General features: G+C 39.6%; 1 protein-coding gene across 2 annotated transcripts; it reads left to right on the top strand.

Moving 5' to 3' along the window:
* The first annotated feature begins 35,916 nt into the window (after nt 1-35,916).
* Nucleotides 35,917-119,942, top strand: LOC128645719 (uncharacterized). 2 transcript variants are annotated; one of them, XM_053698926.1, is made up of 8 exons: nt 35,917-35,954; nt 44,726-44,854; nt 63,339-63,426; nt 101,884-102,062; nt 103,320-103,489; nt 115,724-115,883; nt 116,019-116,119; nt 119,237-119,942. In XM_053698926.1, the coding sequence occupies exons 2-8, from the start codon at nt 44,782-44,784 to the stop codon at nt 119,726-119,728; spliced, it is 1,263 nt and encodes a 420-aa protein (XP_053554901.1). In that variant the 5' UTR covers nt 35,917-35,954; nt 44,726-44,781; the 3' UTR covers nt 119,729-119,942. The 2 variants fall into 2 exon arrangements, with proteins under 2 accessions (XP_053554901.1, XP_053554902.1); XM_053698927.1 differs by having other exon boundaries at nt 35,922-35,954; nt 44,723-44,854.
* Nucleotides 119,943-144,179: the final 24,237 nt, after the last annotated feature.

The raw sequence follows: 144,179 nt of genomic DNA, 5'->3' as shown, positions 1-144,179 counted from the left end.
TAGATATCAAGCTTTTATCTTGGAAAGTTCTGTTTTTGGTAGCTATCTCTTTGGCTCGAAGAGTTTCAGAGTTATCTGCCTTACGGTGTGAGTCCCCTTATCTGATCTTCCATGCAGATAAGGTAGTTTTGCGTACCAAACCTGGGTTTCTTCCTAAGGTGGTATCTAATAAGAATATCAATCAGGAGATTGTTGTTCCGTCACTATGTCCTAATCCTTCTTCAAAGAAGGAACGTCTATTACACAATCTTGACGTGGTTCGTGCTTTAAAGTTTTATTTACAAGCTACTAAGGATTTTCGTCAAACATCTGCATTGTTTGTTGTCTACTCTGGACAGAGGAGAGGCCAAAAGGCTTCGGCATCTTCTCTTTCTTTTTGGCTGAGAAGCATAATCTGTTTAGCTTATGAGACTGCTGGCCAGCAGCCTCCTCAAAGAGTTACAGCTCATTCCACTAGAGCGGTAGCCTCCACATGGGCTTTTAAAAATGAGGCCTCTGTTGAACAGATTTGTAAGGCGGCGACTTGGTCTTCGCTTCATACTTTTTCTAAATTCTACAAATTTGATACTTTTGCTTCCTCGGAGGCTATTTTTGGGAGAAAGGTCTTGCAGGCAGTGGTGCCTTCCGTTTAAGTTCCTGCCTTGTCCCTCCCTTCATCCGTGTCCTAAAGCTTTGGTATTGGTATCCCACAAGTAATGGATGAACCAGTGGACTGGATACACCTTACTAGAGAAAACAAAATTTATGCTTACCTGATAAATTTCTTTCTCTTGTGGTGTATCCAGTCCACGGCCCGCCCTGTCACTTTAAGGCAGGTGTTTTTTTATTTTTAAACTACAGTCACCACTGCACCCTATAGTTTCTCCTTTTTCTTGTCTTCGGTCGAATGACTGGGGGTGGCAGTTAGGGGAGGAGCTATATAGACAGCTCTGCTGTGGCTGTCCTCTTGCAACTTCCTGTTGGGAAGGAGAATATCCCACAAGTAATGGATGAACCCGTGGACTGGATACACCACAAGAGAAAGAAATTTATCAGGTAAGCATAATTTTTGTTTTTTTCTCTTTGAATTTTTTAAAAATATGCCTGTTTTACAGACCCGCTCTCTGCTGAGCGGGTCTGTTTTTTTTACACAGCGCATCGGGCCAGCTGTATAGTCACAGCCCGGCCCGACCGCGCCATAACATTAAGTGCAGCTTGCTCCTGCTCTGTCTGACAGCAGGAGCGAGCTGCACTTAATGTTATGGCGCGGTCGGGCCGGGCTGTCACTATACAGCTGGCTCGATGCGCTGTGTAAAAAAAACAGACCTGCTCAGCAGAGAGCGGGTCTGTAAAACAGGCATAGTTTTTAAAAATTCAAATAGAAAAAAAGATATTTTAACGATAGCACTAAAATAATGTTATATATTTCTGCACTACGTGCAGAATTATATAACATTATTTTTTAGGTTTACTGACACTTTAACATACAAATTTCACACAAGTTTTTAAAAAATGAAAAAGGGCGCTTCCACAGCTGACAAGGAGTAAATATCAATGTTTTTCTAAACAAATTTTAAATAAATCCAAAAACATTTCTGACTATAAAGATAATTTCATATTTTATGTATAGAAAAAAATATATTCAAATTTAAAAAACAGTTGCAGTATATCAACAACAATGTAATAGCAGCGTTTGTAGCAACAGTTTTAACCAACCGTAGCAATATATCAACAACAATGTAATAGCAGCATTTATAGCAATAATGTATCTGTGTTAGTCTAAACAGCACAACTGTGTCAGTTTATACAGCACTAATTATGCAGCAAAAAATAAACCTTTTATGTTCACTAAAACATTCATATATTTCAAAAGATATTAAGCATGAATTATAAATATAGACACATATCCTGCCGACGCACAGGCACACAAACAAAAACACTCATAGTAGGAGTGAAAACAGTCTGTTAAAGCCAGTGCAGAACCAAAAGAGCCCATGACAGTGGGTAAGTTCCACCTACAAGCCTCCCAAAACAGCAGGGGAGCCCCATCAGTAAGACGCTCCAACAGCAGAAGGGCACTTTAGGAAGCCTCACACAATATCAAGACCCACAACCAGGGTGGATTTTATTTATATTATTTATTATTAAAATAATTTATATTAAATTGATTTAAATTATGATTTAAATCACTAGTCAATAAAACCAAGTTAAATCATTGGTTTAATTTTCAGATTATTTTTCCAGTCATATCAGACCATTACTGATTTGGTTATAGATCATTAGATATGAATAGGTAGATCATTGAAATGAATACAATTAGTGGGAGGGGAATAATTTCCTGTTTAATAGGTTAATCATTCATATTTGATCAGCTTTTCTGCTGTACTTTATTGGGATGAGAAAAATGATTACCTTAATAATAACACTTTAAATAGCTAAAACAATAACATTATATTTCTCCAACATTGGTGTGTCCGGTCCACGGCGTCATCCATAACTTGTGGGATATTCTCTTCCCCAACAGGAAATGGCAAAGAGCACAGCAAAAGCTGTCCATATAGCCCCTCCCAGGCTCCGCCCCCCCCAGTCATTCTCTTTGCCGCTCTGAACAAGTAGCATCTCCACGGAGATGGTGAAGAGTATGTGGTGTTTAGTTGTAGTTTTTTATTCTTCTATCAAGAGTTTGTTATTTTAAAATAGTGCTGGTATGTACTATTTACTCTGGAACAGAAAGAGATGAAGAGTTCTGTTTAAAAGAGGAGTATGATTTTAGCAGCAGTAACTAAAATCAATTGCTGTTCCCACGCAGGACTGTTGAGCTGAGAGAACTTCAGTTGGGGGGAACAGTTTGCAGACTTTTCTGCTCAAGGTATGACTAGCCATTTTTCTAACAACACTGTGTAATGCTGGAAGGCTGTCATTTTTCCCCTCATGGGGATCGGTAAGCCATTTTATTAGACTGAGAAAGCATAAAGGGCTTATTATGGGCTATTAACTGGTGACACTCAAGGGCTAAATCGATTGTTTATTTAAGTTTGAAAATTTGAAGTAGTTATCACACTTTTATTGTATTGGGGAACGTTTTTATCGCCAGGCACTAACTTAGACACCTTCCCAGTCAGGAAGGTCCTTTCACTATAGTAGGCAGAGCCTCATTTTCGTGCCATTATTGCACAGTTACTTTTGAGTACAGTGCATGCAGCTGCATGTGTGAGGGTCTGGTATCCACTGAAAACGTCCCTAGAAGGCTTGAATTGGTATCGTATACCCCCCTGGGATTGGTAAAGTCGCAACAAAGGCTGTGGCTGGGACTGTAGTGGGGTTAAAATTACAAACGGCTCCGGTTTCCACATTTTAAGGGTTAACAGCTTGAAAATTGGGGTGCAATACTTTGAATGCATTAAGACACTGGTGAAAATTTGGTAAAGATTGGATAATTCCTTCATAGTTTTTCACATATTCAGTAATAAAGTGTGCCCTGTTTAACATTTAAAGAGACAGTAACGGTTTTGTTTTAAAACGGTTTTTGTGCTTTATTAACCAGTTTAAGCCTGTTTAACATGTCTGTACCTTCAGATAGATCATGTTCTGTATGTATGGAGGCCAAGGTGGTCCCCCCTTCAGATGTATGTGATGATTGTGCCATAGCGTCCAAACAAAGTAAGGACAGTACTGTCACATTTAATAAGGTTGCCCAGGATGATTCCTCAGATGAAGGAAGTAAACATAGTTCTGCATCCTCTCCTTCTGTGTCTATACCAGTTAAGCCCACGCAGGCGTCCCCTAGCACTTCTAGTACGCCAATGCTTATTACTATGCAACAATTGACTGCAGTAATGGATAACTCCATAGCTAATATGTTATCCAAAATGCCAGGATTTCAGAGAAAGCGCGATTGCTCAGTTTTAAACACTATAGAGCAGGAGGACGCTGATGATAATTTATCTGTCATACCCTCACACCAGTCTGAAGTGGCAGTGAGGGAGGGTTTGTCAGATGGAGAAATTTCTGATACAGGAAGAATTTCTCAGCAGGCAGAACCTGATGTTGTGACATTTAAATTTAAATTAGATCATCTCCGCACATTACTTAAGGAGGTACTATCTACTCTGAATGATTGTGACAATCTGGTCATCCCAGAAAAATTGTGCAAGATGGACAAGTTCCTAGAGGTCCCGGTGCACCCTGATGCCTTTCCAATACCTAAAAGGGTGGCCGACATTGTGAATAAGGAGTGGGAGAAACCAGGCATACCCTTTGTCCCTCCTCCTATATTTAAGAAATTGTTCCCCATGGTTGACCCCAGGAAGAACACATGGCAAACAGTCCCTAAGGTCGAGGGGGCGGTTTCTACTCTAGCCAAACGCACGACCATTCCCATTGAGGACAATTGTGCTTTTAAAGATCCTATGGATAAAAAATTGGAGGGTTTGCTTAAAAAGATTTTTGTACAGCAAGGATACCTCCTTCAACCTATTTCGTGCATTATTCCTGTCACTACAGCGGCGTGGTTCTGGTTCGAGGAACTGGAAAAGTCGCTCAGTAAAGAGACTCCATATGAGGAGGTTATGGACAGAATTCACGCACTTAAGTTAGCTAATTCCTTTATTTTAGACGCCGCTTTGCAGTTAGCGAGATTAGCGGCGAAAAATTCAGGGTTTGCAATTGTGGTGCGTAGAGCGCTCTGGTTAAAGTCTTGGTCGGCGGATGTATCTTCCAAGACAAAATTGCTTAATATCCCTTTCAAAGGTAAGACCCTTTTTGGGCCAGAATTGAAAGAAATTATTTCTGACATCACTGGGGGAAAGGGCCATGCCCACCCACAAGATAGGCCTTTCAAGGCTAAGAATAAGTCCAATTTTCGTTCCTTTCGCAATTTCAGGAACGGACCGGCTTCCAACTCTACAGCCTCTAGACAAGAGGGTAACGCTTCCCAGACTAAACCAGCCTGGAAACCAATGCAAGGCTGGAACAAGGGTAAACAGGCCAAGAAGCCTGCTGCTGCTACCAAAACAGCATGAAGGGGTAGCCCCCGATCCGAGACCGGATCTAGTAGGGGGCAGACTCTCTTTGCTCAGGCTTGGGCAAGAGATGTTCAGGATCCCTGGGCACTAGAAATAGTCTTTCAGGGTTATCTTCTAGAATTCAAGGAACTACCCCCAAGGGGAAGGTTCCACATGTCTCACTTATCTTCAAACCAAATAAAGAGACAGGCATTCTTACATTGTGTAGAAGACCTGTTAAAGATGGGAGTGATACACCCAGTTCCAACTGTGGAACAAGGTCAGGGGTTTTACTCAAATCTGTTTGTAGTTCCCAAAAAAGAGGGAACTTTCAGACCAATTCTGGATTTAAAGATTCTAAACAAATTTCTCAGAGTTCCATCGTTCAAAATGGAAACCATTCGAACAATTTTACCTACAATCCAGGAGGGTCAATATATGACTACCGTGGATTTAAAGGACGCGTATCTACATATTCCTATCCACAAAGATCATCATCAGTTCCTAAGGTTCGCCTTTCTGGACAATCATTATCAGTTTGTGGCTCTCCCATTCGGACTAGCCACTGCTCCCAGAATTTTCACAAAGGTGCTCGGGTCCCTTCTAGCGGTTCTAAGACCAAGGGGCATTGCAGTGGCACCTTATCTGGACGACATTCTAATTCAAGCGTCATCTCTTTCCAAGGCAAAGGCTCATACAGACATTGTTCTAGCCTTTCTCAGATCTCACGGGTGGAAGGTGAACGTAAAAAAGAGTTCACTATCTCCGTCAACAAGAGTTCCCTTTTTGGGAACAATAATAGATTCTTTAGAAATGAAGATCTTCTTGACAGAAGTCAGAAAATCAAAGCTTCTAAACGCTTGTCAAGTTCTTCTCTCTATTCTACAGCCTTCCATAGCTCAGTGCATGGAAGTAGTAGGATTGATGGTGGCAGCAATGGACATAGTTCCTTTTGCTCGAATTCATCTAAGACCATTACAACTGTGCATGCTCAATCAGTGGAATGGGGACTATGCAGACTTGTCTCCTCAGATTCAAGTAGACCAGTTAACCAGGGACTCACTCCGTTGGTGGTTGACTCAGGATCACCTGTCTCAGGGAATGAGTTTCCGCAGACCAGAGTGGGTCATTGTCACGACCGACGCCAGTCTTTTAGGCTGGGGCGCGGTCTGGGACTCCCTGAAAGCTCAGGGTCTATGGTCTCGGGAAGAGTCTCTTCTCCCGTTAAACATCCTGGAACTGAGAGCAATATTCAATGCTCTCCAGGCTTGGCCTCAACTAGCGAAGGCCGGATTCATAAGATTCCAGTCGTACAACATGACGACTGTAGCTTACATCAATCATCAAGGGGGAACAAAGAGTTCCTTGGCGATGACAGAAGTATCCAAGATCATCAAATGGGCGGAGGATCACTCCTGCCACCTATCTGCAATCCACATCCCAGGAGTAGACAACTGGGAAGCGGATTATCTGAGTCGTCAGACTTTTCATCCGGGGGAGTGGGAACTCCACCCGGAGGTTTTTGCCCAGTTAACCCAATTATGGGGCATTCCAGACATGGATCTGATGGCGTCTCGTCAGAACTTCAAGGTTCCTTGCTACGGGTCCAGATCCAGGGATCCCAAGGCGACTCTAGTGGATGCATTAGTGGCGCCTTGGTCGTTCAACCTAGCTTATGCGTTTCCACCGTTCCCTCTCCTTCCCAGGCTTGTAGCCAGGATCAAACAGGAGAAGGCCTCGGTGATTCTGATAGCTCCTGCGTGGCCGCGCAGGACTTGGTATGCAGACCTGGTGAATATGTCATCGGCTCCACCATGGAAGCTACCTTTGAGACAGGATCTTCTAGTACAAGGTCCATTCGAACATCCAAATCTAGTTTCTCTGCAGCTGACTACTTGGAAATTGAACGTTTGATTTTATCCAAGCGTGGGTTTTCAGATTCAGTGATAGATACTCTGGTCCAAGCCAGAAAACCTGTGACTAGAAAGATTTACCATAAGATATGGAAAAGATATATCTGCTGGTGTGAATCCAAGGGATTCTCCTGGAGTAAGATTAAAATTCCTAAGATCCTCTCCTCTCTCCAAGAAGGTTTGGATAAGGGATTGTCAGCGAGTTCTCTAAAAGGACAGATTTCTGCTTTATCTGTCTTGTTACACAAACGACTGGCAGCTGTGCCAGATGTACAAGCTTTTGTACAGGCTTTGGTCAGAATCAAGCCTGTTTACAGACCTTTGACTCCTCCCTGGAGTCTAAATTTAGTTCTTTCAGTTCTTCAAGGGGTTCCGTTTGAACCCTTGCATTCCATAGATATCAAGTTACTATCTTGGAAAGTTCTGTTTTTGGTTGCTATTTCTTCTGCTAGAAGAGTCTCTGAATTATCTGCTTTGCAGTGTGATCCACCCTATCTGGTATTCCATTCAGATAAGGTTGTTTTGCGTACCAAGCCTGGTTTTCTTCCAAAAGTTGTTTCCAACAAGAATATTAACCAGGAAATAGTTGTTCCTTCTTTGTGTCCGAACCCAGTTTCAAAGAAGGAACGTTTGTTACACAATTTAGATGTAGTCCGTGCTTTAAAGTTCTATTTAGAAGCAACAAAGGATTTCAGACAAACTTCTTCTTTGTTTGTCGTTTATTCGGGTAAGAGGAGAGGACAAAAAGCTACTGCTACCTCTCTTTCTGGCTGAAAAGCATCATCCGATTGGTTTATGAGACTGCCGGACGGCAGCCTCCTGAACGTCTCACAGCTCACTCTACTAGGGCTGTGGCTTCCACATGGGCCTTCAAGAACGAGGCTTCTGTTGATCAGATATGTAAGGCAGCGACTTGGTCTTCTCTGCACACTTTTGCCAAATTCTACAAATTTGATACTTATGCTTCTTCGGAGGCTATTTTTGGGAGAAAGGTTTTGCAAGCCGTGGTGCCTTCTGTTTAGGTAACCTGATTTGCGCCCTCCCTTCAACCGTGTCCTAAAGCTTTGGTATTGGTTCCCACAAGTTATGGATGACGCCGTGGACCGGACACACCAATGTTGGAGAAAACAGAATTTATGCTTACCTGATAAATTACTTTCTCCAATGGTGTGTCCGGTCCATGGCCCGCCCTGGTTTTTTAATCAGGTTGAAAAATTTCTTTCTCTATACACTACAGTCACCACGGCACCCTATAGTTTCTCCTTTTTTTCTCCTAACTGTCGGTCGAATGACTGGGGGGGCGGAGCCTGGGAGGGGCTATATGGACAGCTTTTGCTGTGCTCTTTGCCATTTCCTGTTGGGGAAGAGAATATCCCACAAGTTATGGATGACGCCATGGACCGGACACACCGTTGGAGAAAGTAATTTATCAGGTAAGCATAAATTCTGTTTTTAATTTTAATGCTTGCCCCTCCCTCCTCATACTTAGGTCCTTGTGCAGATCTATTCCACTACAAACAATCTTCTATTCATTGAGCTTCTTGATACTTAGTATGGGTTGATTCTGTGTACATAGATTTGCATGAGAGCAATGGCATTAAGGGGACAGTAAAGTCAAAATTAAACTTTTATGATTCTGAAATAACATGTATTTTTTTTTATTTATTTTTTTAGCAACTTAGCAAAGAACTCAAAAGCCCCAACCCATGAGGGCACTTGCCAGTTGTACAGTTTAATGCGCTCGGTGCGTGCCACTCCTCTCGCTCCTTGTCGCCTTATTGCCCCAAATCTGTATACCACTTGCCCCCTAAACTCTTTGACATGAGGAGTGTACTATTGCGGAAGGGGGCCAGGATCGTGTTTCTGACGTTAACGGGCAGGCTTAGTAGATAAGGTTCCCATTTAGTTAGGAATCTGGTTATTCTTCTGCCTACATCCCCCTTTACATCTGCCTGCTCAATCAATAATTGTGAGTGCACAGTAGTCCGGACAAGGGAGAATGGTGGAGGTTTGTTTTGTATCCAAAATCTGAATATTAGTTGTCTCAACAGTAAAACTACCATCTGTATGAAGGGGTTAAGGCTTTTCTGTGTGTGTTCTTGTTCCAAAAATAGGATTTGGTTTATCGTGAAAGTTATATGATATCTACATATCTTGGAGAGCCAGAAGGATACTCTCCCCCAGTATCTCTGTAATTTAGGGCAACGCCATATTAGGTGTATGATGTCAGGTGAAATGAATTGGCACTTATTACAAATGTCCTGGGCATTGGGAACCCACTTACTACGCAGTTTTGGAGTGATATAAGTGCATTCATTTAAAATGTGACTCTCTCAAGCTTGCAGAAAGTGTTGCTCTATGAACCCTAGAAAAGCTTTCCTGTAGATTCTCGACAGCATTGTCAGTTTTAAAAAAAATTTCTCTTGTAAGGTGTATCCAGTCCACGGATCATCCATTACTTGTGGGATATTCTCCTTCCCAACAGGAAGTTGCAAGAGGATCACCCACAGCAGAGCTGCTATATAGCTCCTCCCCTAACTGCCATATCCAGTCATTCTCTTGCAACTCTCAACATAGCTGGAGGTAGTAAGAGAAAAGTGGTGTAATATAGTTAGTTTTTTCTTCAATCAAAAGTTTATTGTTTTTAAATAGTACCGGAGTTGTACTATTTTATCTCAGGCAGCATTTAGAAGAAGAATCTGCCTGCGTTTTTCTATGATCTTAGCAGAAGTAACTAAGATCCACTGCTGTTCTCACATATGTCTGAGGAGTGAGGTAACTTCAGAGGGAGAATGGCGTGTAGGGTATCCTGCAATAAGGTATGTGCAGTTTAAGTTTTTCTAGGGATGGAATTTGCTAGAAAATGCTGCTGATACCGGATTAATGTACGTTAAGCCTAAATACAGTGATTTAATAGCGACTAGTATCAGGCTTGCTATCAGAGGTATATACTCTGATTAATGTGCAATATAAAACGTTTGCTTCCTAGTTTTTTCCACATGGCTGGCTTGATTTAAAGTGTTTTCCAAGCTTGCTAGTCTCATTGCTAGTCTGTATAAACATGTCTGACATAGAGGAAACTCCTTGTTCATTATGTTTAAAAGCCATGGTGGAACCCCATATGAGAATGTGTACTAAATGTATTGATTTCACTTTAAACAATAAAGATCAGCTTTTATCTTTAAAAAATTTATCACCAGAGGATTCTGACGAGGGGGAAGTTATGCCGACTAACTCTCCCCACGTGTCGGACCCTTTGACTCCCGCTCAAGGGACTCACGCTAAAATGGCACCAAGTACATCAAAGACGCCCATATCGATTACTTTGCAGGACATGGCGGCAATCATGGATAATACCCTGTCAGCGGTATTAGCCAGACTGCCTGAATTCAGAGGAAAGCGTGATAGCTCTGGGGTTAGTTGTAGTACAGAGCGCGCAGATGCTTTAAGGCCCATGTCTGATACTGCGTCACAATATGCAGAAGCTGAGGAAGGAGAGCTTCAGTCTGTGGGTGACATTTCTGATTTGGGGAAACCTGATTCAGATATTTCTACTTTTAAATTTAAGCTTGAGAACCTCCGTGTATTGCTTGGGGAGGTGTTAGCTGCTCTGAATGACTGTGACACAATTGCAGTGCCAGAGAAATTGTGTAGACTGGATAAATACTATGCAGTGCCGGTGTGTACTGATGTTTTTCCAATACCTAAAAGGTTTACAGAAATTATTAATAAGGAGTGGGATAGACCCGGTGTGGCGTTTTCCCCCCCTTCTATTTTTAGAAAAATGTTTACAATAGACGCCACCACACGGGACGTATGGCAGACGGTCCCTAAGGTGGAGGGAGCAGTTTCTACTTTAGCAAAGCGTACCACTATCCCTGTCGAGGACAGTTGTGCTTTTTCAGATCCAATGGATAAAAAATTAGAAGGTTACCTTAAGAAAATGTTTATTCAACAAGGTTTTATCCTGCAGCCCCTTGCATGCATTGCGCCTGTCACTGCTGCTGCGGCGTTCTGGTTTGAGTCTCTGGAAGAGGCCTTTCAGACAGCTACTCCATTGACTGAAATACTTGACAAGCTTAGAACACTTAAGCTAGCTAATTCTTTTGTTTCTGATGCCATTGTTTATTTGACTAAACTAACGGCTAAGAATTCTGGATTCGCCATCCAGGCGCGTAGGGCGCTATGGCTTAAATCTTGGTCAGCTGACGTGACTTCAAAGTCTAAATTACTTAACATTCCCTTCAAGGGGCAGACCCTATTCGGGCCTGGTTTGAAGGAAATTATTGCTGACATTACTGGAGGTATGGGTCATGCCCTTCCTCAGGACAGGGCCAAATCAAAGGCCAAACAGTCTAATTTTCGTGCCTTTTGAAACTTCAAGGCAGGTGCAGCATCAACTTCCTCTGCTACAAGACAAGAGGGAACTTTTGCTCAATCCAAGCCGGGCTGGAAACCTAACCAGTCCTGGAACAAGGGCAAGCAGGCCAGAAAGCCTGCTGCTGCCTCTAAGATAGCATGAAGGAACGGCCCCCTATCTGGTAACGGATCTAATAGGGGGCAGACTTTCTCTCTTCGCCCAGGCATGGGCAAGAGATGTTCAGGATCCCTGGGCGTTGGAGATCATATCTCAGGGATATCTTCTGGACTTCAAAGCTTCCCCCCCTCAAGGGAGATTTCACCTTTCGAGATTATCTGTAAACCAGATAAAGAAAGAGGCATTCTTACGCTGTGTGCAAGACCTCCTAATTATGGGAGTGATCTGTCCAGTTCCACAGACGGAACAGGGACAGGGTTTTTATTCAAATCTGTTTGTGGTTCCCAAAAAAGAGGGAACCTTCAGACCCATTTTGGATCTAAAGATCTTAAACAAATTCCTCAGAGTTCCATTGTTCAAAATGGAAACTATTCGGACCATCCTACCTATGATCCAGGAGGGTCAATACATGACCACAGTGGATTTGAAGGATGCTTACCTTCACATACCGATTCACAAAGATCATCATCGGTTCCTAAGGTTTGCCTTTCTGGACAGGCATTACCAATTTGTGGCTCTTCCCTTCGGGTTAGCTACAGCTCCAAGAATCTTTACAAAGGTTCTGGGATCGCTTCTGGCGGTGCTAAGACCGCGAGGTATATCAGTGGCCCCTTATCTGGACGACATCCTGATACAGGCGTCAAGCTTTCAGATTGCCAAGTCACATACGGACATAGTTCTGGCATTTCTCAGGTCACATGGGTGGAAGGTGAACGAGGAAAAGAGTTCTCTATCCCCACTCACAAGAGTCTCCTTCCTAGGGACTCTGATAGATTCTGTAGAAATGAAAATTTACCTGACAGAGTCCAGGTTATCAAAGCTTCTAAAATCTTGCCGTGTTCTTCATTCTATTCCGCGCCCTTCGGTGGCTCAGTGTATGGAAGTAATCGGCTTAATGGTAGCGGCGATGGACATAGTGCCATTTGCGCGCCTACATCTCAGACTGCTGCAACTATGCATGCTCAGTCAGTGGAATGGGGATTACACAGATTTGTCCCCTCTGCTAAATCTGGATCAAGAGACCAGAGATTCTCTTCTCTGGTGGCTATCTCGGGTCCATCTGTCCAAAGGTATGACCTTTCGCAGGCCAGATTGGACAATTGTAATAACAGATGCCAGCCTCCTAGGTTGGGGTGCAGTCTGGAATTCCCTGAAGGCTCAGGGATCGTGGACTCAGGAGGAGAAACTCCTCCCAATAAATATTCTGGAGTTAAGAGCAATATTCAATGCTCTTCTAGCTTGGCCTCAGTTAGCAACCCTGAGGTTCATCAGATTTCAGTCGGACAACATCACGACTGTGGCTTACATCAACCATCAAGGGGGAACCAGGAGTTCCCTAGCGATGCTGGAAGTCTCCAAGATAATTCGCTGGGCAGAGACTCACTCTTGCCATCTATCAGCAATCCATATCCCAGGTGTAGAGAACTGGGAGGCGGATTCCGGGGGAGTGGGAACTCCATCCAGAGGTGTTTGCTCAATTGGTTCATCGTTGGGGCAAACCAGAACTGGATCTCATGGCGTCTCGCCAGAACGCCAAACTTCCTTGTTACGGATCCAGGTCCAGGGACCCAGAAGCGGCACTGATAGATGCTCTAGCAGCGCCTTGGTTCTTCAAGCTGGCTTATGTGTTTCCACCGTTTCCTCTGCTCCCTCGACTGATTGCCAAAATCAAACAGGAGAGAGCATCGGTGATCTTGATAGCGCCTGCGTGGCTATGCAGGACCTGGTATGCAGACCTAGTGGACATGTCATCCTTTCCACCATGGACCCTGCCTCTGAGACAAGACCTTCTACTACAAGGTCCTTTCAATCATCCGAATCTAATTTCTCTGAGACTGACTGCATGGAGATTGAACGCTTAATTTTATCAAAGCGTGGCTTCTCCGAGTCAGTCATTGATACCCTAATACAGGCACGAAAGCCTGTCACCAGGAAAATCTACCATAAGATATGGCGTAAATACCTTTATTGGTGTGAATCCAAGAATTACTCATGGAGTAAGGTTAGGATTCCTAGGATATTGTCCTTTCTCCAAGAGGGTTTGGAAAAAGGATTATCAGCTTGTTCTTTAAAGGGACAGATTTCTGCTCTGTCTATTCTTTTGCACAAGCGTCTGGCTGAAGTTCCAGACGTTCAAGCTTTTTGTCAGGCTTTGGTTAGAATCAAGCCTGTGTTTAAACCTGTTGCTCCCCCATGGAGCTTAAACTTGGTTCTTAAAGTTCTTCAAGGGGTTCCGTTTGAACCCCTTCATTCCATTGATATTAAACTTTTGTCTTGGAAAGTTCTGTTTTTGATGGCTATTTCCTCGGCTCGGAGAGTCTCTGAGTTATCTGCCTTACAATGTGATTCTCCTTATCTGATTTTCCATTCAGATAAAGTAGTTCTGCGTACAAAACCTGGGTTTTTACCTAAGGTAGTTTCTAACAAGAATATCAATCAAGAGATTGTTGTTCCATCATTGTGTCCTAATCCTTCTTCAAAGAAGGAACGTCTTTTACATAATCTGGACGTGGTCCGTGCTTTGAAGTTTTACTTACAAGCTACTAAAGATTTTCGCCAAACATCTACACTGTTTGTGGTTTACTCAGAGGAGAGGTCAAAAAGCTTCGGCAACCTCTATTTCTTTTTGGCTTCGGAGCGTAATACGCTTAGCCTATGAGACTGCTGGACAGCAGCCCCTGAAAGGATTACAGCTCATTCTACTAGAGCTGTGGCTTCCACCTGGGCCTTTAAAAATTAGGCTTCTGTTGAACAGATTTGCAAGGCGGCGACTTGGTCTTCGCTTCATACCTTTTCAAAATTTTACAAATTTGATACTTTTGCTTCTTCGGAGGCTATTTTTGGGAGAAAGGTTCTACAGGCAGTGGTTCCTTCCATTTAAGCCTGCCTTGTCCCTCCCTTCATCCGTGTACTTTAGCTTTGGTATTGGTATCCCACAAGTAATGGATGATCCATGGACTGGATACACCTTACAAGAGAAAACATAATTTATGCTTACCTGATAAATTTATTTCTCTTGTGGTGTATCCAGTCCACGGCCCGCCCTGCCATTTTAAGGCAGGTCTAAATTTTAATTTAAACTACAGTCACCACTGCACCCTATGGTTTCTCCTTTCTCGGCTTGTTTCGGTCGAATGACTGGATATGGCAGTTAGGGGAGGAGCTATATAGCAGCTCTGCTGTGGGTGATCCTCTTGCAACTTCCTGTTGGGAAGGACAATATCCCACAAGTAATGGATGATCCGTGTACTGGATACACCACAAGAGAAATAAATTTATCAGGTAAGCATAAATTATGTTTTTCCATTTGCCCTCCATTTGAGACATAACAGTAGGTCCAAAGTGTGCTATAATGAGGGAGTATATAGTAGTGATAGAATGTGTCCCTTGACGGGCTTGTGTACATAGTGAGGTTATATTCATGTTGGCCCAGCAGTCTAAGCCCTGTGCTGTGAGTGCTTGGATGTAATGTTTACTCTGGAAATAGGCAAAGGCATCTCTAGCGGGCAGGTTATATTTATCTCTAAGTTCTTGGAAAGAGAGTAGTTGACGAGTGGTGCGATTCAATAGGTGCGAGATATTAAGAATACCCTTGGTTTTCCACTGGAAAAAGACTTGGGTGGAGAGTCCCAGTATGAAGTCTGGATTGCCCGTTAAAGGCAAGTAAATGCTAAAATGTTGTGACGTGTTCCATAGTCTGCACATCTTGGCCCAGGCTCTCAGAGGGTCCCTGAATAGTATATTTTGACTTATAAGTTACGGAAGAGAAGAAAGTTTACTGTGTGGGAGAAAAGCAGTATGGTAATGTGGTAAGAGCTGATTTTCCAGATGTGGATCCCCAAAGAAATTGGTGCCCTCTAGCCAGTCAATGACCAATTTAGCCTGTGTTGCTCAGTTGTACAACACTATATTTGGTAATCTGAGTCCACTCCGTTGTGCAGGTAGCACCAGTTTAAGAGCGCTAATTCTCTTTTTTCCCCTTCCATATGAAGTGAGTTATGCTAGATGTAAGTGTGTACATGTCATGACGAGTAAGCAGGAGGGGAAGCATTTGAAGGAGATATAGGATCTTGGGAAGGGCTATTATTTTTACTAGACCTATCCTTCCTGTAAGGGAGATGGGGAGGCCGTTCCAGTTTTTGAGTAAGTTTGTGATAGCTTTTATACTCTGGGGAAAATTTAAATGGTAAATGAGGTTTGGATTTGTATGTAAGGTGATGCCTAGATATTTGAAAGAGCCTTCCATGACTCTAAGACAGAATAGCTCTATATTAAGGTTCTGGGTGTTACGGAGCCAGGTCACCTCCGACTTGTCAACATTAATCTTATATCCCGAAAAGGATCCAAATGCAAGAAAAATATTCAAGAGATGGGGGATCCCCATATCTGGGTCAGACAAATAAAGAAGGAAGTTGTCGGCATATAGGGAGAGGTGCAGTCTATGGTCTCCTACCTGGAGACCAAAAGAGTTTTGCCTAACATAACATGCAGGGGTTCTATGACCACGTCGAACAACAGGGGGGAGAGGGGGCAGCCCCTTTCTGGTTCCCCTCTCTAGTATAAACGTGGGGGAGATACTTCCATTAATGAGTAGAGATGCTGTTGGGCGATTGTATAAATTGCGGATAGATTGAAGGAAATTGCCTGTGATTCCGAAATTTTCTAAAGAGGTGTATAAATGTTCCCATTCTATCCTATCAAATGCCTTCTCAGTGTCTACTGCTAACAGGCAGGCGTCTGGCAGGGACTGTGATGGGGTGCCCTGTCGATTTTGCCAAAAGTGGGATATTATGGCTAGCGTTTTTCGTATGTTTCTAACAGAAGTACGAGATTTTATAAAGCCTGTTTGGTCTTCTCCAATGATATGTCCCATTAATTTGGCTAAGCGATCCGCTAGGATCTTGGTATATAGCTTGTAGTTGCTATTTATAGCGTGATGGTCTATAGGAGGAGGGTAGGGTTCCAGTCAGGTTTAGGTATAACACATATGTGAGCCTCAGTAAAGGTGCTGCTGGGGGTAGATGGTCCTGTCAGGTAATCTGTAAATAAAGGGGCTAGCACTGGGGAGACCTCTGCTCTAAGCGATTTGTAATACTCAATGGTATCTTATCAGGCCCTGCCGCCTTACCTGACTTAGAGAATTGAATGGCTCTGGAAACTTCCAGTGGCAAAATTGGGGCATTCAAAAGATTGCGGTGGTCGTCATTCAACTTAGGGACGCGAATGTTTCCCCAAAAGCTTTGCTTTTGGTCTCTATCTATCGGCTGTTTCTTATAGAGTGATTGTTAATAAGATGCATATTCGGACAGGATAGTCTCAGTATCTGATTTTAGGCCAGAGGAGATTGGATCGTGGTGATTATAGATTTTGGTGTAATATTTTTGACTGCCCTTGCTAAAAGTTTTCCTGTTTTATTGCCGTGTCTATAGAAACGACCTTGTCTGTGTGCGTGAAAGAGGGCATCCTGTTGTTGCAGGAAGGAGTCCCTTTTCTGCTTTAAGTCGTAATAGTTATTTCTAGTAGTCCTGGTTGGTGATTGCAAATAGGTGTTGTATGCATCAGCATCAGTTAATCTAGTCAAGAACAGAGATGGGTTATTGTACTGAGCTGCGTAGGAAGTGACCTGGCCCTGCATAACCGCCTTGGAGGCATGCCAAAATAGGTCCATGTTTTCTTTGTGTTGTGCATTATTAATTATATAGGCTGCCCATTGGGACTGGAGGTGTTTCTGAAAATCTATGTTATGTGATAGGTATATAGGATATCTCCAACTTTTTTCTGGGGAATCTTGAGGGTGGGTTGGAGCAGCAACCAAATGGGGGCGTGATCTGAAATAGTCACAGGAGTAATCCCTATTTTTGGAATTTTAACAGTCAAATGGGGGGATACTAGAAAATAATCTATCCGAGACAGAGTGTGGTGTGTTTTGGATAAACAAGTGTAGTCACGAACCAGGGGATTACGAGTACGCCAAAAATCAATAATATTTTGTGTTTCTTTAAATGTCGAGATGATAATAGTCTCTTTTTTGGTGCCTGGAATAGGACTAGGGGTTATGTGAGTTGTCGGGTCTCTGTAGCGATCTAATGGTAGAGCCTAGGCCAGGTTGAAGTCCCCACCCACAATCAAGGGGGCATCAGAATACCCCAATAACTTATCCTGGATTTCCTGCCAGAATTGTGCGGATAGGGTGTTTGGTCCATAGATGTTAGCTAATACGTATACTGATGTGGCTAACATTATGGTCACAAAGAGATATCTACCTCTTGTCTATTAGAGGATCAGCTAATGTGATGGAAAGACCTTTGTGTATCAGGATCGCTACCCCTTTTTTCCTGCCCTCAAAGGGAGAATAAAGAACTTGTCCCACCCAACGTGTTCTAATTGATGTTCTAAGGCAGTTAATCTGGTCTTCTGTTAGAGGACTATATCTGCATGTATAGATTGTAGATGCTGGAGAATCATACTGCGTTTAGCAGGGGAGGTGATTCCCCCTACATTACAGGATATTATTTTATATGTGTGTGCCATTGTATTCGGGGGTCAGAAGAGCTTGTGATGGAATATAGTATATATGTGCAGTTAGGGGGGGGGGATATTTTCGACATGGGCCAAAGTAAGCTGAGTGTCTGTACCTCCTTCTGTGTAGGTGGAAATGTGGAGGATGTAACTAAACTTACAGTAAAAATCAGCAACAGGGTTCCTAGAATAATTCTTGGGAATGTTAAAGGAGTAGTGGCCGCAGATGGAACGACTGGTCTCTGAAAATGTTAAGAAAAGTAATGTAAGTAAACAGACAAATATTAACAAAAAATACAAACAGACAAATAACAAACAAACAGTTAGCAATATATCGAATTATATAGCGTTGTGTATAGCAGTGAAACGCTGCCATGGCTCGACATCCAACACCGCCATGGGAGGTCACAAGCAAGATAACCATCTGTAAGAGTGTATGTTACAGTCATCCATCTTCCCTCTTTTGCCCAGATAGGATTGTAATGCTTGAGGGGAGAGAATGAATTTGGGCCCGTGGACTGTATGGAGCCTTAGCTTCGCTAGATAAAGAAGTGACACCTGTCTGCCTTGAGTGTACAGCTGACTACATAATGGGGCAAAGTCTTTTCTCTTCCCCCGGGGCCTAAATCTAGAATTAGATTTAAATTGTCATTTAAAATATTAACCTTCCGACATTTTTATATTATTCTTAGACTTATTGTTGGGTTCATTTATCTATATTTATACACTCCCTGTATATAAACTCCAGGGATAATATCCTAATTATTTATTCAGTGACCAATATAGCCCCAAACTATGAAGTTTGATTTGATCTTTTATAAAATTGTAGCATTAAATTATTTTAAATTATAATTTGTTGATAAGAATTGAATCTTACGTATATCCCATAGTTTGAAATATGAAATAATCTAATATCCAAATATGGTCCATAAATTTAGTTTAATTTATTACATCTCTGTCCATTTTAAAAAGATAATTCTATTTTAAGCTATTTCATATATGTCCTAAGTATTGAATCCTAATTAATTATCCACCTAGCAACATAGAGCCCTGAAAAACTAAAAAATAAGAAACAATAAATTGGGACATCCTAAAACATTTAATGTGAAAATGGCTTAATGTAGCTTAATGAGTAAAAAAGTGACCAAATGTTCATCAATTGCTGCATAATTTTGCACAACCCAAGATTTCCACTATCCAAACCTATCCTAGAAGTTTCATGGATTTTGGAATTCCACAAGGCAAATGAGTGACATTAATTAATTGAACTTAGATGTTAACCAATCTCCACCAAACTTACCACAATACATTAATCTATGGATTCAAACATATTCTGAAAATTTCAGGAAATTTGATAAAACATACCAAACGTTATTCACATTTAACTATTTTTTTACAATCCTAAAACATTTAATGTGAGCAGCTTAATGTAAAAAAGAGCTTAATGTACCAAAATTCACCTAAACATCGATCAATTGTCTTGAAACTTGGCACAAACTCAGTTTGTCACTTTCCAAACCTATCCTAGAAGTTTCATGGTATTTGGTTTCCCAGAAGGCAAATGAGTGACATTAAGCTTGTTTTTTGGGGAGCTTAATGTGGCTTAATGTACAAAATTGAACTTAGATCTTAACCAATTTCCCCCAAACTTCTCACAATATATTAATCTATCTATTCAAACATATTCTGAAAATTTCAGGAAATTTGATAAAACAAACCAAAAGTTATTCGCATTTAACAATTTTTTTACAATCCTAAAACATTTAATGTGAGCAGCTTAATGTAAAAAGAGCTTAATGTACCAAAATTCACCAAAACTTCAATCAATTACCTTGAAACTTGGCACAAACTCAGTTTTTCACTTTCCAAACCTATCCTAGAAGTTTCATGGATTTTGGTGTCCCACAAGGCAAATGAGTGACATTAAGCTTGTTTTTTGGGGAGCTTAATGTGGCGTAATGAGTAAAAAAGTGGCCAAATGTTAATCAATTGCTGCATAATTTTGCACAACCCAAGATTTCCACTATCCAAACCTATCCTAGAAGTTTCATGGATTTTGGAATTCCACAAGGCAAATGAGTGACATTAAGCTTGTTTTTTGGGGAGCTTAATGTGGCTTAACGTACAAAATTGAACTTAGATGTTAACCAATTTCCCCCAAACTTACCAGAATACATTAATCTTTCCATTCAAACATATTCTGAAAATTTCAGGACATTTGATAAAACATACCAAAAGTTATTAACATTTAACTATTTTTTTACAATCCTAAAACATTTAATGTGAGCAGCTTAATGTAAAAAGAGCTTAATGTACCAAAATTCACCTAAACATCGATCAATTGCCTTGAAACTTGGCACAAACTCAGGTTGTCACTTTCCAAACCTATCCTAGATGTTTCATGGTATTTGGTTTCCCACAAGGCAAATGAGTGACATTAAGCTTGTTTTTTGGGGAGCTTAATGTGGCTTAACGTACAAAATTAAACTTAGATCTTAACCAAGTTCCCCCAAACTTCTCACAATATATTAATCTATCTAATCAAACATAGTCTGAAAATTTCAGGAAATTTGATAAAACATACCAAAAGTTATTCGAAATTAACAATTTTTTTACAATCCTAAAACATTTAATGTGAGCAGCTTAATGTAAAAAGAGCTTAATGTACCAAAATTCACCAAAACTTCAATCAATTGCCTTGAAACTTTGCACAAACTCAGTTTGTCACTTTCCAAACCTATCCTAGAAGTTTCATGGATTTTGGTGTCCCACAAGGCAAATGAGTAACATTAAGCTTGTTCTTTGGGGAGCTTAATGTGGCTTAATGAGTAAAAAAGTGGCCAAATGTTAATCAATTGCTGCATAATTTTGCACAACCCAAGATTTCCACTATCCAAGCCTATCCTAGAAGTTTCATGGTATTTAGTGTCCCACAAGGCAAAGGAGTGACATTAACCTTGTTTTTTGGGGAGCTTAGTGTGGCTTAACGTACAAAATTGAACTCAGATCTTAACCAATTTCCCCCAAACTTCCCACAATACATTAATCTATCTATTCAAACATATTCTGAAAATTTTAGGACATTTGATAAAACATACCAAAGGTTATTCACATTTAACAATTTTTTTACAATCCTAAAACATTTAATGTGAGCAGCTTAATGTAAAAAGAGCTTAATGTACCAAAATTCACCTAAACATCGATCAATTGCCTTGAAACTTGGCACAAACTCAGTTTGTCATTTTCCAAACCTATCCTAGAAGTTTCATGGTATTTGGTTTCCCACAAGGCAAATGAGTGACATTAAGCTTGTTTTTTGGGGAGCTTAATGTGGCTTAATGTACAAAATTGAACTTAGATGTTAACCAATTTCCCCCAAACTGCTCACAATACATTAATCTATCTATTCAAATATATTCTGAAAAATTTAGGACATTTGATAAAACATACCAAAAGTTATTTACATTAAACCATTTTTTTACAATCCTAAAACATTTAGGGTCCAATTTATCAAAGCTTCAACTGATAATACGATGGAATCCACTAGAATCTCACGTCATATCTGATGCAAATGGAATCTGCCGTAATTATCAAAGTGTCAAGATCGTCAAATGTTGAAATGTGTGACATAATATACCCTCCCGCGATCTCAATCTGACGCAGATCGATGCTTGCGTCATCCCAGATGTTTCAAATACACATTCGACTCTATATGACCCTTTTTCCAATTTATCAAACATTTAACAGGCGTCTATTCCAGCGCAGCATACCGATCGTTCAAACCGCTACCCTTGAGGCCGCGGATGCCATAGAAATCAATTGAAGTCTGAAAACACAGGAAGGTTATGTTCAATTTCTGCAAGACAATAAAGCATATTAGATAATAAAAGTAAATTATAAACTTTATTAAAATTGTATACTCTTTCTAAATCAAACAATATTATTGCTCCAAATTTGGTGCAAAGTAATGCTTCAATTTTGATTCACTAGTAGATATAGGGATAAAAATGAAATACATTACTACTTATGGATTATGTTACATCTTTGTCTATTATTACAAAGCAAGAGGACAATATTATTGCTCCAAACTTGGTGCACTAGTAGATATAGAGATACAAATTAAATAAATACATAACATAATATAGTTAACCTCTTTTTTTTTTTTTTTTTTGGATAAATCTATATACACCATGTTTAAGGCATGTAATACAAGTCGCACTCACCACTTTGCACCAAATTTGATGCAACACTTTTCGCACCAAATATGACGCAATACTCCTAGACAACCCACACATTTTTTTCCCACCACTTTTGATAGGGATATGCATAATCACATGATTTATGACATCAGCTAATCAAATTTAAATATACATTGTATAGTATCACTAACGAATAAAATTGCTCGATACTTGTGTCATTGATCACCCATCAGAACTTGTAAGTCCTATCTGTTACATTGTGTATTATACTTTGAAAGTATGTATATGTGTAATTAGTTTTAAAGATAAACATTGATTCTGACATTAGGACACACAATGTAATATTTTAGACAATGATTTTAAAATTTAAATGATGTTTGATTCAATATAATCTTAAACTCAAAAGGGATACCCCACCTAACATTAAACTGTCATGATTCAGATACAGCAGAAATTAAAATCACCTCTTTACTGTCATGCTATTTTTAGTGTATTTCTTCCTTCTCTTGAATTTCATTTTCATTAAGAAATGTCATCTTATATGCCAGACGATTTTATAACACCTGTGTAGGGGTGGTTTTTAAAACTAGATTGCAATCCAGAGGGGTTACACAGGTACAGAGAGAAAACTGGCCCAGCTCTTAAAATATCCATTGATTGTAAATAAATACATATGATACCCTGATGACATGTTATATTCACAATTATTCCTGCTCAGAATAATAATACATTTACACTATATACATATATTGGTATAAATAAACACAGAGACATGAAAGACAACATTGTTTAGAACAAAAAAAGGAATTTAGGGACATGTAAATATGTTTGCAAAAGATTTCTGACATAACACACACACTCACACACATATATATATATATATATATGCAAATTATGACACTTAGGGAAGTCTCCCTATGTGTGATGCGGGAATCCAGACATGCTCAGTGTGCCTAGAGGGATATGTCTGCACCTCACTGACGAGGCCCACAATAGGCCGAAATGTACGTCTGGGGTTTTGCTGTATCTCTCGTTCAGAGAGGGATTGCCTGGTATTTTGGGGCTGGGCTGTACTGTGAAGTCAGGATCAGACTGATATACTTCAGGAAAGTTCTTCTCTGTGAAAGGCACATGTTGGGCAAAAAGAGGCTGCTTCTTGGGTGGTAACTAGCCATAGAACAAGCTATTATGCTATTGTTCGTTCTCAGGTTGAGCGCTTCTCTCAGGAAAAACCTGAATAACTGCAACATTGATGACTGTTAGTTAACAACAGTCCGATGCTCATCGCACCATACTTGACGCACGTGTTTTTGACGTGTTTTTTTTATAAATAAGAGCATTGTATGTGGATCCACGGCAGCGATGTCTGGCGAGCATATTGACGCCTGCGAACGCACTGAGATTGACGCTTTGATAAATAAGCCCCCATATGTTTTACGATTGTAAAAAAACTGTTAAATGTAAATAACTTTTGGTATGTTTTATCAAATGTCCTGAAAATTTTAGAATATGTTTGAATAGATAGATTAATGTATTGTGGGACGTTTGGGGGAAATTGGTTAAGATCTAAGATAAATTTTGTACGTTAAGCCACATTAAGCTCCCCAAAAAGCAAGCTTAATGTCACTCATTTGCCTTGTGGGACACCAAAATCCATGAAACTTCTAGGATAGGTTTGGAAAGTGAAACACAGAGTTTGTGCCAAGTTTCAAGGCAATTGATTGAAGTTTTGGTGAATTTTGGTACATTAAGCTCTTTTTACATTAAGCTGCTCACATAAAATGTTTTAGGATTGTAAAAAAATTGTTAAATGCGAATAACTTTTGGTATGTTTTATCAAATTTCCTGAAATTTTCAGAATATGTTTGAATAGATAGATTAATATATTGTGAGAAGTTTGGGGGAAATTGGTTAAGATCTAAGTTAAATTTTGTACGTTAAGCCACATTAAGCTCCCCAAAAAACAAGCTTAATGTCACTCATTTGCCTTGTGGGAAACCAAATACCATGAAACTTCTAGGATAGGTTTGGAAAGTGACAAACTGAGTTTGTGCCAAGTTTCAAGGCAATTGATCGATGTTTAGGTGAATTTTGGTACATTAAGCTCTTTTTACATTAAGCTGCTCACATTAAGGGGCCCATTTATCAAAGGGCTTGCGGACCTGATCCGACACTGCGGATCAGGTCCGCAAGACCTCGCTAAATGCGGAGAGCAATACGCTCTCCACATTTAACATTGCACCAGCAGCTCACAAGAGCTGCTGGTGCAACGCCGCCCCCTGCTGACTCGCGGCAAATCGGCCGCCAGCAGGGAGCTGTCAATCAACCCGATCGTATTCGATCGGGTTGATTTCCGGCGGTTCCTGTCCGCCTGCTCAGAGCAGGCGGACAGGGTTATGAAGCAGCGGTCTTTAGACCGCTGCTTCATAACTTGTGTTTCTGGCGAGTCTGAAGACTCGCCAGAAACACGGCCCTTCAAGCTCCATACGGAGCTTGATAAATGGGCCTGTAAATGTTTTAGGATTGTAAAAAAATAGTTAAATGTGAATAACTTTTGGTATGTTTTATCAAATTTCCTGAAATTTTCAGAATATGTTTGAATCGATAGACTAATGTATTGTGGTAAGTTTGGTGGAAATTGGTTAAAATCTAAGTTCAATTTTGTACGTTAAGCCACATTAAGCTCCCCAAAAAACAAGCTTAATGTCACTCATTTCCCTTGTGGAATTCCAAACTCCATGAAACTTCTAGGATAGGCTTGGATAGTGAAAATCTTGGGTTGTGCAAAATTATGCAGCAATTGATTAACATTTGGCCACTTTTTTTTACTCATTACGCCACATTAAGCTCCCCAAAAAACAAGCATAATGTCACTCATTTGCATTGTGGGACACCAAAATCCATGAAACTTCAAGGATAGGTTTGGAAAGTGAAAAACTGAGTTTGTGCCAAGTTTCAAGGCAATTGATTGAAGTTTTGGTGAATTTTGGTACATTAAGCTCTTTTTACATTAAGCTACTCACATTAAATGTTTTAGGATTGTGAAAAAATTGTTAAATGCGAATAACTTTTGGTATGTTTTATCAAATTTCTTGAAATTTTCAGAATATGTTTGAATAGTTAGATTAATATATTTTGAGAAGTTTGGGGGAAATTGGTTAAGATCTAAGTTCAATTTTGTACGTTAAGCCACATTAAGATCCCCAAAAAACAAGCTTAATGTCACTCATTTGCCTTGGGGAAACCAAATACCATGAAACTTCTAGGATAGGTTTGGAAAGTGACAAACTGAGTTTGTGCCAAGTTTCAAGGCAATTGATCGATGTTTAGGTGAATTTTGGTACATTAAGCTCTTTTTACATTAAGCTGCTCACATTAAATGTTTTAGGATTGTAAAAAAATTGTTAAATGGGAATAACTTTTGGTATGTTTTATCAAATTTCCTGAAATTTTCAGAATATGTTTAAATCCATAGATTAATGTATTGTGGTAAGTTTGGTGGAAATTGGTTAACATCTAAGTTCAATTTTGTACGTTAAGCCACATTAAGCTCCCCAAAAAACAAGCTTAATGTCACTCATTTGCCTTGTGGAATTCCAAAATCCATGAAACTTCTAGGATAGGCTTGGATAGTGTAAATCTTGGGTTGTGCAAAATTATGCAGCAATTGATTAACATTTGGTCACTTTTTTACTCATTAAGCTACATTAAGCCATTTTCACATTAAATGTTTTAGGAATTGAACAATGAAAGATATTTCCATGAAATTAAATTATTCAAAATCATGTAAAATCTCTATAGAATGTCCCTTATTTATACATTACAGTTCAGTTTTTTCCGTTTTTTTGATTGCCCTTCATTTCATTTAATTTTTAATTTATATGATTTTGGATGTCAAATTTATTACTAGATTTCTCTATAAATCATTTTTGAACCACTCATTTAATTGTTATTATAAACTTCCATTGATTGTATTAGAAATATTTTAGCACATAGATGAATTGATTCTGTGTTGTATGTTTATTATGTTTTATATACACCGAATTGTAATATCCCTTTAAGAAGAGCATATACTGTATATGCAATCTGTATACAGCAGCAGTTTTGAGTTTGAGAGAGGCTGTGCGCAGCCGAAACGCGTTACTCTTTGCTGTGAACTTTTTGGGCTTCTGTAGTCCTGTGATTCTGACAGCGTATGAGTTCACTCAACTCGATCCGATTCACTGCAATCCCTTCATGAGAGCTTAGGGGGTGCTGTACAGACTAACGTCATCCGGAGAGATCAACTATCGGCAACCGGTGTAAGTATTAGTAAACACCTTGCCATTTGAACCATATCTCTGTTTTAAAGGATTTTTCTATCCTTCGTCTCGTCCACACTCTGTAGTTTTGCAGCCCTGCAGCTTCACAAGCCAAGTATTAACAACGACTAATCAAGACAACTTTATGCTTGAAAAAATACGCTTTCTTTGCTTACTAAAAAGACTCTTTGCTCATACTATATGACTTTGCTTGTCCAAAAAGACTTTTTAACCAACCAATATTTGTCACTATCTTGAGCTGCATTATGCTTTCCATCATCTATTTTTATGTTATGAATTGTTAGACTGAATGTGTTGATGCTATACAATTTCTCCCTTGGTGCAATTCGCATTTTTATATTTTTATTTTCTTTGATGCAATTGTTTTTATAATTGTGCTGAATTTGTTGTGCTTTTTATTTTTTATATTATTATTTTTTATTTATTTATTAAAAGTTGATTTATTCATATATTTATATAGTGAACCATCACCCATTGGGGACTGCATATTAGCCTATATACTACACACATTTAGTTGTCTTTGTGACAGCGCAGCTGTACACAATTATTCGCCTGCAGTTTACTGCAGTCAGTGTAATTATTTCCCCCAAAGTCCTTTCTCCTCTTCGCCACCTCTGCCGAGAAGTCCTGGAGTATAAGTAACTTACTGCCCTCAATAGAAACGTCCTTTTTCAGTCGATAAGCACGTAGAAGCGCCAGTTTTTTCTGGTAGTGAAGGAGCTTGAAGATGACTTGTCTCGGTTTAGGATTAGGATTTAAGGGCCTGTTGGTGTTTTTTCGGCCCTATCCTGTGTGCACGCTCTACATCCAAAGGTAAGTTGTCTTTATTCATGTCAAGTAATTTGGGCAGGGTAAGAGCGACAAACTCCAGCAGATCTTTATTGCGGATGGACTCGGGTACTCCAACAATCCGAAGATTGTTGCGCCGTGATCTGCTTTCCAGATCATCTATCTTCTCCTGCATCTGGTGAGAGACTGTGATGGCTGATTCAGCATGGCGATCTTCTACATCTGAGATCCTCTGCTCCGCCGTGGTGAGTCTTGTCGAGAATTGGCGGACTTCCGTGGTCAGAGTGTCTATCCTTGCCTGCAAGTTCTCCATCTTCGGAAGAAAGAAGCTTTTAAGCTCCGGAAGGAGAGACTGTGAGTCAGAATGTGAAGACCCCCCAGCAGGGGGCGAGGGAGGGCTTTCTGAATGTACCTTAGCCACATGGCGCAGTTTCTTGTCGGCTTGTTTCGACCATGCTGTCATAGTGGCCTCTGTAGGAGAAAAGAGTTTCTTAAAGTATTTATCCACATTCATAGAAATATGAGACAGTGATCAAACAGGAGATGCACTAGCAGTTCCGTAGTGGAAAAACTTGATGTGTTTATTCACTTGGTCAGTAGGTGTCACTGTGGTCAGTAGGTGTCACTGTGGCTCATGTTTTACTGAATACATGAAAAAGTCCCCAACATATTTAAAAGCACATGTGTGTGTGTTCTACATGAAGTAGAAAAAGAGACTCAATGTAGGTGTTCACTTGGTTAGCAGGTGCCACTGTGGCCCAGGGTTCTCTGAGTGTGTAAAATGACTGTTAATAAGGTTTCCGTATAAGCTTGCAAAGTCCTAGGGTATAATGACAGGTTATGCTGCTATCTGGTGCCACAGCAGGCTAACAAGCGTCTATGGTACTTTACCCCTGTGTCAATGTGGCTGTGATGTTCAGGCCGGTCTAATTTCCAGTGCTGGGATGATGATTTGGCTTGTTGTTCCAGGCACCGGTTGTTGCTTTGAGCCTCAGAAGGGTCCCACAGGGTGATGATCAATCGCCGTCCAAGTTGGCGTCCGTGCAGTGAGACTGCAAGCTGAGGACTTCAGCAAGGGCTTGGGGGTGGTGGAAGCGCCCCACACGCGTACCGCTCCGGCGGTTGTTGTAACCGGAAGTTCCCCAAGGCAGAGGTTATGCTCACAGGGTCTGATCATGGGTGCTACTGGCCAAAAAAGGCAAATAAGAGCAGCTAGATGTGGAGCGCTGTAAGCGCTTGCTGCAGTTCGGTAGCTCCACCCACCGGAAGTCCCCATAACATGTAATTTTTAAAAATTTTCCAATTTACTTCTTATCTAATTTGCTTTTTTTTCTCTTGGTATCCATTGTTGAAAAACATACATAGGCTCAAAAGCAATGCACTACTTATCACATTTCTTTCAGACATGTTTTTCACACATACCATTCACACTCCTCACTCATTCACTTCATCTTAGGATGTATCGTTCACATCATCACTCTTTTACAATTGTTTATCAATTCCCTTATGACAAGTTATTTATCTATCTTCATATGATGATTGCCATTTATTTTATATTACTTTATTCTTATTTTTATATACATTTTGTGGCAGTCACTTCATGAGGTGGTTGCTTTTTTGAGTATTATATCAGTACCAATATTTATTATGTTTTTATGCAAGTTGCTATGGTTTCAAATATGTATTATGTGTTAGATTATAACCAATGCTTTGCAGCCACGATTCTACACAAAAAATAGGTTGCTGCTGGTTATATACAAGTTTTTTCCCGGTTATCCAACAAATTTTACAATCGTTTTTAATTGATTTTATTTTTAATTTGCTAATTGTATGTACTTCCAAGTTTTGAACTTTACTTGTATGCTCTCTGTCATCATTAGTTTATCAAGGGTGCTTTATGTTTGAAAATTGGCAGTTTTTAATATGCTGCTTGTAAAAACATTACTATTATTCTCAATGTTACCACCTTAAGAATGTTACACACATGTGATTGGTTGATTAGTAATCACTACATCTGGGTGCAACGTCAGTTTTGATTTAAATTAGCGCTTATGTTTTAATCTTGCATGCCTGAAGAAACAACTCTAGTGTTGCAGAGAAATGCGTTTCATTAAAGTCTTTACACTTTAAACTGACCTCACGGCTCTTCATTGGGGACGTGCATTCACCCGGGTTTTCACCTGACGGAGCTTTTGAAGTTGGTGCAGAACGAACACGTTTGCAGACTCCATCTGCCAGGGGTAGTTTTTCTCCGCTTTTTGGGATTAGACGTCTGAGTCGGAGTGATCATCACAGGGTCCCAGCTAGCTGACAGCTGAGAATGTCAGCCTTCCTTTTAAGCTCTTAAAGGACCAGTCAACACAGTAGATTTGTATAATCCACAAATGCAAGATAACAAGACAATGCAATAACAACTTTGTCTGAACTTCAAATGAGTAGTAGATTTTTTTTCTGACAATTTTAAAAGTTATGTCTTTTTCCACTCCCCCTGTACCATGTGACAGCCATCAGCCAATCACAAATGCATACACATACCATGTGACAGCCATCAGCCATTCACAAATGCATACACACTTATTCTTGCACATGCTCAGTAGGAGCTGGTGACTCAAAAAGTTTAAATATAAAAAGACTGTGCACATTTTGTTAATAGAAGTAAATTGGAAAGTTGTTTAAAATAGCATGCTCTATCTGAATAATGAAAGTTTAATTTTGATTGAGTGTCCCTTTAACTATCCTGGGTGCCAATTCAAATTGTGAGTGTGATTATTTTATTTTCTCCAGTCAACACATTTTGACAAACATGGTTACGCTATGAGGCGCCCATTGTTTCTTCTTGTTCCATTTACAAATTGACCACTGCACCTGCAGTCTCAAGTGGAGCAGCCTCAGAGCCATAACCGAGATTTTCTATATTCAGCTTGTGTGCCCGCAAGACAAAGAACTACTACTTTGGAGGTTTTCCCAGTAGATCATTGCACTCCTTCAGCAAAGAATAACAAGAGAATGAAGCAAATTTGATAATAGAAGTAAATCTGAAATCTTAAAATTGTATTCTCTTTCTGAAACTATCACTTTAAGGTCTATGGGGCTGATTTATCAAAGCGTCAATCTCGGTGCATTCACTGGAGTCAAAACGCTCGCCAGACATCGCCAGACATTGCTGCCGCAAATCTACATACAATGCCCTTATTTATTAAAAAGTCTGTCAAAAACACGCGCAACAAGTACGGAACGATGAGCATCGGACTGTTAATAAATAAGGGTAATCGATGTTGCGGATATTCTGTTTTTCCAACTTTATTTATACCACATTATTACTGTCCATGAACAAGCACATTTCCCTAAAGCTAGTCTTTTATTTTTCATCTGTTAATGTCCAAGAAATAGCTAGATTTATACCTGAACAAACAATAATATCTCATTGTTTTATTTATTTCTTATACAAAAAATCTGATATTTTTACATAAATTAATGTGTATTTGTATTTCTAGAAATCATGATATGACTATCTCATTTTTTTTATTTTTTTTTTTAATGATTAGTAAAGCTAGAATTTGTACATATATCTTTGCACTTGTGTGTGTATATATATATATATATATATATATATATATATATATATATATATATATATATACTGTATATATATAAAAGGCCAAGTGTGTTTGTCCGAAGCTGTCATGCGCAATAGAGACAGCACGAGGACAAACACACCTGGCCTTACCTGACATACTGTTTGCGGCAAAAGTGGGCGTGTCCAGGCGGGAGCGTGGACGTGCGGGGGCGTGACTGGGCAGAGTCGGGGTGTAGTCAGGCGTGACGGGCATGGCCTGGCATGGTCAGCGCGAGAGAGAAGGGAGAGAAATAGAAAGAGAGGGGGAGAGACAAAAAGAGATAGGAAAGAGCTAAAGAGAGGGGGAAGAGCAGAAGAGAGGGGAAAGTGCAGAAGAGAGGGGGAGAGAGAGCAAAATAGAGGGGAAAGAGCAAAAGAGAGGGGAAAGAGCAAAATAGAGGGAAGAAAGAGAAAGGGTGGAGAGATATCAATAGAGAGGGGGAGAGAGAGCAATAAAGAGGGGGGGGGGAGAGCAATAGAGAGGGGGATAGAGAGCAAAAGAGAGGGATGGAGAGAGAGAGCAAAAGAGAGGCGGGAGAGAGGGGGGAGAGAGAGAGCAAAAGAGAGGGATGGAGAGAGAGAGCAAAAAAAAAGGATAGAGAGACAGAGTAAAAGAGAGGGGGGAGATAGAGAGCGCAAAAGAGAGGGGGGGAGAGAGAGCGCAAAAGAGAGGGGGGAGAGAGAGAGCAAAAGAGAGGGGTAGAGAGAGCGCACAAAAGAGAGGGGGAGAGAGCACAAAAGAGAGGGGTAGAGAGAGCGCGCAAGAGAGGGCGGGAGAGAGAGAGCGCAAAAGAGAGAGAGAACGCAAAAGAGAGGGGGGAGAGAGAGAGCACAAAAGAGAGGGGGAGAGAGAGCAAAAGAGAGGGGGAGAGAAAGCAAAAGAGAGGGGGAGAGAGGGGGGCAAAAGAGAGGGGGGAGAGAGAGAGCAAAAGAGCGGTGGAGCGAGAGAGAGCGCAAAAGAGAGGGGGAGAGAGCGCAAAAGAGAGGGGGAGAGAGCACAAAAGAGAGGGGGAGAGAGCACAAAAGAGAGGGGGGGAGAGAGTGTAACGGACCGTTTTGCACACAAGGGGTTAAACCGCCGTTTAGTAGATCTTCCCTTCCAGAGACACAGGCACAGCTACTGCAGAACACCAAACTCCCGAATTGAATACAAGGGAATGCTCCAAACTCCCGAACTGGAACCTCACGAATAGCTGCTAGCAGACGAACAGGAAAAGCACCCAAGCGGCTTACACTCCTGGCAATCAGTCTCTAACAGCATACAGTAAATCCCCCCAAAGACGAGACAAGGCTCCGTGTTGAGGGTCAAGCAGTGAACAACCAGAGCTGTGGGTTTATTGTTCTTATATACACATTCTTACACATTAGTACCACCCACAGGGTTTTGTAAAACAACCAATAAACACATACAATACACTCAGACACTCCCACACAAAATCCTCCCCTCTGCCTGTGATACAATTACCTTACACAATGGGTTAATGTAATTATCACAGGCAGAGAAATACAGTTTTTCCACATTATTCATAACTTTAAAAGTATACATCACACATACATTACATTTTCAGAATCAGCACACTCCAAATACCATCATATGTCAAAATCATCCAAATTGGTCCAGTGGTTCAAAAGATAGATTGGAGTCCTTTGTGACCAAATGAAGCCTGGCTTTTCTGCCCAAAACCAGTTCCACAGAGTCTTCTATCCTGGAGATAATTGAGAAGTAATCCAATTATCTCCAAGGACAGAGGCAAAACTCCATTGAACACATGGTAGCAAAAGACAATAAAATACATAAAAACATACAACTGTGCAGCCACTGCACAAAACAGGCACATTCAACATATCCCCAGATAGCCTAGATCTGAGCGCACATTATTACTGAATGGCGCTCAGATCACACACATACAGTTCAATTGCCATGGAGCCAAAGTCTTTCACATAGTCTTTTGTTATACGAATGGGCTCCATGGCATAGCTATCTGGGGTATCACTGTTCAAATAGGGCAAGCACCGAACAACCCGGCCTTCGTTTCCCTGCAGGGGAAAATCAAGCGTTTCAACATGGGGCCATAGTCTAAAGGCAGCAGGCGGGCAACCAGGCTCCTCCAATGCACAGTGGCGAGATTGGTCTCGTCACAAAGAGCAAAAGAAAGGGGGAGAGAGAGCAAAAGAAAGGGGGAGAGAGAGCAAAAGAGAGGGGGGAGAGAGAGAGCAAAAGAGAGGGGGGAGAGAGAGAGCAAAAGAGAGGGGGGAGAGAGCAAAATAGAGGTGGAGCGAGAGAGAGCACAAAAGAGAGGGGGAGAGAGAGCAAAAGAGAGGGGGAGAGAGCACAAAAGAGAGGGGGAGAGAGCACAAATGAGAGGGGGGAGAGAGAGAGCAAGGGGTGGGACCGCTGTACTGCAAAAAATGGCCCATGTGAATGGGCTTTAGGTCTAGTATATATATATATATATATATATATATATATATATATATATGTGTGTGTGTGTTATGTTAGAAATCTTTTCCAAACATATTTACATGTCCCTAAATTTTATTTTGTTCTAAACAATGTTGTCTTTCATATCTTTGTGTTTATTAATACCACAATATGCATATAGTGTAAATATATTATTATTCTGGGCAAGAATAATATGCAAATATAACATGTAATCAGGGTATCATATGTATTTATTTGCAATCAATGGATATTTTAAGAGCTGGGCCAGTTTTCTCTCTGCACCTGTGTAACCCTTACTGATTGCAGTCTAGTTTTAAACACCAGCCATACACAGATGTTATAAAATGGACTGGCATATAAGATGACATTTCTTAATGAAAATTAAACTCAAGAGAAGGAAGAAAAACACTGAAAATATTATGACAGTAAAGAGGTTATTTTAATTTCTGCTGTATCTGATTCATGACAGTTTAATTGTAGGTGGATTATACCTTTTTGCTATTGGGGCTGCATTATTAAGCTCTGAATGGAGCTTGATGACCCCTGTTTCCGCGCGAGCCTTCAGGATCACCGGAAACAGAAGTTATGAAACAGCGGTGTAAAGACCTCTGCTCCATAACTTGTCCGCCTGCTCTGAGGCCGCGGACAGAAATCAACTCGATCGAATGCGATCGGGTTGATTGACACCCCCTGCTAGCTAGATTGGCCGCGAGTATACAATTGTAATCAACTTTCTAATTGACATAAATATGTAATAAGCTTCATTCTCTTGCAGCATCTAATATAACCTTTCTTGGTTTTCAGACTCCCATTGATTTCTATGGCATTCGCGGCCTCAAGGGTGGCGGTTTGAACAATAGGTACGCTGCGGCGGAAAAAGACGCAAGCGTACCTGTTGAATGTTTGGACAATTGAGAAGAGGGTCAAATAGAGTCGAATGGGAATTAGAAACATTTGGAATGACGCAAGCATCAATCTGCATCGGAATGAGATTTTGGGAGCGTACATTACTTACGTCACACATTTCAACATTTCCATCATATTATCAGTTGAAGCTTTGATAAATCGGCCCCTATTTCTCAACTCTGTATGTTTATTTTCTAACATTTTGCTGTGAAGAAGGGGCGTGTTATTTCTGCATGAGAACTACAAAACCAATAATGAGTTAGATTCCAAGTGGAGCGCTAATTTATCACGCGCCCGCAAACGGGCAAATTTGCAGTTTGCATGCGCAAGATAAATAACCAGCCATTACAAGTAGCTGGTTAACACTTATAAAATTAACCAAGTGCTAGGTTTCTTTTTTAAAAAACTGCACTTAGCAGTTTTGGGGGGCTAACATTTGCGGCTGTGGAGTGTTTCTACCTACCCACTGCGTGAGGTTCTCATGCCGTGTCTCAGGAGCCTATGGAAGTGCGCTCTCATGAGCGCAAAGCTACCCAGCAATGCGAACGTGAGGTCATATTCGCATTGCAGTCAACTTGCAATACCAGCGCACATCAGCGAAAGCGATATTTAGCGCTCCACTTGTAATCTGGCCCAATATGTGATAACATCTTCAAGATAGAAAAAATGCCCAAAATAATCTTACAGAAACCTCAGGGAGTGCATGACATTGTGGATGGATCAATGGAATTAATTTACCAAAAAAATTAAACATTACACATATGAATATACAGCATCTTACTATATAACTACGATTATAATGTATCTTAAATGGAAACTATCTGTAAATAGATTTTTTCCTCAAAACGCATTTTATTTTAAAAAAATCCTATTTAAATAACAAATAATCTGTTTTAAATGAACAAAAATCTAATTTAATTAAAAAAAATCTAATTTAATAAAAAAATCCATTTTTTTTTTTTTGGAAAAAAAAATCATTGATTTTTGTCCACCCTGCTAACAACCCACAAAATATGGAGCTCCTGTGCACTTTTCTCCCTACCACTTCCTTCACTGAGGTGCTGTAGGTATGGGGCTTTAGGGCTCAAGCATATGATCTGAGGTATTAGTTTAGTATATAGCTGGCATAAAGAGGGATTCAGTGGCACAAAAAACTCTGAGGTCTCACTTGGGTACACAGCTGTCATAAATGTGCTCTGGCGCCTCACCTAAGTGTATAGGTGCTAAAATAAGATGGCCATGCAGCTGACCAACTTATTTGCTCATATAGCTGAAAATGTCACTATGTGTGTTATTTTATTGTACATGATAGATAGATAGATAGATAGATAGATAGATAGATAGATAGATAGATAGATAGATAGATAGATAGATACATAGACAGATACATAGATAGATACATAGATAGATACACAGATATATAGATAGACAGATAGATACATAGATAGACAGATAGAAATAGATAGATAGATAGATACATAGATAGATAGACAGAGAGAGGCTGTAAGCATGCCTTCTGTGCAGATTAGGAGTACAGAACATTGACAGACAGTCAGCCTTGTCATGTTTGTTGGTTTTGGCCCATTCCCTCCCCTTAAAATGTATTTGCTTTAAGGTTTTTCCCTGTAGGTTGTGATTAATTGTCTCTGCTATGAATACCACATTCTGGGAGTGTCTACCTCACTCATATCCTGCCCTCACAGAAGTAACTGAGAGCATGATACAGAGGTGAGTGAATAAGAAGTGTAAGAAGGGGCAGACAAAGCGAAGGGGAGCAGAGAGCTGGTGTAGGGGAATGAAAGCAGATCACTAGAACTGAGGAAGAACAGAGAGTGACAGAAGAAGTGATTCATTAAGAATTGTCCAGTGATACAAATCTCTGTAATGTCTATGTTATCTTGTAAAGCAGACACACTAAGATTTCGACTTGTACTGTACATTTAGTAGATAAGCCTCATATAGTATTGCAATATTATAGGAATATTATAGCTTTTAGCCTTCCTAATGGCATGTAGAAGCCAATGCTGGGAAGATGTGGAGGTGAGTGAAGCACAGAGAGGACGAGTATGCTGACAACTAGAAATGTATTGTTAGCAACAACAACAAAAACAACCCAAAAACAATAACTTAAATGATTGTGTTATCTTATGAAGCCGAATTACTCACATGTGTTGTGGCTTTCAAAAATGTGTTCTAATACTTAGTGAATCTAACCAATCATGAGGTGAGGTATGAGTGCCTAGAAATGCAAAGGGTAAAGGAGGTAAAGCCAAAGGGTATAGGAGGGGGTAATATTAGAAGCCAAGGTGCAGCCACTGGTTACAGTAGGGGGTTAATGTGAGAAGCCAAGATGCAGCCACTAGTTACAGTAGGGGGTTAATGTGAGAAGCCAAGGCGCAGCCACTGGTTACAGTAGGAGGTTAATGTGAGAAGCCAAGGTGCAGCCACTGGTTACAGTAGGGGGTTAATGTGAGAAGCCAAGATGCAGCCACTGGTTACAGTAGGGGGTTAATGTGAGAAGCCAAGATGCAGCCACTGGTTACAGTAGGGGGTTAATGTGAGAAGCCAAGATGCAGCCACTGGTTACAGTAGGGGGTTAATGTGAGAAGCCAAGATGCAGCCACTGGTTACAGTAGGGGGTTAATGTGAGAAGCCAAGATGCAGCCACTGGTTACAGTAGGGGGTTAATGTGAGAAGCCAAGGTGCAGCCACTGGTTACGGTAGGGGGTTAATGTGAGAAGCCAAGATGCAGCCACTGGTTACAGTAGGGGGTTAATGTGAGAAGCCAAGATGCAGCCACTGGTTACAGTAGGGGGTTAATGTGAGAAGCCAAGGTGCAGCCACTGGTTACGGTAGGGGGTTAATGTGAGAAGCCAAGATGCAGCCACTGGTTACAGTAGGGGGTTAATGTGAGAAGCCAAGATGCAGCCACTGGTTACGGTAGGGGGTTAATGTGAGAAGCCAAGATGCAGCCACTGGTTACAGAAGGGGTTAATGTCAGAAGCCAAACTGGTAACTTTCAGGAAGCTGCTGATTCTGCCATACACAGATCACAGACGCACGCTCTGCCACTTCCTCCTAGCATTTCACCCTGTTTACTCCTTTATCCTTACTCTGATTATTATTCTTTAGTAACTAACGCTGGTAATAAACAGTACTGCTGTGATACAATTGATATTACTGTTTATTGCAATAGACATGCTAACATTTTAATCTGCCCCTATACTGGAGTGCTTTGGCAGGGGAGATAATAATGCAAAACTTCCTGCTTAACTGGTTTTATCACTTTTGAGAATATTTATGTTCCCTAGCAATAGCACAATGTGACCTGTGGCTATCCCATATCTGTCAGTGTCCCCTGCTTATTTCCCACCTATTCTTCTACCACAGTGCTCCTACCAGTAAACTGCCACCTCATGGCCACTGTTCCTTTTTATTTGCTAGCTTTGAATGAATTAACAGAGGCTAGATTATGAGTGGAGCGCTATTTATCACATATTACAAGTTAAAAGTAAAGTTTTTTTCCGCTTGCGCACTAACCCAGCGTGACCAAAGAGCTAAAGTTAGAATATTACGACAGTGTTAACATACTCCCCCATAGACTTTAATGGCGCAAGAAAAGAGGGGAAAAAATCAAACACCCATACTCATGCACTAACCCATTGCCATAAGCTCCCTATTCTAATAACCCCTAAACCACTACAACTACCACACTACACTATTAAACCCTAAACCGCCATAATCCCATAGCAAATACCCCACTACTCTATTAATCGCCATAACCCCCATTGCAAAATCTCCCATTACACTATTAACTCATAAAACCACAACCCCATCACAAAGTACACTCTAAGTTCTTGGGGACTGTGTAGTATTATTTATAAAATGTGTTATATATTTTCTATGCGAAACAATAAATACAAGAAACACTTTTTTTGCTGGTTAAAAATAACAAAACAAAAAAAAGTAATGTGTTCAGTTAAGGCTGCCACAGTCTTGTAATTTGATACAGACACCTGTTTTTAAACAGTTAAAGTGAAAGTCAATCCTAGCATTTTACAAACGCTAGGATTTACTATTGAAACAAATAAAGGGCACTTTCATTCATGAAGTATAAGATATTTCTTTCAATCGATCGTGTTTTAGCTGCTACAGCAGCCCACGGCTAAAAAATTTACCGCACGGCTATTGGCTCAGAGGTGAAAATGTAACCTCTTAGCAAAAACATTTTTTAGCCGTGGGCTGCTGTAGCAGCTAAAACACGATCGATTGAAACAAAAAAATAAAGGAGCTTTCTACATGAAGTATCTTATACTTCATGAATGAAAGTCCCCTTTATTTGTTTCAGTAGTCAATCCTAGCGTTTGTAAAACGCTAGGATTTACTTTCACTTTAAGTCAGTGAGGTTAAAAGTGTAAAGGTGCTAACATCACAACACAAACTTCCTAACTTTTTGTATTATATAAGTTAGAGATGTTTTTTCCGAATCCTACTACTGCCCCCTCCTCTCTGCCACTACCCCTATCCTTTCTGCCACTAAACCCCTCCTCTCTGCTACTATCCCCTATCCTTTCTGCAGCTACACCCTTCCTCTCTGCCACTACCCATATCCTTTCTACCGCTACACCACTTCTCTCTGCCACTACCCCCATACTTTCTGCCGCTATACCCCTCCTTTCCTTTTTGCCTCCATATTCTCACCCTTATCCCCTCTTAAAGGGACAGTCTAGTCCAAAACAAACTTTAATTATTCAGATAGGGCATGTCATTTTAAACAATTTTCCATTTTACTTCTATCACCAATATTGCTTTGTTCTCTAGGTATTCTTAGTTGAAAGCTAATCTATGAGGTTCATATGCTAATTTATAAGCCCTTGAAGGCTACCTCTTAGCTCAGGGCATTTGATAGTTTTTCACCACTAGAGGGTGTTAGTTCATGTGTTTCATATAAATAACACTGTGCTCACGCACGTGGAGTTCATAGGAGCCCGCACTGATTGGCTAAAATGCAAGTCTGTCAAAAGAACTGAAATAAAGGGGCAGTCTGCAGAGGCTTAGATACAAGATAATCACAGAGGTAAAAAGTATATTTCTATAACAGTGTTGGTTATGCAAAACTAGGGAATGGGTAATAAAGGGATCATCTATAAAACTATAAATATTCTGGTGTAGACTGTCCCTTTAACCTTCTAACTAAGTGGTAGTTTCCAAGTCATACTAATAAAATGTCAGTTAATGAGCATTAGCTAAAGGGATACCTAGAAAGGAAGAGAAAACATGCATATATAACATATTGGGGCCAATTTATTAAAAGTGTGAATGGACATGATACAATGTAGTGTATCATGTTCGCCGCACATCGATAAATGCCGACAACACTGTCGGCATTTATCATTGCACAAGCAGTTCTTGTGAACTGCTTGTGCAATGCTGCCCCCTGCAGATTCACGGCCACAGGGGGTGTCAATCAGCCCGATCGTATAGGACAAGCTATGGAGCAGCAGGCTTTAGACCGCTGCTTCATAACTACTGTTTACGGTGAGCCTGAAGGCTCGCGTGGAAACGGGCATCAAGCTCCATTCAGAGCTTGGTAATTCGGCCCCTATGTCTCTGTATTTATTATATCAGGAAAAGAAAGATAACAATCCTACTTAATTATAAATTCCAACTATGATGGGTTATTATATAATGAAAGTAGGGTATATGATACTCTAAAAATCTTAAAAGAGATAGTATATTCTAAGAGAAAATTATCAAATAAGTAATCAAAATTGTGCCAGAAGGAAAAAAAAAGAAATAAAGAAAAGATTCCTAATTCAACATGGAGGAATTAGGAAAGAAAAGAAAAAAGGTGGGGGGGGGGGGTAAAGGGGAAGAAAGGTGGAATATGCACCCCAACTTTTCCCCCCCGCGACCTTTGGTGCAATCAATACAAATACTAAGTAATGAAAAACTGAGTTTTATGAGTTTGATTATATTAAAAGATTTCAGCACTTCAAATTAGAAATAAATTATTTAATATGCCCAAGAGAGTATACAGAAATCAAAAGAACATTAGTCTCATGCACAGTTAACTTTCCACTCACTGACACAGACACAACAAACATACAGAAGCAGAAAGAAACATATAAACCCTAGACGTCCCTAGGGTTTATCAAATGCTGCCAGCATCACAGCACATTTTCATAATATGGATCATTTTCATCTGGACTGGCAACATTGAAAGTTTGAACTCTTTTGTATCTCAGATAAATAGCCCAACTGAACATCTGAAATTCACAATGGAAAGTAATACTGAAAGTGTCAGTTTTTTGGACACTTTAGATCGAAATAACCTTTTAGCGTTTGACAGTTTCCACCCACCGGCAATGATAAAAAGTCTACCATTTAGCAAGCTATTACGAACTAAACGGATTGTAATGGATCAGATAAAGATGCAACTAAGACTAGATGAGATGGTTGAAAAATTTAGACAAAGTGGATATCCAGATAATCTCTTACAAGAAAATCTCAGAAAAGTGAAGGATATAGACAGATCAACACTGTTATCGAAATGTCAGAAAAAAGAAAATAATTTTTCTGTTCCTCTGGTTACTCATTATGGAGTACATAGTACTAAGTTAAAGGGACAGTCTAGTCAAAATTAAACTTTCATGATTCAGATAGGGCATGCAATTTTAAACAACTTTCTCTTGTAAGATGTATCGAGTCCACGGATTCATCCATACTTATGGGATTTTCTCCTTCCCTACAGGAAGTGGCAGAGAGAGCACCCACAGCAGAGCTGTCCATATAGCTCCTCCCTTAGCTCCACCCCCAGTCATTCTCTCTGCCTGCTTAACTGCTAGGAAGGGCAAAGGGAGTGTGGTGACAAAAATGTTAGTTTTTATTTTCTCAAGCAAAAGTTTGTTATTTTAAATGGTACCGGTGTATTTACTCTCTGGCAGAAAAGGGGTGAAGATTTCGGCAAGGAGGATGATGATCTTAGCATTTTGTAACGAGGATCCACTGCTGTTCTCACAAGGGCTGAAGAGTACAGGAAAACTTCAGTTGGGGGAACAGTTTGCAGGCTAAACTGCATTAAGGTATGTTCAGTCTATTTTTTTCTAGACAGACTGTGTTATTTCTAGAAAAGGCTGGCAATATCCCCATGAGGGAAAGGTAAGCTGTATTCAGTAAAAGAGGAATCCAAGCTTGCATAAAGGGCTCATAGTTACTGGTGACACTAATAGGAAAAAACAGTTTGGTTTAATTACAAATAAAACGTTTTATGAGGGACTTTAAGGGGTCTTTGTGGCTTGTTTAAGGGTTATTAACCCACATGGCTAGTTTAAGAAACACTCTGTGGTGTTTTTTAGGACCCATAACATCGAGTGAGGTGGGAGGGGCCTATTTTCAGTTGCACAGTTTATTTACCTCAGAAGCATCCAGCTACTTCTCAGAGATTCCTGCTGTATTTGAGGGCTGTAAAGAGGTTTTTCTTCCCCACAATTCGTTCCTAAAGCACAGGTAGGCGCCACAGCAGAGCTGTGGCAAGGTGCTGAACACTATTTTACTGGTTTTGAAGATTTTTCAATCCGGTTTTTACATTAAGGGGTTAATTGTTTATTTGCATAGTGGTGCAAAGTTACTAAGGCTTTATGATGCTACTGTAAAAATTTTGTTTTGTTTACTGATTTTTTACACTGTTTGCAGAGTTTGTGCAGCTTTTTTTCTCTTAAAGGCACAGTACCGTTTTTGTTTAAAGTGTTATTTTCTTTGATTAAAGTGTTTTCCAATCTATCTTGGAAAGTTTTGTTTTTAGTAGCTATCTCTTCAGCTCGAAGAGTTTCTGAGTTATCTGCTTTACAGTGTGACTCACCTTACCTAGTTTTCCATGCAGATAAGGTGGTTTTGCGTACCAAACCTGGGTTTCTTCCTAAGGTTGTTTCTAATAGGAATATCCATCAGGAGATTGTTGTTCCTTCTCTATGTCCTAATCCTTCATCAAAGAAGGAACGTCTGTTGCACAATGTTGGTGTGGTTCATGCTTTAAAGTTCTACTTACAAGCAACTAAAGATTTCCGTCAAACATCTTCATTGTTTGTTGTTTATTCTGGTAAACGGAGAGGTCAGAAGGCTACGGCTACCTCTCTTTCCTTTTGGCTGAAAAGCTTAATCCGGTTGGCTTATGAGACTGCTGGCCAGCAGCCTCCTGAAAGAATTACTGCTCATTCTACTAGAGCAGTGGCTTCCACATGGGCTTTTAAAATTGAGTCTTCTGTTGAACAGATTTGTAAGGCGGCGACTTGGTCTTCGCTTCATACTTTTTCCAAAATTTCCAAATTTGATACTTTTGCTTCTTCAGAGGCTATTTTTGGGAGAAAGGTTCTACACGCAGTGGTGCCTTTCGTTTAAGGTACCTGTCTTGTCCCTCCCTTCATCCGTGTCCTAAAGCTTTGGTATTGGTATCCCATAAGTATGGATGAATCCGTGGACTCGATACATCTTACAAGAGAAAACAGAATTTATGCTTACCTGATAAATTTCTTTCTCTTGTGATGTATCGAGTCCACGGCCCGCCCTGTCTATTTAAGACAGGTAGTATATTTTTATTTAAAAAACTTCAGTCACCACTGCACCCTATAGTTTCTCCTTTTTCTTCCTAGCCTTTGGTCGAAAGACTGGGGGGTGGAGCTAAGGGAGGAGCTATATGGACAGCTCTGCTGTGGGTGCTCTCTCTGCCACTTCCTGTAGGGAAGGAGAATATCCCATAAGTATGGATGAATCCGTGGACTCGATACATCACAAGAGAATGAAATTTATCAGGTAAGCATAAATTCTGTTTTCCAATTTACTTCTATTATATAATTTGCTCAATTCTTTGGATATCCTTTGTTGAAGAAATAGCAATGCACATATGTGAGCCAATCACGCAAGGCCTCTATGTGCAGCAACCAATCAGCAGCTACTGAGCATATCTAGATATGCTTTTCAGCAAGTGATATCAAGAGAATGAAGCAAAATAGATAATAGAAGTAAATTAGAAAGTTGTCTAAAATGACATGCGCTTTCTAAATCACGAAAGAAAAAAATTGGCTTTCATGTCCCTTTAAAGTCAATAGTGGAAAGACATTGGCACCTTGCGTGAAAGATGACTCTCATTTACTGCATACCTTTAAAAACCCTCCTCTCCTATAAAAGGAATAAGAATCTTAGGGATGGATTAGTAAGGGCGGATTTTGGTTCAGAATATCCACCCAATCCCCTGCGGAAAAAAGTATTGGATGGTGGACATAGACAAGGTGGTCTGAATGAGACGTACATCTGATGTGAGTACAACACTTGACCTCAACTATTGTCTTTGATACAGAAGCATATACAGGTATATCGCATACTATGGTCTGTTATATATAAACTTTGAACTGTGTTTGATGTTTACATATGGTGGATATCGATAAGAAACCACACAGTGAGCCTTTAAAGGGCTGTACATACTTTATTAAAGTTTGGATGCATGAGTGATAAAGGATCTGGACTGCACGCTCATCATACCAGGACCTTGACTGAGGTGAACTGTCTCTTACAAAGACGTATGGATGTATTAACCTGTTATCTATAACAAGCAGTAAAGTTCTACTGATGGACTTTACACTTTTTACTAACCCTTGATGAAAGGATACAAGGCATACATATATCCTAAAGTGGACATTACTTTATCAATACTGGACTGTTTCATATTATCCATATTATGAAAATTAGCCATGACCTTAGCAGCATTTGATAAACCCTAGGGACGCCTAGGCTTTATATGTTTATTTCTGCTTCTGTATGTTTGTTGTGTCTGTGTCAGTGAGTGGAAAGTTAACTGGGCATGAAACTAATGTTCTTTTGATTTCTGTATACTCTCTTGGGCATATTAAATCAATTATTTCTAATTTGGAGTGCTGAGATTTTTTAATATTATTATCAGGTACATTGGCTAAACCTCTTGTGCACCCTCTAAATATCATCAAATAATCAATATTATCAGTGGTGCTGTCACTTTATATATTTTAATGAGTTTGATTATATTTCATACAGACGCATACAGAATCCCATGTCACTCAAATGGCAACATGGGATTCCAAGGTGCCTTGTGAAGTATCAACAAATTCTTCAATTTTCCTGACATAGTATGTCTATAATTTGTGCCCATGAGGGTGTTTTCTCCTTCAGCCAGGCCTTCACCAAAGCTAACTTACATGCTAGGGAAAGAATAATAAGGAGTGATCTCCTCTCACTTTTCAATCTGTTCCAACCATGATGAAATAGCCCCACAGAAGGTGATATGTGCGGTCATCCAAGATTGCTAGAAACATGTTTGACCACTGTGCTCTCTCTTATCTGCCTGATTTACCTCTTCTGTCTGCTCCTGACCTCTCTTTTCTATGAAAGTGACCCCTATCTGACTTTGTCCCTTTTTATTTTTTATCACTTTGTCCACTTTGTAAACTTTCTCCTTATTTCTTCACAAGCAGTGGAAACAAAATTACAGCTGTTGTGATCAGTAACAAAAAAAATTGAAGATGAGAGAATGTTTAGAGAGAAGACCCAGAAATGTTTACTTATCTGCATTTATCTTGTGATGCTACATGAAAGAGCGAGAGGTGAGCAAAAATAAATAAATAAAATGCATAGGAATATAACATGCTAAATACACACATTGTCTTGTAATATATGTACTGATGCTTTTATGTATATATCCTAGTACATGCTCAGTGTACACTGCTACATAAATTACATACACTTGTGCGTACATATGCACAAGCATGCACACAAACATACATACTCATACATGCACAGGCATGTGCGTACACAAACCCCCATACCCACATACATACACAGGCATGTGCATACACAAACCCCCATATACACACACATACACAGGCATGTGCGTACACAAACCCCCATACCCACATACATACACAGGCATGTGCATACACAAACCCCCATATACACACACATTCACAGCCATGTGCGTACACAAACCCCCATATACACACACATACACAGGCATGTGCATACACAAACCCCCATATAAACACACATACACAGGCATGTGCATACACAAACCCCCATATACACACACATACACAGGCATGTGCGTACACAAACCCCCATATACACACATACACAGGCATGTGCGTACACAAACTCCCATACCCACATACATACACAGGCATGTGCATACACAAACCCCCATATACACACACATACACAGGCATGTGCGTACGCAAACCCCCATATACACACACATACACAGGCATGTGCATACACAAACCCCCATATACACACACATACACAGGCATGTGCGTACACAAACCCCCATATACACACATACACAGGCATGTGCATACACAAACCCCCATATACACACACACATACACAGGCATGTGCATACACAAACCCCCATATACACACACATACACAGGCATGTGCATACACAAACCCCCATATACACACACATACACAGGCATGTGCGTACACAAACCCCCATATACACTCATACACAGGCATGTGCATACACAAACCCCCATATACACACACATACACAGGCATGTGCATACACAAACCCCCATATACACACACATACACAGGCATGTGCATACACAAACCCCCATACACACACATACACAGGCATGTGCATACACAAACCCCCATACACACACATACACAGGCATGTGCATACACAAACCCCCATATACACACACATACAGCATGTGCGTACACAAATCCCCATATACACACATACACAGGCATGTGCATACACAAACCCCCATATACACAGCCATGTACGTGCACAAACCCCATATACACACACATACAGCATGTGCACACACAAACCCCTATATACACACACATACACAGGCATGTGCGTACACAAACCCCCGTATACACACACATGCACAGGCATGTGCGAACACAAACCCCTATATACACACACATACACAGGCATGTGCGTACACAAACCCCCTTATACACACACATAAACAGGCATGTGCGTACACAAACCCCCATATACACACACTTGCACAGGCATGTGTGTACACAAACCCCCATATACACACACACATACACAGGTATGTGCATACACAAACCCCCATATACACACACTTACACAGGCATGTGCGTATATATGCACACACAAACCCACACACATGCATGTGCACACACAAATACACATACACAAGCAATATATAATTTTCTGTATCAAGTCAATGATTTTGGATGAACAGATTTTCCCAATGATTAATGTATTGACTGGGGACGTTAAACACATAGCTACCAAACAACTTTTATGTACTAGTTAAATGTGTTAACAAATTATAGCATTTTATCAATGAATTTGAATGTCCTTATAAATATAAAGTGGATGTCCTTTAGTGTTTGTAGTGATTATAAATCCATGTTGTTTAGAAATATATCTGAAACAGAGTCCATTTATACAGCAAATACCTCAAATACTTTATTTCCTTTTCCCCACTCAGACAACACCTTTCCTGACCCTCCTTTTTTGCAACAATTACAGTATATACATTTCTAAATCAGAGCACAAACTCGGAAGAAAACGCAATATATTATAACATAACAACAAACACCACCCTAGGGGTGATGCAGGAAACCAGATGTGGACCTGTTTCTCAATGTGCCTAGAGGAATATGGTTGCACCTCTCTGATGAGGCACATACTAAGCTGAAATGTGGGATTGCCTGGTATATTGGGACTGGGCTGTACTGTTTAGTCAGGACCAGACTCATATACTACAGGAAAGTTCTTCTTTGTGAAAGGCACATGTTGAGCAAAAAGAGACTGTTCTTAGGGAGGTAACTAGCCATAAAACAAGCTATTATGCTATTGTTCGTTCCCAGGTTGAGCGCTTCTCTCTTTCTGTATATGGAAATTATAACCCTTGGGGGATGTCTCCATAAGGGTGATGGCAGAAGTAGACCTTGTGAATCCAGCCTATTGGCAGAAGTAGAGCTCGTGAATACAGCCTATTGGCAGAAGTAGTGCTTGTGGAGCCAGCCCATTGGCAGAAGTAGAGCTTGTGGAGCCAGCCAATTGGCAGAAGTAGAGCTTGTGGAGCCAGCCAATTGGCAGAAGTAGAGCTTGTGGAGCCAGCCCAATGACAGTAGAGCTTGTGGAGCCAGCCAATTGGCAGAAGTAGAGCTTGTGGAGCCAGCCAATTGGCAGAAGTAGAGCTTGTGGAGCCAGCCCAATGACAGAAGTAGAGCTTGTGAATCCAGCCTATTGGCAGAAGTAGTGCTTGTGAATCCAGCCTGTTGGTAGAAGTAGTGCTTGTGGAGCCAGCCCATTGACAGAAGTAGAGCTTGTGAATCCAGCCTATTGGTAGAAGTAGTGCTTGTGAAGCCAGCCCATTGGCAGACGTAGTGCTTGTGGAGCCAGCCCATTGACAGAAGTAGTGCTTGTGGAGCCAGTCCATTGGCAGAAGTAGTGCTTATGAAGCCAGCCCATTGGAAGAAGTAGTGCTTGTGAAGCCAGCCCATTGACAGAAGTAGTGCTTGTGGAGCAAGCCCATTGGCAGAAGTAGTGCTTGTGAAGCCAGCCCATTGGCAGAAGTAGTGCTTGTGGAGCCAGCCCATTGGCAGAAGTAGTGCTTGTGGAGCCAGCCTATTGGCAGAAGTAGAGCTTGTGAAGCCAGCCTGTTGGTAGAAGTAGAGCTTGTGGAGCCAGCCAACTGGCTTTAGCAGAGCTTGTGAAGTCACACCAGAGGCAGCCCAAGAAACTGCAGGGTGCTGTAAATGTGAACAAGCATTTTCAACAGGCATTCTCTTCAGAAGCTCATGTTTATTATTAGGAGTAATATCTGCAAATCATAGTATACTATTGCACAAACATGCATAAACCAATTGATGCGGCCCATTTATTAGACTAGAGCTCACTTAAAACTTTCCACACATTTTGGCTGATGTATTGTGTCACTTGGGTTACAAAACATCAAAACATTCCACTAATTCTGTTGAACTGTTTATTTATGTGTTAGAATGGTAATAATTAAACAAATATATAAAATGTGAAATAAAGATAAGATTTTATTTTATGAAATTATTTTCTTTCCTAAGATATTGTGAGTCCACGGCTTGAGTAATTACTGTTGGGAATATCACTCCTAGCCAGCAGGAGGAGGCAATGAGCACCACAGTTAAACTGATAAGTATCACTCCCTTACCCACAACCCCCAGTCATTCTCTTTGCCTTCGGTGCATGGAGGAGGTGAAGTTTAGGTGTCTGAATAAAAATTTTGATTTCATCTACAAGTTTTGGGGTATAGCTGTATTCCACGTCATTCCTTGCAGTCGGGTAGTGGTGTTAGGAACTTGTAAAGAGGTACTTACTGCATTTTCCTAGCAATTGCTGCTCTAGTTTAGAAAGTCAGAGTTGACTACTCTGTTCTTTATTTTTCAAAGGTCTATGTGAAGAACTGTGTCTTCTCATACCTTGTAACTGTCTACATGCCGGACAGGGGAGCAGGTAAGTGCTTTTTCTTCCATTTGGGGAGACCATGCACTTAACAAATTAAAAGTCACTTCTTTTTTATTGGGACATAGATAATCCTGTTGTATGGGTTACACTGGGGCATGAAGCAGTCACTGTAGCATGTATGAGACTAACATTTAAACTCTTTTAAAAAGAAAGAGTAAAATGTTTTTATTAGGCTTTATTTTCTGACACATATTTACTTGATAAAACAATACAAGTTTAAACTGAAAGTAAGGCTGAACTTTCTATTTCAGCAGCTTATTTATTTCCCCTTTGCTTTAAAATAAAACAATGCAACATTTTAAACTGTCCGGTGCCTCTCTGTGTTGCAGCAGTAATTTGAGTTGCGGTCATATGACCGGCTTTACTTCATAACGTTTCTGAGGAAAAAAATAGTTTTTCTCCATTTCTGGGTGATCCGGTCTTTGGTAGCGGTAAGGCACCTCAGTAATTGAGGTCTGTGGTTGCTTGAGGAGTATTTTAGAAGTTTACTTGATCTTTATTATTTGTTTTTTCTTAACTTTTTTCACATAATTTTAGCTGGGGATCGATCCTGATTTAGGATAAAATTTAAAGTGTATTTTTTCCTTAGCTTATTTTAATTGAATATTAAAATCTTTGAAACTTATCTGTACAAGTTTATTTACTGTTTCACAACATGTCTGATATGGAGCGATAGCCTGCTCTCATGAATTCATGCTTATTATGTTTAGATGCACAAATTGCAGCTCCTATGCAATTTTGTTCTTCATGTGTCAAGAAAACCTTGCAAAATAAAGCTAAAATTTTTGAGCCTAATGTCTCTCAGGATGATGCTGTTAAAATAATATCTCAGCTTTCTCCTGCTACATCCCAAGACTCAATGGTTTCACATGCAGTGCCTTGTGGTTCCTCTATAACTCCTAGTGGAGTTTATTTAAAAGCAGAAATTGCTGCTCAGGTATCTTTAGCGGTATTTGTGGAATTAGTTGCCATTCCCAGATTACAGGGAAAACACAAGAGGAAATCTAGAAATTCAGATAGTAATGTGCCTGTCCTCATTTCTGTTTTCCAAGTTGCTCTTTCTCATAAGTCTGATGAGGAAGATACATCAGGACTTTCTGAGGGTGAAATCTCAGATTCGGACATTATAATTTCTTCTTCTGAGACTGAGGTGGTATCCTTCAGATTTAAGCTTGAACACCTTTGTGCATTGTTAAAGGAGGTTTAAGCTACTTTTGATGACTCCGATACGCCTGTTGTTGTCACTAATAAGAAATCTAGTAAACGTAATAGTTTTTTTGATGAACCTTCCAATTCGGAGGTTTTTACTGTGCTGGACCGTGCTTGGGAGATTATCTCACAGAAATGGAAGAAACCAGGGGTGTCTTTTTCCCCGTCTCCCATTTTTAAGAAAATGTTTCCTGTCGAGGACTATTAAAGACCCTTGGTATACTGTACCCAAAGTTGAAGAGGCCATTCCACTCTGGCTAAGAGAACCACTATTCCTATTGAGGATAGCTGCTCTTTTAAGGATCCAATGAACAAGAAGCTAGAGACTTATTTGAAAAAGATTTATGTTCATCAAGGTCTCCAATGGCAACCTGCGGTGTGTATTGCCACCGTGACTAGTGTGGCATCTTATTGGATCAATGCCTTGTCTGATTCTCTTCAAGTAGAGACTTCCTTGGATGAAATTCAAGATAGGATTAAAGCTCTTATGTTGGCCAATTCCTTTATTGCAGATGCCATTTTACAGGTTGTTAGACTAGGAGCTAAATGGTTGAAATCCTGGTCTGCGGACATTTCCTCTAAAGTCAAGCTTCTGGCGATTCCTTACAAGGGCAAAATATATCTGATATTACGGGTGGAAAAGGGTCTTTTCTACCTCAAGATAAGAAGAATAGGCCTAAAGGACGTCAGAGTAATTTTCGTTCCTTTCGTAACTTCAGAGGAAAGCCTTCCCCTTCTTGTTCCAAACAGGAACAATCCAAGTCTTCTTGGAAACCCAATCAGTCTTGGAACAAGGGGAAACAATCAAAGAAACCCACAGCTGATTCCAATTTAGCATGAAGGGTTTCCCCCCGATCCGGGATCGGATCACGTGGGGGGGGGCAGACTTTCTCAGTTTTCTCAAACCTGGATACGAGATGTCCCAGATCCCTGGACTGTGGGCATAGTATCCCAGGGTTACAAATTGGAATTCAAGATTTTTCCTCCCAGAGGCGGATTCCTTCTCTCAAGATTATCTGCAGACCAGATAAAGAGAGAGGCATTCTTTAAAAGGAAAACAACATTTTTCCTCCCTGGGAGTGATAGTTCCAGTTCCAATGCAGGAACAGGGTCTCTGATTCTACTCCAACCTATTTGTGGTTCCCAAAAATGAGGGAACTAGACTTGAAGTGTCTAAACAAGTTTCTCAAAGTTCCATCCTTTAAGATGGAGACTATATGCTCCATTCTTCCTTTTGTACAAGAGGGTCAGTTCATGACAACCATAGACCTAAAGGATGTGTATATTCATGTTCCTATTCACAGGGACCATCACAGATTCCTCAGATTTGCCTTTCTGGACAAACATTTCCAGTTTTTGGCCCTTCCATTTGGTCTAGCCACGGCTCCCAGAATTTTTTCAAAGGTTCTGGGGGCTCTTTTGGCAGTGATCCGTTCTCGTGGAATTGCTGTAGCACCCTACCTGGATGACATATTGGTTCAGGCGCCATCTTCTCAACAAGCAAAATCTCACACAGAGATACTGTTGTCTTTTCTTCATTCCCAAGGATGGAATGTGAATCTGGAAAAAAAGCTCCTTTTCCCCTGCTACAATAGTAGTGTTCTTAGGGGCCATAATAGATTCTCTATTGATGAAGATTTTTCTGACAGAGGTCAGGATAAACAAAATCATTTCCTCTTGCCTCTCTCTTCGGCTACTGTTCATCCTTCAGTGGCTCAATGTATAGAGGTAATCGGTCTGATGGTGGCTTCCATGGACATCATTCCTTTTGCTTGATTCTATTTGAGAGCTCTCCAGTTGTGCATGCTCAGACAATGGAATGGTGACCATGTGGAGCTATCTCAGAGAATAGCGTTAGATCAGTCGTCAAGTGATTCTCTCCCATGGTGGATTTCTCAGGAACATCTGTCTCAGGGCACATGCTTTCAGACACCTTTCTGGGTGATCATGATCACGGATGCCAGCCTGCTGGGCTGGGGAGCAGTCTGGAACTCATTAAAAGCTCAGGGCCTTTGGACTCGGGAGGAGTCTGCTTTTCCCATCAACATATTAGAGTTGAGGGTGATTTACAATGCTCTGTTGGCTTGGTTTCAGTTGTCCTCAGCCCAGTTTATCAGGTTCCAGTCAGACAACATAACCTCTGTGGCTTACATCAATCACCAGGGAGGAACTTGGAGTTCCTTAGCCATGAAGGTAGTTACTCTGATTCTTCAGTGGGCAGAGATCCACATTTGTTGTCACTGTGTAGACATGACTTGCTGCAGTGTGGAAACTGGTTAGTGTAGGACCAGTCTAATATGGGACACCTTGTAAGTGGTGACTGGCTTAGCAGAATATGATCATATTGTGTGACTAAGATCCCATTTCATTTAAAGGCATTTTTTCAGCAAAAACATTTTTGCAGCATAAATATAAGTCAATATTGTTGCGAGATGTTAATCCCAATTTTATTTGAACTATGTAAGTATATTTAGCAGATAGAAGTATATTTGTTTTTGCAGCTCAAATATAAGCCAATATTATTGCGAGATGCTTATCCCAATCTTATTAGAAGCTATGTAAGTATATTTGGCAGACAGAAGCATATACAAATATGCCATGAAAGAGTGGACTTAAGTGGTTGGATGTGCACCATTACTTTTTGTTGTTTTGTAATTGTTTTGGTCACTTTGGTAGCACTCCCACAATATGTGTGTTAAGATTAAACAGTCCTTTTGCTTACCCAAAAAAACCCTTTGTTGTATCTCTTAAATAGGGAGCTGACCAAATCCCTCCCCTTTGGTTAATGCACGCCATCCAGCCCAGGTGTATTCCAGATAGATATACTTAATAAGCTAGAAAGCTTCACACTGTGTAGACATGACTTGCTGCAGTGTGGAAACTGGTTAGTGTAGGACCAGTCTAATATGGGACACCTTGTAAGTGGTGACTGGCTTATCAGAATATGATCATATTGTGTGACTAAGATCCCATTTCATTTAAAGGCATTTTTTCATAAAAAAATGTTTGCAGCATAAATATAAGTCAATATTGTTGCGAGATGTTAATCCCAATTTTATTTGAACTATGTAAGTATATTTAGCAGATAGAAGTATATTTGTTTTTGCAGCTCAAATATAAGCCAATATTATTGCGAGATGTTTATCCCAATCTTATTAGAAGCTATGTAAGTATATTTGGCAGACAGAAGCATATACAAATATGCCATGAAAGAGTGGACTTAAGTGGTTGGATGTGCACCATTACTTTTTGTTGTTTTGTAATTGTTTTGGTCACTTTGGTAGCACTCCCACAATATGTGTGTTAAGATTAAACAGTCCTTTTGTGGTGTGCTTACCCAAAAAAACCCTTTGTTGTATCTCTTAAATAGGGAGCTGACCAAATCCCTCCCCTTTGGTTAATGCACGCCACCCAGCCCAGGTGTGTTCCAGATAAATATACTTAATAAGCTAGAAAGCTTCACACTGTGTAGACATGACTTGCTGCAGTGTGGAAACTGGTTAGTGTAGGACCAGTCTAATATGGGACACCTTGTAAGTGGTGACTGGCTTAGCAGAATATGATCATATTGTGTGACTAAGATCCCATTTCATTTAAAGGCATTTTTTCAGCAAAAACATTTTTGCAGCATAAATATAAGTCAATATTGTTGCGAGATGATAATCCTAATTTTATTTGAACTATGTAAGTATATTTAGCAGATAGAAGTATATTTGTTTTTGCAGCTCAAATATAAGCCAATATTATTGCGAGATGTTTATCCCAATCTTATTAGAAGCTATGTAAGTATATTTGGCAGACAGAAGCATATACAAATATGCCATGAAAGAGTGGACTTAAGTGGTTGGATGTGCACCATTACTTTTTGTTGTTTTGTAATTGTTTTGGTCACTTTGGTAGCACTCCCACAATATGTGTGTTAAGATTAAACAGTCCTTTTGCTTACCCAAAAAAACCCTTTGTTGTATCTCTTAAATAGGGAGCTGACCAAATCCCTCCCCTTTGGTTAATGCACGCCATCCAGCCCAGGTGTATTCCAGATAGATATACTTAATAAGCTAGAAAGCTTCACACTGTGTAGACATGACTTGCTGCAGTGTGGAAACTGGTTAGTGTAGGACCAGTCTAATATGGGACACCTTGTAAGTGGTGACTGGCTTATCAGAATATGATCATATTGTGTGACTAAGATCCCATTTCATTTAAAGGCATTTTTTCATAAAAAAATGTTTGCAGCATAAATATAAGTCAATATTGTTGCGAGATGTTAATCCCAATTTTATTTGAACTATGTAAGTATATTTAGCAGATAGAAGTATATTTGTTTTTGCAGCTCAAATATAAGCCAATATTATTGCGAGATGTTTATCCCAATCTTATTAGAAGCTATGTAAGTATATTTGGCAGACAGAAGCATATACAAATATGCCATGAAAGAGTGGACTTAAGTGGTTGGATGTGCACCATTACTTTTTGTTGTTTTGTAATTGTTTTGGTCACTTTGGTAGCACTCCCACAATATGTGTGTTAAGATTAAACAGTCCTTTTGTGGTGTGCTTACCCAAAAAAAACCCTTTGTTGTATCTCTTAAATAGGGAGCTGACCAAATCCCTCCCCTTTGGTTAATGCACGCCACCCAGCCCAGGTGTGTTCCAGATAAATATACTTAATAAGCTAGAAAGCTTCACACTGTGTAGACATGACTTGCTGCAGTGTGGAAACTGGTTAGTGTAGGACCAGTCTAATATGGGACACCTTGTAAGTGGTGACTGGCTTAGCAGAATATGATCATATTGTGTGACTAAGATCCCATTTCATTTAAAGGCATTTTTTCAGCAAAAACATTTTTGCAGCATAAATATAAGTCAATATTGTTGCGAGATGATAATCCTAATTTTATTTGAACTATGTAAGTATATTTAGCAGATAGAAGTATATTTGTTTTTGCAGCTCAAATATAAGCCAATATTATTGCGAGATGTTTATCCCAATCTTATTAGAAGCTATGTAAGTATATTTGGCAGACAGAAGCATATACAAATATGCCATGAAAGAGTGGACTTAAGTGGTTGGATGCGCACCATTACTTTTTGTTGTTTTGAAGATTTTTCTGATAGAGGTCAGGATAAAAAAAATAATTTCCTCTCGCCTCTCTCTTCGGCTACTTTTCATCCTTCAGTGGCTCAATGTATGGAGGTAATCGGTCTGATGGTGGCTTCCATGGACATCATTCCTTTCGCTCGATTCTACTTGAGAGCTCTCCAGTTGTGCATGCTCAGACAATGGAATGGTGACCATGTGGATCTATCTCAGAGAATAGCATTAGATCAGTCGTCAAGTGATTCTCTCCCGTGGTGGATTTCTCAGGAACATCTGTCTCAGGGCACATGCTTTCAGACACCTTTCTGGGTGATCATGATCACGGATGCCAGCCTGCTGGGCTGGGGAGCAGTCTGGAACTCATTAAAAGCTCAGGGCCTTTGGACTCGGGAGGAGTCTGCTTTTCCCATCAACATATTAGAGTTGAGGGTGATTTACAATGCTCTGTTGGCTTGGTTTCAGTTGTCCTCAGCCCAGTTTATCAGGTTCCAGTCAGACAACATAACCTCTGTGGCTTACATCAATCACCAGGGAGGAACTTGGAGTTCCTTAGCCATGAAGGTAGTTACTCTGATTCTTCAGTGGGCAGAGATCCACATTTGTTGTCACTGTGTAGACATGACTTGCTGCAGTGTGGAAACTGGTTAGTGTAGGACCAGTCTAATATGGGACACCTTGTAAGTGGTGACTGGCTTAGCAGAATATGATCATATTGTGTGACTAAGATCCCATTTCATTTAAAGGCATTTTTTCAGCAAAAACATTTTTGCAGCATAAATATAAGTCAATATTGTTGCGAGATGTTAATCCCAATTTTATTTGAACTATGTAAGTATATTTAGCAGATAGAAGTATATTTGTTTTTGCAGCTCAAATATAAGCCAATATTATTGCGAGATGCTTATCCCAATCTTATTAGAAGCTATGTAAGTATATTTGGCAGACAGAAGCATATACAAATATGCCATGAAAGAGTGGACTTAAGTGGTTGGATGTGCACCATTACTTTTTGTTGTTTTGTAATTGTTTTGGTCACTTTGGTAGCACTCCCACAATATGTGTGTTAAGATTAAACAGTCCTTTTGCTTACCCAAAAAAACCCTTTGTTGTATCTCTTAAATAGGGAGCTGACCAAATCCCTCCCCTTTGGTTAATGCACGCCATCCAGCCCAGGTGTATTCCAGATAGATATACTTAATAAGCTAGAAAGCTTCACACTGTGTAGACATGACTTGCTGCAGTGTGGAAACTGGTTAGTGTAGGACCAGTCTAATATGGGACACCTTGTAAGTGGTGACTGGCTTATCAGAATATGATCATATTGTGTGACTAAGATCCCATTTCATTTAAAGGCATTTTTTCATAAAAAAATGTTTGCAGCATAAATATAAGTCAATATTGTTGCGAGATGTTAATCCCAATTTTATTTGAACTATGTAAGTATATTTAGCAGATAGAAGTATATTTGTTTTTGCAGCTCAAATATAAGCCAATATTATTGCGAGATGTTTATCCCAATCTTATTAGAAGCTATGTAAGTATATTTGGCAGACAGAAGCATATACAAATATGCCATGAAAGAGTGGACTTAAGTGGTTGGATGTGCACCATTACTTTTTGTTGTTTTGTAATTGTTTTGGTCACTTTGGTAGCACTCCCACAATATGTGTGTTAAGATTAAACAGTCCTTTTGTGGTGTGCTTACCCAAAAAAACCCTTTGTTGTATCTCTTAAATAGGGAGCTGACCAAATCCCTCCCCTTTGGTTAATGCACGCCACCCAGCCCAGGTGTGTTCCAGATAAATATACTTAATAAGCTAGAAAGCTTCACACTGTGTAGACATGACTTGCTGCAGTGTGGAAACTGGTTAGTGTAGGACCAGTCTAATATGGGACACCTTGTAAGTGGTGACTGGCTTAGCAGAATATGATCATATTGTGTGACTAAGATCCCATTTCATTTAAAGGCATTTTTTCAGCAAAAACATTTTTGCAGCATAAATATAAGTCAATATTGTTGCGAGATGATAATCCTAATTTTATTTGAACTATGTAAGTATATTTAGCAGATAGAAGTATATTTGTTTTTGCAGCTCAAATATAAGCCAATATTATTGCGAGATGTTTATCCCAATCTTATTAGAAGCTATGTAAGTATCTTTGGCAGACAGAAGCATATACAAATATGCCATGAAAGAGTGGACTTAAGTGGTTGGATGTGCACCATTACTTTTTGTTGTTTTGTAATTGTTTTGGTCACTTTGGTAGCACTCCCACAATATGTGTGTTAAGATTAAACAGTCCTTTTGCTTACCCAAAAAAACCCTTTGTTGTATCTCTTAAATAGGGAGCTGACCAAATCCCTCCCCTTTGGTTAATGCACGCCATCCAGCCCAGGTGTATTCCAGATAGATATACTTAATAAGCTAGAAAGCTTCACACTGTGTAGACATGACTTGCTGCAGTGTGGAAACTGGTTAGTGTAGGACCAGTCTAATATGGGACACCTTGTAAGTGGTGACTGGCTTATCAGAATATGATCATATTGTGTGACTAAGATCCCATTTCATTTAAAGGCATTTTTTCATAAAAAAATGTTTGCAGCATAAATATAAGTCAATATTGTTGCGAGATGTTAATCCCAATTTTATTTGAACTATGTAAGTATATTTAGCAGATAGAAGTATATTTGTTTTTGCAGCTCAAATATAAGCCAATATTATTGCGAGATGTTTATCCCAATCTTATTAGAAGCTATGTAAGTATATTTGGCAGACAGAAGCATATACAAATATGCCATGAAAGAGTGGACTTAAGTGGTTGGATGTGCACCATTACTTTTTGTTGTTTTGTAATTGTTTTGGTCACTTTGGTAGCACTCCCACAATATGTGTGTTAAGATTAAACAGTCCTTTTGTGATGTGCTTACCCAAAAAAACCCTTTGTTGTATCTCTTAAATAGGGAGCTGACCAAATCCCTCCCCTTTGGTTAATGCACGCCACCCAGCCCAGGTGTGTTCCAGATAAATATACTTAATAAGCTAGAAAGCTTCACACTGTGTAGACATGACTTGCTGCAGTGTGGAAACTGGTTAGTGTAGGACCAGTCTAATATGGGACACCTTGTAAGTGGTGACTGGCTTAGCAGAATATGATCATATTGTGTGACTAAGATCCCATTTCATTTAAAGGCATTTTTTCAGCAAAAACATTTTTGCAGCATAAATATAAGTCAATATTGTTGCGAGATGATAATCCTAATTTTATTTGAACTATGTAAGTATATTTAGCAGATAGAAGTATATTTGTTTTTGCAGCTCAAATATAAGCCAATATTATTGCGAGATGTTTATCCCAATCTTATTAGAAGCTATGTAAGTATATTTGGCAGACAGAAGCATATACAAATATGCCATGAAAGAGTGGACTTAAGTGGTTGGATGCGCACCATTACTTTTTGTTGTTTTGAAGATTTTTCTGATAGAGGTCAGGATAAACAAAATAATTTCCTCTCGCCTCTCTCTTCGGCTACTTTTCATCCTTCAGTGGCTCAATGTATGGAGGTAATCGGTCTGATGGTGGCTTCCATGGACATCATTCCTTTCGCTCGATTCTACTTGAGAGCTCTCCAGTTGTGCATGCTCAGACAATGGAATGGTGACCATGTGGATCTATCTCAGAGAATAGCATTAGATCAGTCGTCAAGTGATTCTCTCCCGTGGTGGATTTCTCAGGAACATCTGTCTCAGGGCACATGCTTTCAGACACCTTTCTGGGTGATCATGATCACGGATGCCAGCCTGCTGGGCTGGGGAGCAGTCTGGAACTCATTAAAAGCTCAGGGCCTTTGGACTCGGGAGGAGTCTGCTTTTCTCATCAACATATTGGAGTTGAGGGTGATTTACAGTGCTCTATTGGCTTGGTTTCAGTTGTCCTCAGCCCAGTTTATCAGGTTCCAGTCAGACAACATAACCTCTGTGGCTTACATCAATCACCAGGGAGGAACTTGGAGTTCCTTAGCCATGAAGGTAGTTACTCTGATTCTTCAGTGGGCAGAGATCCACATTTGTTGTTTATCTGCCAGCCACATTCCAGGAGTAGACAACTGGGAAGTGGATTTTCTGAGCAGACAGACTTTTCCTCCCGGGGAGTGGGAGGTGTCTTCCAGCTTAGTCCTTAAATGTGGGGTGCCAGAGTTAGATCTGATGGTGTCCCGTCAGAACGCCAAGCTTCCAAGGTACGGTTCAAGGTCAAGAGATCCACAGGCCATTCTGATAGATGCTCTGGCGGTTCCTTGGGTTTTCAGGTTGGCATACCTGTTTCCTCTATTTGCTCTACTTCCACGAGTCATTGCTTGTATCAAACAGGAGAGGGCATCAGTGATTCTAATAGCCCCTGCGTTGCCTCGCAGGATCTGGTTTGCAGACAGGGCCGGCGCTTGTGCAAAGCAGTTCAGGCAGCTGCCTTAGATCGCCCCCTTCAGGGGGGCGCCGAGAGCAGGGGCTTTAGCCGGCTTGTGACTTACTGCACAGTACTACTGGAGCCGAGCTGCAGACACTGATAGGAAGAGACTGTGCAGCTGCTCAAACTGATCAACCTACTGCTACTGTTGCTAACTTTATTACTTCCCTCCTGATCCTCAGTCTCCGGTGCCTAGAGGGTTGTGTGACAGGTATGTTTTTTTATACATTATATACTTTTTTATTTTCAAATGCTAGACAGTGGTCCTTGCGCTAGAAGCGCTGCAAGTACATACTTCACCTGCACGTGAGTCTGAAGCTGGTGAGTGACTGACGTGCAGGCTACTAATCCCAGCACTGGAGTTTCTCAGGCTAAGCGATGAGAGAAATCATAACAGCAGAGCACTCAGCACACGCAGCTGCTTACTCCAGGAGCAGCAGTGCTCCTGTAGATCAAGTTGTATGGGTGCTGCAGCAGGATAGCCAGACATTAGGCAGTAAGGCAGCTATTCAGAGCTAGAGGCCTATCTATCAAGCTCCGAATGGAGCTTGAAGGGCTGTGTTTCTGGCAAATCTTCAGACTTGCCAGAAACAGCAGTTATGAAGCAGCGGTCTAAAGACTGCTGCTCCATAACCCTGTCCACCTGCTCTGATGAGGCGGACAGGAATCGCCTCAATTCAACCCGATCGAGTACGATCGGGTTGATTGACACCTCTCTGCTGGCGGCCCATTGGCCGTGAGTCTGCAGGGGGCGGCGTTGCACCAGCAGCTCTTGTGAGCTGCTGGTGCAATGCTGCATACGGAGAGCGTATTGCTCTCCGCATTCAGCGAGGTCTTGCGGACCTGATTCGCACTGTCGGATCAGGTCCGCAAGACCTTTGTTAAATTAGCCTCCTAGGTTGAAGCAGCAGTTTTTTTCTCTCCTTTCAGCTTGCTCTGAACTCCTCCCCTCCCCCTCAGTGATGTTTTTTTCTGTTGGTCCTGACCTCATCACTACAGGAGCACACTTAACTACTTCACTGCAGGAATAAGGTAGGATTAAATCATAAACTGTTGCCCATCTACATGTACCTTTATCTTAATGCTGTCCAGCCTGTCCTAATAATAGTAAAATAAAAGGGAACATTATTGTTCTGTATGCCATAATCTAATAACAATACCAATAGTACATAAATCTTCAAGAGGCAAAAGAAGAAAAAATCCAGAGGAAACCTCAATCTTAAAAACGCTTCATATTTTATTAGTAGTATATAAAAGGTAGGAAAATGGGAAACGAATCCTCTTTACAGAGTCAGAAAAAAGGTCTGTACAAAAGTACATAAATCTATCACGTGATGCAAATGTGGGTGTCTGTGACTCTGGGGGCATGTGGCGCCTGTATATATGTGGAAATGTGGGTGTCTGGTGCATGTGGTGCCTGTATATATGTGCAAATTTGGGTGTCTGTGCCTCTGGGAGCATGTGGTGCCTGTATATATGTGCAAATGTGGGTGTCTGGTGCATGTGGTGCCTGTATATATCTTTAAATGTGGGTGTCTGTGACTCTGGGGGCATGTGGTGACTGTATATATGTGCAAATGAGGGTGCATGTGGTGCCTGTATATACTGTATGTGCAAATGTGAGTGTCTATCTCTGGGTGCATGTGGTGCCTGTATATATGTGCAAACGTGGGTGTCTGTGTGCATGTGGTGCCTGTATATATGTGCAAATGTGGGTGTCTGTGTGCATGTGGTGACTGTATATATGTGCAAATGTGGGTGTCTGTGCTTCTGGGTGCATGTGTGCCTGTATATATGTGTGAGTGTCTGCACACGTGTTATGTATATGTTATTGTGTATATGTATCTGCATTAGTACAAATTCACTTTAAAATGCACTTTACAAAACCACCAAAAAAAATTCTGTAAAAGAAAAATAAGTTAGCTTTATGGAGCGCAATTAAAATGTACTTGGTATGGAGGTGGAGGACGGCAGGGAGGTCGGTGGTATTGTGGTGGTGGGGGGTTTATGGCGTTGCGATGTGGATTTGGGGGGGTGTCAAAATGCACCTTTGCCTGTGTAGACAAAAATGCTTGCACCGGCCCTGTTTACAGACCTAGTGGAGATGTCATCTCTCCCACCTTGGAGACTACCTCTGGGGAAGGACCTCCTGATTAAGGGCCCCTTCCTTCATCCAAATCTTGTTTCTCTGAAGCTGACTGCTTGGAGACTGAAAGCTTAATTCTGTCTAAGCGTGGTTTTTCTGAGTCGGTCATTGAGTCCATGCTTTAGGCTTGCAAGCCTGTTACTAGAAAGATTTACCATAAGATATGGCGTAAATATCTTTATTGGCGTGAATCCAAGGGCTACTCTTGGAGTAGAATTAGAATTCCTAGAATTTTATCTTTTCTTCAGGAAGGCCTGGAAAAGGGATTGTCAGTCAGTACCCTGAAGAGTCAGATTTCTGCTTCATCAGTTTTACTACATAAACGTTTGGCGGATGTGGTCAAAATCCGGCTTGTCTTTAAGTCTGTTGCTCCTCCTTGGAGTCTTAACCTTGTTCTTAAAGTTTTACAGCTGGCTCTGTTTGAGCTGTTGCATTACATAGACATTAAGTTGTTATCTTGGAAGGTTTTGTTTCTTGTTGCTATCTCTTCTGCTCGAAGAGTCTCGGAACTCTCAGCTCTGCAGTGTGATTCCCCTTATCTTATTTTTCATGCTGATAAGGCAGTTCTTCTTACTAAGTTAGGTTTCATTCCTAAGGTTGTTTCTAATAGAAATATCAATTAGGAAATTTTTGTTCCCTCTTTGTGTCCTAATCCTTCTTCTTCTTCCAAAGAACGTTTGTTACACAATTTGGATGTTGTACGTGCTCTTAAATTTTACTTACAGGCGACTAAGGATTTTCGCCAGTCCCCTGCCCTCTTTGTCTGTTTCTCTGGGAAACGTAAAGGTCAGAAAGCTACTGCTACTACTCTTTCTTTTTGGTTACGTAGTATAAATTGTTTAGCTTATGAGACTGTTGGACAGCAGCCTCCTGAGAGAATTATGGCTCATTCCACAAGAGCTGTTTCCTCTTCTTGGGCTTTCAAAAATGAAGCTTCTCTGGAACAAATTTGCAAGGCTGCAACTTGTTCTTCTCTACATAATATTTCCAAATTTTACAAATTTGATACTTTCGCCTCAGCTGAGGTTTCTTTTGGGAGAAAGGTTCTTCAAGTGCTGGTGCCTTCTGTTTAGGACTGCCTGTCTTGTCCCTCCCTATTTATCCGTGTCCTCTAGCTTGGGTACTGGTTCCCATTCCCAACAGTAATTACTCAAGCCGTGGACACACCATATCTTAGGAAAGAAAAACAAAATTTATGCTTACCTGATAAAAAAATTTCTGGATATGGTGAGTCCATGGCCCCACCCTTTATTTTAAGACAGTTGTTCTTTTGACTATAACCTCAGGCACCTCTACACCTTGTGTTACTCCTTTTTCTCCATTTCCCTTCGGTAGAATGACTGGGAATTGTGGTAAATGGAGTGATACTTAGCAGTTTAACTGTGGTGCTCTTTGCCTCCTCCTGCTGGCCAGGAGTGATATTCCCAACAGTAATTACTCAAGCCATGGACTCACCATATCCGGAAATAAATTTATCAGGTAAGCATAAATTTTGGGGGTTTTTAATACCTAAAATTCATCCCTAAAAAGTTGAACTCTATGCTAATACAGCATACACCTAGACAAAATGTACAGCCTACAAACTGGAAGAGACAGAGAGAGATCAAACATAAGGGATTAGAAGGTATTTGTATGTGCTTTATATAATATTATAATGTTCTATCCTCAGGTCACCCTTCTCTAACATCGAAGAATTTCCGTAGTGTTTTGGAATGGGAAACAGAAGTTGAAAGCTGTGATATTGAGCTTTATAACAGGTGAGAAAAAGGATAAATGGCCAGAAGAATATAAATACAGATAGCAACTAGAATACAGAGTGAGTGAGTCGAACAGCACAGTGACTGAATGAGTATAGTGTAAGATACTGGTGGAGTATGATGGGAGTGATTTGACTTAACAATAACAAAGTAATTATGGTGGCCATGGTAAAAAGTTTATGGGGATAGAAGAGGGATCTTTTGTCAAAACATAGAATGTGTAAATCTAAAAGTTTTCTTAAAGATGAAAACATTTAAAAGTATCTATTAAAGGCTCATGAAAAGTATAAGAAGGATCTTATCAACACACAGCTCACTAGCTAAGTAATCTCAGGTTTCACAGAGTGCATTTCAAATAAGGACTCAGGACAAAAAAAACTGAAAACATATCCAGTTTTCACCACCAGTATATTCTCACAAATGTTATAGCTAGTATTTTAAATCTAAAGTATGAAGGGCCTTTACATATTTAGGCCTAAATTACAAGTGGAGCACCAAAACTTTTAGAGCTATTTTGCACTAACACAATAGTTTTTTATTGTTGCACATATTACAAGTTCAAATTAAGGAAAGTCTAGGGCGCGCTAACATCTGGATGTCGGATAGATGTGGATGTGCTAAATCCCTCATATAATGATATTTGAAAAAGTCAAGCTGCCATTTGGCGAGACGTACGTTGGAACATGGTGACGTAAATAAACTGGCGGAGTTTGTCCTACTGAACCAAATAACGGCATCTAACAGATATTGTCACTATACGTCTGTAATTGCGGTGGTTTTTGCATTGGTACATTCTCATGTATGTTGCCTAGTGACTTCACTTGTTATTAATCAATACAATTGTTAACGTTTATCCACTTCTGAGTTTCCATTCGGAGTTTGAATCTATTTCCACGTCTCCATTTGGAGTCTTCCTGTGTGCCTTTATATCTAGAGCTTGATTTTGAAGCTCTGTCTAGAGTATGTGAGTACCTTCTTACATTTTTCTTACCTGTTAATTATTTACAAGACTTCACTATATACATTTTTTACTTTTCCTGAGGTAAACTCCGAACCTAACAGCTATATCAGTTACATCTGGGACTTTAATTTATCCTTTTGTGCACTATCACATTATATATGTATATAATCATATACATATATATTTACAGGGAACACACAGTTCCCATAGACCGCAATGTAAAGGCACTTTTCAGTGCCGTTTTTTCTAACACCCCACATTCGCTAACTTTAAATCCTCATAACTGCTTATTGCAGTTATTTTATTAAAAAATAAAGATGCTACAAGCTTTATTTTGTAATAAAGTATATTACACTTGATTTTCTGTGCATTAGGTGGACATTTATAAAGTTAACCAGAGATCTGATCTCTGGTTAATTTTATAAGCGCTAATTGCTACCGCAAGCTCACGGAAGCAATAACCAACCACTTGTAATGGCTGGTTATTTATAAAATGTGCCCGTTTGCGGGCGTGTGATAAATTAGCACTCTTGCAATTTAGCCCTTAATCTATCTATGAATCTATGTGTGTGTGTGAAATAGTTGATTTTAATATATTGTACATTTGTTATGCCTATATTCCAGCCTTAACACTTCTCAAAGAGTGCTAAACTTTCTAGCGCTATTAGTACAACACATAGCTCACTACTTATAATATGACAGATATTAGCCCACTCTGTACTATACATTGAAAGTAAAGGGTGCACTAAAAATGTCTTTCTCTGGTAAATCTTTTTTTACCATTCACTTGTAATATCAGATTGTGAGCTATTCTTAGCACAGGGTCACAATATGGATAACACCCTGCACTGCTTCGGTTGTGCTCCATTTGTAATCTAGGCCTTAGTATTGACTTTTTAAATGTTGTCTTATAGAGGCCTATTTATCATATGTCTGTCGGACCTGATCCTACAGTGCGGATCAGGTCCGACAGACATCGCTGAATGCGGAGAGCAATACGCTCCCTGTATTTAGCATTGCACCAGCACTAACATTCTAGAATAAGATCTTATTGCTTTTTATACAAAATGTCCACAATTGATATAACAGATAGGTAAAGAAATCCGAATTGTCATACTTATAAAACTAGTAGATTTTAAAGTTAGTACATAAAGCTTATCTATTCAAGATCACAGATGATATCAAGCATAAAGGAAAAAAGAGTTAATCAGCCAATAGAAACATGCTCTACATATAACCAAGGGCCTGAAAACTATGCTGACGTAAAGATAAATCATTCAAAAACATATTTTTTCAGTATTACATTGTAATGCATGTCATTCCTTCAATTCAGCGGGGCTAGACCCCCCCCCTGATCAAAATTTGAAAGCAAACCTATTTTAGTTGGATAGATCTTTTTTTTTAGATCAGACTACACCAATTGTTGTTTTCATTAGATCTTGCATACAAGAAGCGGTATTAACAATTATTTAGTGGGGGGCTAATCCGTCATCAGCCCCCTTAACAAAATGTTTGAAAAAAAGTTATGTAATCTGATAGATATTTGTTAGTTCAGGTATGATCAGTCAGATGTTTTGTTAGATCTGACATAATTACAGAGATACAATATATTAAATTAGGGGGCTAGCCCACCAAAATCAACATTTCGGACAAAAAAAAAATGATTCAGCCTTATAGATCTTTGTTAGATCAGGTAGACCAAGTGTTTATAATGTTAGATCTAACTTGCAAAAGATCTTATTAATAATCATTTAGTGAGAGCTTCTATGTATTCAATATGGGGGCCAACTGTTGTCATGTTTATGTATTAAAACACATTAATATATAGACAGCAATAATTTATGTTTGCAAGTGTTATGTGTTAACTTGCTGTGTTATTACAGCGGTTATTAAGACTGAGCATGTGCGGTGCAGGAGGGGTTGTCAGTTTGTTCTGTTTGTAGTGTTTTCTCTGTCTGTGAATGTAAAATGGCAGCTGTCGGTAAAGAAGCTCAATAAAGAAGGATTATTCTTAAGCAGTTTGTTACAAGTTCTTTTTATATTAACATTGAGCAAGATTACAAGTTGTGCGCTAAACCAGGTGCGTAAATAACACAAAAAATTTAGCTGTACCACACTTTCCATAGCGCTGCCATTACAAGTTACAAAAAACCTTGTGTTGTGCGGTATGGTGCGTTAAGCTCCATACCACACACAAACCAAGTCCTGACTTGACGTGCTTGTGCACGTTTTCCCCTATAGACATCAATGGAAACAAAGTGTTAGAAAAAAACTAACGCTTGCGGTTGCGGAATGACGATCGCTATAACGCAATTCCCATTGATGTCTATGGGGACAAGAAAGTTACATAAAAACCTAACACCCTAACAAAAACCCCTAGTCTAAATACCCCAATCCACCGCCCCCCGACATTGCGACACTAAATAAAGCTATTAACCCCTTAACCGGCGCCCCCTGCATAGCTAACACCTAAATAAACATTTTAACCCATAAACCCCCAACCCCCACATCGCTACTAATAAAATAAAGCTATTAACCCCTAAAATGACGGCCCCCCACATCGCTACTAATAAAATAAAGCTATTAACCCCTAAACTACCTTAAAATAAATAAAAAAACTTACCTGTGAAATAAATAAAAAAACTACGATTAAACTTTAAACCTAACATAACTATTTTAAAAAAACTAAAATAAACTAAAAATAAAAAAAACTAAATTACGAAATTAAAAAATCCTAACACTACGAAAAAAAAGAAAAACTAACATTACAAAAAAACCTCTAAAATTACAAAAAATAAAATAATCTAAGATTACATAAAATAATAAACGAAATTATCCAAAATAATAAAAATTAAACCTAATCTAATACCTCTATAAAAACAAAAAATCCACCCCAAAATAAAAACACCCCCTAATCTAACAATAAACTACCAATAGCCCTTAAAAGGTCCTTTTGTAGGGCATTGCCCTAAGTTAATCATCTCTTTAAAAGGACATTAAACCCACATTTTTTCTTTCATGATTCAGATAGAGAATACAATTTTAAACAACATTCCAATTTACTTCTATAATATAATTTGCTCCATTCTTTAGATATCCTTTGTTAAATAAATATCAATGCAAATGGGTGAGCCAATCATACGAGGCATCTATGTGCAACAACCAATCAGCGGCTATTGAGCCTATCTAGATATACTTTTCAGAAAAGAATATCAAGAGAATTAAGCAAATTAGATAATAGAAATAAATTAGAAAGTTGTTTCAAATTGTATTCTCTATGTGAATCATGAAAGAAAAAAGTTTCATGTCCCTTTAAGATTAAAAAAATTATAAAGTACTCCCAAACAGTAAACACCCCCCCCCCCCACCGAACAAACCCCCCAAATTAAAAAAAATACTTAACTGTAAAAAAACCTAAGCTACCCATTGCCCCTAAAGGGGCATTTGTATGGGCATTGCCCTTATAAGGGCAATCAGCTCTTTAGTGCCAATTAAAAAAAAATCCCTAATTAAAAAAAACCCCACCCAAAAATATATAAAAAAAAACTAACACTAACCCCGAAATAGGTACTCACCATTCCTGAAGTACAGCGGTGAAGGTCTTTCTCCTGTTAAGTGTGATCAGTCCACAGGTCATCATTACTTCTGGGATATTAACTCCTCCCCAACAGGAAGTGCAAGAGGATCACCCAGCAGAGCTGCCATATAGCTCCTCCCCTCTACGTCACACCCAGTCATTCTCTTGCACCCAACTAATAGATAGGATGTGTGAGAGGACTGTGGTGATTTTACTTAGTTTTTATAACTTCAATCAAAAGTTTGTTATTTTAAAACAGCACCGGAGTGTGTTGTTCCTTCTCAGGGAGAATTTGAAGAAGAGTCTACCTGAGTTTTTCTGTATGATTTTAACCGGAGTAGTTAAGATCATGTTGCTGTTCTCGGCCATCTGAGGAGTGAGGTAAACTTCAGATCAGGGGACAGCGGGCAGGTTCACCTGCAAAGAGGTATGTAGCAGCATATTATTTTCTGAGAATGGAATTGACTAGAAAATACTGCAAATACCTATATAAAGTAAGTTCAGCCTTAAATGCAGTAGTAGCAACTGGTATCAGGCTGTCATGTATGTATATTTTCACCTCAGTATTCTGGGGAATGGCATTTCACTGATATAATACTGTTTACATAAAGCTTTAGCCTATTTTACAGTAAAAACGGCTTGCAGCAGGCTTTTTATGACAAATACATTTATTGATGTTAAACGTTTTTTGCTGGCATGTGAAATCGTTTATATTTCTGAGGTACTGGGTGAAAACTTATTTGGGCATTCGTTTTATCCACTTGGCGGGCATTTTGTTTGATTTATGACAGTTTACTGATCTCCCTCACTGTTGTGTGTGAGGGGGAGGGGCTGAATTTGGCGCTTTTACTACGCATCAAAAATTCAGTCACAAGTCTGTTCTTCTTCCCTGCATGATCCGGTTCGTCTCTACAGAGCTCAGGGGTCTTCAAAAGTTATTTTGAGGGAGGTAATCACTCACAGCAGACCTGTGAGATTGTGCTTGACTGTGATAAAAAACGTTACATTCTGTACTTTTTTTCTGCTATTAAAGGGCTAGTTATCCATTACTAATGGGAGCAATCCTTTGCTAAAATTGTATTTTTACTGAGAAAAAAGTTTGTTTTATTGTACTCAACTGTCATATCTTTCTGTGCTTCTTAAAGGCACAGTGCGTTTTTTTCATACTATATATAAAAGTGAATTGAAAAGTATTTCCAAGTTTGCTGGTTATTTGCTAGTGTGTTAGACATGTCTGACTCAGAGGAATATCTCTGTGCTATATGTGCTAAAGCCAAAGTGGAGCCCAATAGAAATTTATGTACTAATTGTATTGATGCTACTTTAAATAAAAGTCAATCTGTACAAATTGAACAGCTTTCACCAGACAACGAGAGGAAAGTTATGCCGACTAACTCCCCTCACGTGTCAGTACCTGCATCTCCCGCTCGGGAGGTGCGTGATATGGTAACGCCGAGTACTTCAGGGCGGCCATTACAAATCACATTGCAGGACATGGCTAATGTTATGACTGAAGTTTTGTCTAAATTACCAGAACTTAGAGGGAAGCGTGATCACTCTGGGATGAGAACAGAGTGCGCTGATAATAATAGGGCCATGTCAGATACTGCGTCACAGTATGCAGAACATGAGGACGGAGAGCTTCAATCTGCAGGTGACGGTTCTGATCCCATTAGAGTGGATTCAGACATTTCTAATTTTAAGTTTAAGCTTGAAAACCTCCGCGTACTGTTAGGGGAGGTATTAGCGGCTCTGAATGATTGTAACACCGTTGCAATTCCAGAGAAATTATGTAGGCTGGATAGATACTATGCGGTACCGGCGAGTACTGACGTATTTCCTATACCTAAGAGGCTTACAGAGATAATTACTAAGGAGTGGGATAGGCCCGGTGTGCCCTTTTCCCCCCCTCCTGTATTTAGAAAAATGTTTCCAATAGACGCCACCACACGGGACTTATGGCAGACGATCCCTAAGGTGGAGGGAGCGGTTTTGACGCTGGCTAAGCGTACCACTATCCCGGTGGAGGATAGCTGTGCTTTTTCTGATCCAATGGATAAAAAATTAGAAGGTTACCTTAAGAAAATGTTTGTTCAACAAGGTTTTATATTGCAACCTCTTGCATGTATTGCGTCTGTCACGGCCGCATCAGCCTTTTGGTCCGAGTCCCTGGAAGAGACTCTTGACTCAATAACTATAGAGGAAATTTCAAACAAGCTTAAAACACTTAAGCTAGCTAATTCATTTGTTTCGGATGCCGTTGTACATTTAACTAAACTTACGGCTAAGAATTCCGGATTCGCCATTCAGGCACGCAGAGCACTGTGGCTAAAATCCTGGTCAGCTGTTGTTACTTCTAAATCTAAGTTACTCAACATACCTTTCAAAGGGCAGACCTTATTCGGGCCCGGTTTGAAGGAAATTATCGCTGACATTACAGGAGGTAAAGGCCACGCCCTGCCTCAAGACAGAGCCAAGCCCAAGGCTAGACAGTCTAATTTTCGTTCCTTTTGTAATTTCAAGACAGGAGCAGCATCAACTTCCTCTGCATCAAAACAGGAAGGAGCTGTTGCTCGCTACAGACAAGGCTGGAGACCTAACCAGTCCTGGAACAAGGGCAAGCAGGCCAGAAAACCTGCTGCTGCCCCTAAGACAGCATGAATTGAGGGCCCCCGATCCGGGAACGGATCTAGTGGGGGGCAGACTTTCTCTCTTCGCCCAGGCTTGGGCAAGAGATGTCCAGGATCCCTGGGCATTAGAGATCATATCTCAGGGATATCTTCTGGACTTCAAATCCTCTCCCCCAAAAGGGAGATTCCATCTGTCAAGGTTGTCAACAAACCAAAAAAAGAAAGAGGCGTTTCTACGCTGTGTACAAGATCTTTTACTAATGGGAGTGATCCACCCGGTTCCGTGGTCGGAACACGGACAGGGGTCTTACTCAAATCTGTTTGTGGTTCCCAAGAAAGAAGGAACCTTCAGACCAATCTTGGATTTAAAGATCCTATACAAATTCCTAAGAGTTCCATCGTTCAAAATGGAAACTATTCGGACAATCCTACCCATGATCCAAAAGGGTCAGTACATGACCACAGTGGATTTAAAGGATGCTTACCTTCACATACCGATTCACAGAGATCATTTCCGGTATCTAAGGTTTGCCTTCCTAGACAGGCATTACCAGTTTGTAGCTCTTCCATTCGGGTTGGCTACGGCTCCAAGAATCTTCACAAAGGTTCTGGGGGCTCTTCTGGCGGTGCTAAGACCGCGAGGAATCTCGGTAGCTCCATACCTAGACGACATTCTGATTCAAGCTTCAAGTTTTCAAACTGCCAAGTCTCATACAGAGTTAGTACTGGCACTTCTAAGATCGCATGGGTGGAAGGTAAACGAAAAGAAGAGTTCTCTCGTTCCACTCACAACAGTTCCCTTCTTGGGGACTCTTATAGATTCTGTAGAAATGAAGATTTACCTGACGGAAGACAGGTTAACAAAACTTCAAAACGCCTGCCGTGTCCTTCATTCCATTCAACACCCGTCAGTGGCTCAATGTATGGAGGTGATCGGCTTAATGGTAGCGGCAATGGACATAGTCCCCTTTGCACGCCTACACCTCAGACCGCTGCAATTATGCATGCTAAGTCAGTGGAATGGGGATTACTCAGATTTGTCCCCCACTCTGAATCTGGATCAAGAGACCAGAAATTCTCTTCTGTGGTGGCTTTCTCGGCCACATCTGTCCAAGGGGATGCCATTCAGCAGGCCAAATTGGACAATTGTAACAACAGACGCCAGCCTGTTAGGTTGGGGCGCTGTCTGGAATTCCCTGAAGGCTCAGGGATCATGGACTCAGGAGGAGAGTCTCCTGCCAATAAACATTCTGGAATTGAGAGCAGTTCTCAATGCCCTTCTGGCTTGGCCCCAGTTAACAACTCGGGGGTTCATCAGATTTCAGTCGGACAACATCACGACTGTAGCTTACATCAACCATCAAGGAGGAACAAGAAGCTCCCTAGCGATGATGGAAGTATCAAAGATAATTCGTTGGGCAGAGTCTCACTCTTGCCATCTCTCAGCAATCCACATTCCGGGAGTGGAGAACTGGGAGGCGGATTTCCTAAGTCGTCAGACTTTTCATCCGGGGGAGTGGGAACTTCATCCGGAGGTCTTTGCCCAAATACTTCGACGTTGGGGCAAACCAGAGATAGATCTCATGGCGTCTCGACAGAATGCCAAGCTTCCTCGTTACGGGTCCAGATCCAGGGATCCGGGAGCGGCCCTAGTAGATGCTTTGACAGCACCTTGGACCTTCGGGAGAGCTTATGTGTTTCCACCCTTTCCGATGCTTCCTCGATTGATCGCCAGAATCAAACAGGAGAGAGCATCAGTAATTCTAATAGCGCCTGCGTGGCCTCGCAGGACCTGGTATGCAGATCTAGTGGACATGTCATCCTGTCCACCTTGGTCTCTGCCTCTGAGACAGGACCTTCTGATTCAGGGTCCCTTCAAACATCAAAATCTAATTTCTCTGAAGCTGACTGCCTGGAGATTGAACGCTTGATTTTATCAAAACGTGGATTCTCGGAGTCAGTAATTGATACCCTGATACAGGCTAGGAAGCCTGTTACCAGAAAGATTTATCATAAAATATGGCGTAAATACCTGTATTGGTGCGAATCCAAAGGTTACTCTTGGAGTAAGGTTAGGATTCCTAGGATATTGTCTTTTCTACAAGAGGGTTTAGAAAAGGGCTTATCCGCTAGTTCTTTAAAGGGACAGATCTCAGCTCTGACCATTTTGTTACACAAACGTCTGTCAGAAGTTCCAGACGTCCAGGCTTTTTGTCAGGCTTTGGCCAGGATTAAACCTGTGTTTAAAAATGTTGCTCCGCCATGGAGTTTAAACCTTGTTCTTAACGTTTTACAGGGCGTTCCGTTTGAACCCCTTCATTCCGTTGATATAAAATTGTTATCTTGGAAAGTTCTATTTTTAATGGCTATTTCCTCGGCTCGAAGAGTCTCTGAGTTATCAGCCTTACATTGTGATTCTCCTTATCTGATTTTTCACTCGGATAAGGTAGTTCTGCGTACTAAACCTGGGTTCTTACCTAAGGTAGTCACTAACAGGAATATCAATCAGGAGATTGTTGTTCCATCCTTGTGTCCTAATCCTTCCTCAAAGAAGGAACGACTTCTGCACAATCTAGATGTAGTTCGTGCCCTAAAATTTTATTTACAGGCAACTAAAGATTTTCGACAAACATCTTCACTGTTTGTCGTTTACTCTGGTCAGAGGAGAGGTCAAAAAGCTTCGGCTACCTCTCTCTCTTTTTGGCTTCGTAGCATAATACGTTTAGCCTATGAGACTGCTGGACAGCAGCCTCCTGAAAGAATTACAGCTCATTCCACTAGAGCTGTGGCTTCCACTTGGGCCTTTAAGAATGAGGCCTCTGTTGAACAGATTTGCAAGGCTGCAACTTGGTCTTCGCTTCATACTTTTTCCAAATTTTCCAAATTTGACACTTTTGCTTCTTCGGAGGCTATTTTTGGGAGAAAGGTTCTTCAGGCAGTGGTTCCTTCTGTATAAAGATCCTGCCTATCCCTCCCGTCATCCGTGTACTTTTGCTTTGGTATTGGTATCCCAGAAGTAATGATGACCCGTGGACTGATCACACTTAACAGGAGAAAACATAATTTATGCTTACCTGATAAATTCCTTTCTCCTGTAGTGTGATCAGTCCACGGCCCGCCCTGTTTTTTTTGGCAGGTCTAAATTTTTAAATTATACTCCAGTCACCACTGCACCCTTTAGTTTCTCCTTTCTCGTTGGTTCTTGGTCGAATGACTGGGTGTGACGTAGAGGGGAGGAGCTATATGGCAGCTCTGCTGGGTGATCCTCTTGCACTTCCTGTTGGGGAGGAGTTAATATCCCAGAAGTAATGATGACCCGTGGACTGATCACACTACAGGAGAAAGGAATTTATCAGGTAAGCATAAATTATGTTTTTTCCAGGCGGTTCCATCTTCATCCAGCGCGGGACATCTTCTTTAGTCATCCGGATCGAAGGGGGCGCGTAGCGAAGGCGGTGCAGAGCGAAGGCGGCTGCGGAGCAGGAACGGCGGCCGTGGAGCCATCCAGTGTGGAGGATCCTCTTCATGCGATCATCGCCGCACACTGAAGATTGAATGCAAGTTACCCGTTTTATATTTGGGGTACCTTGCATTTTGGCTGAAATGTTCAAATCGGCCAATAGGATGAGAGCTGCTGAAATCCTATTGGCTTTCAGCAGATGAAGAATGAATGAAGAAAAAAGATGTCCCCGTAATGGTTGAAAATGGAGCCGCCTGGAAGAAGACCTTCACCTCCGGACTTCAGGAATGGTGAGTACCTATGTCGGGGGTTAGTGTTAGTTTTTTTGGGGAGGGGGGTTTAGATTAGGGATTTTTTTTTTTTTTTTTTAATTGGCACTAAAGAGCTGATTGCCCCTTTAAAGGCAATGTCTATACAAATGCCCCTTTAGAGGCAATGGGTAGCTTAGGTTTTTTTTACAGTTAGTTTTTTTATTATTTTGGGGGGTTGGTTGGGTGGAGGGGTATACTTTTAGGGGATACTTTGTAATTTTTTAATGTAAAAGAGCTGTTTAACTTAGGGCAATGAATTACAAAAGGCCCTATTAAGGGCTATTGGTAGTTTATTGTTAGATATGGGGCTGTTTTTATTTTGGGGTGGATTTTTTTTTATAGTGGTATTAGATTAGGTTTAATTTTTATTATTTTGGATAATTTCGTTATTTTATGTAATCTTAGATTTTTTTTATTTATTGTAATTTTAAATAAATTTTTTTGTAATGTTAGTTTTTTTAAATTTTTTCGTAGTGTTAGGATTTTTTAATTTTGTACTTTAGTTTTTTTTTTATTTTTAGTTTATTTTAGTTTTTTAAAATAGGTTTATATATAGTTTAATCTTTTTTTAAAGTTTTTTTTTTGTATTTCACAGGTAAGTTTTTATTTATTTGAAGGTAGTTATATTGTAACTTTAATTTAAAGTTAGCGGGTGTTGGGTTTAGGGGTTATAGGTTTATTATAGTAGTTGTGATGTGGGGGGTCGGCGGTTTAGGGGTTAATATGTTTATTATAGTAGTTGCGATGTGGGGTCCGGCGGTTTAGAGGTTAATATGTTTATTATAGTAGTTGTGATGTGGGGGGTCGGCAGTTTAGGGGTTAATAGGTTTATTTAGTGTCGTTGATGTGGGGGATGGTGGATTAGGGGTTAATACTTTAATTTAGGTAGTCGCAATGTGGGTGGGTGGCAGATTAGGGGTTAATAGGTTTAATATAGTAGTTGCGATGCGGGGGATGGCGGTTTAGGGGTTAATAGTGTAGTTTATGGGTGTTAGTGTACTTTGTAACATCTTTGTTATAAGTTTTGTGAAACATTTTTGTTTTGCAAAATCCATAACTACTGGTCTTTGATCGCGGAATGTATCGTAGTGGTATAAGCTATAACACTAGCGTAATATCCTGACCAAACAACTTGTAATAGGGTGACCTGAAAATTCCACAGTCAAAAGCCATATTTTGAGTGCAGAATGGAGATTTGCAGTACAGTCTAAAACGATAGCGGTATAGCTGTATCGCTGTGACTTGTAATACGGGTGACCTGCCATTCCGCGCACAAAGACCAATTTTTCATTGGTATAGCCGTATCGCAAAACTTGTAATTTAGGTGATTGGTAGCAGATTATGGCTGCCAACTTCAAGATTCCTCCTGTGTTTAATGGAAAGGAGTCATACGAAAGCTGGAAAAATTAATTTAAAAAATGGATGCGTGCTACTGAACTGGAAACGAAGAAACAGGCGCTTGCTGTTGCACTGTCACTAAATGGGGCGAACAAGAGAGACTGCAAAAGAAATAGCAGCAGAAGATTTGGATACAAATGAAGGTATGGACAGATTAATCAGAGCTTTTGATAAAGTTTTTTTGAAAGAGAAAGATCAAGCCTTTAGATTGTATTTTTAATTTGAACATCCGTATGAACAAGCATGGCATGATACTACCAGATGCAGTGTTTGCTTTCAAATTGTTGACTCTGCTCATCTAGATGTTAAAAGCAAACAACTAGCTTTAACCGCTTGCACAAACCTTACATTTGATTCAATGAATTGCTGCACAGTTTACTCAAAAATTTGCTCCCCTTAAATTTGTTCCCAATGATCCACTTTACCTGCTGGAGTGTATTAAATTGTTTACAACAATTTCCTTTACCCTTATATTAGCATTTGAAATAGTTGATTTAGCCTGTGGTATCCCCACCCATTCTGAAAGTTTCTGGCCTTAGGTCCAAGCTATAGATAAACTGTGTAAACTCAGCCAGCAGAAGAAATTACACTCCCAGTGGGGTATAGAAGAGATAAGGTGATACAATGTTAATTTTCCATTGTTCTCTCCAAGTATTGGTCTTTGGTTTATGGATAAATATAAGAAAAAGAAGCATGTATAATATGTACACAATGTGATAAAGTAATGAGATCTGATTATACCTACAAGCTCAACCCATTTTATTAGGTTGTGACTTCAAAACACAAAACCAGATAATTAATATACAAAAATAAACATTAAAAGCAAATTCTCATACATTTTATACTCTGCAGTTGGTAAAAAAGTAATTGGAAACACATTAAGGGGCCCATTTATCAAGTTCCGGATGGAGTTTGAGGGCCTGTGTTTCTGGCGAGTAAACACCAGTTATGAAGCAGCGGCTCCATAACCCTGTCCGCCTGCTCTGAGCAGGTGGACAGACATCGCCGAAAATCAACCCGATCGAGTACGATCGGGTTGATTGACACCCCCTGCTGGCAAACGATTGACCGCGAATCTGCAGGGGGCGGCGTTGCACCAGCAGCTCATAAGAGCTGCTGGTGCAATGCTGAATACGGAGAGCGTATTGCTCTCCGCATTCAGCGAGGTCCGGCAGACCTGATCCGCACTGTTGGATCAGGTCCGCCAAACCTTTGATAAATAGGCCCCTATATGTGAAGTATTTAGCACCAGACAGTATTGCTGGTACAACTGGATCAGCTGACTTGTCACATGTGGACAATCTTTGCATTAGACCATTTGAGAACTGAGTAGCTCAAATCAATCAAGAGGAGGAAGATGTGCTTGTGATGGATGATGCATCACCTGAAGTAGCAAAACAAGCTGAAATAAGTAACTGGAAGAATAATGATGTTTTGAGGAGGTAATAAATGTTGTCCAAAAGTGCATTTCAACCAGATGGGTCTGCACAATGAAAGAGACATCGGGTAGATTTATCATACCCCGGGTGGAGATTATTCGCTATAGCATACGCTGTCGGCATTTAACATTGCACAAGCATTTCTGGTGAAATGCTTATGCAATGCCGCCCCCCTGCACTTTTGCGGCCAATCGGCCGCTAGCAGGGGGGTCAATCACCTGATCGGGATGATTGCAGTCCGCTGCTTCTTAAATCCTGTTTTCACTGCTTGATAAATGTACACCCTCAAATGGACTTGTTACAAAAACATGACTAGTAACTAGAGGCTTCAAAGAGCTTAACATTCAGCAACTTCCCAAAGATTCCCCAAAATGTGCTTCTGAATCTCTTAGTGTTCTTCTGTCTGTGATCTGCCAAAACAAATTGAAACTCAATTCTGTGGACAAAAAATCAGAATTTCTTTCAAATAGCATGGAGAGTCCACAAATCCATTCAATTACTAGTGGGAATTCAACTCCTGGCCACCAGGTGGAGGCAAAGAACACCCCAGCAAAGCTTCAAGTATCGTCCTACTACCCACAAACCCCAGTCATTCTTTGCCTGTATAACATTGTAGGTGATGTGCGAAGAAGGTGTCTGAAGAAATCCTTTAATGGGTACTTTTCTCTGCAAGCAAGGATTGGGGTTATGCTGTGTCATATGGTGGGTTTTAGCAGTTGGAAGACGGCGAGGGGGTCTTTGCTTACCTTCCAACATTTTTGCTACCCCTATATAGAAAACCAGGGTTGGTTACTCTGTTTTTTCTTTATCTTCAGGTCTATGTCAGTGAGGATTCTGTCACACCTGTTTGCTGTACCTACCATACAGCGGATCCACAGGTAAGTGCTTTTACCTTCTAGGTGAGAAGGAATGCGGAACTTAGGAGTTCCATGTTTTTTTTTTTAAAAAAAAGGATACTTAGAGTACAAGGTGGATCCTTATGGGACTGAATATCCCTTTTAAAGGTTGGGGATTTATTGGGCAGCAGTTCAGGGCACTGTTATGTCAGGTAAAGGCTTTTTTTATTTTGGCTATTGGGATTTGTTTGCACAAGTTTACCTTTTATTTAGCTTGGGTAATATCTCTTTAAGAAAGTTGTTGGACCGCATCTTAATTTTGAATTTGCGATCATGTGACCGTTCAGTTACTTCCTGAGTGCTGAACAGTTTGTTTCTAGCCGGCTGCTATTGAAATTAGAGTATAAGGGAAATAAAGGGCTATTTTATTTTCTCTGTCATTTAATAAATGTCTTTATTGTGCAGATGCCCAGGTTATACCACCTGTTCAATTTTGTTTCCCTTGCCTTAATAAGGTTTCCTTATCTGAGCCTTCTTTTTTTCAGGATAATGCTGTTCAGGGGTCATCTCAGCCTTCTGGTAACATGTCCCAGTCTTTGACAGATTCACATGCAGTGCCCTGCGGTTCCTCTCTGTCAGTCTCTGAGAGTGTTTGCCTAAGGATTTTGCTGCGCAGTTGACTTCTACAGTTTCTGCAGCCCTAAGCACTTTACCTAGTTCTGGTAAAAGGAAGAGGAAATCTAAGAACATTTCTATGAGTTCTGATTCCGCCAAGACTGTTTTAGTTAGTCTTTCTCAGTTATCTAGCAAGGATCATTCCTCTGCAGCTTCTGAGGGCGAGATCTCTGATTCAGAATCTGCAGTTCCTAGTACAATAGGAGGTTAATTTTAGATTTAAACTGGAGCATCTCCCTTTTCTTTTGAAGGAGGCTGTAGCTACTTTGGATGACTCTGAAACTGTTGCAGAGGCTCTTAAAAAGGCTAATAAACTGAATAGAGTTTTTGATGTCAAACCTAAATCTGTGGAGGTTTTTCCTGTTCCAGATCGCATGTCTGACATTATATCTCAGGAATGGGAGAAGCTGGGTGTTGCTTTTAACCCGTCTGCTGTGTTTAACAAGATGTTTCCTGTGGCTGATTCAGTGCGAGATCTGTGGCGCACTGTTCCTAGAGTAGAGGGCGCTATATCGACCTTAGCCAAGAGAACAACTATTCCTCTTGAGGATAGTTCCTCTTTTAGAGACCCGATGGATAAGAAACTGGAGGGTTATTTAAGAAAGATGTTTCTTCATCAGGGTTTGCAGTGGCAATCAGTTGCTAGTATTGCAACAGTTTCTGGAGCAGCCTCTTATTGGTGTGACTCTTTGTCTGATCTAAATTCAGAGGATACTACTATAGAGGAGATCCAGGAAAGGATCAAGGCTCTAAAGCTTGCTAATACTTTTATCTGTGATGCCAGTATGCAAGTTGTTAGGCTGAGAGCCAGGATTTCTAGTTTTTCAAAGCTAGCCTGCAGAGCCATTTGGTTAAAGTCTTGGTTTGCGGATGTGACCTCTAAATCCAAGCTTCTGTCTCTACTTTTTAAGGGTAAGACATTATTTGGTCCTGGTCTGGCAGAGTTCATTTCCACGGTTACTGGCGGAAAGGGAGTTTATTTTACCACAGGATAAGAAGAATAGACCCAAGGGTCATCAAACTTCTAATTTTTGTTCCTTTCCTTACTTCAAGGACAGAGATCTTCCTTGACTTCTAAATCTGAGCAGGCCAAGACTTCTTGGAGAGCTAGCCAGCCCTGGAACAAGGGTAAGCAATCCAGAAAGCCTTCCTCTGAGGCTAAGTCAGCATGAAGGGGCCGACCCCAATCCAGTTCTGGTTCAGGTAGGGGGCAGGCTTTCCTTTTTAGCAGGCTTGGATTTGCGACGTTTCAGATCCTTGTGCAGTGGATGTAGTCTCCAAGGGATACAGGATAGGATTCAAGTCTTGTCCCCCCAGGGACAGATGCCTATTATCAAGATTATCTGTAAACCTGGTAAAGAGAGAGGCCTTCTTAAACTGTGTAAGGGATTTGTACTCTCTGGGAGTGATTATCCCAGTTCCTCTAGCAGAACAGGTTCAGGGATTTTATTCAAATCTTTTTGTAGTTCCCAAAAAGGAGGGAACTTTTTGACCCATTCTAGACTTAAATTCTCTCAACAAGTTTCTCAAGGTCCCGTCCTTCAAAATGGGGACTATTCGTTCTATTCTCACTTTAGTTCAGGAGGGTCCGTTTATGACCACTATAGACCTAAAGGATGCATATCTTCATGTGCCTATGCACAAGGAACATTTCAAGTTCCTGAGGTTCGCTTTTTTGGATCAACATTTCCAATTTGTAGCCCTGCCTTTTGGCCTCGCCACTGCTCCTCAAATCTTTATGTAGGTCCTAAGGGCTCTTTTGGCTGTGGCCAGATCTCTAGGGATTGCGGTGGCTCCTTACCTGGACTATATCTTGGCCAGGCGCCATCTTTTCAGTTAGCAAGATCCCATACTGATTCTCTATTAGCTATTCTCCGCTCTCACGGGTGGAAGGTAAATCTAGGAAAAGTTCCTTGGTGCCAAGTACCAGGGTATGTTTTCTAGGGGACAATCATAGACTCAGTATCTTTGAAGATTTTTTTGACGTAGGTCAGAAAATTCAAGCTTCTGGAGGCCTGTCGTTCTCTTCAGTCCTGTGTTCGGCCATCGGTGGCTGTATGCATGGAAGTAATTGGTATCATGGTGATATCCATGGACATTATTCTGTTTGCTCGCTTCCATCTGAGACCTCTACAGTTATATATGCTCAGTCAATGGAATGGAGACCACTCAGATCTCTCTCAGAGGATAGTTTTAGACTCTCAGAAAAGAATGTCTCTGTCTTGCTGGATCTCCCAGGACCATTTGTCTCAGGGCACTTGTTTCCTGAGACCTTCTTGGGAGATTGTGACCATGGATGCCAGCCTGTTAGGCTGGGGAGCAGTTTAGGGTCCCTAAGAGCTCAGGGACTTTAGACTCAGGACGAGTCTACTCTCCCTATAAATATCCTAGAATTGAGAGCAATTCTCAATGCTCTATCTGCTTGGCCTCAACTGAGTTTAGTCCGATTTATCAGATTTCAATCGGACAACATCACTTCGGTGGCGTATATAAACTACCATGGAGGAACTCGGAGCTTGTTAGCTATGAAAGAGGTGACACGCATTTTTCAGTGGGCAGAGTCTCACAATTGTCATCTCTCTGCCATTCATATCCCAGGGGGGAACAACTTGGGAAGCGGATTATCTGAGCAGGCAGACGTTTCATCCAGGGGAATGGGCTCTCCATCCGGAGGTTTTCTCAATGTTAAACCTCAAGTGGGGAGTTCCGGAGCTGGATCTGATGGCATCTTGTCTAAATGCCAAGCTTCCAAGATATGAAGCAAGGTCAAGAGATCCTCAAGCAGCTCTTGTAGATGCCCTGTCAGTGCCATGGGATTTCGGTCTAATTTATCTGTTCCTTCATTTTGTCCAAATCCTTCCTCTAAGAAGGAGTGGTTGTTGCACAATCTGGATGCTGTGCATGCTTTAAGGTTCTATTTACAGTCTATGAAAGATTTTCGTAAATTTTCTGCTCTTTCTGTCTTCTTTTCAGGTAAACAGAGGGGTCAGAAGGCCACTTCTTTTACTCTCTCCTTCTGGTTGAGAAGTGTTATTCGATTGGCTTATGAGACAGCAGGACAGCAGCCTCCAGAGAAAATTACGGCTCACTCCACTAGGGCTGTCGCTACCTATTGGGCATTTTTATGTTTTTGCCTCAGCTGAGGCTTCTTTTGGGAGGAAAATTCTTCAAGCAGTGGTGCCTTCTGTTTAGGTTTGCCTGTCTTGTGTATCCCTCCCTTCCATTCTGTGGACTATAGCTATGGTATTGGTTCCCATTAGTAATTGAATGGATTTGTGGACTCTCCATGCCATTGGAGAGAAAACATAATTTATACTTAAACCTGATAAATTATTTTCTTTCCTGGCATGGAGAGTCACCGACTCGCCCTTATTTTTAAGACAGCTTTTTATCATTTTTCTAAACCTCAGGCACCTCTATACCCTTTTTGTCTTCTTTTCTTTCCATAATTCCTCGGCTGAATGACTGGGGAATGTGGGTAGTGGGAGGAAGCTTTGCTGGGGTGTTCTTTGCCTCCACCTGGTGGCCAGGAGTTGAATTCCCACTAGTAATTGAATGGATTAGTGTACTCTCCATGCCAGGAAAGAAAATAATTTATCAGGTAAGTATAAATTATGTTTTCTACAAGGGACTACATTAGATTGTGACATTTACATTTGTCCTCAACCCAGGAATAACTGTGTGGGGAAGCTATGAAAGCTTAAAAAATTTGTTTATGGACTTGCAGATGACTCATTTTATTGGTACAAAAGAGTGAGAAATGTGGCATATAAAACAGGGGGCAGTAGGAGGGGGCGGAGCCAACACCCAAAGGGAGCAGTCGCATCGGCTTTGAGCTCCAGAATCTAATAAGATTTAATATTTATAATCACCGCTTTACTTGTTACATAGGAATTACCCACTGGCACTAAGAGAGTGAGTGAGTACATTAACCTACTATTTGTGGACCGAGGACTGTCAGTACCCATATCACGGCAATGCCGACTATTGAGGCCTATAGGCTTACCCGGATCATCTTTTGAAATTAGCTACATAGACAACCCCTTAAAGCTTCCCAAGCTCTCACACAAACTGTAACTTACTGAAAGACACCGCTACAATTAGTAGCGAGAGATTGGGACTTATAGCAGTGACTTGTAGCTAATAAGATACTAGATCTTCCCCACGATTTGAGGAGAATTCAGGATACGTCGACAGAGTTAACAAAATGGAGGTCTTTCATAACACAGTACGGGCCCTGTTGTTACGACTGGGAGAGGACATGCAAGATCAATTTGAAAGCTTATCGCTGCACATTCGCGGCATGGGCACTCTGAACCTTTTGAGTACTATGGAGATATCAGATGAGACAATACCTCTTACCCAGCAGGAATCTACAATGTGCTGTGCTGCTACACGGGATGAATTAGACAATACTGAGGAACCAGAAGCCGCAACCTCCCCTGCCCATCAGAAGCCCGTGCTCTGCCGAGCGGATCCATTAAAGGATACCAGTTGTGCTGCGGATACCATACTGGTTGCATATGGGTCAACTAATCCCCCCTACCTGAGACCTACAGAGGTGCCGACTGGCTGCCTGGACCGAGATGTTAGACGGCAGAGACAGGATCACTCAGCTAACCCCTTCGCTACCCAATACTACAAAAAGGCCCCTCAGTTGAAACGGCATGCAGCTCTGACCATCACTGACTCCACTACACCTCTATTACCCAGCCGGAGGGCGAGCCCTCCAGGCACAATTAAAGACAGTGCTGTCCGGGTTCTGATGGGAAGTCAAGACCGGGTGCTTGAGTTAAAAGCTCCACGGGGGATATTTATTCTTACCCCAAGATCAACATTCCGCTACGATGTTGCCCAAATTCAAACAGCAATTCCACAGCCTAGCAATGGGGCTCACCACGAAGTAATACATAAGATGGAGGCTTTACTTTTCAACGGAGCCTTATTTGACTTGCCACACGCAGGCTCTTACAGAATGGGTATTGGATAGTTTGTCCTAAGGGGTTCAGGCTAAGGGAAAGACGCTTCACATCTTCTGTTCATTCTCCCTAAGCCGCTGGGAAAAAAAACTTTACATGCTATTTGTAGAACTGTTGATTATCACAACCCCACAGCCCAGTGGTAATGTTAACATGCTACTTCATCTACTAATAGCACGGAATAGGCTAAAATATGATAACTCTCAATACCCTATGTGCCGATGGCCTGTTTATTTGTTAGAACATTTTGGAAAGGGAACTGTGATCTATATAAACTATGCCGATCTCACATATATCTCTGTAGTTACCTAAAGGATGTATGCGCTTACATTATTGAACGCTGAATATGACTATGTCATTAGATTTTAAGTCCAGCTAATCTACATGTGTTTTTACACTCCTAACACAATATCCCTCTAACTCTACTTACCTTTTTCTAGGGGCTTACTATATAATGTTGTCCATATATTAAAATGTTGCTGCTCCAAGCTTACGAGGGGTAATATAATGTTAAGCTGTGGAATGTAAACTGCATCAATTTTCTTCACTCCTTGGGCTGCATATATACTTACTAAGCGAATGGTACTTTAGTGGGGTCACACAGATATAAGTTGGTTTTGCGAGTGTTTAGGTTGTGCTACTCCCTAAGGTCCCCTTGTCCATATTCAATGGGTATTATCTGCTTTGTACACATCTACAGCTTTATATTCAATCTGCACCCCTTTCCTTGGTGTTTGTAGTGAACATGGAACAACTTTCTAAACAGTTGAAGAGGGAATGGGCTCCTCTTTGACAATTGCCCCTATATCCCATAAAGATGCATGACTTAAGGCAGCAGATGAGACCAGGGTCTCAGTTTCTTTAATATAAAATGTCTAGATTTTTATTTGCTCTGGCTCTTATGCTGATCAACAGAAGCCTAGATAGCTTTATTTATTAAGTAAAATGGTTGGAGACATGGGATTAATACTTTATTTGCATAGGTCAACTATTGCTTTTCTTAATTTATGAAAATGCTCACTGCAGGATCACTACAACCCTATACTATACTACTCTAGGACATAGTGCTTGTGGCAAGTCGGTATGCTAGGTATCTATCTTATAGTGCCCAAACACTGAACACCGCCTAATAAGTTATATAGCGTTTAACTTTTCATTTACCATAATACTTTGTTGAATAGTTCCTTTTACATATGTACCATTCTTCTAAGCATTTCACATGGTTACTGTTTGATCAATGAACATAAGCTAACTAACTTAATGCCTATTTTCTCGGCTCCCAAATCTCTGGGATATAGTATAAGTCCTCGCCATTTTCACACATATTTGCCCGTATATTCAAGCAGATACTGGGATTATCTATACAGTAGTTTAGATGCGGACTGAGAACATATTATACACTATATGCTGAGGTTTTATGTGTTTGATTATCTTAATATTGCTTACTACCAAGTTATGAAGGCAGAAGCCTTCTATCTGGGGTAAGGTGAACCTTTTTTGGATAGCCACGAGATTAGACTACTTATCATTACATAGGTCACGTCACCTGTTGTGCTGTCTATGATTACATATTTACTATAGAGTCCATAAGATGCCCCCCTAAGCCTAAATAATAACACTCAACATTAGGCGTCTCCGCAGCCCTTTGTTGCAACAGATTTAATTTTTACTATTTGATATTAGCCAAAATGTAAATGCACATCTGTATATACACCTCCATATGCCCAGATAGATCAATGGGTTTTAGTTTATACACAGTCAGGACATAGAGTCGAGAGGTTATTATTCTGGGTTCTACTCACCTAGAAAGGGTAAATATACATATACAACATATCTAGCTAGCTACTAATAATAAGCGCATAGAAGGTTTATCCGCACACTCTCTACCTATGTTCCCTGCAATATCCAATCTTATTAATAAGCCTATGTTAGAGTTGCACTATACCTTTCTGCATATCCCGATGGTAGCGGGGTTTGTTTTGCTTGTTTTACTTGTTCTGCTTATACTGTTTTTTATACCTGAAGTCTTGACCTGCTGGGTATATGGAGTAGAAGAGCATTGTTATTTAGGTGTCTAGTCCTTTATCTTTACTAGTCGGCTTCCCTGAATAAACACCACCAGATACATGATAACAGGTCTAACATATCACTCACTTAACGCAATTGCAACTAATCCTCTTAAGGTCTAACTCAAAGAAGTTCTTACATAGTGTTATCATGTTCCAATTAGTACTATTGTATACTGCTGTTAAAGGTATTTTATAAGTTGCTTTACCTCCTTACAGGTTATGTTATGTATTTCATATATAATGTGTTCTTATGTATGTTATGTATTTCATATATAATGTGTCCCTTCCTAGATGCTATAATTGATTACTCTTCTTCTAAGAGAATTGTATGTATTACTATTTTGGTTTAACCATCTATTACGCCACCTAGTTACCTTTAATTTAGGTTTAATTTATTCAATTCGGCTATGTTCCTTAAATTGCCTTTATATATATATATATATATGGCTCCGCCCCTCCACCCTTTCCCTTATTTACATAGCGGTGCTTACCCGCTGAAATAACCCCCCCCCCTTATTATATCATAAAATCGAGGTTCCATCTGCCTATCTATTGTGACTTGTACCATTTCTGAAATATGTTGTTTTATTGCATTTGTAGCATTCTTTCGTTCCAAAAGGCGGTTTATGTTTTATGTTCTATGTATATTATACAAAACCTCAATAAAAAATATTATAAAAAAAAAAAACAGGGGGCAGTAATATTACTGGTTAAAACAGGAAGGTAATGTTAACAGAGTTCTTGGATGTCATGTGGATGATTTCATTTGGGGAGGCACAACTGACTTTTTAGGTTGGCAGAGAAGAGACTGATCATTTCTGTTATACTGGCAGGGAAATTACCACACACAATGAACCCTAATCTTAAAAAAAAAAAAAAAAACTAAGACTAACACCAAATTAAATAACCATTGTTTAAGATATCACAATACATTCTTTGTGCACGCATTTTAACATTGTATAATTACTCTATCCATTGTCATTCACTTTAAATTTGTTCAAGTATTCTGTTATAACAAAAATATATTAAATGAAATAATTTTTCGTCCAATATTTTGTTAAAGGACCACTCAATGCAGTAGAATAACACAATTAACAATTACATAATAAAAAGATAATGCAATAACACGTACTCTGAATTTCAAATAAGCAGTAAAAAAAAAATCTAATTAATTTTTTCTACCATTTTCCGGCCCCCTGTGTCATGTGACAGACATTAGCCAATCACAGACTAGTATACGTATGTCCTGTGAGCTTGTTCACATGCTCAGAAGGATCTTGCTCCCCAGAAATTGTGAATATAAACAGACTGTGCTAAATTTGATAATAGAAGTAAATTGGAAAGTGTCTTAAAACTGCATGCTCTTTCTGAATCATAAAAGTTTATTTTGACTTGAGTGTCCCTTTAAGGGGGCTGATGGCGGGTTATCCTTCACCTAATAATTGTTAATATCAGCTTTTGCTTGTTAGATTTAACATAATAAACACTTGATCTAACCTGATCTTACAAAGATCTATAAGCCTGAATGATTTTTTTACCTTACATTTTTAAGTGTTAGATCTAACAAATCAACTGACTGATCATGCCTGATCTAACAAAGTTCTATCAAATTGTATAACTTTTTGTCAATTTTTTTGTTAAGGAGGGATTGTTGATGGGTTAGCCCACCTACCAAATAATTGTTAATTCCACTTCTTGTATCCTAGATCTAATGAAAATAACAATTGATCTAACCTGATCTAACAAAGATCTAACCAACTGAATGAGGTTTGTTTTAAAAAATTTATTTGGAGTGGCTAACCCGACTGAGGTCACTCCTTCACATCCATAACCCGGCATTGCAAGATAAACAGCTCTCAATCTAAAGATGCCTTTCATACAAGATTTGAGAGAACTTGCAGTATTGATGAAACTTCTTAGATATAATCTCAACAGACCAGAGAGCTTAAAAGAATCAGGTCCTATGAGAAAAAGTCATTATTTTCATAGTGTAACTATGAGGGGTATATGCCTACAACAGCTAGACCTTTAAAAACTTGAAATATGGATCCTAATAAATATTGGTAAACTCTTAGTATGATAAGAAAAACACAACTTAATAATGCCGTATAACTATGCAATATTCTAAATGACTACTGAGGCTGCAAAACAAAGTAACACAATATTTACATTGAATAGGGGGATCTGTAGATATTAATGTATACTTTCATATTAATTAATTAATGTATACTTTCACGACACGGCAAACCTTAAAGTGATGGTAAACTCTCCCCTTTTTAAAATCAGAACCAGAATATTAGTGATATTTTAGATGGAGTTTAATTGATCAGATGTAATGAAGTTGCGATATAACTTAAGTTTTAATGTAGGTATGAAATTCAAATTCCCACGCTCCACCGGTCAGTGGTCACTACAAAAGTAACATTTTCTGTGAATTAAAGGTTTGAATTGTCAGTTTGGATGACTCTGAAACTGTTGCAGAGGCTCTTAAAATGGCTAATAAACTAAATAGAGTTTTTGATGTCAAACCTAAATCTGTGGAGGTTTTTCCTGTTCCAGATCGCATGTCTGACATTATATCTCAGGAATGGGAGAAGCTGGGTGTTGCTTTTAACCCATCTCCTGTGTTTAAAAAGATGTTTCCTGTGGCTGATTCAGTGCGAGATCTGTGGCGCACTGTTCCTAGAGTAGAGGGCGCTATATCGACCTTAGCCAAGAGAACAACTATTCCTCTTGAGGATAGTTCCTCTTTTAGAGACCCGATGGATAAGAAACTGGAGGGTTATTTAAGAAAGATGTTTCTTCATCAGGGTTTGCAGTGGCAATCAGTTGCTAGTATTGCAACAGTTTCTGGTGCAGCCTCTTATTGGTGTGACTCGTTGTCTGATCTAAATTCATAGGATACTACTATAGAGGAGATCCAGGAAAGGATCAAGGCTCTAAAGCTTGCTAATACTTTTATCTGTGATGCCAGTATGCAAGTTGTTAGGCTGGGAGCCAGAATTTCTAGTTTTGCAAAGCTAGCCTGCAGAGCCCTTTGGTTAAAGTCTTGGTTTGCGGATGTGACCTCTAAATCCAAGCTTCTGTCTCTACTTTTTAAGGGTAAGACATTATTTGGTCCTGGTCTGGCAGAGTTAATTTCCATGGTTACTGGCGGAAAGGGAGTTTATTTTACCACAGGATAAGAAGAATAGACCCAAGGGTCATCAAACTTCTAATTATTGTTCCTTTCCTTACTTCAAGGGACAGAGATCTTCCTTGACTTCTAAATCTGAGCAGGCCAAGACTTCTTGGAGAGCTATCCAGCCCTGGAACAAGGGTAAGCAATCCAGAAAGCCTTCCTCTGAGGCTAAGTCAGCATGAAGGGGCCAACCCCAATCCAGTTCTGGTTCAGGTAGGGGGCAGGCTTTCCTTTTTAGCAGGCTTGGATTTGCGACGTTTCAGATCCTTGTGCAGTGGATGTAGTCTCCCAGGGATACAGGATAGGATTCAAGTCTTGTCCCCCCAGGGACAGATTCCTATTATCAAGATTATCTGTAAACCTGGTAAAGAGAGAGGCCTTCTTAAACTGTGTAAGGGATTTGTACTCTCTGGGAGTGATTATCCCAGTTCCTCTAGCAGAACAGGTTCAGGGATTTTATTCAAATCTTTTTGTAGTTCCCAAAAAGGAGGGAACTTTTTGACCCATTCTAGACTTAAATTCTCTCAACAAGTTTCTCAAGGTCCCGTCCTTCAAAATGGGGACTATTCGTTCTATTCTCACTTTAGTTCAGGAGGGTCCGTTTATGACCACTATAGACCTAAAGGATGCATATCTTCATGTGCCTATGCACAAGGAACATTTCAAGTTCCTGAGGTTCGCTTTTTTGGATCAACATTTCCAATTTGTAGCCCTGCCTTTTGGCCTCGCCACTGCTCCTCAAATCTTTACGTAGGTCCTAAGGGCTCTTTTGGCTGTGGCCAGATCTCTAGGGATTGTGGTGGCTCCTTACCTGGACTATATCTTGGTCCAGGCGCCATCTTTTCAGTTAGCAAGATCCCATACTGATTCTCTATTAGCTATTCTCCGCTCTCACGGGTGGAAGGTAAATCTAGGAAAAGTTCCTTGGTGCCAAGTACCAGGGTATGTTTTCTAGGGGACAATCATAGACTCAGTATCTTTGAAGATTTTTTTGACGTAGGTCAGAAAATTCAAGCTTTTGGAGGCCTGTCGTTCTCCTCAGTCCTGTGTTCGGCCATCGGTGGCTGTATGCATGGAAGTAATTGGTCTCATGGTGATATCCATGGACATTATTCTGTTTGCTCGCTTCCATCTGAGACCTCTACAGTTATATATGCTCAGTCAATGGAATGGAGACCACTCGGATCTCTCTCAGAGGATAGTTTTAGACTCTCAGAAAAGAATGTCTCTGTCTTGCTGGATCTCCCAGGACCATTTGTCTCAGGGCACTTGTTTCCTGAGACCTTCTTGGGAGATTGTGACCATGGATGCCAGCCTGTTAGGCTGGGGAGCAGTTTAGGGTCCCTAAGAGCTCAGGGACTTTAGACTCAGGAGGAGTCTACTCTCTCTATAAATATCCTAGAATTGAGAGCAATTCTCAATGCTCTATCTGCTTGGCCTCAACTGAGTTTAGTCCGATTTATCAGATTTCAATCGGACAACATCACTTCGGTGGCGTATATAAACTACCATGGAGGAACTCGGAGCTTGTTAGCTATGAAAGAGGTGACTCACATTCTTCAGTGGGCAGAGTCTCACAATTGTCATCTCTCTGCCATTCATATCCCAGGGGTGAACAACTGGGAAGCGGATTATCTGAGCAGGCAGACGTTTCATCCAGGGGAATGGGCTCTCCATCCGGAGGTATTCTCAATGTTAAACCTCAAGTGGGGAGTTCCGGAGCTGTATCTGATGGCATCTTGTCTAAATGCCAAGCTTCCAAGATATGAAGCAAGGTCAAGAGATCCTCAAGCAGCTCTTGTAGACGCCCTGTCAGTGCCATGGGATTTCGGTCTAATTTATCTGTTCCTTCATTTTGTCCAAATCCTTCCTCCAAGAAGGAGTGGTTGTTGCACAATCTGGATGCTGTGCATGCTTTAAGGTTCTATTTACAGTCTATGAAAGATTTTCATAAATTTTCTGTTCTTTCTGTCTTCTTTTCAGGTAAACAGAGGGGTCAGAAGGCCACTTCTTTTACTCTCTCCTTCTGGTTGAGAAGTGTTATTCGATTGGCGTATGAGACAGCAGGACAGCAGCCTCCAGAGAAAATTACGGCTCACTCCACTAGGGCTGTCGCTTCCTATTGGGCATTTTTATGTTTTTGCCTCAGCTGAGGCTTCTTTTGAGAGGAAAATTCTTCAAGCAGTGGTGCCTTCTGTTTAGGTTTGCTTGTCTTGTGTATCCCTCCCTTCCATTCTGTGGACTATAGCTATGGTATTGGTTCCCATTAGTAATTGAATGGATTTGTGGACTCTCCATGCCATTGGAGAGAAAACATAATTTATACTTAAACCTGATAAATTATTTTCTTTCCTGGCATGGAGAGTCACCGACTCGCCCTTATTTTTAAGACAGCTTTTTATAATTTTTCTAAACCTCAGGCACCTCTATGCCCTTTTTGTCTTCTTTTCTTTCCATAATTCCTCGGCTGAATGACTGGGGAATGTGGGTAGTGGGAGGAAGCTTTGCTGGGGTGTTCTTTGCCTCCACCTGGTGGCCAGGAGTTGAATTCCCACTAGTAATTGAATGGATTAGTGTACTCTCCATGCCAGGAAAGAAAATAATTTATCAGGTAAGTATAAATTATGTCTTCTACAAGGGACTACATTAGATTGTGACATTTACATTTGTCCTCAACCCAGGAATAACTGTGTGGGGAAGCTATGGAAGCTTAAAAAAATTGTTTATGGACTTGCAGATGACTCATTTTATTGGTACAAAAGAGTGAGAAATGTGGCATATAAAACAGGGGGCAGTAATATTACTGGTTAAAACAGGAAGGTAATGTTAACAGAGTTCTTGGATGTCATGTGGATGATTTCATTTGGGGAGGCACAACTGACTTTTTAGGTTGGCAGAGAAGAGACTGATCATTTCTGTTATACTGGCATGGAAATTACCACACACAATGAACCCTAATCTAAAAAAAAAAAAAAAAATCTAAGACTAACCCCAAATTAAATAACCATTGTTTAAGATATCACAATACATTCTTTGTGCACGCATTTTAACATTGTATAATTACTCTATCCATTGTCATTCACTTTAAATTTGTTCAAGTATTCTGTTATAACAAAAATATATTAAATGAAATAATTTTTCGTCCAATATTTTGTTAAAGGACCACTCAATGCAGTAGAATAACACAATTAACAATTACATAATAAAAAGATAATGCAATAACACTTACTCTGAATTTCAAATAAGCAGTAAAAAAAAAATCAAATTAATTTTTTCTACCATTTTCCGGCCCCCTGTGTCATGTGACAGACATCAGCCAATCACAGACTAGTATATGTATGTCTTGTGAGCTTGTTCACATGCTCAGAAGGATCTTGTTCCCCAGAAAGTGTGAATATAAACAGACTGCTAAATTTGATAATAGAAGTAAATTGGAAAGTGTCTTAAAACTGCATGCTCTTTCTGAATCATAAAAGTTTATTTTGACTTGAGTGTCCCTTTAAGGGGGCTGATGGCGGGTTATCCTTCACCTAATAATTGTTAATATCAGCTTTTGCTTGTTAGATTTAACATAATAAACACTTGATCTAACCTGATCTTACAAAGATCTATAAGCCTGAATGATTTTTTTACCTTACATTTTTAAGTGTTAGATCTGACAAATCAACTGACTGATTATGCCTGATCTAACAAAGTTCTATCAAATTGTATAACTTTTTGTCAATTTTTTTGTTAAGGAGGGATTGTTGATGGGTTAGCCCACCTACCAAATAATTGTTAATTCCACTTCTTGTATCCTAGATCTAATGAAAATAACAATTGATCTAACCTGATCTAACAAAGATCTAACCAACTGAATGAGGTTTGTTTTAAAAAATTTATTTGGAGTGGCTAACCCGACTGAGGTCACTCCTTCACATCCATAACCCTGCATTGCAAGATAAACAGCTCTCAATCTAAAGATGCCTTTCATACAAGATTTGAGAGAACTTGCAGTATTGATGAAACTTCTTAGATATAATCTCAACAGACCAGAGAGCTTCAGAGAATCAGGTCCTATGAGAAAAAGTCATTATTTTCATAGTGTAACTATGAGGGGTATATGCCTACAACAGCTAGACCTTTAAAAACTTGAAATATGGATCCTAATAAATATTGGTAAACTCTCAGTATGATAAGAAAAACACAACTTAATAATGCCGTATAACTATGCAATATTCTAAATGACTACTGAGGCTGCAAAACAAATTAACACAATATTTACATTGAAGAGGGGGATCTGTAGATATTAATGTATACTTTCATATTAATTAATTAATGTATACTTTCACGACACGGCAAACCTTAAAGTGATGGTAAACTCTCCCCTTTTTAAAATCAGAACCAGAATATTAGTGATATTTTAGATGGAGTTTAATTGATCAGATGTAATGAAGTTGCGCTATAACTTAAGTTTTAATGTAGGTATGAAATTCAAATTCCCACGCTCCACCGGTCAGTGGTCACTACAAAAATAACATTTTCTGTGAGATAAAGGTTTGAATTGTTTGTCCAGTCAGTGCTCTACCCATATGGCACTTTTGTTATAGCTGGAGCGCTGATTGGAGAACAATTCAGACCGTTAGCTCACAGAAAAATTGACTTTTGAAGTGGGCGACGGGTGTGGGGAATTTGAATTTCATATCTACATTAAAAAGTAAGTTAAAGTGCAATTCATCATACTACTGATTAATTAAACTCTATCTAAAATATCACTAATGAGCTCTTGCCACAAAGTGTTTGCAGTAAGAATGTCAGCTGTCGGGGGGAGGTGCAAGTGTGACGTCATCACGCAGCGCGGCGAGGTGCAGAGCAGAGCTGCACATGTGAGTTAGCCGACGCTACTCCTAAGGTGGTAAGGAGACGGAATTACGGCGGATATCAGGCCATGTCTCCAGCCCTGCTTTAGGGAGGCATACTGCTGGATGGATACCGTGAGGCCAGTCCGGTCCAACAGTGGGGCCTGTGAGTAACGCCGGGCAGAGGTGGTGGCGAAGCTGCAGTCACAAAGCACGGGAAAGGTCTATGGGCGTGTGAGGAGCAGGTGCCCTGACCTAGGAGCAGAACCAGGAGTGGAAGTGGTAGGAGGAGGATCCTGGACTGCACTTAGTCTCTCACAGGGAGGCTTTCACCCCCGGATGATAGGGCTGTATGGGCCCTGGATGCATGGACACCTGGATACATGGAGAGAGGTAAAGAGCCCAAGGCTGGAGACTTAAAACTATAGCAAATTGCTGTGACTGTTGAAATATATTCTATATTGTGAATTACTGCCACTTTTTTTTTAACAAACTATCCTCTCTCCATCTTATATAAATCGCTAATTCCATTGCTAAGAAAGGGAGAAAAGGGATTTATAAAGCCAATTATCCGCCTGTGTAGAAGTGTAAAAACAGGGGTGAGAAAAACATACTGCTTTCTATCTGTTTTTTTTTCTTCCCTTTTCTTACTGGCTTGGAGACATACTATAAAGATTTTAAAATGCCATTAAAACATATAAGAGTGGCTATCTAAATCCACCTAGTATTTGATTGATGGATAAGTATTTTAAGCAGCAAAAAATGTCTCCTAAGTTAAAGGTCATAGACAAGAAGATCAATAAATCAATAAATTCTCCTAATAAATCCTGCGCAGAAGAAAAAACTTCTGAGGCCTTGGATGCCACAACAATTGCTATGCAGGTATCCGAGCTGATTATACCTAAGATCGAAGAAGTGAATGCACGACTAGAGGCCATCATGGGGGAAATAAGAGCTCAAAATGAGAGAATAAGTTATTTGGAACAAAGGATTTCAGACTATGAGGATAGTCAAACCATATTAAATGCAAAGTTGGAAGAAGTAATCTCACAAAACAAAATTCTTACAAATAAGATGGAAGACTCCGAAAACAGAGCAAGGCGCAACAACCTGCGAATAATTGGGCTGCCTGAAACAGTAAAATCTCAGGATCTAAAAAAGTTCGTGGAAGAAACTCTCCCAAGTCTGATGGCTATTCAACAACAAAAGTCATTGTTCACTGTGGAAAGAGTGCACAGATTGGGTAGAGAGCAAGAGGGGACGGAGCAAGGCATAAAGAGATCGCGACCAGTGATTGCCAAATATCTTAACTACCAAGGAAAGAATGAGCTTATTCAAGCATTCAGAAAACAACAACCCCTACAATTTAATGGAGCTAGAATCCTAATATTCCAGGACTTCTCAGCAGAGACTTCACTTAAAAGGAGGAAATTTTCCCCTATTTGTTCTCAACTAGCACAGGAGAAGAGATTTTTTTCCTTAATGTACCCTGCCAAACTTAGAATTAAGTCTGGACCCAATACCTATATATTTGAAACCCCAGAAGCCGCACAATTGTTCTTAGAGAATGAATCAAAACATTGAGCTTGATTTAATGAGAGTCCTTGATTTATTGATTTATAAATATTTTTTTTTTTTTTTTTTTTTTTTTTGTGTGAAATTGAACTAAAAAAGTTTATTTGTTGTTATAGAAATGGTTTCAGCTTCACCCAGTAAACACGATTTTCACTGTTTTATAGATACAATGTATAAAGATATTTATGTATTAGGAATTGAGATATGCACCATAGTTTTAATTAAGGTTAGGATATATATTTTGATTTATTTTTGTGAAATTGTTTTTGAAGGATTTAACTTCGACGATAGAAACGATTTGATGTACAAATTCTATCTACTGGTTTATATCACCATTTTTCTTTTTGTTATAAATGTGTATGTCTGTGGTTCTTTTTTTTTGAAACACACACGAAAGGTGCACCCGATGATGATATTACGAATATTTTGACACAATTTTGTGAAATTGAACTAAAAAAGTTTATTTGTTGTTATAGAAATGGTTCCAGCTTCACTCAGTAAACACGATTTTCACTGTTCTATAGATACAATGTATAAAGGTATTTATGTATTAGGAATTGAGATATGCACCACAATTTTAATTAAGGTTAGGATATATACTTTGATTTATTTTTGTGAAATTGTTTTTGAAGGATTTAACTCCGACGATAGAAATGATTTGATGTACAAATTCTATCTACTGGTTTATATCACCATTTTTCTTTTTGTTATAAATGTGTATGTCTGTGGTTCTTTTTTCTTTTTTTTTTTTTTTTTTTTTTTTTTCCTTTCTCCTCCTCTCTCTCCTACCCATCCACATATCCTTGGGCAATTTTTTATATACAGTGTTGCGCCTTCCAATTTGGGTTTCATTCCATCTCTCTATTTAGCGATAAGATATCCTGCAAACCTAGCTTCAAAAATAAATATAGTTAGAAGATAAAGGTTATCTCATGGAATGTGGGAGGAATTCACTCCCCCATTAAAAGGAAAGCGGTGATAAATTTTCTAAGTAAGAAGGCACTGGACATCATTTGTCTACAGGAGACCCATCTCTCCGATGCCGAACATAACAAATTTAAGATACGTGGGTTTTCGCAAACATTTTTCGCTTCATATAGGAAAGCAGCCAGAGGGGTGATGATCTTGATCCATAAAAACCTTGGACAAGAAATCATTAAAGTAGTGAAAGATAGAGAGGCCAGGTATATAATGGTTAGAATGAAGATTCAAAACCAATTCTTCTTAATAGTTAACTTGTATGGCCCCAATAGTCCTGATGTTGCATTCTGGACCCGGTTAATTAAGAATATCTTGAAGTTTGCAAAAGATAAAATAATTATAACAGGGGATTTTAATATTACCCCTAACTCGAGCATTGATAGAACTAGAATGGGCCTAAGCAGGAAAAAAGGGAGTTATACAAGAACCCATCATAAATATGAAGAAAAAATCTTTAGTCTATTGACCCAATCAACTAATCTTATAGACATTTGGAGAACTATGAACCCTAATTCTCGGGAGTTTACATGCCATTCTAAATCCCATAATACCATGTCTAGACTAGATCTATACCTAGTATCAGAAATCTTGGCTCCTAGAATCTCTAAATGTGAAATTCTGGACTTCACTCTTTCCGACCATGCCCCTGTAATATTACAAATTCAAGTTAAGAAATCTTATACATCTAACTCTTTTTTCTTCCCAGTCTATTTAGCCAACTCAGATAAATTTAAGTCCTTTTTGGAAAAGGCCTGGGAAGATTACTGCTCCTTTAATGCTCACAGTAGAAATAATACACTTATTTTCTGGGAAACGGCTAAAGTATATCTAAAAGCAGAGATAATATCATATATGGCGAGATTAAAAAAGAAGCAAGTTTCTAGATACCATGATCTATCTAATAAACTTAAAGAGGCTTATGCTAGTTATATGCAGAACCCAACTATAGTAAACAGAGAAATTTACTTCTCTAATAAAAAAAATAGGGATCATTTTCTATTACAACAAGCCCAAGAATCAATACAAATCAAAGCAGCCAAATTTAAAAGATATGGCAATAAAGCAGGCAAATTCTTAGCATCCATCTTTAAAACACAAACTCAGAGAAAGCCTATTGTGGCTATTAGAAAAGATAAGAGTATCACCTCAGATCAGGAACAAATGGCTCTCTTATTCCGTAATTTTTTCACAGACCTTTATGCTTCACAACAACCACAAGCAGAAGACATTGATCGATTTTTAGATTCTATTAAGATACCATTGATATCAGGAACAGACTTGGAAGCTCTAGATAAGCCTATAAGTGACCAGGAGATAGTAAGGGTCATTAAATCATTAGCTAGAGGAAAATCTCCTGGCCCAGACAACCTGCCCTTGGAGTTTTATATGGTACTATTAGAAAAAATTACTCCAGTCCTAAAGGACCTATACAAAGGGTACTTTGAAGAAAACATCAGGGTATCGGAAGATTTTAAGAGAGCAAACATTGTACTAATCCCTAAACCTAATAAGGATCCCCTAGATCTTACAGCTTACAGACCGATATCCCTGCTGAATCTTGATTATAAGATTATGATGAAGATTTTGGCAGAAAGATTGAAGCTAATTGCACCTAAAATTATACACGAGGATCAGGTGGGATTTGTGAGTGGAAGATCATCTGAGAAAAGTATTAGAAAGATACTCCATGCTATCTCTCAGTACAGTGACGGGGATTCTGCTCTGCCGGAGGCCTTCCTGCTATCTTTGGATGCAGAGAAGGCCTTCGACAGAGTGGAATGGCCATTTATGTTCAAAGTTATGGTTAAATACGGATTTGGAAGTAAGTTCTGTACCTTTATTAGAAACATCTATTCAGATGCAAAGGCATCAATTATGATCAATAATGAGTTAACTCAATCTTTTACACTTTCTAGAGGCACGAGACAGGGGTGTCCTCTTTCACCCCTACTTTTCAATTTAGTTCTGGAGCCACTGGCAATCAAATTAAGGGAACTTCTTACAGGAATTAATATAGGTAAGGAATTGCTAAGAATATCCCTATTTGCCGATGATTTACTTTTGTATGTCAGTAATCCAAAAGATACCATGGACATAGTCTTAGAACTTTTAAAGGATTATGGCAATGTCTCAGGGTACAAAACTAATTTGGCAAAATCAAAGGCAATTTGGTTGAAAAGGAGTAATAAACAGCAAACCTTTGAATTTATTGAATCTAATGCCTTGGAATATCTAGGCTTGAAACTCTCTGTTAACCCAGATGACTGGTATCGCGACAATATTCTTTCAGTCCTCCAAGAAACCATGATGAAATTAAGAAGTTGGGCAGCGTTACCGGTTTCAATCTCGGGTAAAGTTAATCTCTATAAAATGTTCATAGTCCCAAAAATTTTATACCCATGTAGAATGCTTCCCTTGCTTATAAAAAAAATGGACCTATGGCGCTTTAATCGGGCACTGAGATATTTTCTTTGGAGTGGGAGAAAACCCAGAATAAAATTGGAAATACTATACCAACCATATTTGGGAGGGGGGCTATCACTTCCAAACCTGGAATGGTACAATTTAGCAACATTAATAAGATTTCCAATTGAATGGCTTTTTCAGTCATTTAAACTATCTAATAAGTACTTAGAAGAACACATATGTGCTCCCTATTCTATGGGCTTTATAGTACATGCAACAAATAAGATTTTGGGCAATACAATTGCTAACCACCCCTTATTGAAGGATATCTTAAAAGCATGGAGGAATACCATGAAGTTGCTTGGACATCCCACAGCGGTCTCTAAATGGCTACCTATTCAAGGTAATTGGCACTTTCCACTAGGTAACTCAGCTAACCCTTTTAGTCTATGGTCACCTTCCAAAGCTCTCTCGATTGCAGAGTTCTATGATTTTAAGACTAGAAAATTTCATAAATTTACAGAATTTCAAAATATCTTTCCGGCAGCACAGAAGAAACATATGTTCTACTTTTTGCAAGCCACAGACTATATACGAAAATTACTGTATCTGTTTCCTCAGACTTTCCAAGACCACCCATTAATGGATCATCTTAAAATGGAAAAGTGTTCCGTGACTTCTATATATAAAATTTTAAGATCGGCAGAGACGGAAAAATATATACAACGGGCGAAGGCATATTGGGGAAAGGTAGTAAGCTTGATAGACCCTATAGATCAACTAGAGAACAGTTTAAAGACTGCGTTAGCTATCTCCCCTTCAACCTATCTAAGAGAAACGCAGTTTAAGATTATCAATAGAGACTACCTCACCCCACGGCGGGTAGCTAAGTGGAATTGTAATGTTAAAATTTTTTGTATTAAGTGCCATTTAAATGATCCAGATCTGGGTCACCTACTGTGGGAATGCCCGAAAGTAAACCAATTTTGGCATAAGGTAGCCTATCTTCTTTCCCAAATGATAAATATTGAAGTGAGGCTTTCAATAAATTCTATAATATTACTGAACCCCTGTATTTCATGGGGGAATAAAAAGAGATTCATTCTAACTGCGATACTTAACCTCAGAAAACTTATTTTTGACAACTGGTGCAAACCACGAGCTCCATCAATCAAAGAAGCAAAAAATCTCCTTTCTGATAGTGCAATAATAGCAGCCCATGACTATAGGCTTGAAAGGAAGAAAGATAACTCATATTTAAAAACTTGGAAAGACTTTATTCTAGATCAGGGTAGAGACTTTACTGCTAACATAGAAGGTATTATTAACATTCAAATATAGTGAATATGCCCCGAATTGGAGGTTTAAATGGATAGGATTGGATGGGGCGGTGAGAAGGGAGGAGATTATGTTAACTTTGCTCCTTTTTTTTTTTTTTTTTTTTTTTTTTTTTTCTCTCCCTCTTGGACTCTCCCCATGAAAGATGCATGATTAATGCAATATAACACTATATAAAATAATGGACGATTAGGCGGCCTAGTTGGGCATAACAGACTCATCACCCCCCCCCCCACTTTTAGATTTGCTAACATATATGTAAACTCTTGACAAATGTATTTGGATATATGTGAATATCCTACTTGTAATGCTTATTCTGCCACTGCACTTTGTACTTTTTCAAGATTATAATAAAAATATTAAAAAAAATAATAAAAAAAAAAAATAAATTAAAAAAAAAAAAAAAAAAATATCACTAATATTCTGGATCTAATATAAAAAATGGTAGAGTTTACCATCACTTTAAGGGAATAAACTACTAACAATTACTGTCTTCACAACCTAGAATTAAGCTTAATGTATCCACTACCCCCATATGAACAACTCCATTTAGGAGTAGAAAAACAATATATTCCCTTAATTGTTGACTAACCTGGGGGGATGGGGTTACTGACACATACAGTGACCAATTGATAGGGGTGAGGAGTAACTGACTGATTGGAGCATAGTTTAAATGATTAATTAAGGTATGGATTGACTGACTGATTAGGATGCAGGATGAATGATGTGACCATGGAGTGACAATCTGAAGGAAGCACAGGGGTATAATTTATGGGGGGGAATAGGGTGATGGGAAGATATGGTGACTAATTGACTGGTCATAGGGTAATTTATTGGTGGGAGTATAGAATGAATCACTGAGGATGTGGGGTGACTGTTTGAGGGGACAAATAGAGTGACTAGGTAGAGTATAGTGCGACTGATTGAGAAACATATAGTGACTAGTAGAGAAATTTGGTGACTGATTAGTAGATGTGAACAGCTGGAAGACTACAGGGTGAGTGGTTTGGGGAGCATTAACCGATTCATTGGTGGAGCATTTAACAGCAAAAATTGCAAGTTGAATTACTTCAGAAGTATTTAAAAGAGTTAAGGATAAGGGTCTTGTGCAAATGAAAAGTAACTGATGAGAGCATACTTTGTGAAATGTTACAATTTCAGGGTGGGTGATTTGAGGGAGCAGGTGAGTAACTGAGAGAATGGTTGTTGGTCAAAGTGCAAATTAATGGAGGGAACACAGGTTGAGTAATTGCGGAGTATAGCATCAGGTTTATCATAGGGAAAGAGATTTCGAAAGTTCAAAGTCAAAGTGATTGGAAGAGCTTGGGATGGACAATGGAGATCTCATGGTGTTTAGTTTGGAATGAATAACTTTGAAGCAAAGAATGAGTGCATGGGGAAACTGCAAATGACTGGGGATACTAGGGAGATACTAGAGTGAATGACTAGCAGAACACATCATAACTTATTGGGGGTACTAAAAGAATGCATCGTTTAGGACAGAGTTAAGGAATACAGAACCCAGGGTGAATTTTTGTGGTGCAGCACTGGTCCTTTTAAAGAAAAAAAATATTTGTATATTTGTAAAGAACAAATGAGCAACTAAATGGGAGCGCATAGTGATGGATTGCCACAATACAGGGTAATTGGCATGCTCTTGGGAAAGGCATGGGGTATATAATTGGGAGGGTAACAATAACATAGGATGAGTAACTGGGAAGGTGACTAGTGGAGTGCAGAGGGAAAGCACAGGGTGTGTCCGTGCTGTGTGTTGCAACATTTTTAACCAAGTCTTCTATCCAGCTCCAGCTCTGTGTGGAAACCGATCAATGTGTCACCAGACTGTGGGAGAGGTATATGTCGTGCTGACCTAACTGTGCATCTGATGGACATCTACATAAAATATCAGGCAAAGGTGCGATGTCCGAGCAACCAGTCTTCCTCCTGGAATACGTCCAATCATATTCAGCTGTACAAGGATAGTGAGTACCAACCTACTATAAGGGGAAGGGGTACAGCTGGGAGAACAATACACTGCATATGGGAAAAATCTTTGCAGGCCTTTTAGTAAAGGGAGGGGGTGCAGCGCTAAAATGTTAGCACTGTTGAACACTAACACTGCTCAAGGTTAATCAATAGCGCTACCATTATTTTATGCTGTAGAGTTCTCTATATAACCTACGTCTGTGCTCAGGCTTATTGCAACACTAATAACCTGAGCATAGTTCTCCAAAACAGGAATAGTCAACTTTTCCTATGGTATCTGCATTCTAGATGTATACAAAATTATAACTCTTTTGCACATACAGGTAGAAAACCCTTTATTCAAACTGCATGGGATTGGAAAAGGTTTGGATTTCGGAATAGTTTAGATTTTGGAATATTTGCATCTTTAAAATGGGACAGTTAGGAGAGGGGTGGTACCAAGTGTAAACAACAATATCTTATGTCATTTAGGTAATTATTATACTATTATGCACTAACACTGCTCAAGTTAAATGAATAGTGCTTTTATTTTGCACTCATATTAGTTCAGAGTAATATGTAGCTGCTTGAGCAAAATCCTAGGGCTTTCTAAAATCTGGATTCCTTACATAAACTTCTAATTTACGCTATCGCTCTAACACTGAGCCGTTAGCATTTTATATACAGCTTTAACCCCTTCCCAGTCCAACACCTTGTCATATACCATATCCCTTTTAATCACTGTTATTATCTATAAATATAGATGAATTACTTTATTTTAAGATGTTTAAAAATTATATTTAAAAACAGGGGCACTTTAATTCATTATTATTTTTTAAAATACTTACTTTTACGTTATGGTAAACATAACGGCGATCCTCTGCCCGCATCTCCTGATTTCTTTAGCAGATCGATGACGAATCCGGCTTCCTCCAATTGTTGTGTCCCCCCTTTGGTATCCAGCTCATGGGGCAAAGCAACGATTGGAGGAAGCCGTATTCGTCATCGATATGCTAATTAAGCAGCAGATGCAGGCGGAAGATCGGCGTTATGTTGGGTAATTATTTTAAAAAATAAGCATCATTGTAAACTTTAATGAATTAAAGTGCCCCTGTTTTTAAGAGTATTTTTTAATTCTGACCTTTAATTCGTTAAAGTTTGCAATCACTTTAATGTAATACTGTGCAAGTTGGATTTCAGAAGAGCTTAGTATTTAGGAACAGCCTGTGGTTAAGGCCTGGGCTAACCTGCTATCGCCTTTCTCTTCTTTACAGTGACGGTTGGCCCACCCATACTCAACTTGATAGTTTTGAATAATAAGCAGGACATCTCAGTGTCTCTGCCCTTTATGCCACAAACTGCTCCTTACGGCCTATTGGAGAACTTCAGTACTCTGGACACCCTCTTTGTGACTGCAACTATTGACAATAATATCTCATACCGCGTGAGTGCAAACCCTGGCACTGTGGCTAACATATGAGTGAAGGGTGATAAATAAGATATATATGAGTGATGCACATTGTGGGAGGGTTACATTAAGGCTATTGTTAGGTGAATAACTGGCACTGAGTGAGGGTGAGCTGGATCACTGAGAGTGTATGGTTACAATATGTGAGTGAAAGGTGGTTCTGATTGAGGGTGTATTTGTAACGGTGTTTGTATGCTATATGGATATTGCTAAAACAGCTTTTAGCTACTTATAGAGATTGGAATACATGGGCTGGTCCTGATCTTCACATTTAAAAAAAAAATTAAGGTAGATGGGTGATACAAGGGCAAACCATCTAATTCTTTGTATTTACACTCACTACATGATTTTAGTCACATCTCTGCAATGTTTATAAGACCCTTATTTGATTCCATTAGAATTCCTGCACAAAAACAATGTACAGCAGGATGGGTGATTTGTTGTTGCTTTTTTTTCTAAGCCATTAAAATAGTTGCAGTTGGTAAATAATATGACAACAAAATCTAATGATATGAAAAAGGGAAAACTGTAAGAAACTGGTATTCTAAGCTTTTTAAGGGGATTTTTTTACAGCCTTTGAAAGAAGCAAAATACTATATATAACCAAAGCAAAGACCAAAAAAAATAAAATGAAAGTAAAACTAGGCAGCCAGTTCACTTCTACAGGCCCATTTATCAAGCTCCGTACGGAGCTGGAAGGGCCGTGTTTCTGGCGAGTCTTCAGACTCACCAGAAACACAACTTATGAAGCAGCGGTCTAAAGACCGCAGCTCCATAACCCTGTCCGCCTGCTCTGAGCAGGCGGACAGGAATCGCCGGAAATCAACCCGATCGAATATGATCGGGTTGATTGACACCTCCCTGCTGGCGGCCGATTGGCCGCGAGTCAGCAGGGGGCGGCATTGTGAGCTGCTGGTGCAATGTTAAATGCGGAGAGCGTATTGCTCTCCGCATTTAGCGAGGTCTTGCGGACCTGATCCGCAGTGTCGGATCAGGTCCGCAAGACCTTTGATAAATTGGGGCCTTATATTAATAACCAATAATATCTTTTGATTTTGAAGAATTGAATAACTTACATATGTAAAACACACAAACACTTCATTATAATCATAAAGCAACATTTTTTAAATTATTAAATTTTTTGAAGGACAAAAATGCAAATAAACTGATAAACAATTTCAATATACATTACAGATATTCATTTCATATCTGTTTTACAGAGTTCAACATACAATATATCAGTTCTTATTTTTTCCCCTTACAGAATCAGTTAGGTCACTCTCATGATTGTAGAGATTATATTTAAAAAGGTGTTAACATTTTAAAGGGACATAATAATCATATGTTAAATCACTTGAAAGTGATGCAGCATAACTGTAAAAATTAGTTGAAAAACAAAAAACAATAGCCAATCAGCATCAGCAGTGCTGAGGTCATGTATTGCTTTGCTGTGTTCTCATGATATTGCACTGGAATCTTGTGAGATTTCATAGTTCCTTAAACTGAATAGGAAAATAACAATAACTGTGCCTGCACATGCCAGATGCACACTCCCTTGGAAGTCCTGGAACTAGCATCCTAGCTCAGCATGCTAATGCACTGTGGCTGACCTCTGTAGCAACCCGAGGGTTGCAGGTTTGATCCCCGGAGAGGTCCACTCAGCCTTTCATCCTTCTGAGGTAGATAAAATGAGCAGCGCCTTGAGACCCTTATGGTTGATTATCCGTGCGTTACAAGTACGCAATACATACTTAGCATCCTGATTACAGTGGGATGTGAATACTTAGGACATTTTGAGGTAAATATCTTCCTTTTATACATAGAGATGTTCAGGTGATATTTTCTAGTCAGCTTTTTACAGCTATGCTGCATGCATCACTTGCTTCAACATTTGGGTATCATGTCCCTTTAATGAAGGTTAACTGAAGTATAAGCAAATACCAAAAAAGAAAAGGAAAATTAAGGAGGCCACCTCTAGACCAAACCATATAACCAACATTATCCAAACTACAAAAAAAAATGTTAAGAAAGTGATTCTGCAGCCAAATAAAAAAATATGTAACTTAGGGCTTAGGGTGTGTTTAGTTAAATAGCTATGGCCTCAAAGGTGTTATATACATTGAAAATGTTAGAACTGCTATTAAAGTGCAGAAGCATCAGTAGTATGTTAGTATGATGTAATTCATACAATTAAATGTAATAAAGTAAAATAGTGAGAAAAATCTATTTGTTCCACATATTAAAATATTTAGGAAATACGATATATAGTTCTACAAAAGTGATATAAGATGAGAATATAAGCTTTATAATAAGATATACTAACAGAGACCAACAAAAATAATATTGTTACTCTCAGCCACAAAACATGGCATCCGCCGCTGGCCACAGGGCATAGCAGGAGCATGTGTATACATATAGGCAAAAGTGGCCATGTTGATACACAGGTTGTAAATGTAATTTAATTGAATTTTGAAAATGACCAATCCTTTTGACATAATCCTTTGATATAATGAAACTACCCATGTCTGTTATGCAGAGATTAATGTTTTGAGCACAATCACCTTATGAAGAATATGAAAAATGGAATCAGGTTATCAACTAGTAGGTCTAAACGGTTATTACTTCAACAGTAAGACTATAAACATAACACAAAACATATAAAAACTTTTTACTGGTTATGATAAATGATACTGAGTTTACACACTCCTATTATCCAAGTTCTAAAACCTCTAAGAGAGGCCAGTAAATGGGATTATTCATAGTTATGTTATGAAAAAAATCCAGCCTCTGGTAGTATTTCTTTAAAAATATAGGAGGTTTTGTAGGTTTGTCAGCAGAAGGCTGCTGAGCTTGTTTTGGATCATTGTTATAAATGTGTCCCTGTAGATTTGCTCCGGAGATCATTGACTTGCCATTCGGCTTTATTGCAGACTGTGCACTATTAAGAACAGCAGATGGATTGGAAATGACCCCTTTCAGAGGCCGTACTGTCACTCTACTAAATGCTATTGGCAATGTAGTCAGTGATTTTGTGATAGAGCCATTCCAATAGATCCTCTTATTATAAGTGATGTTTTTCATCACCAAAACATATATTTCTCTGTTATCTGCAGGGGTAGATGAGGCCTTGGTTAATATCTGACTCAAAGTTGTGTTACTCAAATATTTATTCGATTCCAGATCCCAAATGGGTGTACAATGGTTGAACGAGTTTCTATCAATGATAGATTGTATATGGGTCTCTAATTGCTGATATGGGTTATCCAGGTGGTTCAATAAATCCTGTCCCATCATGCTTGTGGGTTGTGTTGATTTGCCCATGATCCACTTATTTCGGTGCATGTATAGAATAATAGACCAGTTATGAAGTAAAGCTACGGTGTACTGTTGTTCAGAGATGGCTTAATGAATACCCCAGTGCATGTATAGAATGTATAGAATAATAGACCAGCAGTTATGAAGTAAAGCTACGGTGTACTGTTGTTCAGAGATGGCTTAATTAATACCCCAGTTCATGTATAGAATGTATAGAATAATAGACCAGCAGTTATGAAGTAAAGCTACGGTGTACTGTTGTTCAGAGATGGCTTAAAGGGACACTATACCCAAACATTTTCTTTTATGATTAAGGTAGAGAATATAATTTTAAATAACATTCCAATTTACTTCTATTACCTAATTTGCTTCATTCTTTAGATATACTTTAATGAAGAAATAGCAATGCACACGGTGAACCAATCACAGGAGGCATCTATGTGCAGCTACCAATCAGCAGCTACTAAGCATATCTAGATATGCTTTTCAGCAAATAATATCAAGAGAATTAAGCAAAATAGATAATAGAAGTAATTTAGAAAGTTGTTTATAATTGTATGCTCTTTCTAAATCGTGAAAGAAAACATTTGGGTTGCATGTCCCTTTAATGAATACCCCAGTGCATGTATAGAATGTATAGAATAATAGACCAGCAGTTATGAAGTAAAGCTACGGTGTACTGTTGTTCAGAGATGGCTTAATTAATACCCCAGTGCATGTATAGAATGTATAGAATAATAGACCAGTTATGAAGTAAAACTACGGAGTACTGTTGTTCAGAGATGGCTTAATGAATACCCCAGTGCATGTATAGAATGTATAGAATAATAGACCAGCAGTTATGAAGTAAAGCTACGGTGTACTGTTGTTCAGAGATGGCTTAATGAATACCCCAGTGCATGTATAGAATGTATGGAATAATAGACCAGCAGTTATGAAGTAAAGCTACGGTGTACTGTTGTTCAGAGATGGCTTAATTAATACCCCGGTGCATGTATAGAATGTATAGAATAATAGACCAGCAGTTATGAAGTAAAGCTACGGTGTACTGTTGTTCAGAGATGGCTTAATTAATACCCCGGTGCATGTATAGAATGTATAGAATAATAGACCAGCAGTTATGAAGTAAAGCTACGGTGTACTGTTGTTCAGAGATGGCTTAATTAATACCCCAGTGCATGTATAGAATGTATAGAATAATAGACCAGCAGTTATGAAGTAAAGCTACGGTGTACTGTTGTTCAGAGATGGCTTAATTAATACCCCAGTGCATGTATAGAATGTATAGAATAATAGACCAGCAGTTATGAAGTAAAGCTACGGTGTACTGTTGTTCAGAGATGGCTTAATTAATACCCCAGTGCATGTATAGAATGTATAGAATAATAGACCAGCAGTTATGAAGTAAAGCTACAGTGTACTGTTGTTCAGAGATGGCTTAATTAATACCCCAGTGCATGTATAGAATAATAGACCAGCAGTTATGAAGTAAAGCTACGGAGTACTGTTGTTCAGAGATGGCTTAATGAATACCCCAGACCTCTGGGGGTAGGGGAGGTGCGCTGCCTAATAACTAACCGACACTGAAAGTCTGAGTCACTGCTCCGGTACAGCAAATTAGATATTTCTTGTGACTGCTATATGCAGAGTACTTGGGAGATCTCTTATATTTGGTGGATGCTATAGGATTGAAGCAGTAACCAGCGGATTATTGTTTTATCCACAGAAGCTCCTGAATATGCAACCGTTCTCAGTAGTACCGTGAACACGCCCCTTCCATAAAGCAACATTTTAATTATATATATTTAGAATCAGTACTTGTTGAAAAGTTTAAAAGTGTGAATTGAGAAATATTGTTTAACTTTTCATTAAATCAGAAAACAAGTTTGGTTGTAATTTTCATAGAACTGCATATAATAGACACTAGTGTAAAGAATAATATGCACATGCACTGATTTAAAAATCCAGTATAAAACCTTTTAAAAACTTACTTAGAAGCTCACAGTTTAGTACTGTTGATGAGGTTAGGCTGGGACACCCACTGAAATAGGCTGAGAAAGCAGAAAAAGCAGGCACTTCCCCTCCCCTGCATATGAAAAGGCCCTTTAGACAGGAGCTAGCATGAATCTTTACATTAGTATACATTTAAAACTTTGCGGCTTGGTTAGGAGCCTGAAAATTATCACAATTTTTTTTTTTTTTTTTAAACATGAGCAAAATCATTATCTACATTATCTACGAAACATTTATGCAAAGAAAAATCTAGTGTACAATGTTCCTTTAAAAAATATATTCGGCTATATCATGAGTTTTGTCGGTAAGGCTGTGCGGTGCTAACGCTCCTTTTTTTCTTACCGCTCCCTTTAAACAACGCTGGTATTACGAGTTTTCTGCAAGCCGGCGTTAGCCTCAGAAAAGTGAGCGTTGAGCAAAATTTAGCTCCACATCTCACCTCAATACCAGCGCTGCTTACGGTAGCGGTAAGCAGGTAAAACGTGCTCGTGCACGATTTCCCCATAGGAAACAATGGGGCTGAGCTGGCTGAAAAAAAACCTTACACCTGCAAAAAAGCAGCGTTCAGCTCCTAACGCAGCCCCATTGTTTCCTATGGGGAAATTAAAGTTATGTCTACACCTAACACCCTAACATGAACCCGAGTCTAAACACCCCTAACCTTACACTTATTAACCCCTTATCTGCCGCCCCCGTTATCGCTGACACCTACATTATAATTATTAACCCCTAATCTGCCGCTCCGGACACCGCAGCAACCTACATTATACTAATGAACCCCTAATCTGATGCCCCCAACATCGCTGACACCTACCTACATTTATTAACCCCTAATCTTCCGACCCCAACATCGCCGCTACTATAATACATTTATTAACCCCTAAACCTAAGTCTATCCCTAAGTCTAACCCCCCCTAACTTAAATATAATTTAAATTAAATGAAATAAATTTACTACAATTAAATAAATTATTCCTATTTAAAACTAAATACTTAACGATAAAATAAACCCTAAGCTAGCTACAATATAACTAATAGTTACATTGTAGCTAGCTTAGGGTTTATATTTATTTTACAGGCAACTTTGTATTTATTTTACTAGGTACAATAGTTATAATATAATAATATAGTTATATTTAATAGTTATTATATAATAACTACCTAGCTAAAATAAGTACAAAATTACCTGTAAAATAAATCCTAAGCTAAGTTACAATTACACCTAACACTACACTATCATTAAACTAATTACCTAAACTACCTACAATTAATTACAATTAAATGAAATAAACTAAATTACGGGGAAAAAAACACTAAATTACAGAAAATAAAAAAAGAATTACAAGAATTTTAAACTAATTACACCTAATCTAATCCACCTAATAAAATAAAAAAGCCCCCCCAAATAAAAAAATACCCTACCCTATACTTAATTACAAATAGCCCTTAAAAGGGCCTTTTGCGGGGCATTGCCCCAAAGTAATCAGCTCTTTTACCTGTAAAAAAAATACAATACCCCCCTCCAACATTAAAACCCACCACCCACACACCCAACGCTACTCTAAAACCCACCCAATCCCCCCTTAAAAAAACCTAACACTAACCCCCTGAAGATCACCCTACCTTGAGCCATCTTCACCCAGCCGGGCACAAGTGGACCTCCAGAGGGGCAGAAGTCTTCATCCGATCGGGGCAGAAGAGGACATCCAGACCGGCAGAACTCTTCATCCAGGCGGCATGTTCCAATCAGCCAATAGAATGCAAGGTCAATCCTATTGGCTGATTGGATCAGCCAATTGGATTGAACTTCAATCCGATTGGCTGATAGCATCAGCCAATAGGATTTTTCCTATCTTAATTCCGATTGGCTGATAGGATTCTATCAGCCAATCAGAATTGAAGGGACGCCATCTTGGATGACGTCACTTAAAGGAACCTTCATTCTTCGTTAGGACTTCATTTGAAGAGGATGCTCCGCGTCGGCTGGATTGAAGATGGACCCGCTCCGCTCCGGAAGGATGAAGATAGAAAATGCCGCCTGGATGAACACTTCTGCCATCTGGAGGACCTCTTCTGCCCCGATCAGATGAGGACTTCTGCTGTATGGAGGACCACTTGTGCCCGGCTGGGAGAAGACGGCTCAAGGTAGGGTGATCTTCAGGGGGTTAGTGTTAGGTTTTTTTAAGGGGGATTGGGCGGGTTTTAGAGTAGTGGTGTGTGGGTGGTGGGTTTTAATGTTGGGGGGGTATTATATTTTTTTTTACATGTAAAAGAGCTAATTACTTTGGGGAAATGCCCCGCAAAAGGCCCTTTTAAGGGTTATTTGTAATTTAGTATAGGGTAGGGAATTTTATTATTTTGGGGGGCTTTTTATTTTATTAGGGGGATTAGATTAGGTGTAATTAGTTTAAAATTCTTTTAATTCTTTTTTTATTTTCTGTAATTTAGTGGGTGTTTTTTTCGTAATTTAGTTTATTTAATTTAATTGTAGGTAGTTTAGGTAATTAGTTTAATGATAGTGTAGTGTTAGGTGTAATTGTAACTTAGGTTAGAATTTATTTTACAGGTAATTTTGTACTTATTTTAGCTAGGTAGTTATTAAATAGTTAATAACTATTTAATAACTATTGTACGTAGTTAAAATAAATACAAGGTTGCCTGTAAAATAAATATAAACCCTAAGCTAGCTACAATGTAACTATTAGTTATATTGTAGCTTGCTTAGGGTTTATTTTATCGGTAAGTATTTAGTTTTAAATAGGAATAATTTATTTAATTGTAATAAATTTATTTTGTTTAATTTAAATTATATTTAAGTTGGGGGGGTTAGACTTAGGGTTAGACTTAGGTTTAAGGGTTAATAAATTTATTATAGTGGCGGCGACGTTGGGGTCGGAAGATTAGGGGTTAATAAATGTAGGTAGGTGTCGGCGATGTTAGGGATGGCAGATTAGGGGTTAATAAAATTTAACTAGTTATGAACAGCAAAAAGAGACCAACGGCACTACTTGTTTAATTATTAAATATTATAAATATTTGAATTAATGCATATGTGATTAACATACAATAACCATCGTTAATATCTATGAGTATAAATTGACCTACTGTGGACAAACTTATCAACAATTAACCTTTGCGGTTACTTTAAGAAACACATATATATATATACACAGATTACAACTGTTGGTCAAGGGTGAACAAATATTAGGTTATACGTGCATACATATCTCAGTAATTTATTAAAAAGAAAGTATCTATTAATTAATTCCACTGAGGATACTTAAGAGTGTTTTTAAGAATTTTTTCCTATTTTATGATATTTATATCCACTTCCACAAGTTCAAAACCAATGTCCTGATTAACTGTATCTACTCAACAGCCACTTAGAGTGCTACAAGTGTATTCTTTTTAGAGCAAGTCTCTTCTTACTCTCACCAATTAAAATTTAACTAGTGTTTGCAGGCGGGAGTGTGGCGGTTTAGGGGTTAATACATTTATTAAAGTGGCGGCGATTTCCGGTCGGCAGATTAGGGGTTAATAATTCTAGGTAGGTGGCGGCGACGTTGGGGGGGGCAGATTAGGGGTTAATAAATATAATATAGGTGTCGGCGATGTTAGGGGCAGCAGATTAGGGGTTCATAGGTATAATGTAGGTGGCGGCGATGTCCGGTCGGCAGATTAGGGGTTAAAAAAATGTATTTTAGTGTTTGCGATGTGGGGGGGCCTCGGTTTAGGGGTTAATAGGTAGTTTATGGGTGTTAGTGTACTTTTTAGCACTTTAGTTAAAGGGACAGTAAAGTCAAAACTAAACTGTCATGATTCAGATAGGGCATGCAATTTTAAACAACTTTCCAATTTACTTTTATCATCAAATTTGCTTTGTTCCCTTGGTGGTAATTTTGAAAAGCTAAACCTAGCTAGGCTCAAACTGATTTCTAAACAGTTGAAAACCGCCTCCTAGCTCAGAGAATTTTGAAAGTTTTTCACAGTTAGACTGTGCTAGTTCACATGTGTCATATAGATAACATTGTGCTCACTCCCGTGAAGTTATTTAGGAGTCTTCACTGATTGACTGCACTGCATGTCTGTCAAAGGCACTTAGATAAGGAGGCTGTCTGCAAAGGCTTAGATACAAGGTAATCACAGAGGTAAAAAGTATATTAATATAACTGTGTTGGTTATGCAAAAACGGGGAATGGGTAATAAAGGGATTAGCTATCTTTTTAAATAAGAAAAAAATTAGTGTAGACTGTCCCTTTAAGGGTTTTTCATGGGCAGAAGTCAATTCTTGCCTAGTCTCTGCAGTTTATATTCCAGGAGTGAACAACTGGGAAGCAGATATTTTTCTCAGACGTCTTTGGGGTCTCCTAGAGATAGATCTGATGTTTCTATCCCACCCTTTATATCTCATCACTCGTGGACTCCACAGCCTGGGTATTAGTTCCCAGGAGTAATGGATCCTGGACTCTCACCACCTGTATGCAAGAAAACATAATTTATGCTTACCTGACAAATTAATTTCTTGAATGGTGGTTAGAGTACACAAGTCCCCACCCTATGTCTTTTTTCCCTGCTCCTTTTATTGCTCTTATGGCTTTTTCCTACCTCATTTTGCTTGGCTATACGTTAGACTGAGGTATATGTGAGGTGGGAGGGGTTTTATAGAGCTTTTTCTGGAGTCTCCTCCTAGTGGTAGGGAAGGGTAATTCCCTGGAGTAATGGATCATGGACTCTTACCATCATGAAAGAACTGAATCGGTAAGCATAAATTATGTTTCTTAACACACCTTTAGCACAATTGTCCTAGCTCAACTTTGGGTTAGCACTTGAGGGAAAGCCAGAAGATTCTTTTTAGCACACCCCATAGATGGGGAAAGGAAGTTAGCATGGTTACCTTATCCAACCTCCAGATGTTAGCTTGCTAGAGCGATAACATTTTACTTTTAACTTACAATCTGTAAGAATTCCATTCACATGCTCTGAGAACCCTCACTAATGCTTTTCAAGTCTATCAGACATCACTGAAAGCCCCCTGTTAACAAGTTTCTCAAAAAGGAGTTTTAAACTATTTAACACGTTTGAAATAAAATATGGTAATTAGAATGTTCATTCATGATTGCTATTAAGTGTTTGGACTTCATAAGCTGAGAAAAAATAAATGATTGCAAAGCACACATTGCTCATGTATTTTGAATTAAAGGGACAGTAAACCCCAAAATTTTCTTTCATGACATGCTCTATCTGAATCATGCAAGTTTAATTTTGACTTTCTCATCCCTTTAAGCTTGCTAGTAATAGCAAAGAAACTGCAACTACGCAAACAAGACAGCAATCAGCAATAATGAATAAGCATGCACAAGATATTTCTTATTGGCTGCAAAATTATGACTCCAAAAATCCTCCAAAAGCAATTTTTTATGACTTTTCATGTGTTTACCCAGTTAGGATATATGAAATTCATCTTTGTTTTTGTTATTAATGTGGCATATACAAAACCCAGAGAGGGTAACCAATTCAAACAGATGTACTTTTAATAAACTGGAAAGCTGTCTCAGCAAGAAAGCCAAAATCAGAGCTGAGTTAAAGATTTAAATGGCAAATTGTAAAACATTGTAATCTGCTCTTTTCTCTGCAATCTGTCCAAATCCACATTAACACAATTAGAGAAATACATTTTAGAAATATAAAACTTAGCATGATGAGGCTTGCCATGGAATGACTCATATAACTATAACCATAGGTACATCACTCCTCCTATTTCATTTGTGGGACTTTCACATTAAAGGTCTGATGACAAATTTCTGTTGGCTTTATTCCAAATAGCTTTTCATGGCTGAGTGGAAATTACAGAAGAAATACAAAAAGACCAATGAAATTATTCACTTGAAATTCGTAAAAGGATTAAAATAAAAAATGAAAAGGATCAACAAGGAGAAATATTTCACTATATAATTTGAGTGTCCCATCTAAAGAATCACATTTTAGAGTTAAAGGGGCCTATTTATTAAATGTCTGTCCGACATGATCCGATCAGCGGATCATGTCCGACAGACCTCGCTGAATGCGGAGAACAATACGCTCTCCGCATTGAGCATTGCACCAGCAGCTCTTGTGAACTGTTGGTGCAACGCCGCCCCCTGCAGATTTGCAGCCATTCAGCCGCTAACAGGGGGTGTCAATCTACCCGATTGTATTCGATTGGGTTGAATTGCGGCGATGTCTCCTCAGAGCAGACGGACAGGTTATGGAGCAGTGGTCTTTAGACTGCTGCTTCATAACTGGTGTTTCTGGCGAGTCTGAAGGCTCACAGAAACACGGGCCCTCAAGCTTCATACAGAGCTTGATAGATAGGCCCCAAAGAGCAGTCATGTTTTAATGCCGAAAATAGTCCTGGGAACGTGAGATGGATTGTGGGGTACGTAGAGAGGATTATAAACACAATATGACGTTGAGCCATTGAATAATATTACATCCAAAACCTAAAATTATATATATTAAAATGTTTGCTTATATATATATATATATATATATATATATATATATATATATATATATATACAGTATATATATATGATTATACACACACATGTAAACACAAGAATTGGGGTGTAACAACAATTAAGGTGGGACTAAAGTTATTTTTCTAGAGTGACAATAATTTGTGATATTCTTATTTGTAAAGCTATGCACACCTAGCTGTATGCGTATTGTCTAAATTGTTGTGCTCTATAGCAACTTTGAAGGTACTCGGTGAGGGAAGAGGGATAACGCAAAAGAGAAGCTGTTTGTATGACAGATTAGTATTGTCGAATGAGTTGTGCTAAAAGGTAGCTTATTGTGATTGAGAGTTGTAAACAGAGTCTGAACTATTGCCTCTCCACAGAATACTCACATTGTGATCAAGTACCCCCAGACACTCTCCTTGTTCATACCATTGCCCCATGGTGGTCAGTTCTGTGTGAATGTAACCTTCCCCAAGAGGGAGAAAACGGTAGGGGGGCGAAAATGTGAGACATTGTTCCCCAAAACATCAGCATTTCCAGGTAATGCAGATAGTAACAGATAGCTATGTGTTTGATAACAACGCCAAGCAGTTGTGTTTGCAGACAGAGCTAACAAGTTGTATGACAATGATAGTATTGTATATATATGTCACTGACAGTTATTTGTCTCTCCAGGAGTTGCTATATTGTTGTTGCCACTTTTTTTGGTTTGCGTATTGGTTGTTATTATCAAGAGGTACTGGTGCCCTTATCAAACCCCACAACCTCGTGTTCTGGTAAGTGACATTTATGAATATTGGCCTTGGTCTTTTTTTGTTTTTAAAGTCCCATAACTTTCTCCTTTTATTTAAACAATATAGGGATTTTAGACAACAAACAATAACCGTCAGGGTAAAATTTTGGGGGCTGTTAAACTCACTACAGCATGAATTCATAATAAAAAGGAAACCATAACATTTTATTGAACATAATAAAATAAAAAACACTGAACATTAAATAGTCCCTTTAAAAAAATTTCCATAAAGAAAAAAATCTTCAGATCCACAGTAGGCAGCTCCCTGGATAAGCATCCACAGGACTTGTTATATACAGGATTCTAAAAAGAACAAAGAGAAGACAGAGGCACGTCATAGTGTAGACAAGTAAATAAAAAAACAAATTTAAACAGCAGGTGAAATTGTACTCACAAAAAGAGCATACCTCCAGGGACATCTCAGCCTCCTCCCTGCTAGCTTAATCACCAGCAAACTTGTTATGAAGCAGACCTCTGTGAATCACACCACACTGATTCAATATGCAAAGTTCCAGGAACAGCAGAATTGGCTCCAAAATGGTGTAGAGCTGATACTGTTAAATTTAAATAAAAACATTTAAAAATCTATCGGCTAGATTACGAGTTTTGCGTTATGAGTAAAAAAGCAGCGTTAAGGCTAATAACGCTGCTTTTTCACTACCGCTGCTATTACGAGTCTTGTAGGTATAGCTGTCCCACACACTTTTGTTTTTCAATGGGACTTCCATAGCGCCGGTATTACAAGCTTTTTTTTGGAGGCCAAAAAGTGAGCAGTACATCCTATCCCGCAAGATTCGTAATGCATTCTAAAGTCAGTAGTTATGAGTTTTACACTACAAAGCCGTAGCATAAAACTCATATCTAAAGTGCTAAAAAGTACACTAACACCCATAAACTACCTATTAATCCCTAAACCAAGGCCCTCCCGCATCGCAAACACTATAATAAAATTATTAACCCCTAATCTGCCGCTCCGGACATCGCCGCCACTAGAATAAACATATTAACCCCTAAGCTGCTGCACTCCTGCATAGTAAGCACTAGTTAAATATTATTAACCCCTAATCTGCTGTCCCTAATATCGCCGCCACCTACCTACATTTATTAACCCCTAATCTGCAGCCCCCAACGTTGCCGCCACTATACTAAATTTATTAACCCCTAAACCTAAGTCTAACCCTAACACCGCCTAACTTAAATATAATTAAAATAAATCTAAATAAAACCCACTATCATTACCTAAATAATTCCTATTTAAAACTAAATACTTACCTGTAGGCAAGTTTGTATTTATTTTAACTAGGTAGAATAGTTACTAAATAGTTATTAACTATTTACTAACTACCTAGCTAAAATAAATACACATTTACCAGTAAAATAAAACCTAACCTGTTTTACTAACACCTAACCTTACACTACAATTAAATAAATTACCTAAATTAAATACAATTAACTAAATTAAATACAATACCTAAATTACAAAAAAAACCCCACTAAATTACATAAAATTAAAAAAAATTACAAGATATTTAAACTAATTACACCTAATCTAATAGCCCTATCAAAATAGAAAAAAAGCCCCCCCCCAATAAAAAAAAACCCTAGCCTAAACTAAACTACCAATAGCCCTTAAAAGGGCCTTTTGCGGGGCATTGCCCCAAATAAATTAGCTCTTTTACCTGTAAAAAAAATGCAAACAACCCCCCAACAGGAAAACCCACCACCCACACAACCAACCCCCCAAATAAAACCCTAACTAAAAAAAACTAAGCTCCCCATTGCCCTGAAAAGGGCATTTGGATGGGCATTGCCCTTAAAAGGGCATTTAGCTCTATTGCAGCCCAAAGTCCCTAATTTAAAACTAAAACCCACCCAATAAAAGCTAACACTAACCCCTGAAGATCCACTTACAGTTTAGAAGACCGGACATCCATCGTCAGCGAAGCCGGGAGAAGTCCTCAACGAAGCGGCAAGAAGTCCTCAACGAAGCCGGGAGAAGTCTTCATCCAAGCCAGGAGAAGCGGTCCTCCAGACGGGCAGAAGTCTTCATCCAGACGGCATCTTCTACGGGTCCATCTTCAAGACTTCCGGCGCAGAGCATCCTCTTCTTACGGCGACTCCCGATGAATGAAGGCTCCTTTAAGTGACGCCATCCAAGATGGTGTCCCTTAGAATTCTATCAGCCAATCAGAATTAAGATTGAAAAAATCCTATTGGCTGATGCAAGCCATTAGGATTGAATTTAGGATTGAACGGCTGATTGGCCAATAGGATTGAGCTCACATTCTATTGGCTCACTTAAGCAGCGCTGGTATTGGTGTGCGGTATGGAGCACAAGTTTGCTCTACGCTCACTTCTTGTCTTTTAACGCCGGGTTTAGGAAAACCTGTAATACCAGCGCTGTAGGTAAGTGAGCGGTGACAATAACTTTAGCACCGCACCCCTCATAATGCAAAACTCGTAATCTAGTCGCATGTGTTTCTCAGCTCATAACTGTTTTCTTCAGAGTTATCTTTTTTTTAAAAAATATTCATATAGTGGACTGCTTTTCAGTACATTTAATGCTACCAGCAATTTGGTGCTCCTGTCTCCTGTAATATTGGGATTTATCTAATTCTTTTAGTTGTCTCCAGACAAGGTCCCTCATTCTGTACACTATCTTTAGCAGAATTCTAATTCTTTGGAATTTTCTTATGCTCTTGTAGGGCCTGATGATCAAAAGCTCGTCGGCATGGAGAGAAATCACACAAAACCTTTGGGTTTTTTTTTAGACCTTATATTGTAATGTAGGAGTTTCTCCTTCACACAAAGAAAACTAATGCAACATAAACATGTCTCAATATAAAATTTGTGTTACTATTTTTTTTTTCAGGGGCCCTATTGTAGTGGCGAGGCTTCTTATATCATCTTACCTAAGCGGAGAGCTTTAGATCATCGGGCCCTTATTGAGACTGTCATCAATTCTTCACACTCTATAGACCATTTGACTAAGTTTCATCCTTCTTTACAAGATTTCTAGAATTTCCCTCTTTTCAAGCCTTTCTATTTTTCCTCATATTTCCTTTTTTCTTTCCCATAATTTCTCCTTCATTCTCTGCAGGAACTGCCTTTTAATTCCCCCCATGTGCTGCTAGAGTTTGAGGAGCAAATACCATTGGATACTCTATTTCTAGTTACACAAGATTTGGACAAGGAATTCTCTGGTGCACCTTCTAAGGGGTATGAGTGCAATGGCTTCCTGGAGAAGCTTCATCCGTATCCTGATTTAGAGAAAGAGGATGAAGACTTTACAGGAGGAAGTTCTGAGTATAGTGAAGATTCTAACCCTCATATATCAGAGGCTCCATCAATTTACAAAAGAATCTCTGAGGACCAGAATATCCATCCAAACCCAAATATAGACCTAAACTCTATAAGATTAATGGGAAGGGAGTCTGCAGAAGAGGGCATCCTGTTAGTACAGCTTATGGAAGGCCACAATTCACAGCAAGGAAGTTCGACAGATGACATTAGCATATGCTGCCCTGAGGAGGATGAGGGGGATGAGAAATGGAAGTCATTAACTGGATACGAGAGGCGCCCTTCTATCTAGCCACATCTACATTTAAGTGACCTAAGAGTGGACTGTCTGTGACTCTTGCTATGCACTAATTCATTGGTATACATAGTGTAAATATTTATAAATGTAGTAATTGTATACACATGATGTGAATATTGTATAGTCCATACACATATAATTTATATTTTTATATATAACAAATGTACATTATGGTTATCAAATAATTAAAACAGTTAAAGAAAAGTAAGATTGTTGTGGTGATACTCAGTCTCTTGATTATATGTAAAACTACAATCCTTGACCCCATAGACCTGTGCAGGGTAACTGGGTCCTGGGGGCACAACCAATCCTTTGAGACACTATGGTCCCAGTTTTGTCTGGTGAAACAGGAATGACTGTCTATTTTATTCCACATACAAAACTCCTAGTACATACTGTACATATACACTCAGTGGATACAAAGTGCTGATATCTCACCCAAGCATTGTATTATATTGCAAGATAATGGGAAATTCAATTTTATACAGTAGTGAATACTTGTAGTGGTAGTGTGTCTAAAGGGGAAGTAAAGCAGTCACAGAAACGGCAGAGAAAGACATTACAGGCACAAACAATAAATAGCCCCCCTGCACTAGTTTTTAGAGTGAAAGAGGGAAGTAAGGCAACAGGAGCACATAAGTCAGGCAGCATTGTACAACAAGGATCCCATAAATGCTGTGACTCAGGGCTAATATGCCAAACAGTGCCTTAAAACACATTCTGGGTTCTACTACTTCACATATATAGCTCCAGGTAGCCGATCTAGCAATATCACACGTACAAACACACACCAGCTGAATGTTATCAGAGAGAGTACATGGGAAGGGGGAATACTAACCCCAATAAAGAATGTGAGTCTATCCATACTTCCCAAATCAAATTTATCCATGCAGTAAAATGTGTAATTAAAGTAATGATCAAGACTATTCTAAACATTACAACACTGATACTTACTGAATGCTTCTTTATTTCAAATTCAAAATCCTCTATTAGAAAAACATATTAAACAATGTAGAAGGTATCAACTGATATGTGGATGAATATTATACATATTTTAACTGTAAAATAAAAAAATATCTACAAACATAAGAAAAAAATTACAACAATTTTAAACTAATTACACCTACTCTAAGCCCCCTAATAAAACAACAAAGCCCCCCAAAATAAAAAATGCCCTACCCTAACAGGGCCCTTTGCGGGGCATGCCCCAAGAAGTTCAGCTCTTTTGCCTGTAAAAATGTTTGTAGATATTTTTTTATTTTTTGTAACTTAGTTCTTTTTTATTTTTTGTACTTTAGCAAGTTTATTTAATTGTATTTATTTGTAGGAATTGTATTTAATTAATTTATTGATAGTGTAGTGTTAGGTTAATTCTAGGTAGTTTATTTAATTAATTTATTGATAGTGTAGTGTTAGGTTAATTGTAGGTAATTGTAGGTAGTTTATTTAATTAATTTATTGATAGTATAGTGTTAGTTTTAATTGTAACTTAGGTTAGGATTTATTTTACAGGTAAATTTGTAATTATTTTAACTATTTTAGCTATTAAATAGTTCTTAACTATTTAATAGCTATTGTACCTGGTTAAAATAAATACAAAGTTACCTGTAAAATAAATATAAATCCTAAAATAGCTATAATATAAATATAATTTATATTGTAGCTATATTAGTATTTATTTTACAGGTAAGTATTTAGCTTTAAATAGGAATAATTTATTTAATAAGAGTTAATTTATTTCATTAGATTTAAATTATATTTAACTTAGGGGGGTGTTAGTGTTAGGGTTAGACTTAGCTTTAGGGGTTAATACATTTATTAGAATAGCGGTGAGCTCCGGTCGGCAGATTAGGGGTTAATAATTGAAGTTAGGTGTCGGCGATGTTAGGGAGGGCAGATTAGGGGTTAATACTATTTATGATAGGGTTAGTGAGGCGGATTAGGGGTTAATAACTTTATTATAGTAGCGCTCAGGTCCGGTCGGCAGATTAGGGGTTAATAAGTGTAGGCAGGTGGAGGCGACGTTGAGGGGGGCAGATTAGGGGTTAATAAATATAATACAGGGGTCGGCGGTGTTAGGGGCAGCAGATTAGGGGTACATAAGGATAACGTAGGTGGCGGCGCTTTGCGGTCGGCAGATTAGGGGTTAATAAGTGTAGGTAGGTGGAGGCGACGTTGTGGGGGGCAGGTTAGGGGTTAATAAATATAATATAGGGGTCGGCGGTGTTAGGGGCAGCAGATTAGGGGTACATAAGTATAACGTAGGTGGCGGTCGGCAGATTAGGGGTTAAAAAAATTTAATCGAGTTGTGGCGATGTGGGGGGACCTCGGTTTAGGGGTACATAGGTAGTTTATGGGTGTTAGTGTACTTTAGAGTACAGTAGTTAAGAGCTTTATAAACCGGCGTTAGCCCAGAAAGCTCTTAACTACTGACTTTTTTCCTGCGGCTGGTGTTTTGTCGTTAGATGTCTAACGCTCACTTCAGACACGACTCTAAATACCGGAGTTAGAAAGATCCCATTGAAAAGATAGGATACACAATTTACGTAAGGGGATCTGCGGTATGGAAAAGTCGCGGCTGAAAAGTGAGCGTTAGACCCTATTTTGAGTGACTCCAAATACCGGCGGTAGCCTAAAACCAGCGTTAGGAGCCTCTAACGCTGGTTTTCACGGCTAACGCCAAACTCCAAATCTAGGTCACAGTAAATAAGGATATAATGGACTGACCAGTTATCTAAGGGCCTTAAGGTGATTAAAGTATGTCATCTGTTAAAGAAAAGGCAATGTGCTTGCCATGAAGATGAAAACAGATAACATAAAAATCAGTTCTGATATATTTATTGGAGCAACTGCTATTTAAAAAGTATAGAAGAATCAGGTATATAATAGTGCTCTCTAACTATTATCCCCGCCTCTTCTGCTGTCAACGGGATGAGGGATATACCCAACAACGAGTATTGAATATTCGATATTGGGCCATAATAAAAATTCCCCAGCTGCTGCTATAGGCCTCGGATGTCTGTTCTGTGACTCCGGAATCAAAAATATAGCAAATAAAATAGCTATAGGATCCACGAGATGCAGTGAACCTGAAAATGAACTTTTCGTGTATAGATGCTGTAAAATAAAATCAATAATCGGCGGAATATTTAAGGTTCATCTGGATCTCCAGAAAGTACTACCTCACAGAGTCAATGCGTGGACACGCCCTCCCCAACTTATGGTTTTTTTTGCATTCATTTTGCTTAGTTCTCTTTGTTAAAGAAAAATCCTAGGTGAGCTCAGGAGCATGCTCGTTTCTTTAGCCATCTGGCAGCAGTGTTTACAAAAATATTTATAGCAATGTTATACATACTATAGTTGCAAACACTGCTGCCATAGACTGCTAAAGATACACTGGTGCACTCCTAAACTCATATCAGCTTAACTAAATTTACACTTTAACAAAGGATACCAAGAGAACAAAGCAAACTTGTATCAGAAGTGAATTGTAAAGTTGTTTAAAATTACATAATCTATTTGAATCAGGAATGTTTACGTTTGACCTTGCTGTCCCTTTAAGCATTCATGGTACTAAGTTTTCATTTTATTTTTAAAAATCCCAATGATTTTAACTTGAATTAAAAACAAAAATTCAGCAGTTTTTATTTTAAATGTGCATATAAACATAGCCGCTACAGCACTGGTTTTCAAACCTGTCTTCAGGCTTCCCCAACAGGCCAGGTTTTCAGGATTACCTTGGATGAGAGCAGGTAAAATAACCATGTTTAAAAATCAGCTGATTATTTGACCTGTTCAGATATCCTGAAAATGTGGCCTGTTAGGGAGACCTGAGGACTGGTTGGAAAACCAGTGGTCTACAGACATGATGTAGGAGGAAACCACTTTTAGGACTCGATTTATGAAGCCATTCTCCCCCTTTAAATGCAAGTAATCAGACCGCTATCAATATCCAGAAATAGGCGGTGCAACAAACTGATGCAATTTCTGAATCTTTTCTAGTAAAATGTAAAAAATCCTCACATTTTAAGAAATAGTGCTCTCAAATGCTGAAGGGTATAATAAAAAAGTGTGCTCTCAAATGCTGGTGGGTATAATAAAATGCTGATGGGTAAAATTATACCCACCAGCATTTGAGAGCACACTTATGTTATTATACCCAACAGCATTTAAGAGCACTATTACTTGGGGGTATTTTACATTTTCCTAGAAGAGATTCAGAAATTGCAACGTTTGATGCGCCACCTAATTCTGGTTATTAATATTTGAACTTTTTAGGGATAAGAGTTTTTAAGATCGGCACATTTCTGTATATCTCTCCAGGACGTATATACCTCCACTGTTTCTTATAGTCATCAGACCGCTGCTTCCCTACCCTGTTCTCCACCTCTTAGGTTGAGACCGGGGAAATTGACAACTCCTGCCCGTGCAAAGGAGCGCTTGTCTGCAGTGTTAAATGACAGAGGAGAATCCGGGCGGACAGGGGCAAATATGTACACCCCTGTCTGCTACAGAATGATAAATTAAGAACTTAATATTAATATTGTGTTCTTTCCCAATAATTTTTTTTTTAACTAGTGCTTCCAATATATCCAACCCTGCATTTGCACTCAAGCACATACGATAATGAAGGATTTGCAAGTGAAATATAATTATATTATTCCCCACACTGTTAACCAAATATGTATATTGTGGGCAGAAGAGAAAACACCAGTAAATGGGAAAAGTATGACATAACAAGTATAAGGGTGTCAGGGTTTTTTCTCTGTTGTGTTTGCCATGTGCTGCTGGCAGCCATTTTACTCACCTGTCTTCCTGACTATGGTGCATTGTGGGGGATGCTGCTCAATTCCTGCACTTCCTTTTATGGCCAGACTGGTGTGCATCATCCATGTGAGACAGGATGCAGTCTCAGAATTGTGATGTCATCACTTTTTATTTAAAGGGCCTCTGTTCAGTATGCTTTGCCTTTTTTCGTTGTCTCAGACCTGTTTGTGAGAGTTCCTGTGTATTACCTGGCTGCCTGACGTCCTTCCTGGTTCCTGATCCCTGGCTTGTTCCTGACTCTGCTGTTTTCCTTGTTCCTGATTCCGGCTCGTTTGACTATTCGCTTTGGCTCCTGACTCGGCTCGTCTGACTACCAGCTCTGGTTTTGATTCCTGGCTTGTTATTTGACTTGTGGACTTTTTATTATTTTTTGCTATTAATAAAGGTGTGATTATTTTTTCACTTCTCGTCTCAGTCTGATTCCTGGCACACTGACATTACGCAAAGGCCATGAATCCTGATGGTGCTAATAATCCACCTTTACCTGCCATCATTTCCAGGATGGATGAACAGGATCACCACTTGGATCAATTTGCACTAGCCCTGCAAACCCTGCTGACTCGCACTGCACTTTTGGACCAAAGTGTCCCGCAAGTTATGGCTGCTCCGGTTTCCGCTGCTGCACCGATGCCTACCAGGAGCATGTCCGGTTCTGCACCTCTACCTCAGCGATATGGAGGCAATCCTGTTCAGTGCAAAGGGTTTTTGAACCAGGTGGGCATTTACTTTGAGATGTTACCTCAGGCGTTTCCCTCTGACAGAGCTAAGGTGGGATTTCTCATCTCTTTACTCTCTGACACAGCTCTTAATCCCTTGTGGGAGACTAATAAACCTGTGATTTCAAATTACCCTGAATTTGTGGCCTCCTTTCAAAGGGTATTTGATGTTCCGGCTCGCTCTTCCTCTGCTGCTAAACGACTCATGTCCATTCAGCAAGGTACAAGATCTGTTGCTCACTATTCTATTGAGTTCTGTACGCTTGCTGCAGAGGTAAGTTGGAACAATGAAGCCCTTGTTGCCACCTTCTTTCATGGGCTCTCTGATGCGATTAAAGACGAAGTTGCTGCCAGAGATTTACCAGAGGATCTCGAGGCATTGGTGTCTTTTTTATCCTAATTGACATCAAACTCAGAGAGAGACCCTCTTTCAAGGAGCGCTTGCGGAAGCCTCCTGTTCTGCTGTCTCCTACGTGTTCATTCCCACCCATGCCTCCCTCTCCTCCCATGCCTCCTGGTCCCGAGTCACCAGGTACTGCTGAGCCGATGCAGCTGGAATTCACGCGTCTCTCCGCGGCGGAGAGGGCCTTTAGGAGAAGGGAGGGGCTCTGCCTCTATTGTGGGTTACAGGGCCACCTTTTGAAGTCTTGTCCTACACGGCCGGGAAACGCTCACACCTAAGGTCCTGTCGGGAGCAGACCTTGGGTGGTTTATCTTCATCCACGGAACCGCTTAAGGAGAAACCTTTGGTCACGGTTGTCCTTTCCTGGGTGGACTCCTCCATAGTCACCCAGGCTCTTGTTGACTCCGGTGCTGCGGGCTATTTCATTGACAGTGTTTTTGTATCAAAGCACTCCATTCCTGTTTTGCCTCGGTCCGTTCTGCTTGCTATTGAGGCCATTGATGGCAGGCCCCTTCAGCCCGCACTCGTTACTCATGAAACTGCTCCATTGTCCATGGCTGTTGGGGCTCTCCATTTTGAAACCCTCCAGTTCCAGGTGATAAACTCTCCACATTTTCCGGTTGTTCTGGGTTATCCCTGGCTCCAAAAGCACAATACCAGTCTCGACTGGCGCAGGTCCGAAATTTTGTCGTGGTCCCCGCAATGTATTTCCACTTGTCTTCGTAAACCAGTTAAAGTCTTGTGCACTTCTTCAGTTTCTCAATTGGCAGAGGAGTACCGAGAATTCCTAGACGTGTTTGATAAGGTGCGTGCCGGTACGTTGCCTCCTCACTGGTCTTACGATTGTGCCATAGACCTGCAACCCGGAGCCATTCCTCCTCGGGGCCCGGTGTACCCTCTGTCTGTTGCAGAGAATTGTGCTATGAAGGAGTATATTGCCGATGCTCTGTCGCGGGGGATCATCCGCAAATCCTGCTCTCCTGCAGGGGCTGGCTTCTTCTTTGTGAAGAAAAAGGGTGGCGAGTTAAGACCATGTATCGATTATAGGGGTCTTAATCGTCTTACCATTAAGAATGCTTACCCTATTCTGCTTATTATGGAACTCTTTGACCGCCTCAAGGGAGCTACGGTCTTTACTAAACTTGATTTGAGAGGAGCGTACAATCTCATTAGGATTAAGGAGGGCCACAAATGGAAAACAGCATTTAACACCAGGAGCGGGCATTATGAGTATCTTGTAATGCCCTTTGGCCTATGTAATGCTCCTGCTGTTTTTCAGGAATTTATTAATGATGTCCTATGAGATATGTTGCAACAGTGTGTTGTGGTGTACTAGACGACATCCTCATACACTCACCCACACTTGAGGCTCATCGTTCTGATGTTACACGGGTTCTTCAGAGACTACGTGAGAACTGCCTGTTTTGTAAACTCGAGAAATGTGAGTTCCATCAGACTCAAGTAACCTTCCTAGGTTATGTTATCTCCGTTGCAGGGTTCTCCATGGATCCTGACAAGTTATCTGCAGTTCTGCAGTGGCCTCGCCCAGTTGGTCTTCGGTCTATTCAATGTTTTTTGGGGTTCGCCAATTACTATAGAGAGTTTATTAAAAGCTTTTCTTCCTTGGTCAAACCTATCACAGACATGACCCGTAAAGAGAATGATCCACTCCATTGGTCACCTACTGCCATTAAGGCCTTTGATAGTCTTAAGACTGCCTTTGCTGCCGCTCCAGTTCTGGCTCATCCTAATCCTGTCCTGCCTTTCGTTCTTTCGTTCCTTGCATCCGTGTGGTTTCTTCTCTAAGAAATTGTCTCCAGCGGAGTGCAATTATGAAATTGGCGACAGGGAATTACTGGCCATAATTGTGGCACTTAAGGAATGGAGGCATCTTCTCGAGGGTACTAGCGTGCCAGTGCTCATTCTTACTGACCACAAGAATTTAACTTATCTATCTGAAGCAAAACGTTTGTCGCCCCGACAGGCCAGATGGGCGCTATTTTTGTCTCGGTTTAATTATGTGGTCTCCTACCTGCCTGGTAGTAAGAATGTTAGGGCTGATGCCCTCTCTCGACAATTTTCGCCTCTGTCCAAGGAGGAGTCTGTACCTACTCCTGTTATACCTCCTGACCATATTTTGGCTACCATACGTATTAATTTGACTTCTCCCTTGGGGAGGAGATCTTGGCTGCACAAACCAATGCACCTCCTGAGAAACCTAGTGGAAAGTGTTTTGTTCCTGAGAATCTTCGAACGAAAATTTTGCACACTTACCACTATCCTAAAGCCGCAGGTCACCCAGGCAAGAACCAAATGATTTGGTCTGTCACTCAACAATTCTGGTGGCCAGGTCTTCGTTCTGATGTTGCTGCGTATGTTGCCTCCTGCTCAGTTTGTGCACAGAATAAGACTCCTCAACTTCTTCCTGTGGGTCTTCTTCAACCTATTGCTAATGGTGAGCGTTCTTGGACACATCTTTCCATGGACTTCATTGTCGAGCAACCTGTTTCCAATGGCAATACTGTTATCCTTATGGTGGTTGACCGTTTTTCTAAAATGTCAAATTGCATTCCCTTGATGAAGCTGCCTACCGCTCAGGAGCTTGCTTCAATTTTTGCCCGGGAGGTCTTCCGTTTACATGGGTTACCCAAGGAGATAGTGTCGGACCGGGGTAGCCAGTTTGTCTCCAGATTTTGGCGTTCCTTTTGTGCTCAAATGGGGATCCAGCTTTCCTTCTCCTCGGCATATCACCCTCAATCCAATGGGGCTGCGGAATGGTCTAATCAAGCTCTGGAACAGTTCCTCCATTGCTATGTCTCAGATCACCACAATAATTGGTCTGAACTGTTACCTTGGGCAGAGTTTGCTCGTAATAGTGCTATTAATGCTTCCTCCAAGATATCCCCGTTCATGGCGAATTATGGGTTTCAACCATCCTTGTTGCCCGATTCATTCATGTCTCAGGGTATTCCAGCTTTGGAGGAGTATCTCCGGCAACTCCGTTCCACTTGGGTGCAGATTCAGGATTGCCTTCATCGTTCTAAGCAGCGCCAAAAGTTCCAGGCTTATCGTAGGCGTCTGCCCGCACCTTCCTACCAGGTTGGTGAGAGAGTTTGGCTGTCCTTCCGCAACTTGAACCTTTGTGTGCCTTCCAATAAATTGGCTCCCCGTTATGTTAGTCCTTTTCGAATACTCAGACGGGTTAATCCTGTGGCCTACCCTCTTGACCTTCTTCCTGCTATGCGCATCTCCAATGTTTTTCATGTCTCCCTCTTGAAACCATTGGTTTGTAATCGGTTTACCACTGTGTTGCTTCGTCCCCATACTATGGCCTAGATTTGGAGTTTGGCGGTAGAAGGGCTGTTAACGCTCCGCGGGCTTTTTTCTGGCCGCACCATAAAATTAACTCTGGTATCGAGAGTTCAAAAAAAGGCTGCGTTAGGCTCCAAAAAAGGAGCGTAGAGCATTTTTACCGCAAATGCAACTCTCGATACCAGAGTTGCTTACGGACGCGGCCAGCCTCAAAAACGTGCTCGTGCACGATTCCCCCATAGGAAACAATGGGGCTGTTTGAGCTGAAAAAAAACCTAACACCTGCAAAAAAGCAGCGTTCAGCTCCTAACGCAGCCCCATTGTTTTCTATGGGGAAACACTTCCTACGTCTGCACCTAACACTCTAACATGTACCCCGAGTCTAAACACCCCTAACCTTACACTTATTAACCCCTAATCTGCCGCTATCGCTGACCCCTGCATTATATTATTAACCCCTAATCTTCCGCTCCGTAAACCGCCGCTACCTACGTTATCCCTATGTACCCCTAATCTGCTGCCCCTAACACCGCCGACCCCTATATTATATTTATTAACCCCTAATCTGCCCCCCACAACGTCGCCGACACCTGCCTACACTTATTAACCCCTAATCTGCAGAGCGGACCGCACCGCTATTATAATAAAGTTATTAACCCCTTATCCGCCTCACTAACCCTATAATAATTAGTATTAACCCCTAATCTGCCCTTCCTAACATCGCCGACACCTAACTTCAATTATTAACCCCTAATCTGACGACCGGAGCTCACCGCTATTCTAATAAATGTATTAACCCCTAAAGCTAAGTCTAACCCTAACACTAACACCCCCCTAACTTAAATATAATTTAAATCTAACGAAATAAATTAACTCTTATTAAATAACTTATTCCTATTTAAAGCTAAATACTTACCTGTAAAAAAAAATCCTAATATAACTACAATATAAATTATAATTATATTATAGCTATTTTAGGATTAATATTTATTTTGCAGGCAACTTGGTAATTATTTTAACCAGGTACAATAGCTATTAAATAGTTAAGAACTATTTAATAGTTACCTAGTTAAAATAATAACAAAATTACCTGTAAAATAAATCCTAACCTAAGTTATAATTAAACCTAACACTACCCTATCAATAAATTAATTAAATAAAATACCTACAATTACCTACAATTAACCTAACACTACACTATCAATAAATAAATTAAATACAATTCCTACAAATAACTACAATTACATAAACTAGCTAAAGTACAAAAAATAAAAAAGAACTAAGTTACAAAAAATAAAAAAATATTTACAAACATAAGAAAAATATTACAACAATTTTAAACTAATTACACCTACTCTAAGCCCCCTAATAAAATAACAAAGACCCCCAAAATTAAAAAATGCCCTACCCTATTCTAAATTAATACATTTAAAAGCTCTTTTACCTTACCAGCCCTGAACACGGCCCTTTGCGGGGCATGCCCCAAGAAAATCAGCTCTTTTGCCTGTAAAAAAAAACATACAATACCCCCCCCCAACATTACAAACCACCACCCACATACCCCTAATCTAACCCAAACCCCCCTTAAATAAACCTAACACTAAGCCCCTGAAGATCTTCCTACCTTGTCTTCACCATACCAGGTTCACCGATCGGTCCAGAAGAGCTCCTCCGATGTCCTGATCCAAGCCCAAGCGGGGGGCTGAAGAGGTCCATGATCCAGCTGAAGTCTTCATCCAAGCGGGGCAGAAGAGTTCTTCCATCCGATTGAAGTCTTCATCCAAGCGGCATCCATCCGGAGCGAAGCGGCAGCATCCTGAAGACCTCCACCGCGGAACATCCATCCTGGCCGACGACTGAACGACGAATGACGGTTCCTTTAAATGACGTCATCCAAGATGGCGTCCCTCGAATTCCGATTGGCTGATAGGATTCTATCAGCCAATCGGAATTAAGGTAGGAATATTCTGATTGGCTGATGGAATCAGCCAATCAGAATCAAGTTCAATCCTATTGGCTGATCCAATCAGCCAATCAGATTGAGCTCGCATTCTATTGGCTGATCGGAACAGCCAATAGAATGCGAGCTCAATCTGATTGGCTGATTGGATCAGCCAATAGGATTGAACTTGATTCTGATTGGCTGATTCCATCAGCCAATCAGAATATTCCTACCTTAATTCCGATTGGCTGATAGAATCCTATCAGCCAATCTGAATTCGAGGGACGCCATCTTGGATGACGTCCCTTAAAGGAACCGTCATTCGTCGGGAGACAACGGAATAAGAGGATGGATCCGCGTCGGCTGCTTCAAGATGGACCCGCTCCGCACCGGATGGAAGAAGATCGAAGATGCCGCTTGGAGAAGATGTTTGCCGGTCCGGATGTCCTCTTCTTGCCGGATAGGAGGAAGACTTTGGACCCTCTTCTGGACCTCTTCAGCACCGAATGCCAGGACGGATCGGTGATACCTGGATGGTGAAGACAAGGTAGGAAGATCTTCAGGGGCTTAGTGTTAGGTTTATTTAAGGGGGGTTTGGGTTAGATTAGGGGTATGTGGGTGGTGGGTTGTAATGTTGGGGGGGGTATTGTATGTTTTTTTTTACAGGCAAAAGAGCTGATTTTCTTGGGGCATGCCCCGCAAAGGGCCCTGTTCAGGGCTGGTAAGGTAAAAGAGCTTTTAACTCTATTAATTTAGAATAGGGTAGGGCATTTTTTATTTTGGGGGTCTTTGTTATTTTATTAGGGGGCTTAGAGTAGGTGTAATTAGTTTAAAATTGTTGTAATATTTTTCTAATGTTGGTAAATATTTTTTTATTTTTTGTAACTTAGTTCTTTTTTATTTTTTGTACTTTAGTTAGTTTATGTAATTGTAGTTATTTGTAGCAATTGTATTTAATTTATTTATTGATAGTGTAGTGTTAGGTTAATTGTAGGTAATTGTAGGTAGTTTATTTAATTAATTTATTGATAGTGTAGTGTTAGGTTAATTGTAGGTAATTGTAGGTATTTTATTTAATTAATTTATTGATAGGGTAGTGTTAGGTTTAATTATAACTTAGGTTAGGATTTATTTTACAGGTAATTTTGTTATTATTTTAACTAGGTAACTATTAAATAGTTCTTAACTATTTAATAGCTATTGTACCTGGTTAAAATAATTACCAAGTTGCCTGTAAAATAAATATTAATCCTAAAATAGCTACAATGTAATTATAATTTATATTGTAGCTATATTAGGGTTTATTTTACAGGTAAGTATTTAGCTTTAAATAGGAATAATTTATTTAATAAGAGTTAATTTATTTCGTTAGATTTAAATTATATTTAACTTAGGGGGGTGTTAGTGTTACGGTTAGACTTAGCTTTAGGGGTTAATCCATTTATTATAATAGCGGTGAGCTCCGGTCGTCAGATTAGGGGTTAATAATTGAAGTTAGGTGTCGGCGATGTTAGGGAGGGCAGATTAGGGGTTAATACTATTTATGATAGGGTTAGTGAGGCGGATTAGGGGTTAATAACTTTATTATAGTAGCGCTCAGGTCCGCTCGGCAGATTAGGGGTTAATAAGTGTAGGCAGGTGTCGGCGATGTTGTGGGTGTAGATTAGGGGTTAATAAATATAATATAGGGGTCGGCGGTGTTAGGGGCAGCAGATTAGGGGTACATAAGGATAACGTAGGTGGCGGTCGGCAGATTAGGGGTTAAAAAATTTTAATCGAGTGGCGGCGATGTGGGGGGACCTCGGTTTAGGGGTACATAGGTAGTTTATGGGTGTTAGTGTACTTTAGGGTACAGTAGTTAAGAGCTTTATGAACCGGCGTTAGCCCAGAAAGCTCTTAACTCCTGCTATTTTCCTGCGGCTGGAGTTTTGTCGTTAGAGCTCTAACGCTCCCTTCAGAAACGACTCTAAATACCAGCGTTAGAAAGATCCCATTGAAAAGATAGGATACGCAATTGACGTAAGGGGATCTGCGGTATGGAAAAGTCGCGGCTGAAAAGTGAGTGTTAGACCCTTTAATCACTGACTCCAAATACCGGCGGTAGCCTAAAACCAGCGTTAGGAGCCTCTAACGCTGGTTTTCACGGCTACCGCCGAACTCTAAATCTAGCCGTAAATTTGTTGACAACCATGAGGAGTATGAGGTCAGCAGCATTATTGACTCTCGTATGTCCAGGGGCCGTGTACAGTATTTGGTTCACTGGAGAGGCTACGGTCCGGAGGAGCGTTCTTGGGTTCCCTCCTCTGATGTTCATGCTCCCGCCCTCCTCCGTGCCTTCCATGCCCATTTCCCCAATAAGCCTTTTGTCCTCCCGCGGGGGAGGGGTCGTTGAGGGGAGGGTACTGTCAGGGTTTTTTCCCTGTTGTGTTTGCCATGTGCTGCTGGCAGCCATTTTACTCACCTCTCTTCCTGACTATGGTGCATTGTGGGGGATGCTGCTCAATTCCTGCACTTCCTTTTATCACCAGACTGGTGTCCATCATCCATGTGAGACAGGATGCAGTCTCAGAATTGTGATGTCATCACTTATTATTTAAAGGGCCTCTGTTCCGTATGCTTTGCCTTTGCGTTGTCTCAGACCTGTTTGTGAGAGTTCCTGTGTATTACCTGGCTGAATGACGTCCTTCCTGGTTCCTGATCCCTGGCTTGTTGCTGACTCTGCTGTTTTCCTTGTTCCTGATTCCGGCTCTGACTATTCGCTTTGGCTCCTGACTCGGCTTGTCTGACTACCAGCTCTGGTTTTGATTCCTGGCTTGTTATTTGACTTGTGGACTTTTTATTATTTTTTGCTATTAATAAAGGTGTGATTATTTTTGCACTTCTCGTCTCAGTCTGATTCCTGGCACCCTGACAAAGGGTTGTACAATTAGCATTAGGCGTGCAGTAAGAAAATTATTTTAACAGGTAACAATTTGCACACATGCATACAGCAACTACCATATTGCTATTAACTATAAGTATAGATATGGAAACGCATATATTAACCCACTCCTGACAGCTCAATCATCTGTAGACGTTTGCAAACCATAAGGGTTCGGCAATTCGTAAAAAAACATAGGAATCCACAGTCAATGCAATCAATAAGGAGGGCTGTCAATTTACAGTTTACTCAGAGATAAGTAAGCATGTCCTAGTGCCGTAATAGGAGGAGATTGCTTGATCAACGTCAAGTTTCAATAAAAGATATTTTCATACAGCAGGTCACCAGCCTGAAGATTTAGTGTTAATATGGGTCTTTTCTGAGGGTGGAATAAAGATGAAATATTGGTTACGGAAGGCAATTTGTGTTATTTGTGTGTCGTCTTCAAAAGATGTATGTGTCTGTCCTCCCTTAGTAGGCTGCAATGGAATCTTTGTAGCGGTTATGCTGTAACGATGAGGTAGCTGTACAATGGGGGAAATACTTCCTTTATCTGCTGATGTAGTCATCGAGCTAGACTGTGTGTCGTCTTCAAAAGATGTATGTGTCTGTCCTCCCTTAGTAGGCTGCAATGGAATCTTTGTAGCGGTTATGCTGTAACGATGAGGTAGCTGTATAATGGGGGAAATACTTCCTTTATCTGCTGATGTAGTCATCGAGCTAGACTGTGTGCCTTCAATATCATATATTGCTTTGTGAGGTATCTGGTGTGGTAGATTGTTGTGTTCCAATACAGCAATAGTCCAGTCCTGTGTAGGTCCCTTACACATATCTGCATGTCAGCCCGATTCAGCCCTCTGTGTGCCAGAGGATCTGCAGTGCACCCCCCAAGACAGGCAAAACAGATAGTGAAAATAGTAAAATCATCGGAAGTGACGTCAGATTGGAGTTTTCGAGGAATTGGAGTTCTCAACAGAACACCGGCTGCAATCACTGGGGACTCGGTCCTGCTGTTTTGGTAGTTATCTAGTAGGTATTCTTTCAAGTATAGAGAGCATACTGGCCTCAAATATCAGTTAGTGCTCTTCCCTCAAGTTATGATATCTTGTCCTTTCATAGCTATTGATTTCCTATAAGTCTGCTCACCGTTAGAAATGAATTGTAAAGTTGTTAAAATTACATAATCTATTTAAATCATGAATATTCACATTTGACTTTGCTGTCCCTTTAAGCATTCAGGGTAAAAAGATTTCCTTTTATTTTTAAAAATCCCAATGATTCTCTCTGATGCAATCATAACAGCCAATCATATTAACTTGAATTAAAAACAAATATTCAGTAGTTTTTATTTTAAATGTACATTAACATAGCCTCTACAGACATGATGTAGGAGGAAAACACTTTTAGGGCTCGATTTATCAAGCCCTTCTCCCCCTTTGACTAAAGGGTTTGCACAAGCGGCAGGATTTATCAAGCAGCAGTCATCAGACCGCTGCTTCCCTACCCTGTTCTCCACCTCTTAGGTCAAGACCAGGGAAATTGACAGCTCCCGTCCGTGCAAAATAGCGATTGTGTGCAATGTTAGAGGAGAAGCCAGACGGACAGGGGCAAATATGTATGCCTCTGTCTGCCACAAAATGATAAATTCTCTCCCAATAAGTTTTAGTTTTTTTTTTACTTGTCCTTTCAATATATCCAACCCTGCATTTGCACTCGAGTACATACTATAATGAAGGATTCACAAGTAGGATTAAATTATAAAGTATTTCCTTAGTAAAACTAATAAAATAGAAACTACACATAACTTACATACATCTGCTATAACAATACAGTGGTTCAAAGTATTCATATTACTTTCCCCCTGAAATTTATTTCTAAAGGAATTGAAAATGGTATTAAAATAACCACTTTAGGGCTTGTTTCCATTGAGCCTCAATTAGGTTTTTGCGAGGTTGCAAAATGAAAAAAATAAAAAGTTTCCGATGGCGCGTTTTCCATCTGCTAAAAAAAAACTACACGTCCCATAGAAAATAATAGAAGCCGAAAATGCTCACATTTACAGCCGACATATTATAGTTTGCAAACAATGCAAATTTATAAAATTATTGTTAAATGTAATATTTATTGCTGGCCCAGGTATAGGACTTGTTGGAGTTATGTTCATATTTAAATATCAGTATGTATTTACATATAAAAATTTAATTAAGCACATATCTCCATAATGCTAAACAGGCCTATGCCTAGGACAGCAATACATATTACATATCTCAATAAATGTAAAAATTTAATAAAACTAAAAAAAAATTTTTTCATTAAATAAAACATTTTTTAATTTAATTTAATTTAATTTGTTAATGAATTCAGTGTATCTTTGTTTCTCTCTAGAGGTGATCACAGATAAAGAGCGCAGACATTAAACATACATTTTATAGCGTAAGGTCAGGTTACCATAGCAACAAGCTTGTTATGGTGCGATTTTCGAGAAATCCGATGTCAGACGGAAGTGTTAACACAATGTTAGCTTACACATACAAGAAAAGACAAACTACACGCACCACGCAAAATATTTAAATGGCAATCCGATACTAAAATGAAGCCGTGAGCTACTTTTAGCTGTCGGCAACTACGACTCCACTTTTTAACGCCCTATGACCCTTAGACGATGCTCTTTAATGAATTATCTTATCCAAAAATTACTTTTATATAAAGGCTTTTACTATCCAATTTAATAACTTTATTCTATCAAAGCTACTGGATATTTTACAAAACAAATTATTGCTCATAAAAAATAAAATAAATCAAATCCTCCCTACTAACACAAGTAAATAACATTTAAATTCTATTTAAGTAGTCAATAAGTTAAGGGACAGTAAACACAATCACCTAGATTACGGGTTTTGCGTTATGAGTCAAATAGCAGCGTTGTGGCCCATAACGCATCATTTTCCCTAACGCAGCCATTACAAGTCTTGTCGGTATAGGTGTACCGCAAGCCTTTTAGCCTGTACCGCAACGTCAGTACCGCAGTCCTAAAAATTACGTTTTTTCATGGAATTTCCATAGAGCCGGTATTACGAGTTTTGCGGTGAGGCTAAAAAGCGAGCGTTACAGCCTGAAATGACAAGATCTGTAAGGCCATCTGAAGTCAATAGTTATGAGTTTTACGCTACAAATCTGTAACATAAAACTCATAACTAAAGTGTTAAAAAATAAACTAACACCCATAAACTACCTATTAACCCCTAAACCGAGGCCCTCCCGCATACCAAATACGATATTAAATTTATTAACCCCTAATCTGCCGCTCCCGACATCGCCGCCACTAAAAAAAATTATTAACCCCCATTCCGCCGCTCCCTGACATCCTCACTACTTTACTAAAGTTATTAACCCCTAAACCGCCGCCCTCACGTATCGCAAACACTATTTAAATATTATTAACCCCTAATCTGCCGTCCGTCCACATCGCCCCCACTATACTAAAGTTATTAGCCCTACACCGTCACCACTATAATAAACATATTAACCCCTAAACCATAAGCCCTCCACAACGAAATATACTAAAGTAAACTATTAACGCCTTAACCGAAAGCCCCCACATTGCAATAAACTAAATTAAACTATTTACCCCTAAACCTAACAATCCCCTAACTTTATATTAAAATTACAATTTCCCTAGTTTAAATTAAAACTTACCTGTAAAATTAAAAAAACTAAGTTTAAACTAACTAACTACCCCAAATACGCTTTTTATCAATAGCATTTCATTAACATATCTCTACCATATATCAGAAATCTTGTCTGCAAATTTAATTGTTTTCTAAACCCACTCCGTGGGTATCCTTTGCTCTGTACCAATCCGTTTACAGTACCTCGGTTTCAAAATGGCGCTTTAAACACAAAGTTATTGGTTTAAGTATTTTGAACATGCAGTGCTGAAAATAGTGGGCAGGATAACGTGACATCATCGGCGAATAAAAGATATAACTTTTAGAACGTTATGAAACTTTGTTTTGGAGAAAATATAGGTCAGTAGGTTTTAATTAATGTTTATTAACTTTAATATGTTAGTTGTTTAGCTTAAAAATTATAACAGAAAGTAATCCTTTAAACTAATATAATAATTAAACTAAATTTAAACTAACTACCCATTAAAATAAAATAAACTACACATTAAAAAATCCTAACACTACTCTAAAAATTACAAAGTATCTAATTACAAAAAATAAAAAATACTAATTTACAAAAAATAACAAACACTAAATTACGGAAAATATCAGACGAAATTATCCAAACTAAAAAAGAATTACACCTAATCTAATAGCCCTTTCAAAATAAAAAAGCCCACCCAAAATAAAAAAACAAACCCTAGCCTACAATAAGCTACCAATGGCCCTTAAAAGGGCCTTTTGTGGGGCATTGCCCTTTACCTGTAAAAGAAAACACAAAGACCCCCCCCAACAGTAAAACCCACCAACCAACCAACCCCCCAAAATAAAAAACCTAATTCTAAAAAAAAAAAAAGCTACCCATTGCCCTGAAAAGGGAATTTGTATGTGCATTTCCCTTAAAAATGCATTTAGCTCTTTTTCTGCCCAGACTCTAAACTAAAAAAAAACCCACCCAAAAAACCCTTAACATAACCTAAGGAGCGGTACATCCTGAAAACATCCTGCGCGGAGCATCCTCTTCATACGGTCGCCGCTGTACACTGAATCTTCAATGCAAGGGAAGCGATTCAAGATGGCATCCCTTGCATTCCTATTGGCTGAAAAATTTGAATCAGTCAATAGGAATTAGGGCTGCTAAAATCCTATTGGCTATTCAAATCAGCCATCTTGAATCGTGTCCCTTGCATTGAAGATTCAGTGTACGGCGACCGTATGAAGAGGATGGTCTGCGCCGGACGTTTTCAGGATGGGCCTGCTCCACGCCTCTGGGATCAAGATAGAAGATGCCACCTGGATGAAGATTGAAGAGGCCGCCTGGATGAAGATTGAAGAGGCCGCCTGGATGAAAACTTCTCGCCACTCGGATCAGGACTTCGCCGCCGGCATGAAGATCGAAGAGTCCGTCTGGATTAAGACTTCTCGCCGCCTGGATCAGGACTTCAACTCCGGGATGAAGATCTTTCAAGCGGGACTTCAAAAACTGTAAGTGGATGGTCAGGGGGTTAGTGTTAGGCTTTTTTAAGGGTTTTTGGGTGTTGTTTTTTTTTTTTTAGTTTAGGGTCTGGGCAGTAAAAGAGTTAAATGCCCTTTCAGGTCTCAGGGCAATGGGTAGCTTAGGTTTTTTAGATTTTTTTTTATTTTGTGGGTTTGGGGGTGAAGGTGGGGGTTTGTAATGTTAGTTGGTCTTTGTAATTTTTTTCACTAAAAGAGCTGCTATCTTTTAAGGGCCATTGGTAGTTTATTCTAGATTAGGTTTTTATTTTGGGGTGTTTTTTTATGGGTATTAGAATAGGAATATTTTTTTTTATTTTTGATAATTTGTTTGTTATTTTGTGTAATGTATATTTTTAGGGGGTGTTTTTTTTTTTAGCAAAAGAGCTGTTTAACTTAGGGCGATGCCCTACAAAAGGCCCTTTTAAGGGCCCTTGGTAGTTTGGGGGGTGGGGGCCTGTGTTTCTGGCGAGCCTGCAGGCTCGCCAGAAACAGCAGTTATGAAGCAGCGGTCTTAAGACCGCTGCTCCATAACCCTGTCCGCCTGCTCTGAGCAAGTGGACACAGATCACCGAAAATCAACCCAATCAAGTACGAATGGGTTGATTGACACCTCCCTGCTTGGGGCCGATTGTCCGCGAATCTGCAGGGGGCGGCGTTGCACCAGCAGCTCACAAGAGCTGCTGGTGCAATGCTGAATACGGAGAGCGTATTGCTCTCCGCATTCAGCGAGGTCTGGCGGACCTGATCCGCACTGTCGGATCAGGTCCGCCAGACCTTTGATAAATATCCCCCAAAGAGTACATTACTATTCACCTTTTCTGTAAAGAACTCAGGTTGATAGTATACCGTGCAGACAACAGGCCCTTTTTTAACACTTTGAAGAAGAAAAATGTCTTCATGTTTTTTGTGTCTCCAATTATAATCTAGATTGCTATATAAACACCTTGCAAAATAAAATAGATTTTGAAACAGACCATAGCACATAAATAGACTGCTAGCTCTTCAACCTATGTACAAATTAAAGGGCTTTAAAATCAAATTTAAAATTGATAGATCATTTCAAATTGACATAACGTTTTAATATATATAGATCTTACGGTGCATATGAACAGCTAAGCATAAAATAATTAGAAGTACAATGATTCAGTATGTTCCTAAATACCAATTTGCCAATACCAACTTGGCAAGGTCCTGTTACTTGTATGGCCAGTGCCTAACAATACATTCCTCATGCAGTATTTATGAGGGGGTTAGGGTATGTGGAACTCAGAATGCAACAGATACACTGAACAAAAAACGTCTTTTGAAAGCTTTACTGAATGATAAGCTAAAGAACAGTTGGTAGTTCAAATTGAAAAATCACAGAAACAGCAAGTTTGAAAATAGGGGCCGATTTATCATTTGTCGGACGGACATGATCGGATCATGTCCGCCCTACATCACTGAATGCTGACAGCATACACTGTCTGAATTTAACATTGCACAAGCAGTACTAGCCACTGATTAAGTGCTAGCAGGCGAGATTGTACTGGTCATAGCACAGTACCACATTGTATCACTTTTTTGAAACGTATCACGCTATGTGGCGCCCTCTCTTTTCTATTCCTTAATAGTAATATTCCTGCTCTCTGGGACCAAGAGGAGCCGCCTTCACCAGAACCGACAACTGGGATTACATTTTATGGACATTTGCTGTAACGGCTATCAATAGTCAGCTGAGTACGATAAAATCGCTATTTGATAAAGTTTTGAGTCACATTTTTTGTATCTTCATTTTTAAAAAATTATTTTCCCTACAGCCCGCCTTTGTATCCCCTTCTGGGATATCACAGTTCTGTTGAACTGCTTGTGCAATGCCGCCCCCCTGCAGATTTGCGGCCAATCGCCTGCTAGCAGGGGGTGTCAATCAACTTGATCGTATGAGATCAGGGCAGATTGATGTACGCCGCCTCAGAGGAGGCGTACGAGTTAGAGGGACAGTAAACCTTAAAAATAATGTTATATAATTCTGCACATAGTGCAGAATTATATAACATTATTTAGGTGCTATAGCCATAAAACCCTTTTTTACCTTTTAAAATGTAAAAATGACAGCGCTTTTACAGACCCGCTCTCTGCTCTCTGCTGAGCGGGTCTGTAATATTCAGTCAGCGCATCGGGCCAGCTGTATAGTCACAGCCCGGCCCGATCGCGCCATAAGACTAAGTGCAGCTCGCTCCTGTCACAGGAGCCGTTTAGAACTATAGCACTTAAATAATGTTATATAATTCTGCACTATGTGCAGAATTATATAACATTATTTTTAAGGTTTACTGTCCCTTTAAGGAGCAGTGGTCTTTTTTTAACTCCTGATTTTGGCGATTAGGGATCATTCGTCCCTTGTTAAATTGACCCCATAGGCTCAAAGCAGAACACTAAATACATATACAAAATTCACAATACTTAAGTAGGTTGGAGTAACAAAGTCCAGTGGGCGCTGGTGCCTGAATTGTGCAATACACGGTGTTGTTGTGAATATTATGAATATTGTGAATATTATCCTTAATATTATTATTTCAGTAGTGTACCCGCAAAGTGTATTATGTGTTAAGACACAATAAATATTATGGAACTTCTATATCATTCTGTTAATGTAACTCAATATATATATAATAGAGGTTACCAACTTTGCAAGGGAAATGTGTGCAATTTAATAACACTGAATTATATCATTTGCAAAAGATAATACATATAAAACCTTAATCTTTTTAGTTCTGATTAGTCTATTAATTAAACTGAGATCAGATTATTAAAAAAAACTTACAGCTAGATTATGAGTTGTGTGTTCATCTTTTAACTCTGAAAATATGGCATTTTCCGTGTTAAAACAGCACTGCAGCCATTATAAGTCTTGTCGGTATAGGTGTACCGCAAGCCTTTTAGCCTGTAACGCAACGTCAGTACCACACTCTTAAAAATGACGTTTTTTCATGGGATTTCCATAGCGCTGGTATAACGAGTTTTGTGGTGAGGCTAAAAAACCTGCGTTATAACCTAAAACGGCAAGATCCGTAACGTCATCTAAAAGCAGTAGTTATGAGTTTTACGCTACAAATCTGTTACATAAAATTCATAACTAAACTGCTACAAAGTACACTAAACACCCATAAACTACCTATTAAACCCTAAACCGAGGCCCTCCTGCATCGCAAATACTATATTAAACTTATTAACCCCTAATCTGCCGCTCCCGATATCAACGCCACTAAAAAAAATATATTAACCCCTATTCTGCCGCTCCACGACATCATCACTACTATAATAAACGTATTAGCCCCTAAACTGCCACCCCCCGCATCGCAAAAACTATTTAAATATAATTAACCCCTAATCTGCCGTCTGCCCACATCACCCCCACTATACTAAAGTTATTAAGCCCTAAACCGCCGCCACTATAATAAATCTATTAACCCCTAAACTGCAAGCCCCCCACAACAAAATATACTAAAGTAAACTATTAACCCCTAAACCGAAAACCCCCCACATTGCAATAAATTAAATTAAACTAGTAACCCCTAAACCTAAAGGCCTCCTAACTTTATTTTAAAATTACAATTTCTCTATCTTAAATTAAATTAAAACTAATATAATTTTTAAACTAAAATTAAACTAGCTACCAATTAAATAAAACTAAACTACACATTAAAAAATCCTAACACTACTCTAAAAATTACAAAGTATCTAATTACAAAAATAAAAGACTAAATTACAAAAAATAACAAACACTAAATTATGAAAAATAACAAAAAGAAATTATCCAAAATAAAAAAGAATTACACCTAATCTAATAGCCCTATCAAAATAAAAAAGCCCACCCAAAATAAACCCCTAGCCTACAATAAACTACCAATAGCCCTTAAAAGGGCCTTTTGTAGGGCATTGCCCTAAGTTAAACAGCTCTTTTACCTGTAAACACTAATACAAAGACCCCCCCAACAGTAAAACCCACCACCCAACCAACCCCCCCAAAGTAAAAAACCTAACTCTAAAAAAAACCTAAGCTACTGATTGCCCTGAAAAGGGCATTTGGATGGGCATGGGATGAATCATCCAATAGAATGAGAGCTGCTTAAATCCTATTGGCTGATTTAAATTTTTCATGCAAGGGACGCCATCTTGAATCACATACTTTGCATTGAAGATTCAGTGTACGGCGGTGACCGTATGAAGAGGATGCTCCGCGCCGGATGTCTTCAGGATGGACCTGCTCCGCGTCGCCGGGATCAAGATAGAAGATGCCACCTGGATAAAGATAGAAGAGGCCACCTAGATGAAGATAGAAGAGGCCACCTGGATGAAGACTTCTCGCCGCCTGGATGAGGACTTTGCCGCCTGGATGAAGATAGAAGAAACCACCTGGATGAAGACTTCTCGCCGCCTGGATGAAGATCGTTCAAGTTGGATTTAAAAAACTGTAGGTGGATTGTCGGGGTTAGTGTTAGGTTTTTTTAAGGGTTTTTTTGGGTGTTTTTTTTTTGTTTAGGGCTTGGGCTTGTAAAAGAGATAAATGCCCTTTTAAGGGCAATACCCATACAAATGCCCTTTTCAGGGCAATGGTTAGCTTAGGTTTTTTAGATATTTTATTTTATTTTGTGGGTTTGGGGAGGTGGGGGTTTGTAATGTTAGTGTGTCTTTGTATTTTTTTTTTCAGGTAAAAGAGCTGTTTAACTTAGGGCAATGCCCTACAAAAGGCCATTTTAAGGGCTATTGGTAGTTTATTATAGATTAGTTTTTTATTTTTGGATGTGTTTTTTTTTTTTTTAAATGGGTATTAGAATAGGAATAATGTTTATTATTTTTGATAATTTGTTTGTTATTTTGTGTAATGTATTTTTTTCATTTTGGGGTGGGTTTTTATTTTTAGATTAGGGCTTGGGCATTTCACAAAAGAGCTGAATGCCCTTTAAAGGGCAGGAAAAAGAGCTAATGCCCTTTTAAGGGCAGGAAAAAGAGCTAAATGCCCTTTTAAGGGCAATGCCCATACAAATGCCCTTTTCAGGGCAATGGTTAGCTTAGGTTTTACTTTATTTTTATTTTATGAGTTTGGGGGGGGGTGGTTTGTAAACTGTTAGGGGGTGTTTGTTTTGTTTTGTAGTAAAAGAGCTGTTAACTTTAGGGCAA

This window comes from Bombina bombina, chromosome 1 (genome assembly GCF_027579735.1).
Source record: "Bombina bombina isolate aBomBom1 chromosome 1, aBomBom1.pri, whole genome shotgun sequence".
Taxonomy (NCBI): Eukaryota; Metazoa; Chordata; class Amphibia; order Anura; family Bombinatoridae; genus Bombina; species Bombina bombina.
Note: the sequence above shows the minus strand (reverse complement) of the source record. Positions and strands in the feature narration are given on the sequence as shown.

Bases quoted from the DNA above. Each gene is read 5' to 3' on its own strand.
- LOC128645719 (XM_053698926.1), top strand. From the start codon at position 44,782: ATGTTTAGAGAGAAGACCCAGAAATGTTTACTTATCTGCATTTATCTT. The intron at 102,063-103,319 runs GTGAGTACCAAC...TCTTCTTTACAG, and splicing joins TATTCAGCTGTACAAGGATA to TGACGGTTGGCCCACCCATA. The intron at 103,490-115,723 runs GTGAGTGCAAAC...GCCTCTCCACAG, and splicing joins ACAATAATATCTCATACCGC to AATACTCACATTGTGATCAA.